This window comes from Amphibalanus amphitrite, unplaced genomic scaffold (assembly GCF_019059575.1).
Source record: "Amphibalanus amphitrite isolate SeventyFive unplaced genomic scaffold, NRLGWU_Aamphi_draft 000296F_arrow, whole genome shotgun sequence".
Lineage (NCBI taxonomy): Eukaryota > Metazoa > Arthropoda > Thecostraca > Balanomorpha > Balanidae > Amphibalanus > Amphibalanus amphitrite.
Window position 1 is genome coordinate 96,973 of NW_024881791.1, and position 109,762 is coordinate 206,734.

At 49.1% G+C, this 109,762-nt stretch overlaps 6 protein-coding genes and 2 long non-coding RNA genes across 13 annotated transcripts; 5 read left to right on the plus strand and 3 right to left on the minus strand.

The window, feature by feature from the left end:
* Positions 1-1,088: 1,088 nt before the first annotated feature.
* On the minus strand, positions 1,089-8,868 carry LOC122387746. Its single transcript, XR_006257664.1, has 2 exons — positions 7,347-8,868; positions 1,089-1,950 (listed from the first exon to the last, which is right to left on the minus strand). It is a non-coding gene; the product is annotated as an uncharacterized LOC122387746 (long non-coding RNA).
* A 4,110-nt stretch (positions 8,869-12,978) lies between these two features.
* LOC122387716 lies at positions 12,979-17,619 on the plus strand. The gene is made up of 2 exons (XR_006257658.1): positions 12,979-13,767; positions 16,812-17,619. It is a non-coding gene; the product is annotated as an uncharacterized LOC122387716 (long non-coding RNA).
* A 9,195-nt stretch (positions 17,620-26,814) lies between these two features.
* LOC122387747 (amphiphysin-like) lies at positions 26,815-37,286 on the plus strand. Of its 2 annotated transcripts, none has more exons than XM_043378197.1 (8): positions 26,815-27,389; positions 27,610-27,736; positions 28,079-28,189; positions 28,330-28,533; positions 28,731-28,868; positions 31,864-32,009; positions 32,363-32,597; positions 37,012-37,286. In XM_043378197.1, the coding sequence occupies exons 1-8, from the start codon at positions 27,235-27,237 to the stop codon at positions 37,036-37,038; spliced, it is 1,143 nt and encodes a 380-aa protein (XP_043234132.1). In that variant the 5' UTR covers positions 26,815-27,234; the 3' UTR covers positions 37,039-37,286. The 2 variants fall into 2 exon arrangements, with proteins under 2 accessions (XP_043234132.1, XP_043234131.1); XM_043378196.1 differs by having other exon boundaries at positions 26,824-27,389; positions 32,363-32,592.
* A 586-nt stretch (positions 37,287-37,872) lies between these two features.
* Positions 37,873-59,727, plus strand: LOC122387748 (synaptic vesicle 2-related protein-like). Its single transcript, XM_043378198.1, has 9 exons — positions 37,873-38,101; positions 38,841-39,097; positions 55,847-55,971; positions 57,072-57,135; positions 57,477-57,602; positions 57,820-58,028; positions 58,167-58,275; positions 58,901-58,979; positions 59,612-59,727. Exons 1-9 carry the CDS (start codon positions 38,011-38,013, stop codon positions 59,725-59,727), a joined length of 1,176 nt encoding a protein of 391 aa, XP_043234133.1. The 5' UTR covers positions 37,873-38,010.
* Positions 59,728-59,755: 28 nt separating this feature from the next.
* LOC122387717 lies at positions 59,756-62,854 on the minus strand. The gene is made up of 7 exons (XM_043378124.1): positions 62,505-62,854; positions 62,040-62,192; positions 61,720-61,837; positions 61,129-61,247; positions 60,527-60,718; positions 60,199-60,360; positions 59,756-60,043 (listed from the first exon to the last, which is right to left on the minus strand). Exons 1-7 carry the CDS (start codon positions 62,751-62,753, stop codon positions 59,870-59,872), a joined length of 1,167 nt encoding a protein of 388 aa, XP_043234059.1. The 5' UTR covers positions 62,754-62,854; the 3' UTR covers positions 59,756-59,869.
* An 8,210-nt stretch (positions 62,855-71,064) lies between these two features.
* Positions 71,065-78,568, plus strand: LOC122387718 (putative transporter svop-1). Its single transcript, XM_043378125.1, has 3 exons — positions 71,065-71,145; positions 77,321-77,410; positions 78,053-78,568. The coding sequence occupies exons 1-3, from the start codon at positions 71,065-71,067 to the stop codon at positions 78,170-78,172; spliced, it is 291 nt and encodes a 96-aa protein (XP_043234060.1). The 3' UTR covers positions 78,173-78,568.
* Positions 78,569-83,015: 4,447 nt separating this feature from the next.
* On the minus strand, positions 83,016-98,587 carry LOC122387719 (NIF3-like protein 1). The gene is made up of 9 exons (XM_043378126.1): positions 98,469-98,587; positions 96,477-96,664; positions 95,144-95,278; positions 94,700-94,808; positions 94,327-94,483; positions 93,675-93,849; positions 93,180-93,318; positions 84,008-84,111; positions 83,016-83,693 (listed from the first exon to the last, which is right to left on the minus strand). Exons 2-9 carry the CDS (start codon positions 96,615-96,617, stop codon positions 83,529-83,531), a joined length of 1,125 nt encoding a protein of 374 aa, XP_043234061.1. The 5' UTR covers positions 96,618-96,664; positions 98,469-98,587; the 3' UTR covers positions 83,016-83,528.
* A 3,102-nt stretch (positions 98,588-101,689) lies between these two features.
* On the plus strand, positions 101,690-104,794 carry LOC122387720 (39S ribosomal protein L1, mitochondrial-like). Of its 5 annotated transcripts, none has more exons than XM_043378129.1 (3): positions 101,690-101,960; positions 103,390-103,595; positions 103,834-104,794. In XM_043378129.1, exons 2-3 carry the CDS (start codon positions 103,399-103,401, stop codon positions 104,603-104,605), a joined length of 969 nt encoding a protein of 322 aa, XP_043234064.1. In that variant the 5' UTR covers positions 101,690-101,960; positions 103,390-103,398; the 3' UTR covers positions 104,606-104,794. The 5 variants fall into 5 exon arrangements, with proteins under 5 accessions (XP_043234064.1, XP_043234066.1, XP_043234065.1 ...); XM_043378131.1 differs by having other exon boundaries at positions 101,957-101,976; XM_043378130.1 differs by lacking the exon at positions 101,690-101,960 and adding an exon at positions 101,970-102,015.
* Positions 104,795-109,762: the final 4,968 nt, after the last annotated feature.

Sequence of the window (109,762 nt, forward strand, 5' to 3'; positions counted from 1 at the left end):
TAAGAGCGGCTGATCGCGACTTAACTTTTCGGTGATTTAATCAATTTTACGCATCCCCTGAAAATCTCGTGAACCTGACCTGTAGGGGATGACGGGGGACCGCCGCCCATCGGGTAACACGCCCACCCTATTATTTTGTAAAACAAACATCCTTGATGATCAGATTAGGTAGGTAGGTACTGTGTCACTTTTAATTGGTGACATGGCGGCAATCGGCTGTGCAAGGTGATTTTGGTATTCTTGCGCGTCATTTCCGTGATTTTGCACAATTTTGCTGGCAAATGACTCCCTTGTCACAGCACTTTCTTTATTCACTACCTAGGGGAGAGTGGGGAAAGATGCCCAGGGTTTTGCTATGTCATATATTATTCGAAAATGACGATGGGAAAGCAAAAACTTGGAGTTTCAACGGAAGCCGACATCATTTTTCTCCAAAAATATCACACTTTCGTGCCTGAAATATTATAACTTTTTTTGCTATTAAGCATTTTCCTGAAGAAGTGAAAGGGGGCATCTTACCCAACAGGGTGGGAAAGACGCCCCCTGACGTTGGGAAAGATGCCCCCTGCACTATAAGTGACATAAATGGGCACGTCAATCGCCTGAACGAATCAGCAGTCCCTTCGAGCCTGCAGTAGACACTAAACGTCATCATAAGGGCCCTCAAAAGTAGTCGTAAGGGGCTTCAGAGGTCATCGTTAGGGCCATCATAATCCAGCGCGGCCAAACAAGCCTCCGTGGCGGCGTTCGGAGACCACTGTGGGGCTCTTATAGGTCTTCATGATGGTTGAGGGCCCTCGAGTCCATCGAGGGCCGCGTGGGGACCTCCGATGCCAGCGCGGCCCGTGGGGCCAACGTGGGAGCTGTGAAACTATTTTTTACTATGAGTTGTTAAGTTATTTGCTTTATCGTTACTTCAGCTGGGATTTGTTCTGGTAGCGTGACGTATCGAATTAACTGTGCCGTTTAAAGTTTAAAGGTAGTGTTGTTTAATTATCCGAGTCTCTCTAATGTACGTTTGTCAAGTTCGGTACCGTTCTGCAGTTCGCCTTTCTCTCTCCCACCATTTGTCCCACAACAGACTGTGCAAGTTTTTCAAAGTAATTATTTACAGACGGTAACATACAAACACAGGCCAGTAGCCATAACTATTTACAAGGCCCCATAAGGGCTCAAGGGCCGCACCCTTGAAACTTACATGTTGGTTCAACAAACGTCGCGCGCTGGGCAGGCTCCAACGTAGCTCTCCAGTGGAGAAGCGAAGGGCGAAGGGCGAAGAAGAGAAGTCCCCGGATCACTGCGGAACTCAGCTTATATACCGCGCCTCCGGCGGATGGCATTTGCCTCGGGCGCGGCACGCAAGGCTAGTCCCGCAGGACAGAGCGCGCAGAACATAGCAGGGCAGAACAGGACAGAGCAGAACAGAACAGCCACAGAACCTCAGGGCACAGCAGTAGAAGAGGTCACCGACTCGCCGTGGCAATGACCTCACCGGCCGCCGGCCTGCCCTTATCGATGTCTGGAGGGGGTTTTTGTTACCCTCCGGCGGCAGACGCGGCGCCGAACGATGGGAGTCGGCTGGCCAGGTATCTTTTTGTCGCAGGGGCGGTCTCAGGAGGTCCGGCGTGGTCCGCTGCGCCGGAGGAGGAGCTCGGGTCTGGTGACCTGCTGCTGGTCACGCTCCTGTGCCGACTTGCGGTTCTCACCACGCCGCATCCTCCCCGCGGTGGTTTTTTGCGCGACCGACGCCGCATTCCCCTGCGGTTGGTTTTTGCGCGGCCGACGCTGCATTCCGCCCCCGGCCGTCGGCAGATTGGTTGATGTGCCGGGCGCCGCGGTCCGCCGGGTCCGGCTGTGACCACGGTATGGCTGTATCGGAGGGACGAACTTTCTCACATCCCTCCGATGAATATATGTGAGAGAATGATTCCCACCTCCCCGGGTAGATGCCTGTGGGAATGAAACAAAAGTCAAGTCTTTGACAAGGAGTTATGTCAACTGAATTGGGAGAACTCAATGTCCTACATAGATCTGCCCCGGTTTTCTGCTTGTTCTAGATTTATCTTGGTTTAATATTCCTTACTGCCGTTTTGTTGCTTTGGTGCTGCAATTAATGTGCTATACACTTGTCACTGTTAAATTAAATGACCACTTAGGAGCAATATGGACTAGGATGTAGCTTGACCGTGTAAGGAGCGGAATGGCGTCAAACAGTCGAGCCTCTGTTGTCATTGGTTGATGACTTAAATTTGCTAGTCACTGTGCCTGGGAATGTGCGAATAGCGCTATCAGCTCTGCCGTATTAGTATCCTTCCCCGAACTCGGACAAACTGAACACAAACATCGGCTTCCAGCCTCACTATGTTGACAAACATTTCACTGGATTTTAGTTCTTAAACATTGAATTTATCTTTCTGTAATTTTGGGGTGACTTTGAGACGTCCCATCACTAATGCCATTTTTGTGACAGCCGAGCATTACTGTCCAGAGCGTGAACCACCGTCCCATTTGTAAGACCACACAAGACTGCCGGTGTGCAGGTGCCAGTACCATTGTGCCTGGACAGTTTGCCATAATTGCGACCCTTTTTACCCGCTCAAGGTGACCGTCCAGACAGTGATAGCTCACTCTGACGTGAACTCCTCCTATTTGCAATGGAGTCGACCCATGTGGATGACGGAAACCACCGCTGTGGACGCCGATGGGTTTCACTGCTGTCGGGCCCCAAGAAGTGAGCAACAGGTGTGCACTGTGTGCGGCCTAAGCTGTCTCTGCAGCCACTTGGCGCTTGGCTATCTGACGCTGCACGTACTGCGTTCGGAGACGAAGCTCCAGACACCAGACAGCTGTGAGTCAGAATATCGGGAGGCGAGTTTGCTCAGACAATTTGATCGATTTCGTCACTTTTAACAGCCAGGGATGGACATTGTCCCAGAATCCATTGGTCTAGTTTTTTCGACCTTGATTTATATTAAAGGACCGTATTCTTATTATCGTTACCTAGTGTTCTGTTAGTCTCGTTGGCTCAGCGTTCAGATACATTATTGGCCTTCTGGCAGCGCTTACGCTTATTCATGGCACTCAAATTAGACTGACCGAAACTGACCTTGACTGCGCCGAAAGGCATAGGTATAACGGGAAATAAATTGCTGAACCTTGGACAAGGCTAGGAGCAATCAGGCCACAAACTTAATCAGATTAAATCTCAACGTCATAATACTCTAGGCAACTACTTCAACTCAGTTAAGCATGTGCTGTTACTTAGGATTAAGCATTTTAATGCATTGCACTCTTACATCAGACCACTTGATTGGTCAATGTTGCAACCTTTGCTTATTGGCAGTAAGCAATATTAAACCATTAAGAACATGTTAAAGACTTGCGAGCACTACAGCCTGTTACATGCATACATACGTGTTTCTCATAACGATAGTCGTGCTAAAGGCACTGAATCAATCATGCAGATGCTCTGATTTCCCTTTCACTAGGAAATATCTATTCAACCTTAGTTATACATATCTACATACACTTGAAACCATTTCCTCATTCCGGGGTGCAAAACTGATTGATCTGAAATGAGATATTCTTTACTGTAACGCTCCCAACTCAGTTTCCTCAGGGACTATAGCGGTCAGGGTGTCTCCTGTCCCGCTGGGGCCTCCTGGGCCACACAGCTTTGGCCTGGGCCGGCCGTGCCGACGCCTCCTCTCCTGAGGAACCGGTTGAGTCAGTTTCCACCTGGGACTCGGTATCCGAGGAAGACGTAAAGCCCTCCCGGATCTGCGGCTCCTCTACCGCCTCCAGCGCCGTCGTTATTCCGCTGCTGGCGTCTCCAGCAGCGGTCCCGGATCCTGACCGACGCGTGGTCCGGTATGGCCCTGGGAAGAAACTGTCCTCCTCTGAGGTTTCCCCGTCATTTCCCCCTTCCTCTCTCTGCTGAAATTCTAACTCCCTACGGAGTGACTCTGAAGCCTGAATGGCTCGGCTCGTTCCGAGAACCCTTCCGGCCTTCCCAGCAGCCCGATATACGTGAGACTGCGGACAGGGCTTCAAGCGGTCTACGTGCACTGCGTCTGCTGGTTTGTGTGAGCCTGGCTTACGAACCTCGTACGTGAGACCGTTTTGATGCTTTCCTTCAACCACGAATCCTGGGAGCCATTTTGCGGTCAACTTTCTCGCGTTTCCGGTTTTAACTGAAGGTGTGTAAACATAAACCAGATCCCCAATTTCGAAACCCTTTTCCCGAGCGCGACGGTTGTACCACTCTCGTTGCTTTTTCCGGGCGTCTTTCTGATTGCTAATTACTTGCGTAATTGCATCAGCTTGACGCTCCCTCAGAATCGTGACCAAATCTTCTAACTCGCCTGAGTTAGGAGACAGTTCAGATGACATGGCCTTTTCAATAGGAAGTTGGAATTGTCTGCCGAACATGAGGAACGCTGGGCTCCATTTGTTTGTTGTTTGGTAGGAAGCATTGATGGCATGCTGTGTAGCACCCAGAAACTGATTCCATTCTCGTTGTGAGCGGTTGAGGGAAGTTGCGGCAGAGAAAACGCTGTTTTGTGTTTGTCCACTTCATGAATCGGGACCTGGTGGAAAGCGGCCGCTAGATCAGTGGAACTAAACCATTTTGGTTTGTTTTCGCCAATTTTTGCCAAAAGCTCGTCAGGGTTTGGTAGGGGAAACATGCGTTTCTTGCATATCGCGTTCAACTTTTGATAATTTACGCATAAACGTAAACTCTTGTCCGGTTTTTCGACTAGCACTACTGGAGAACTATACTCTGAATTGCTTTTCCTAATCAAGTTTTGATCAAGCATCTTCTGAATGAGCGCTCTGACTCCTGATTCTAAGGCTTTTGGGACCCGATACGGCTGGGTTACCACTGGTTCGTCGACTGTGGTCTCGATTCGGTGAATCACGCGATTGCACAAACCCAATTCATCTCCATCCATGACGAAGCAATCGCGATACTCAAGTAGCACATTTTGCACCGCGCCGAGCTGATCCGAAGTCAGCTCACCGTACTCGAACGCTTTCAAGAATGGCTCTCTGCTAGCTGTGTGGGTTTCATGACCTGAACCTTTTGTCTCTCTCTCATAGGTGTTGCCGGGAGCTTCCTGCTCCCGTTCTCGGATGACGGTAGCCACAAGGTCATGGAATGGCTGGGCGCTGACTGAGGTCAAAAATCCAACAGGTTCGTCATTTCTGATGACCGCTCCTTGGTCGGACACATTGAGAAAGCCTACGAAGAGGTCATTTGAGTGGTACTGCTGATGATCGAATAAACATGGTATGGGCTGAGGTTCTCCGTCTGAAACGATATGTGGTTGGAACTCAAAGTTCTCGGTAGTTTTCAGAGCGGAGTCCTGCGTGGGTTTCTCGGCCTGAACTCTGATGAATGTTACCGAACGCGGCCCGACATACTGGTGACGTCCTTTGGCCCTGATCGGTATCACCGTTGCGCATGGTCGGCTGTGTTCTGAGTTGAAAAGTCGAATGGGAGTTTTGTTGTACGTAAGGACAAAGTTGGACAGCTCGTGATGAATCTGTCGGCTTGGGTCGGCTAGGAAGTCTAATCCTAAAATCGCTTCGTAAGGCTGTAGATTTTTTGCTATCTGAAACTGATGCTTCACGGTCCAGTTCTCTGAAATCTCAAAAAGTAGCTCTCCTGTGCCTAAAATTTCTAGTTGTTGACCTGTCACTGATTTTAGATTCACCTTTGGCGGTAAAAGAGGTTCGTCACCATTTGGCTGCAGCTCGCGATAAGTTTCCGCGCTGAGCAGTGAAACCGGAGCACCACTGTCCACCAGAGCATACAGCTCGCGCCGCCCGACCTTGAGCTGCATTAGCTGGTGTTTGGCCGGTTCGGCGCTGGGCCCTGGGAGTTTTTTGAAGGACACTTGTTGGCAGGGTGACCGTTTCCTTTGCACAGGGCGCACACGATGTTACGGCAATCAGCCATAATGTGATCAGTCTCTCCGCAAACCTCGCAACCTATCCAGGCCCGACAATCCCTCTGATAGTGCCCTGGCTTATGACACCGATGGCAGATCACTGGCTTATTGTTGCGATAGGGTTTACCGCGCTGGGCTGAGGTCCTATTGCGACCGCGCGAATTTTCAGGGCCCGAACTATTTCTCCCAGAGCTGCTGTTGTTGGGAGCTGGGTTCGGGTGAGACTTGGTTTCAAATTCATGCATCGCATGAATGGTTGACTTTTTCATGTATCGGGCATTTATTTCTTCATGATGAGCCGCCAATTCAACGGCATCGTGGAAATCCGTAACACGGTTTTCTAGAATGGGACGACTCAAAAGCGGCGGAAGGCCGGCAGTAAACTGTTCCAAAGCAATTCGGTTAAACATGGTATGTTGGAGCTTCTTCTGCTCGGGGGTACCATGATCGCTTGATAATTCTGGATACGCCAGTCGAGCGAGTCGACCTACCTGGAGGGCGAACTCACGAACGGGAGTGTCCCGTCCCATTTTCGCCTGCTGTAGCTGGTTAACCAGCTGAGTGGGCTCGATTTTCCCTCCAAATTGGGTCAGAAGGGCATTCTTAACATTTCGCCAGGTTCGCTCTGAGACTGGTTTTGAGGCTAGAAATCCTCTCATGAACTGAACCGCACGAGATGACATGCGGAGCGGAAGAACACGCAAAATCTCCGCATCTGAGGCTTCCACGATCTCCTTCAGCAACTCTACTTTATCGGTCCATTCTGTAATGGCCTCGCCATTGTATTCTCCTTTAAAATGACCCAGTTGACGCAAGAAAAAGGACTCTACGTTTTGGCCGTGGCCCTCTCCTAAATGCAGTGCACGGACGCCTTCCACCACACTGCCCATTCCAGCAGTTCCCCGTATACCGGACTGACCTGGGGCTCCAGTCGAATCCACAGGAACTTCCAGCTGTGGGCGTTCTGGTGGGAGGGTGTAATAATATTCAGGCTCCGAGTACATGTTTGTCCCGGTGGTGCCTGCCGCTGGTTGTTCTCGGGACTCCGGATCGGTCATCGTGCTGAAAGCCAAAATAAAACGAGTAGCGTCATGGACACACGGCCTCTACCCCCGAACTAACCCATCTCTAGCCGGGTATCGACACACACAGGACGATTGTTTATGCCCACTTTGCTCTGATGGGCTGCAGTCCCAATCAGGCGTGGAGCAGCGCTTCACCCCACACTACGTTCGGCCCGAAGCCGCGCTTGGCCTACCGCTCAGTTGATGGGCTTTTAATTCGTGTACACTTTGAATTATGAGACGGCAGCCGGTCCCTCATAAACAATCCTCCCGGGTCACTGGTAGGGCAATCGCGACTTCGATAAGTGCGAATTCCATCGCTCACCTCAAAACTCGTTGCTTTCAGCACAAAGCACGAATGGGCCCGGGAAACCTCAGTGATGACGCAGCAAGAGCACCTGGACATACACTGTCCTCAGTGGCACCCCTCAGTGCCTCAGCCCCACACTCAAATTGGCCACGCCCATCCTCTGTCCCTTCACCAATCAGACAGGGCGGAGGGCAGGGCCTGCCGCGGGTCCGCCGCGAGCCGGCGCTGGCACCCCGGGGTGGCTGAGCCGCCCGCCTGTCCCACTGGCCGGGACAGCTGGGGGAGAGAACCACTGCGAACATGAACGGCCCTATACCTACATTACTTAAATTTAATTCTTAAGGGCAAAAACAACTTACAACACAAGTAATTTACTGCAAGTAAAAAGGCACAAGGGTTCGCCGCCCTGTTTGGAGCGGAACCGACAATAAATTTATTTAGCTCGCCTTGGGCGTGCTTAAAATAAAATCAGTCAGTCTATTAGGAATCCCACCGCTGCCACCACTGTGAAACTATTTTTTACTATGAGTTGTTAAGTTATTTGCTTTATCGTTACTTCAGCTGGGATTTGTTCTGGTAGCGTGACGTATCGAATTAACTGTGCCGTTTAAAGTTTAAAGGTAGTGTTGTTTAATTATCCGAGTCTCTCTAATGTACGTTTGTCAAGTTCGGTACCGTTCTGCAGTTCGCCTTTCTCTCTCCCACCATTTGTCCCACAACAGACTGTGCAAGTTTTTCAAAGTAATTATTTACAGACGGTAACATACAAACACAGGCCAGTAGCCATAACTATTTACAAGGCCCCATAAGGGCTCAAGGGCCGCACCCTTGAAACTTACATGTTGGTTCAACAAACGTCGCGCGCTGGGCAGGCTCCAACGTAGCTCTCCAGTGGAGAAGCGAAGGGCGAAGGGCGAAGAAGAGAAGTCCCCGGATCACTGCGGAACTCAGCTTATATACCGCGCCTCCGGCGGATGGCATTTGCCTCGGGCGCGGCACGCAAGGCTAGTCCCGCAGGACAGAGCGCGCAGAACATAGCAGGGCAGAACAGGACAGAGCAGAACAGAACAGCCACAGAACCTCAGGGCACAGCAGTAGAAGAGGTCACCGACTCGCCGTGGCAATGACCTCACCGGCCGCCGGCCTGCCCTTATCGATGTCTGGAGGGGGTTTTTGTTACCCTCCGGCGGCAGACGCGGCGCCGAACGATGGGAGTCGGCTGGCCAGGTATCTTTTTGTCGCAGGGGCGGTCTCAGGAGGTCCGGCGTGGTCCGCTGCGCCGGAGGAGGAGCTCGGGTCTGGTGACCTGCTGCTGGTCACGCTCCTGTGCCGACTTGCGGTTCTCACCACGCCGCATCCTCCCCGCGGTGGTTTTTTGCGCGACCGACGCCGCATTCCCCTGCGGTTGGTTTTTGCGCGGCCGACGCTGCATTCCGCCCCCGGCCGTCGGCAGATTGGTTGATGTGCCGGGCGCCGCGGTCCGCCGGGTCCGGCTGTGACCACGGTATGGCTGTATCGGAGGGACGAACTTTCTCACAGAGCCCTCAAAGGATGTCGTGAGGGGCCCTGGAGCCAATAATGGGGCCCACAGAGGCCGTCGTGAGGGCTCTCAGAGTCAGATGCCGCCCAAAAAGTCGCTATGTGGGTCGAAAGACCGGCATGGGGAGCACCCGACCGTACTGGACTCTCAATAGTCCCAGATCGGCTTTTGTCTACATCACAAGTATGTAATAAATGATTTGACGGTGTAATGAACGATGAACCTCAATGAAGGCTTTTATTCACAACATTGCTGGAAAACAGGGAACCAAGCATCAGGCTCATAAACCATGCAAAGCACATGCAACACCATGCCACAGCCTGCACATGCAACAACATAAATATACAACATTCACCGTCCCTCAAGACTGAGCGTGCCAAAACTACGCTCAGCAACACTAACACAAAGACAAACTCCTCGCCACACCATGTCAAAACGCTCGCCTGTCACGGCTTACACACCTGATAGTCCATTAATCGAACAGGCACCTGCTTCACCCTGGTTGACCTTCGCAGAGGCCGATCCAAATTCGTTACAGTGGTATCAGGACAGTCAGGCGAGATCTCGGGAGGTACATCATGAACATCCGGTGCAGAGACGGACACAGCATCAGACGAGTCGCCACGCTCAGCGGGACACACAGGGTCACAGGGCGAGTCAATAGGAGGCACGTCTGTGTCACTCGATCGATGATCACCCATCTGGCAGTGCTCCCCAGCGCTCTCACCTCCCATGGGCGAGAGATGACGGATAGAGACAGTCGGCTCACGACCACTCGGCAGTCGGACCTTGGCGTACGTGGGAGTAACGTGCAGAAGATCGACCTCATCCACCAGAGGCTCGTACTTGCTGGCGCGGTTGAAGCGACGGAGCAGTACCCTGTCTGATGTCACCAGCCAAGAAGGGAGAGCTTGACCATTGATTGACCTTCGAGGATGTTTGAAGAATCGTTCATGAGGCGTCTGGTTCGTGGCTGTGCATAGCAACGAACGAACGCTGTGCAAAGCCCGGGGGAGGACGGTTTCCCAGTTTTTCAAGTCGATGCTGTCAGAGTGACAGGCCATGCACACAGACTTCCAGATGATGCCGTTGTAACGCTCGGTTTGACCGTTGCCTGGGGCGTTGTATGCCGAACAGAAGCTCTGGGCGATGCTGTTCTGTAGGAGAAACTGCTTAAATCGAGAAGACGTGAAGGCGGTGCCCTGATCGGAATGTACAAACTCCGGTGTGCCAAACATAGTGAACAGAGACATCATACACTGTATCGCCGAATCCGCAGACGTATCGGCAGTAGGAAAAGCGAACGGGAAGCGAGAGAATTCATCTACCACGACAAACATGTACGCTCTTTGAGTGTTTGATGGCAGGGGACCCTTGAAGTCAACGCTCAATCGCTCAAACACCCTAGTCGCCTTGACAAGCGTGTTAGAGGTATGGACGAATCGTGGTTTGTGCTGTGCACAGGTTCTACACTGCGTTACGACTCGCCTTACATCATCCACCGAACAAGCCACATTCCGCGACCGGAGGTAGTGCCACAACCGCGTTACACCAGGGTGGCAGAGTTGTCCATGGAGAGATCGGATGAGATCTTCAGTGTCCGTGGTGGTTGCGCCACAGACAGCCCTGGATAGCATGTCGGGAACTGTGTTGTTGAACTTCCCCGGACGATACACGATCTCAAAGCTCATGCACGCCAGCTCGAGACGCCAACGCAGTATCTTGTCGTTCTTGATGCGTCCTTTGCTCGCGCGGTCGAACATGAAGGAGACCGAGCGTTGATCTGTGATGAGCTTGAAGTGGCGTCCAATCAGAAGATGCCGCCACTTTCGAATTGACTCGACTATGGCTGCAGCCTCCTTCTCAACGGATGCCTGTTTGCGTTCTGATGGGTTTAACGTTCGCGAGAAGAAGGCGACCGGCTTGTCGTTCTGAGTAAGAGTGGCTGCGATCGCATTATCAGACGCGTCCGTCTCTACCACAAAGGTAGCGTAGTCGTCAATCGCTGACATGGTAGCAGCACCGATGTCTTCCTTCAACCGCTGGTACGCCGCGACCGCGTCAGGCGACAGGGGAAAGCAGTCGCCGTCGATCAGCGGCCGGAGCTTCTCGGAGAAGGACGACACCCACTTGGAGTAGTGTGAGAGCATGCCTACAGCTCGCTTCAGTGCCTTCGCGTCCTCGGGCACCGGCAGCTCCATCAAGGCTCGAAGTCGGTCTGGATCAGGTCGAATCGTCCGGTTCTCCACCACATGCCCCAGGATCCTGACGGATGTCTTGCCATACTGACTCTTCTCTTGATTGATCGTCAGCGAGAACTTCTTTGCAGCGTCGATGAAGCGCTCCAGGTTCCTGTCATGTTCTTCTCTGGTGCGACCACAGATGGTCACGTCGTCGACGTATGCAAATGTGTCGCGCAGGTTCTCAGCTCGGATGACATCGTGGAGGATCTGCTGAAAACAGGCGACCCCATTAGTGACCCCGAACGGGATACGAAGGAATTCGAAGAGTCTTCCATCAGCTTCGAAAGCTGTGTACTTGCGATCTTCAGGATCGATGGGGATCTGGTGATAGGCACTGGTCAGGTCTATCGTGCTGAAGTAGGAGTATTGAGCGATCTTTTCAACCTGTTCGTTGATTCTTGGCAGCGGGTAAGCATTCAGCTCCGTGAAGCGATTGATGGTCTGGGCGTAGTCCACAACCATCCGACGTTTCCCGCTAGGAGATGCAACCACAAGAACTTGAGCACGCCATGGGCTGGTGCTGGGAGAGATGATGCCTTCCTTTAGGAGACGATCGACCTCACCCTCGATGAACTTCACTTCGGAAGCGCTGTAGCGGCGTGACTTGGCCTGGATAGGGTGACAGTCCTCCGTCAAGTTACCGAACAAGGATGGTGGCGTTACCACTGCGGGAGTCAGACAGCACAGGCTGAGCGAGGATCGAGAGCCACCGAACGTCAGGGACACGCTTTCGTGTGCCTTGAGAAAGTCATGACCGAGTAGCACAGGTGCACACAGATCGTCCATAACAGAGAACAGGTAGTCATCATATGATTCATCTTGAACCCGTAGTCTCACCCTACACTGCCCCGCCACCTTGACATGATGCCGTGTGGAGGCCATGCACACAGTACCATGTGCGGGTTCGATGTTCAGGTGAACGTCCTCTGCGACCCGGGTACGGATGAAACTCTGAGAGCTACCAGTGTCGATCAGCGCTTCGAACTCTTGACCATTGATTGTGACACGTGTCATAGCAGACCGTAGACTCGGAAGAGAGGTTTCATGCATTGCTGACAGTATCGGCATAGAAGCTGTGGTTTGTCTCCGGTCCTTGGTCGGTTGTGCTCTTCTGGACCATCTCCCCATCTGGCAGACTGAGGCAAAATGCCCCTGCCTACCACAGCTTGAACAGGTAGCATTGCGTGCACGACACTTGTTTCGAGCATGATGTGGACCACCACAGAAGAAGCAGGTACGTTCAACTGCTGCAGTCACTTCCTCTCCTCCTCGAGCGGATGGCACTGTCTCCTCCGCAGAAGAAGGATCAGACTGAGCATGGGCTGTCACTGTCACTGGTGACGAATCACTGCTGTTTCTATGATACATTTCAGATTGCTGCTGGGCCATCTCCAGAGCACGAGCCTGAGAAACAGCTGTTTTCAGATCAAGCTGAAGGTTCTCCAGAAGACGCTGTCTGTGGCGTATTGTAATTTGTAGTGTCCTGAGACGTGCTGTCATCTAACGGCAGAAAAGCGAACTCGTGGTTGACGGCAAGTGAGGGCGCGGCAGCCGGAGGGTTGTAGAGTTAGACACCCGAGCTAGGGTTGGTCAGTGCTGTATAATATCTGACATTACTGAATACATATCATCGTCTTACGTTATCTGATATCTTAAGAACGTTACATGGTGTCAGAAGTTAACGTAACACAAAGGTGCCCACGATGCTGTCGAATCTTCGCCCACCGGCAGAGCTCGAGATTTCATCACCGCAATTAGCAACAAGATGGCGGACCTGGCGGCGTGAATGGGAGAATTACGCTGTGGCTGTCGAACTCGCTGGCAAGCCCCAGGCCGTCCAAGTGGCCGTTTTTTCTCAACTGTGCAGGTGGTGAAGCACAAGAAGTCGCCTCTCATTTCTCTGGGTGGTCTGCAGAACAAGGGTTGGATGAGCTAGTGTCACGCTTCGAGGCGTTCTGTGTGCCCCGCCAGAATGTTGTCCGTGAACGGTACAATTTCTACACTCGCGGTCAGAAGCCAGACGAGTCGGTCAGCCAATATCTATCGGCCCTTCGATCTCTGGCAGCAACGTGTGATTTCCCAGACGGGGACAACATGATAAGAGACAGAATATGCATCGGCCTCCGTGACCAGAAAATACAAGCAGCGCTGCTGAAGCGAGCTGATTTGACCCTTCAGATGGCAATCGACATAGCGCTATCCGAAGAAGCCGCCAATCGTGATCTCAAGGTGTTTGGAACTGAGTCCCACAGTGAGCAAACAGACAACTTGGCCGCCGTCTCTGGACACAACCGGTCCCAACCGACCCGCAAGTGCAAGTTCTGCGGCCGTGATCACCCAATGGTTCGGTCTCGCTGCCCTGCATGGGGCAAAGCCTGCCTCGCCTGCGGGCAGGCCAACCATTTCGCATGCAGTACTATCTGCGGCTCCCGGCGTCCCCCGCCCGGCTCTGGCGGGCGCGGACCAGTTCGCCAGCCAGCGGCCCGGCCGCTGTCTCTCGCCGCCACCGTGGGCGCCGCCGGCGCCGCCGCCGCCGGCCGCGATCAGCTGACTGCGACTCCGCCAGCCGGCCAGCGCCGCGACCCGCCTCCCGGCGCGTCAGGTGCACATCAACATGAGCACTGGGACGTTTTGTCGACAGCTGGCCATTCCGGTGAGACACCCACAAAAGCACACAAAACTTTGACCGCCTCGGGAAAATCGGTGACGTTTCTGATAGATTCCGGCTCCGAGTGTGACGTGTTGACATGGACAGACTACGTGCGTATCACCGACGATCCACAGGGCGCATGTTTGAGACCGTGCCATACCGTTCTGCGCATGTATGACGGCGCTCTCGTGTCATGTGAGGGGAAACGGTCCCTGTGCTTTACTAATCCCGTGTCTCGGAGTAGGCACATCCTTCAGTGTAAAGTTGTGAACAGTGCTATCTCTTCCATACTAAGCCTGAACACGTCAGTCCAGCTGGGCCTGATTGACGTCCGCGACTGTGACCCACTGGACTATGTCCCTGCCCCGCCCCCGCCGGCCGTGACCCCAGGGGGTGACCTCGCTACCGAACCGGGTCATGGCCCTCCCGGAGCTCGTCCGTCGCCCGGGCCACCGCGGTCGGGGTGTGTGAGTGACGGTCAGTCGCGCATCAAAGCTGAGTATCATGACGTGTTTGACAAAAGTAGCGTGGGACTAGTGGCGGACAACTATGAAATTGTGACAGATCCGTCCGCTATCCCGGTAGTGGAAGCTCCCCGCAGAGTGAGAGTGCACGTGCGTGAGAAACTTAAGAAAAAACTGGACGATCTCGAGACTCTAGGCGTCATTTCTCACATCACTGAGCCAACTGACTGGGTCTCAAATCCTGTGATAGTGGATAAACCGAACGGGGATATTCGCCTATGCATAGACCCCCGTTTCCTAAATCGAGCTGTGAGGAGAGAACACTATCCCACACCCACTGTGGACGAGGTAACCGCCCGGCTCACGGGAGCCAAAGTATTCAGTCTCGTGGATGCATCCTGTGCATTTTGGCAGATTGGGCTATCAGCTAGGTCGGCGCGCCTGTGCTGCTTCCACACGCCATTTGGACGCTATATCTGGAACAGGCTGCCATATGGCGTGAAGTGCAGCTCCGAAATTTGGCAGAGAATGATGCATGAGCTCATCAGGGGTCTTGAGGGTGTGGAGGTCATAGCTGATGATTTTGTAGTTTTAGGTCGCGGCAACACGCGTGCGCAGGCCGAACAGGATCATGACCGCAATCTAGCGGCATTTCTAGCCAGGGCACGTGAGAGGAACCTTCGTCTGAACCCGGATAAATTCAGGTACAAAGTGACAGAACTGAAATGGATGGGTCACGTCCTGTCGGCTGACGGCTTGAAACCAGACCCAGCTAAAGTGTCTGCGGTGCGTGACTATCCGCCCCCCACGGATGTGCCCAGTCTCAAACGCTTCCTGGGGATGGTCAGTTTTTTGGCCCGCTACATCCCCAACCTGTCACAGACTGTATCACCTCTCCGTCAGCTCACTCAGGCCAGCTTCGACTGGTACTGGAGCCCCCAGTGTGAGACAGCATTCAAAACCATTCAGCAGCTGCTTACAACAGCGCCAGTGCTCAAATACTATGACCCACATGACGAGGCTACAGTGCAGTGCGATGCATCGAGCCATGGCCTCGGCGCTGTCCTTCTGCAGCGGGGAAACCCAGTCATGTACTGCTCGCGCTCCCTTACGGTAGCGGAGCGAGCCTACTCGCAAATTGAGAAGGAGCTATTGGCCATTACTTTTGCGCTCACTCGCCTGGACCAATATCTGTACGGTAGGCCAGTGACAGTCGAGACTGACCATAAGCCATTGGTCGCGATACACAACAAACCACTCAGTGACGCACCACTTCGCTTGCAGAGAATGCTTCTCACACTGCAGAGGTACAACTTTCACATTGTGTACCGACCAGGATCAGAGATTCCTGTTGCTGATGCGCTTAGTCGTGCTCCAACTCAGCAACCATCCTCACTGTTCGCAATGGAGACCGAATCCCTAGAGTTGTCCAGTGGGATCGCGGTGTCTCCAGAGCGTCTAGAAGCCATACGGGCCGCGTATCAGTCGGATCTGGTCCTCCCACGGGTCGTCAAACAGGTACTGGCAGGGTGGCCGAAGCATCGGCGCCAGTTGCCAGACGCACTCCGGCCGTATCATGGCTTTCATGACGAACTTTTCACACAGGACGGACTGCTGTACAAAGGCAGGTGTGTGGTCATTCCCAGCGCTCTTCAGCACGACCTTATCTCGCGCCTGCACCGTACTCATATTGGTTTGTCATCGATACTGCGACTTGCTCGGCAGAACGTGTTTTGGATCGGAATGACCAGCCAGCTAAAAGAAGCGATTCTGAAGTGCCCAACCTGCCTAGCCCATCGCCCGGCTCAGACGGCCGAGCCGCTATTGTCGCATGAGGTCCCCTCCCGGCCATGGGCGAAACTGGGAACGGACATTTTTGAACTTAATGGGTCAATGTACCTCGTGCTGGTAGATTATTACTCCAACTTCATGGAGATTGACCGCCTGACTCGGACTACTGTGACACATGTGACCTCAGCTCTAGCGGCCCAGTTTGCTCGCTATGGCATTCCAGAAACGCTGGTTAGTGATAATGGCCCACCGTTCAGCAGCTGTGAGTTCAAAGCATTTCTGCGTTCGCTGGATATTGATCATGTTACCTCCAGCCCAGGCTATCCGCAGTCGAATGGCAAGGCTGAGAACGCCGTGAAAACGGCGAAGAGTTTAATGCGTAAGGCTATCGCCTCCGGTGAAAACTTCCTTTGGGCGCTGATGACGTGGCGTAATTCGCCCAGTGAAGGGTCAGACATGTCGCCGGCACAGAAAATGTTTGGACGTGCCTGTCGGACGTTTTTGCCTACTCCCAGGTCAAACTTGCTTCCCGCGTACCCGACTCCTCTCCCGAGTGTTCTCGCTGACAATAAACTGCGCCAGGCGAAATATTACAATCGTCGGACACAGCCCCTGACCCCTCTGGTCGTGGGTCAGCCCATTCGGATGCGCCTCCCTGGACAGCGCACATGGACCCCTGGCGTCTGTACAGGAATAGCTGGGCCGCGATCTTACTGGGCGCGCGTGAATGAAGTGACCTATCGTCGCAACCGCCGCCAGTTGTTAGCCACCAATGACCCTCTGCCTGTACAGAGTGATCACTCGGACCCAGACCTGCTCGGTCCGCCACGGGAACCCACCGCGTTACCAGAGCCGCCTCAGACTCCTCCCGTCGCCACCGGCACGGGCGTGCGCCCGCTCGTCGTCCCGCCCGTGCCTCCTGCCCGTCCTGGCGAACCGTGGATGGATGTGCCGTCATCTCCTCCGCTCCCGCCGTCCCCCGTCCATGCGCCTTACGCACCACTGACCGGGGCAGGCTCACCGCCGGTCATAAGTCGCCGTCCCCAGCGCGAAAGGCGCCCGCCCGCCTATCTGTCCGATTACGTTAGATGAATCACTGTTCGCGTCAGTTCAGTTCGTGTTCACTGTTCTTGTCAGTTCGTGTCAATGCATGCTGGATGTGGCTGCATACTTATCAGCAGACGGTAGAATGACCAAGCGTCATGAGAGGTATGCAATGTAAATATTTTGTCGCGCTTTATACTGTTTTGCGATTACCAGTAGTGTTACAGTGCTCAGTCCTTCAGTGCCGCGTTATAGCTTCGTCGCACAGTAGCTTTGCGTAGCATTTGATGTGGTGCATTGCACATGTGTGTTCGTGTACGGACACCAGCATGTCCGTGATCTCGATATCTCATTGTCGCAGGAGAAGGGATGTGGCGTATTGTAATTTGTAGTGTCCTGAGACGTGCTGTCATCTAACGGCAGAAAAGCGAACTCGTGGTTGACGGCAAGTGAGGGCGCGGCAGCCGGAGGGTTGTAGAGTTAGACACCCGAGCTAGGGTTGGTCAGTGCTGTATAATATCTGACATTACTGAATACATATCATCGTCTTACGTTATCTGATATCTTAAGAACGTTACACTGTCGAATAGCACTGGATGACAGGCCATTGATGAAGGCATCACGTATGGCATCCTCCTTTACTTTTTCAGCTGTAGCTGCTTCAAACTTGCATTGAGATGCCAGGAGCCCCAGTTCCTCGAGATAAGTGTCAAGTGATTCCCCAGCCTGCTGTCGCCGAGAAGCGAGCCTGTGGCGAGCATAGACCTCACTGTGGGGTTTCACGAACCTTGCTTCCAGCATCTCGACAGCCTCATCAAAGGTAGTGGCCGCCTTGATCAGCTTATAGCACGCACATGACATGTGAGCCCGAAGAAGCGTGAGCTTGTTGGGATTTAGGGCCGGATCGATGGAGTTGAAGAAATCCCCAAACTTTGTAATCCACATATCCCACTCATCTTCAGCAGATGGCGATTTGGGATCAATGTTGAGTTCTGGGGGCTTGAGATACTTGTCCATCTTGATTTGCCAGAGTCATGCAGCATGCAGGTTATGTTGTGAATAAAATTGTAATGAACGATGAGCCTCAATGAAGGCTTTTATTCACAACATTGCTGGAAAACAGGGAACCAAGCATTAGGCTCATAAACCATGCAAAGCACATGCAACACCATGCCACAGCCTGCACATGCAACAACATAAATATACAACAGACGGGCTGTTTGAAGGACAGCCTACGGATTTAGGGGGGCGTCTTTCCCCATCAGGACAGGGGGCATCTTACCCCAAGGTACCGAAGTAACATTAAATCAGTACAATTTGTTAGCCATAAAACTACACCCTGAAACAAACTGTTTGGGACACAGTACACGCATGCTAATGTATCACGACTATAGCAAGGTACGCAAAAATTATTTACCTCCTTTGATATTTACAATGTTCTGACACCAAAATATTTTTTGAAAGCAGCAAATAAAAAACATGCAATCATCAGCCAGCCGTTGCCCAACTGAGCTTCGCAATTTTTGTGCAGTTAACAAGGCAGGCTTCCGCTTTACGCTAAGATCATTAATTTCCAGGTCCGATTCTTTGTTTCGCCGCTAGAGGGGGTGGGGCGTCTTTCCCACCCTGGGCATCTTACCCCACTCTCCCCTATATTTACTTGTACTTTCATTAAAGAGGTCCAAATATAAAATCATGCTTACATACCTTAGGTATACCTACTCAAAGCCATTTATCCAACAAGCGTTGCTATTAACTTGCGCACCGATGGGGGGCCGGTTACCCCCCCCCCCCCTGATGTTTTTCATGAATAGCGGAAAAACCTTTCGGGCAACTTCGTCACTTCGGTCATCAGGTCACTTCGAATGACACAACCTGATATCACTTTTTTGCAACTTTGTCACCGTGCCAGCTACAGTACCTAGATGACGGAGGCCTTTGGAAGTCGTATAGGATGTAATGAGGATGGCTACAATTTGTTTAGCTCGGAATTTTGATATCGCCATCGGTCGGGTACAGTACCTACGCCCATTATAAGTCAATGGGAAAAAATCAACCCCCTGTTTTTCTCACTAAAACGCGTTTGAATGGCCCAATATACCATGAATGACTTTATATGCGATCAACCTTGTTTACCTTGAGACCTTTTTTGCTCTTGGGCAACTGTAAGGTTAATAACTCCTTACAGGAACAAGATACAGCCACGCGGAGCCGCTGGTGTCATCGTGTTCAGCTCGTCAAGGCGCATCGAATGGTATACATGATGACCTTGAGGTCACGTAACTTTTGAGCTTGACCTTTCGAGGTTAACATATAGGGGAGAGTGACCCAATTACGCACACGTAAGGCTCCATGAATCGCAATTACTGCCAAATGGGTGCGCCGATAGGGATGTAATCACGCCAGTATGTTGGACAATCAATTGTCTCTATAAACCCAGAGACGGAACTATGATGGGATTACAGTATGGCTATGACGACTGTTTTAACCCGGCAGTTGCTGGGGTATTTCGCCACCCACCGTTTGCTGGGGGGGGGGGGGGGCGTTAAACGCCCCCAGCCGATAACTCGAGAACCAATAGGCGCAGCGACACGCACGGGGCGGCAAACGAAAGAACGCGACGAGACGCTTCAGATGAGTACTTAAAAGTTGAATTTTGAGGTCACAGGTTGGGTCAAGGTCAGGTCAAACACCTGAAATCGGGCTTTCAGTAACATGGACAGGACTTTTCAGTAGTAGCAGTAGCAGAGGACAGTAGCATTTCAGGACTTCGCAATGGGCGCCTCTCGTCATAAACTCTGTCAAAACGGTGCACAATCCATCATATAAGGCATACAAGAGTGTCAGCTCCATGTAGGGGTCAGTCAAGCATAGGTCAGGGTCAAGGTCAGGTCAACCGGGTAGGTAGGCACATATTCCCGAAAATCAAAACTGATATTTGCAGCCTGTGACACATGTTTTATGGGTAATTTGGGGCGTAAAACACGATGGTGACATTTATTTTATCATATGTGTACGTGTTTGGCTCAAAAAGTTCAATTTAAGAAATGCATGTATCATGGTCGTGAAGTAGGTACCTAGTCACGAGAAATTGCTTAGGTTCAGCTCAAGATTTTGGAAAATGCGGAACGATAATCAATAATCGAAGATAGCCATTTGATTGTTCATGGTATTGGCAGTCTAATGGCGTTTACGGCATGTCTGTATGTCTATTTTGTGATTTTATATGATTTTTTGAACATATGCCGTTTTTGGTCGAAAATTCAGAAATCGTGACGTCACGAAAACCTCGATATCTCAAATACTTTCCGACCGATTTTTTTGAAACTTTGTCAGGATAAACTTCAATTAATTCCCTACAGGTACCCAAAATTTGGCGGGTCTGCGGCGCGCCGTTTTTATGCTATTGCCCGGCGAAAAAAGTGGGGGCGTTTAACGCCTCCCCCCCAGCAACTCGCGGGTTAAGAACTGCATTTGTGCGTTATTGGGAACAGGCTTCCTAACAACGCACAGCAAGAGCCCTTTATTGCGCACATTTTTCAGTATGTATGCAGCGATACGGCGTGCACTAAAATATCAACTTTTCATTGCACGTTCAGTCATCGTCTAAGCTAACTAATGGTTAACCCGCGCCCCGCTGGGCTATTCAGCCATACGCGCCCTGCTGGGGGGGGGGGGGTAGATTCTGCCCCCCCCCCTGTCTAACTTCCGAACCGATGGTCGTAGAAAGACGGGGAAAACGGCAATCGGAAGCTCTCAACAAGGCGGATCTTAAGAGCCCAATTTTTTTTTGCTTAAGTAGGTCAGAGGTCAGGTCAAGGTCAGGTCAAGGGTACAAAATGCAAGCTTCTACAGTATCCCCCCCCCCGGAGTATCTATCTACAGTATCTATTCCCCGGAGCGGCTGGGGCTGCTTCATCCGCTCGGCTGAACTCACCCAAAGCGTATCGGGAGCTACGCGGCTCGTGCTCTCGAGCATGCGGGCTGAGACGGAGGCCGTCACTGTTGGACTGAACGCCCTGAATCAGCTCCTACCCGACTGTCAGCACATTGTCGTCGCCACTGACTCACAGTCTCTCTTGCGGAAATTGGAGGGCGGCGTGTCGCCCCCTGAATGGTGGACAGACAGGCGCATCACCTGGCTCTACTGCCCCGGCCACGCTGGCGTGGAGGTCAACGAGAAGGCAGACCGGCTGGCGGGCAATGGCGCGCCCGCTACCAGCAGGATCGTCCTCTCGGCTTCCGACTTCCAGCAACCACTCAAATTCAAGATGGAAACTGACGATGCCAGGAAGCCAAATCCAGGAGAAGCGGAAGTCGGGAGGATGGCCCGTGTCGGTCTGAGGCCGGGCTGGATCGCGAGATCGGGCCTCTGCGGCCCCCGTGGGAGGATGGCGTGCCAGCTCGCGTGCGGGACGGTGTCTCGACGAATCCTGGCCAACATCTGCACGTTGGGAGGAGCGGAGACGGCATGGAGGCGGATCTTCGGCTCCCATTCGGTCGACGAAGCTGTCGCCGAGGAGTAAGTACCTAAGTAAGTTCTACAATATCGGTTTTGCACCGTAGTTGCCGAAGAATGGACTGAGACTGATTGTCCAAAACGTGTTCTTAGACTACCAAGACAATATTCGTTGCATACAATGTCATTCAAAGGTCAAGGTCAAGGTCAGGTCAGGTCAGGTCAGGTCGCCAAAAACAAAATATAGAAAAGAGCATGTGTGACACATGTTTTATGGGTCATTTTACTCATAGAATTCAATAGGCACACTCAATAAGTGATATGGACCACCTCTGGATGAATTTCAGGTCGAGGTCAGGTCAAGGTCAGGTCAAGTGAGGTCAAATTTTGAAGTTTGTTGTTAAGGCCTAAAAAGGTGTCTATCTGATGCAGTTTTTCACGGCATATCGAATGGTGCTATTTTTGTTTCCGTACGAGGTCTAGAACTTCAAAAAAAAATCATTTTTCAAAATTTTGTGTGTCGTGTCGTCATAAAATTTGAATAACTCCCACATTTTTGAGCCGATTCTTCTAAAAATTGGTATGTAGGTGCACATAGACCATTTCTCTGACATACAATCCGGTTTTTTCGATACACTCAGAATTTTGGATTTTATAATTATTTTCCCAAAAAGTCAGTTTTTTAGAAAAAAAAGGCCAAAAATTTTTTCTTTGGGCCAAAAATGGCTCAAAGAAAAAAAGGGCCAAAAATTTTCAAAAAACCGAGATAACCATTTGATAGACGAAGTAGATTCACGTATAACCTTTTTTGTTACGTCTTGATTTCTTCAAAAATGAAGATGTTAGCGGCGTTTGAAATGTTGCCGTTTTTGAGGCAAAAATGGCGAACATGACGTCACTAAAACGTCAATTTCTCAAAAAAAAATCGACGTATTTCGCTCAAATTTTCAGGGAACGTGTCAAATTGATGTATGATAAGGTACTGAAAGTTTGACGTCGCTGGCGTAACGCGTTTAGAAGTTATTGGCGAAAAACGGGAGGGGGCAGATTCTGCCCCCCCCCCCCCCAGCGGGGCGCGGGTTTTAAGAAACGAGGCATGTTTGTCTTGTTCATTCTTAAGTGTCGTACTTTGTTAGAATCCATGCATGCATGCTTATAATTTTACAGTCGATTCGTTACTGATCCGTCTGAACTGAATAGCTTGCTTATCCGGTGCGAAACTCTTAATTACTCTTCTGGAAAATTATCACCTAGGTATTCCATTCCCGGCCCGGTCCATTGTAGAAAAGGAGCGTTTCAGTAAAGAAATGTGAGCCTTTTACTGCGGACGGGGGGTCAAGAACGACGGACATGGCTTTCCGAAACAGGCTGGAGAAGTTTTCAGAAGGGTGAAAAGAAAAAAGTGCCCAAGGTACCATCAAGTCAGGTAAGTGAAGGCATGATCCCTACATTTGTTTCTGATAAAAAAGAAATTGAAACTATTTCGAGATCATCTCAGTGACCTCCGATAACCCCGGCGCCTTTCCGTCATTTATCTGTTTGTTTGTTGTAAAAAGGGGCCGATCGCAACGAAACTTTCAGTACTCTCGAGTTAATAAATTTTACACCTACCCTTAACATTGCATGACCCTGACCCAAATGTGAAATGACCTTTGACCTGTGACCTATTTCTCGAGAGTCGAGACCATGTTTAGCCGCGTATGTCGGCCCGCATTAGCCACGCGTTTGCAGTCTTTTCATAATTTCAAGCGTTCAAACATGTGATATGACGTTGGTCCCATTGCATTAGAATGGGTGTCAAGGTCACCTGAAGGTTAGGTCAGGTCATTGACCTTTGATGACCTCGGTTCAGTTTTCGAGTTTTACATGTTTCTAGGCTAGGTTTTGGAGTGAGTTCGGATTTAGCAACCATTTGAACATTTACGAAGTAGTTTTGCTGCTTTCGGAACATGTAACGAAGCTGTCAGAAGCAGTTGACACGGTAGGTACGATTACCCGGCAGGGCCCCTACTGTTTGACCTGACCTGACCTGACCCGATCTGGCCTAAATGCATGAAGACATCACCTGTGATCAAAGCTTACCTACATGATATTCGTGATGAGCACCCCGAAAATCCCATAGTAGCCACACTTAACGATGTTCTAACTTCTAACAGCTCCCGATTTCCCGACTTTTGGGTCATTAAACTTGGGTATCATCGGCTTCCTTTCGTCACGGGCAACACGCTTGTTTTTTTTTTCGCGAAGCTCTAGCTCGATCAGGGCCCAAACGCAAGGAGGGGGGGGGGGTGGGGTGGTACCAACGCCGTGCCGTCGAAGCACGCAAAATGGTCTGTGCCGGCGAAGGTTAAAAGACTCTCGTGTCAACCAAAGAAGTTGATACCACTTTGTTTTGTACAACATAGAACCGCTAAAATGGTCATATATTAACCCTATGATGACGTGATATCGGGGTGGGCTGAGGTCTAAAGCTTCAATTTTTTACGGAACGAGCGAAGCGAGCGTAGTCTTTCCTTAGATTAAAGGAAATAGTTCACTTTTTAACATGGGTTTTGAACTGGAATAGCAGTTCCGTAGCCTGGGCTGAGACGAGCATAAATCAGGAGCTTTTACAGCCCAACGATCACCCTAGGCAAAGATATTCTATTTCTCGTCCCGAAAAAGGTGTCTTGCGTTGACGATGTGTGCCTTGCATATATTCGCATCCAGTATGAAAAGAGCATGGGTACCGAAAATTCTTCAGAAACTAGAGAAATTATCTACGAGAACTCTAGAGAAATTCTCGTACTGATCAATAAGGACATTCAGCAGCAGCAGATCGCCCAAATGCCGGTGGCCGCGATCATTTCTCTAGTTTCTGAAGACTTTTCGGGACCCATGCTCTTTTCATACTGGATCGCCTGTGCCTTACAGAAACTGAAAAGTTCTTCTTATTATCAAAATATAGAAAATAATCTTTTGTTATAAATAGGTTTTATTTTCTTTGCTGATCATTTTGAACATAAAAAATCATAAATCCATTGCAAAAAAAAATAATTTCGTGAAAGTGAACTATTTCCTTTAACGGAAATTTCTGAGTATGAGCGGCCGGCCGGCCGGCCGGCCGTGGACACGATTCTGCGACGCTTATATCTCAGCAACCACTTGACCGATTTACACGCGGTAATTTTTGTAGGGTAGCTTCATTCCTTCTACCAAGTATTGGACTATTCCCGATGCATGTGGGTGACCCCTTATGCACGTGCCACGTGCAAAACGAAGAGGTGTCACTTTTGTAATTGTTGCAATATCTCTGTAACTACTTGGCCGATTTCGCTGAAAGTTGGCATGCAGGTAGGCACCCACTAGGCACTGCATATCCATGTGCCAGAGTTGGGGCGCTGCTGCACGTGCGCACGTGCAGGGGTCGTTTCCAGATCTCGAGAACGGCTCGACCGATTGCGCTCAAATTTGGTACACAGTTAGGGACCGGTTAGTAGGGTGCCGTGCACAAGTCAGTTGGGACCCATTTTGCACGTGCGCACGTGCAGGGTGCCGCTTCCAGATCTCGAGAACGGCTGGGCCGATTGTGCCCAAATTTGGCACATCGCTAGAGACCGGTTAGTAGGGTGCCGTGCACAAGTCAGTTGGAGGTACTTCCTCGCAATTTCGCACGTGCAAGGCCCACCCTCTCGCTCGCTCCGTTAGTCGCCCCAAAGGGCGTTATAGGTACTGGTTTTAGGTAATTGGATGCGTCGTAGCGTCATTAAAATTTGAAAAACGTTTGCAACTGTGATTCGATTCTTCTAAAAATTGGAATGTAGGTATGTGCACAAACATTACTTTGGTAACTAATAACCCGGGTTTTTCGATTAATTCAAAATTAAAGACTTCATAAAAAGTTAAAAAAAAATCTCAAAAAATGCTTAGCCTCACAATTTTCAAAAACCGAAATAGCCATTCAAAAGACAAAGGAGAATCACGTTTGATTTTTTGTTAAGCATTGATTCCAAAAACTGAAGATGTTATAAATAGAGGCATTTGAAGTTTTTGAAGGGAAAACAACGTGACCTGACGTCACTAAAACGTCATTGCTCAGTGCTCCTCAGTGCTCCTTTGGCACTGAGGGCGCCGAGAAGTTGCGACATTTGAAGACCGTGCAGAGGCTCACTTATGACGTCATAGGTCAATTACATGACCTGACCCGAAGATGCAGTTGGTGTCGCAAGATGCGGCTTGGATCAAAGGTCAGGCATGCCCAGTTTCAGCTCTCTATCGCCGGCGATTTCGGAGCTAGCGCAAAAAAAAAAAAACCCTATGGGGGCGACACCCTCACCCACCCCCCCCCCTCGGCCGGCGATGGGTAAACGCTAATAAAAGTGTTAAGCTTTTCTTTTGTAAAAAAAAAATCATCGATTTCAGGTGCTGCATGGTGAAACTTATCCTAAATGTCCCCGTTCCCTGGATCGACCGGCCGTTTGAACTTTGACGATCGGCCCAGTAGTTTCGGAGCTAGGAGCGGGGCAATGGATAGCCCCCCCCCCCCTAGTAGGGCGCGTTATACGCAGACACCAGTGGGCGCGCGGGTTAAGATCTCGAAAACGAAACAAGCTAGTGACAAGCGGTGGATGACATGGAATAGTTACAAACAGACAAGCTCTACAAGTTCTAGGGAGATCATTTTCAAGTCAGATAAGAAACGACGTCACAGGGGTCAAAATTGTCAAAATAGTCTAAAGGCGTTAGAAGCCAAGAGAGTTTTTTGCGAATAACTTTTGAACTAATCAAAATAGAGCAAAACCATTAGTAATACCCCACTACCACTGCCGTAGGCTAGCCCTCCGTCTCGGTCCGAATTATAGCCTCAAGCAGCCGGGAAAGATTTTTAAATACGCTTCGGAATTCGTATACGAAAACGTAGCTGGTTACTTCTCCACTGAAACCATCGGCGTATTTTCTCAAAGTCTTTGGTAAAACTTGCCCTTTATAACGAAATTATATAGGTACAGGTCTCGCAGGTTTTAGCGGTAGGTTTTGCACCTAGAAAATTTAGTGTACTTCAGGCTATATCTTCGTCGTCTTAAGGCTTTAAGTGTTGAAGATGCGATCGACTTGTTGGTTCTCAAGCCGGCCATGATCGTGTAAAATGGCTTCATCGTAGATCGATTAGTTTCTGAGATATAACCGGAAATGTAAAAGTGCAAAACCTACCGCTTAATCTCGCTAGAGCCGTACTTTTGTAAAGAAAACCCTAACATAAAATGGCACGAGGGCAGCTTGTTTGATCAACACCTCTGTCACCTCTGTTATCCTAGCGTTCTAGGGTCTTGCTTCTGATAAAAAGACGGCAGTAAACCATTGACAGGGAACAGTGAATAAAGTTGCAATCTCTACTGGTTGTCCTGCTTGCTGCAGCTTTTTGGCTATTGCAATTGTATCCTATCTTAGTATTTCAAGTGAGCCAATTGACATTCGAATGGCTTGGTTTGATCATGATAAGACCACGAAGATAAACCTAGCTTTGACAATCACTGTTGTGGTATAATGGCAACTCCAGATAGATGACTTATGAGACCTAATGGAAGTTTAGGGAACAAAAATATTTAAAATCATTTTTGCTCATTGGTGATGCGCTGACCAAGTCACGTCTAAGAAAACGTTTCATTAATGACGGTGTTCGGCTAAAGACATTTGACACCAAACGATTTGGCTGTACGCAGTCTGCTCTTAGCCATGGATCGTCGCAGTTCTCACAGATCTCAAAGAGCGGAAAACGGTCGCAGAAGCAGCCGAGATAAGGATATTCCTGGGCCAAGCGAGTGGGAGCCCAGTCCACGTCGTCAGAAAACACGGAATGATTCCAAGGGAGCAGCCGGAACCTCCCGAAGGTAAGTTCTACCTTGTATGATAAACGATTGCCTAAGTAATGACCGATCACTTGAATTATTCCCATGTAAATTTACGTCCCTTTTACATTTTTTTGCGTGTTTTATTGAATCATTTATGTATGATCATCGTCGAGTTTGCTGCCGCGTTGTGGCATCTCCAGCTACTGATAACTGGTTGCATTCAGTGCCTGACCAAGACCCTGCCGGTATTGTGCTGCAGGGGCTCTCGTACGGCGCCGCCCAGCCCGGAGACGGGCCGCCGGTCACAGCTGACGGCGAGGCCTCACTCTTCCGAGCGGGAAATCCGACAGACCAGCCCCAGTCGGTCCCGACAATTCAGTCGACAGGTGGGCTACCCAGAGCGGCCAGTCGGCCAACTTTATTCGAGTTCAGGATCCCCGAATAGCTTTCCGAGGAAGTCTAATGAATAATTTTTGCGCATAAGAGCAGTGATATAATGCACTTTGTCCGTCTCATCTTCCGAGTCTTTTCCCATTTCCTCACCTGCAATTTGTAGTTAGGTACAGTTTGTGGCCGGCAGCGCTGTTACACACAGCTTCACAATATTTTAGTTAGGTATATACGTTTATATAAACTCGCTACAACCATGCGAACAGCTTAATGCTTTTCATGACGATGCTGTTGGAAGTGTTACTGGAATTATGTCCCAGCAATATCCGTCTCCGCAGGAGCCCGGCAACGAGACTCGTGGGGAGAAGAGCCGGGACCGCGACCACTGGTCCCGAGGGGACGGACGGACAACGCACAAAACGTCCAGCAAGGAGCGGCGAGACGATCCGGTAACGTCTGCAAGCAATGCTTTAACATTTCTATCCGGTACAATTAAAGTGATTACATCATAAAACCGTTATAGAATCGAATGAAACATGTCTAGAACGTGTTGGATGCACATTGCACACTGTCCGTACGTCGGTTGCAGGAGTTCCAGGAGCGCCAGCTCGGTGTGTACCAAAAGGCTCTGAAGGAGCAGATTGTCCAGTCTGACCACCTCATCAAGGCAATCTACCGATTCTCCGACTGCATCGACATGACTGAGAAGGCCATGCGAAACCTCCACGACGTAATGGGTGACTACTGGGAGGACGACTGGCCTGGCGCGGAGAAATATTACATCACACTGCAGGTGGGGGCGCGGTTTGAATGGCATTGAGTTTCATGGGCTATCTGTTTGCCAAAGTATTATATTTGACACACCGATTAAGCTGTGCGTTCAGCTGTGCGCTGTTGCGATAACCGTAAGTTGTTTGAAATAGACAAACACTTCTCATTAGAACTGTCGTTTTCTATTGAAATAACCTGTCTGCTGGCTCTGGACGACAGGACCAGGAGGAGCTCTGGGACCGCTACGAGCAGTCTATGCGAAAACTGCTGGATCCCATCAGGGAATACGAGGGACAGTTTGAAGGAGCCGAAGACAAGATTGAAGAGTACCAAGAGGTGCGCCGCCAATACTCTCAGGTAATTTAGTATACGTATAACGTATATGCCGTTGCCATGTTTAGAGTCTTACCCATGCTTTTTACAGTTGTTTGCTTAACCCATTTATGCCCAGGAATATTGACCATCATGAAAATCGACGAAATCAAAATATGTTATGCTCCTACCAGGGCCTTGTATGGAATCGAAAATAAATTTTGCCTGCAGCAAAAGTTTCTCGAGAAAAACGTAAAAAACATGCGTTGCGAAATCGCAACGAAGGGCACACCGGGCGCCATCAGCGTTGCGAAAACGCAACGACGGGCACATCAGACGGACATAAAGTACACTGAACTGCCGTATATGCTAATATGTTTTGACAAAACATCAATCAACTGTTGACAACTATTGCTTGAAAATGCGGAACCCACATCCGTCATGCTCTATAACCCGCCTAAGAGCCTCAGTGAGGAAGCATAACTTAATGATTCGCGAACGGGGAGATGGCAACACGGTCATTATCAACCATTTACGTTGTCCATTGCTGTTCATTCAAAGTTGTGGTCGACACGTATCCAGGGTGATGCTTTCTTTTTGGAAGCTAGACAGATCCATTACCTCCACCTATCAGACCCTGCACAGTGCACACTGAATACAATTAAACGGAGGATTGGGAGTAAACCAGTGCCTCTCGTATGCGCGTATATCCGCAATCATTTTTAACCACCCTCCTAGGAGTAAAGAAATTCCATTGCAGGTTAGTCGTACCCACTCTCAGCAAAAAGAAAAAAGGACCGATCCGGCTCTAACAAATTACCCGCGTAAGGCGTAGCGCATCACAACAAATCGACTCCCAGTTTATCATGTTTACACCTAATCCAAAATTTTCATGGCCCCACTCTCAGCGACCTTCACGTGTAACCTCTTTCTCGAGACAATGCCAGGACAGAATGGTGATTCGACGTCAATCCGTCCTTTCCATCTTCAGGATAGTTGAATCCTTCTCCACGCCTCATCCCCCTGTTCCGGGCTGGACCGGCAACGTATATCGCAATCGGGCAGCTCACATAGGAGCGCGCCTGTAGCCGGGTGCAGTGAGTGCTTGGGAGGGGGGAAGAGGGTGGGTCATGGGTGGCGGCTGCCCACTGGCTGGGCTCAGTCTCCAGTCTACGATTGACCGTGTCCGGTCAGACAAATGTCTCCCCTAATTCCAATAATCCTGCTAGCTCTAAAAATGGTCTGATTAGATAAAAAGCCTATCAAAGTAAGAAAACAGGCGTATACTCCACATCGAGCAGCTTATGAATCTATGCGAGTTATGAATCCTAAAAATTATTATTTTCCCATGGGTCCGCCCTCATTACCCCTGCCGAAGGGCTCAGCTACCCTCAGAGGGGGCCTATCCCACTATTTGCCGACCCTCAGTTATCTTTTCTAACGTAAATGCTGGTAGTCAGCAGATTCTATCCAGAGAATGGCGATGCCTATCTGTCGCCCGATACCAGAATACATCCCCGTTATTCATTATTTATGCACAATGTACATAGTAGATCCAATTTCCAAAGGACCTAATTATCTCTCAGCTCCGTTAGCATCGCCGACCGTTTGATGCATGGGTCCTTTTCCTACCATGCGATTTTCAGATGCATGGGAACACATTGCTTAGTGAACGAACAGCCCGAGGCCGAAAATCTGCGAGAGAAAAAGAAAGGAGTGTTTGTGGCTGTTTTAGCCAGCAAATATGAAATGTGTCGCAACATTTTACGTGCGAACGCACCTTGCACTAAACATACCTATATACGTCCCTCATGGCATAGGCGGCGGAACGGGGGGAGGGGGCACCGGGGCACCGTGCCCCCTTGATTTTGCCATTTTAACATTATCCCGATAGGCGTTGCATGGAAATGGAAATGGAAAGAATGAGACCAAAAGTCAGCAGTGCTCCCCCCTTAATTGAAGATATTCCGCCGCTACAGCCTCATGGCTACAAAATGAGAGAGAGAAAGAAAGAGAGAGAGAGAGAGAGAGAGAGAGAGAGAGAGAGAGAGAGAGAGAAAGAGAGAGAGAGAAGGAGAGAGTTGGGGAACGAGGAGGAGAGGGAGGAAGATGGGGGAGAGAAAGAGAGAACCCACAGCGTATCACGAGTGAAGTCTACTGTTGATATTCATACTTCCGCTACCCTGCCAATGTGCCCATCGTTGCGTTTTCGCAACACCGCTGTCTTTCCGATGTGCCCTTCGTTGCGTTCCCGCAACGCGACCGTAGTCATATTTGAAAATAGTCACAAACCCTTTTTGTAGCATTATTTCTTAACAAAATGCATATCTACGCTATTGTAGGGACTCTGCAGAATATGTTTACACAATTTTCATTACTATACTATTAAGCACTTAGCCTACTTATCTTGGTTTTCGTGACGTCATCACTCACAAAACCTTCGACTTCCCTCTGGGAGCTCTAGGCAGTAACTTACCGGCCGCACAGACTTGTAACTGCGTAGTATCATGCGCACAACCATGCTACACACGCTGAAACTTGTCTCATCGGTTAGTCTCTTTTACACACTTCTCAAGCTTCGATCACGTCGACGCTTGCTTGCGTTGCGAAAACGCAACGAAGGGCGTAAATGGGTTAATAGGTATCTGCATACGATAGCGTCCATGTGATAAGGCATAGGTACTGGGGCTCTACATAAATGCATCGTGCTTTCCGGAAATATAACATAAGGAACGCGGTTATGCGAGAAATTTACAAATTGCACCCTTTTCCATTTTCTTAAAAAACGGTGACAACTGACACATCACATTGTCATCCTACTTTTGTTATTGCCCGGAGATAGACTGCTTATTAGTCAGAAATTAATCGGGGGAAGATTGGTGTGTTATTACTAAAAACACCATAGCCAAACGTATGGGAGGTGAGAAAAATAAAACTTTAGAAGAGCATTTATCAAAATGTAATGAATCATTACATTATTTATCAGCGCGTGTTTCTGTTGGTGCCGATGGTTGATACCTGATATCCGGTCCTCGGTCAGGCGTGCGCGTCCCTGGAGGAGCTGAGGCGCCGCCGGGCGGCCGGCCACGACATCACGTTCGCCGAGTCGGACCGGGACCGGATCGGACAGCGCTACGAGCAGCTGGTCTCGTTCCTGGGCGAGGGCCTGCCCTCCATCATCGCCAGGCGAGTCGAATGACGGTCACCACCGGCGGGGGCTGAGGTAGTGATCACCTGCAGCAGCCATGTCTACTAAAAGGACGGTGTCGTCGAAATTTCCAATTGACACCCGCTTAAGTTTTCACTCATAAGAATCACTTGTTATTTTGAGTTTGTGCTTATTGCAATAACAGCGTCATAATCATCGTTTTTTTGCGATTGAAGCAGGCCGTGAAAAAGTAACTTTGGCAAAAGCTGTACTTGGGCCAAGATGGCGGCAGATAAACGCTTTATGCTATCGTTATGCAATGCTCGTTTTAATATGAGTTTTGCTTTCCGTGTCATCGTCACACCAATTATGACTACTCATCTATCGACAGCCGCATTCCGTTCATGGAGAAGCTCTTCTACCAGCTGAGCAACAACCTGCTGCAGTTTTGTCTGGAGACGTGCAAGGTGCAGTCCAAGTCGTGCGAGATCGTGTCGAGGCTGCGCAGCTACGACCTGTCGATGACGCTGGGCGAGGGTCGCAGTCGGACCACGATCCGCGCGCCGGCACGTCACTCGTCCGGGGGACAGCGGCGTCACTCGGCGCCCGGCGGGCACGCAGGTGAGGTGCGTGTCACAACTCTACTCTGCGGCTAGTAGACGCTGTGTCTGTAGTCGAGACGACGGATTTACGAATATAGCTGAGATTTTGATCAGGCATAACAGGTTTATGATTAGTTTAGTTCAAGAGTTTTGGGCGGCTCAAGTGATTATTTGTACCCATTTTACTACAGTACCCAGTGCTCAAGGTTCTGTGGAAAAAGGCTTTATGTGAGTGCTTTTTTCAATATGATTCATTTATTTAATTGGTTTACTATGGCCGTTTTCACGACGGAATAGCAGGCATCTATTTAATCCCCATTTGATCCTTAAGTTCCTCAGGAATTTTAGTAGTTCTTTTTAGTAGGTTCCCCAGCTTTCGAATAAATGGTGCGTTAGTTTGCTATTTTTCTATTAAATATCACATCGATTTACTTTATCTAAGGATTTATCACTAATATCAACATAAAGCGTAAGCACAATTATAAAATTATGAAATTATTAAATACTAGTACAATAGTTAAAAAAAGATACTGAGTTGCCAGGCTACAAAGAATATATTCATTTATGGCGCACGACAGACATTTAGAAAGCAGCGCCCTGTTTTATTGCACGCTGCTAGCCGCTTCCATTGGGTTTTGCAGGCCGTCGTCATTGGTCGTTACACGTATGATGTCACGCGACTTGTGGCCTGTCACGGCTTGATCTCCACTAAATGAATGCAACAATGGCCTTTTAAGTTGATCTCTGTGGCCATCTGTCTATGGAGCGACCAATATGAAAGTTGGGTGAATTTACCGGGGTTACATGACTATGAGCAAGCAAATGTGTATCAGGAATGGATTTAGGTGGAGAATTGCGCTGGACCATGAGTGCTCGAACGCTCCCAATTCCACGCCGGTTTGGCTTTGAAGCCGAGACAGACGATGCGGGTCAAGGTCACCGCTGGGGTAACGGTGGATTGGGTGCGCCCGAGCACCCGTAACGCGGCACAATTCTCCATCTATGGATTTTCCTATTCGCTCAGCATTGTGATAGGCGTTCGTAATAGCATTTACTCTGCTCATGTACCTATCCCCGGTTATTTAAAAGAAGTTTTTGTGGGGGAATATCACGGCTTTAGGTACTCGGTGGCCCTATTCACGACTTTCAAAGAATGCTCCGATAACTAAAGACCGCACAGACCTACTGCATTAGTGAATCTGACAGAATGTCTGTGGAATTACATCCCCCCTCACCACACCCCTAAAAACTCATCCAGTGTCCAAAACCACTTTTATCGACTCGCCAAAAAAAAAAAACACACACACACACACACATACACACACAAAGCATGGGGCATGCCAGCTCTCAGTTCATTTATTATTGTCTTTACCATGGTTCAATTGCATTGCGCGATTTAAAGCACGTGAGTGCCTATATAGTATATATGTAGAAAATAATATCTACAGCAAAACATCCAAAATTACAAAGGCTACAATGCTTAAAAAGTAGGTTCATCAAGGAAGCCCATTTTTACTTGCGTTGTGTTCCCAACCATGCGATTCCAACGCGGGCTATTCGCAACGTCTGTTAAGGCACGTTAACAACTGACAAGCCGCCACCGCTCTGCCACTTATTCATAGATGGTTGATATCGCAGCTTGGGCGTCAGTAGCGCGGCCCACAACGCGTCGGCGCCAGCGCACGCAGCTGTTGGCACTCGGCAGCCGGTGTTGCGACTTAACGGCCGGCCGGCCCCATGAAGGAGAAGCTCTTGGTGAAGCTTTGTGATCGCCTCATAGCCGCCTTGGATGTCATCTTTCTTGGCAGATCCATCCGTTCAGATGGTACGGTGTAGTCTGGATAAAGGACGAAGTCCAACGCCGCTAACCCCGCGACCGGCACCCCACAACGTGGCCGCAGACCGAACGGGCGTGAGGGCCGTAAGGGCCACCCCGCCATCCGGTAGGTGGCTGAGCAGCCGGGCGCAGCGGCGCCTGGGCGGCGGCCGCGCTGAGATGAAGTCCCAAACCGCCATGTCGCCATCACCGCCATCACCATTGCTGCAGCTGTTCCCAACCGCCTCAATCGCCGCCGTTTTGCCAGCAGTCGCGCCTCGGAATGGCAGAAGCTCCAGAGTAGCCTCCAGCGCCCCTCTCCGCACGTGTGCAGGTGCACTGCGGCCGCCGGGTCCGACGTCCAGGCAGAACATGATATTTCCATGCTGCTCCGACGGTGGGCTGGTCTTGTTTGGGCGTTCCTCCACTGTGACGTCGGTCACGCCTGCCCCGGCCAGGGCGCAGAGGCCGACGTGTCACCATCCGGTTGCAGTCCTCAGTCGGGTCGCAACGTGTACCTCTTCCGCAGCGTGGAGCGCGCTCCCGCTGGGCAGCGATACAGCCAAAAGTAGCATAGCATGCGGGCGGCCAGCGCTGCGCCGGACAGCGGACCCATGCCGGGGGTATGCCGGTCTCGGCCATTAGCGGGGTCGTCGGGGCCGAGGCTGTACATACAGCTGGTGACCGCGTGAGCCGCCAATCGAAGCTCACGGCTTATAAGCTCGACGCGGGCATCACACGCCGTCCCGATGGGAGCTCCACGACGCCGCCGCGAACTCCAGCGCGGCTCGCAGCGCGAAGACCAGTACGGACGGCCGGGGCAAACGGCGTGCGGGAGTCGCAGGCGACGTTCTGCGGACAGAAAGGGTTGGGCATAAGCTGGTCGGCAGGACACTCTTGAGCCGAGCCTTTGATGTAATTACAGATGATCCAGAAGCATGCACAAAAATTCATGACACACTATTCTCATTTATGTATTTGCTACATATGATATGATATACCAGCTCATGATCAGTGACGCATTCCGGGCAATATGTTCTAAAGTGAAGTAACTGAAGTTACAGCTTAAAAGCTTAAAAAAAACAGCTTAAAAAAAACACACATTCGATAGCTTATGAGAATAACATGCCTTGTGTGCTTAATGCAGGAAAATATTTTTTTCACTTTTTTAGAAACAGCAAAAGAGTTGTCAACAAGCCATGTCAACTATCTAAACAATTTTTATGGAAACTGCTCTAGCTAGCTTAAAGTTCCACAACGTTTCCGGAGCACCGTACCCAAACTCAGTTCATGTTACAAGAAAAACAGTAATAATGCCTCCTAATTTTGAATGAAATATAGGTATGAGTAATTTGATTTGGAAAGCAACAAATTTCCGCACATCATTTTAGCAAAATTACTATTTTCTTCAGCCATCAGGTTACACAAAACTATAGTAAACTTTATGATCTAGTTTACAAAAAACCAAAGCCCCGATTTTAACAAATGTAGATAAAATTTAAACAATTTTAAAAAATGTATCGTGGAGAAAATGAAAAGTGTAGATTTGTAAAGCCGGGATATTTTAATTTCACGGATTAGGCACTTAAAGAAATATCTTCATCTTTCTTTGAGCCACCAGCCTTCACCCAAGTTTTACACGAATGTAGTGAAGCAGACAATGTGGCAACTCAAAATTGTGATGGTTTGAGATAATTATGACGGTTAAAGAAAAAGCAACACAAGGTTCCTTACCCTCGTTTTTTCACATGGGTTCAGATGAGGCTTCAACTGTTGCCGACCTGAGGAGCTATAGGGACTTGAGCTTTCCAAAACTCAATTTCTAAGGGCACTGAGCAGTGTTTGGCTTTCACACGAATGCGATAGTAAGTTATATGAAGTTGACAAAGCAAGCAAAGCAAAGCATGATGCCCCGCGCGTCCGCCCGCGACCACGCCCCGCGTCCGACTCCCGACCGCCGCGTGACCCGAGGCGCCCGGCGGTCACGTGACCTACCGGCCGGGACTGCAAACGGCCTTCACCACCATTCTTGTATGACGTCATATCTTACTGAGGTGCTGATTGGTCGGAATTAGATACCTGAAGGTAATTATCTGCCGTAGTTATTTTTGTTTCATTGTTTTGCGTGTTTTCTTATATGAAATGTAATTTAAAAATTTGTCATATTTTAATCACCATTAAAACATAGCTGAATAGGTATAAAAGAGAACTCGATATATACTTTCCTTGTTTTTAAGAATTCCGGAATTAGATACCCGAGGGAGCAAAGAGGGAGCAAGTTGCCACGCTGATTTAATACCTCATAGTCGAAAGGTGGGCTACTAGAACCAAAAATTGCTGTGTTTGTAAATAAATAAGTGATTTGAGGGCAAAAAATGCCCAGAATTAAGCTTCTAAAATTATTTTGACCATAAAATATTTCAGTTTGAGGGATGTTAAGGCCTCTAAGGGTAGGTACTTTTTAGGTATCAAATAAGTTCCTCTGCGAAAGTTCCGTCGTGAAAACGGCCTATTAAAAGTATTTTTCACTCAAAGCTAAGTTGAATACCTATTCAGACTCCTATATCGATTTATGTTGCGCTGCTTTATATTTCATACCGTTGTGTGTCACTGACCGGGCAGCCTCGCTGGACGAGCCGCCGGAAGTGAGTCGCGCCACGGAGCTGGTCCGACTCGGGGACGCCGAGATGCCCAACGCGGCACTGCTCGAGCAGATTCTGGAAGCGGACGGCTCGGCGCCCGGTCGGACGCCCGGATCAGCCGGTCCACAGAGCCGTCAGACCCTGCAGCCGGTCACACAGCCGCGAAAACGCTGGGGCCTGCGCTGACCCAGCCGTCGGTACTACATAGTGCTGAGCTTTATTGTTACGCATTGCCAAATAAAAACGCATACGTTTTTCGCGCTTTTCTGTAGGGTATACAGGTAGACAATAAAGGCGACAGGCCGCTTTATTGTCTAAGCATTTCATCGGTCGGTGGAACTAATTCATTTGCCGCCGATAGTGAATGGAGGGTGACTTTCACACTGCCGCTTCTTAGATCAACTATAAATGCCCGGTACGTATACGCTAACAATAGGAGGGTTCCATTGCACTCCCGCTGCGTGGCTGCAGTTAATGTCTTCACGCCGAGTTTTTGACTACTCGGCACTTCAGAGAAGGTCGGCCGCTGCTCAGCTGTGAGCTGACACAGCTGGCGGCCCGTAAAGGATCTATCAGGTGATACACATCTGGCCCGCAATATGTGCTTTGTGCGCCATATGCCGCGGGGGGCTGGGTGCAGGCCAGGACCGGCGAAGGTCTCAGTGATTGAGCGAAGTCGGCACGCCATCGCCGGTGACACTGGCTGACCTGAGTGTCAGCGACGGTGACACTAGCTGACCTGAGTGTCAGCGACGGCGCCTGGCCAGCCTCGGTGACAGTGAACGTTGTGAGAGTTGACGCTGGAGACAGGCATTACGACGACCGACGGCACGAAAACGACTGCTACGAGCACGGCCGGCATGAGAACGGCCACTACGAAAAATAGTTCACGAGGCATATCACTGCTCGGAGCTCAGTGAGAAGTACATATCGGCGTTGCGAGTGTCGCTTTCAGAGGCGTCTTTCGCCGCAGAACGCCATGCCGGTGGGGGAGAGCAAATACCAAGCTATGAATGGAGACAGAGGAACGGAGATGACCAGCACTACGATCGCTGAGCCATCAAAAGCCGGTAAGCTTAAACTTTCTGAACTGTTTTGGGTCATGATTATTAATAGCATAGCACTGTCTTGTCTTACTCTTATTGTCGATCGTTACAATTCGTCGCATTAGACGGAGCTAAGCGAAACATTCGACTAAGATCGAGGTTTGGGTGCTGCTGGTGCTACTGGACGTGTGCGGTGCGCACGCGCGGGTGCCGCCTCTACATCTAAGAACCACAGGGCTGATTGCATTTGAATTTGGTTCACCGTTGGGGAAATGCGCTGAAATATGTACGTCCGCTGTTAATTAGTTAGTTACAAGATGAGTCGCCGGAATAAATCAGCTTAAGTTCTCATTTTGTACGTTTGCACGCGGCCTACTTACACTGTCACTTACACGGCTCACTATTGCGCTCGCTAGTTCTTCACCCAAAGGCTCTTTGCTGATAATAGTAAAAGTGTTGTTGTTGTTGACGACGTTTTGATCAATGACCAAAAACGTGTTGTTATAACAAGTCCAGTATGCCTAGATGAAGTAAGCGTGGGGAATTCGTTAAACTATGCCAAACAAGCAAACCGTATACGGAAATTTGATTTGACAGACTTGTCAAGTTTTTACCTTATCACATCTCAGCAACGCTCTGACAAAATAGGTACCTATACTTTTTTTTGCATGCCAGCTGTTTGTTGATGTTCCACGTTATGTCGCCGATTGCTGATGCTCCTCGTCTGACCGCGTGCCCCACGTTCTCCGTGTCCGTTCCGCAGTGACGTACTCGCTGGACGAGGCTATCGACTGGGTCGGGTTCGGCCGGCTGCAGCTGCAACTGGGCGTGCTGCTCGGCCTCAGCTGGCTCTCGGAGAGTATGGAGGTGATGCTGCTGTCGCTGCTGTCGCCGGCGCTGCTCTGCGACTGGCGCATCTCGCCCTGGCGACAGGCCACCGTCTCCACGGCAGTGTTTGTCGGTATGACGTGCGGCCAGCTGTACTGGGGCCGTTTCGCCGACAGACACGGACGGAAACCGGTCAGTAGAGGGCGGAGGCGCGCGCCGAGAGCACCGGGGGTCTCACAGATTGCAGAGGGCCACGCGTTATACGCACCGGGGCTATCACAGCCAGAAGGAAGGCACGCATTGTACGCATCGGGCCTGTCACACATAGCCGGCGCCCGGCAGGGAGACACGCATTGTACGCACCCACAGCTGGCAGGGAGGCAGCATCACACGCAACGGGACCGTCGCAGACGGCACATATGTATAGTGGGGCTATAGACTGATCGATGGGAACTCCAGTCCATCGGTTTACCCAGGTTTATCTACGCCTCAGCATTGGCAGCCGCCGCCTGGTATTGGTAGACTGTGCCGCTTGACTTGAGTGTTAAGCGGCACAGTCTACCCACGCATTATGACGCCGGCCCGGTTCGCCAGATGAGTTTCACCCCGTATTCATCAACTGGTTTTCATTTCGAGAAGAGTTGGTAGATTTGGGTGTTGGCAGATTAAGATGTCTCGAGCAGGGGTAGGGGCTTGAATACATCCCGGAGTCTCCCGGCCGAAAGGTCGAAGCAGCTCACTGTTCAGCCCTCACAAGCACCCTGGCTCCCGCGCCCAGGATCTCTTAAGGCCGAGCTACACTTTGCGTGACCGTCCAGGAAATTACGTGCGTGATCTGCAGATCTGTGATTGCGAGACTACCTTGGCATCGGTTTCTGCGATTTTCCAGAATTTCCGTGAATTTATTGAACGCTGGCGTGATAATAACAACTATTAAATGGTTTCGCAACAAACGCTTAAGTTTGCTATCTTCTATACTATTCAATCGATAAATAGTTTATTTTTTCAATAAAACATTAATAACACATGAAAATTAAAGAAACAATAATAACGTCACTTGGATTCATACGGTGCGCCACCAAGTGCGCCAACAACTGTCTCATATCACGCAATCTCGCAGATTCTGCAAAAAAGTTCGTAGCTCTGAACTTTATATCGGTACGGAACATCCTGACCGTCCTGACTATCCGGCATTACCTGTACTGAACGTCCGGGATTTCCTTGACTGAATCTGCGTGACCCCAGTGTAGCCGACCCTGTGTATTTCCTATCCACTGAACTTCATCTGCGTACCGATTTTCTGCAAAACCTGCAAACTCGCAGATCACGCGCGTAATTTCCTGGACGATCAGTCGATCACGCATAGTACGTGTAGTTCGACCGTCCTGTCGATCAATACGCTCGTTTTTTCCGCGAAGCACTAGCTCGATCAGGGACAAAACGGCAAGGAAGGGAGGGGGGGGGGGTCCAACGGACCCCCTATACGTTCGCGGCTGGCAAAACACTAATACGGACGAGGGTTAAACAATGTGATCTCTCTTACACTGTAAAAAAACTTAGAAGCCCCTCGTAGAGGAATTCTCAGCGCAAAAATAACATTGCAGGAGCGTGTAAATTTGGCTAATTTTAGGCTAGTTGCGGAGTAACAAGCTTGTTCGACAAGGCTATGCCTCGTATGCATACGACCACCGTGCTCCACCTAGTTTGACAACACGCACGTAAATAGCGTGGGTAGTGCGTCTACTAGGTGTCATAATAGCCCCTGCCTGGTAAGGTAACTAGCCACTGCCTACTAATCCATACCCAGTAATTGTACTAGCCCCCAAGGCTAGTAGTGGTACTAGCTCAAGGCCAGTAGTGGCACTAGTTATCTAGTACCACTACTGGCCTTCGGGGTCGAGGCACTGGGTCGACGGAATTCCGTCGACGGAATTCCGTCAACCAGTGCCCCCGACTCTCGACCGCCACCCGCAAGTAAACAGACTGAGTAGCGCTGCAGCACATTTATTCGGGCACGAGAACGAGAACGAGAACAATAACAACGCCAGGACAATAACTATAACTTTAACAACAACAACAACAACAACAACAACAACAACGACAACAACAACAACAACAACAACTAACTGAATAATTTGCAATCAGGTTTCTTAAATAACCACCATCAAACATTTGTGATTTTTCATTAGCTCTGCACCGGCGGCGGGGTGAAGGTAGGCCAGGACATATGTACATGGCCCCATTCTTTACCAGAGAAGTCTGTAATGGGTGAAAAAACGAATATCAACATTATTATTATCATAAGGCATACCAATCTGGAAAATGATTAAATTAAAGTTGAAGAAAGTGATATATTCCTGCCACAAGCTAGCTTAAGTCCCAAACATATAGCTATTCTGACTTGGATAGACGATAACGGCGCACCTCTGCCAACGACGGGCAGCATTATGCGATACTATACATCTTCTAAGAAGCTCAACAACATAATAACTTTTGTTTACAAATAGACAGCCTTTTTGTTGAGCACACAGCAAATGATACAAGTTGCCTCACCTTCAATCAAGCCAAAGAGCAGTTGGGCAGACACACACAGTAATGGCGACGCAACACAAAATGGACGCCGGCTCCCGGATGCGGGGGGGGGGGGGGACTCCTTCTGAAAGCAGCCACAGACTCCTAGGTTGTAACATGCGACGAGGATAGCTATGAGGCATATCCTCATAGCCATCCGAAGCCGCTAACCACGCAAGCTTACCAGCACGTTTACCAGCTGCAGGCGTTCGTGACAACAAGCGGGGTTGCACGCAAGGTTAACCGTTTAGTAGGTGCCAGCCGGGGCCTCGTCAGCTGAGCTAATAGCAAAATGACCTAATTGAGGGACACGCCAAAAACTGGCCGAGAACAAGCCAACGGCGGGTAACACTGTGAGGCTGTGCGTAGTTCATTAACACTGCGCAAAATTAGGTTCCTGAACATGCTCTCGCTCGTAGGCATTTGTTCCACAAAGGGTATTGTTAACGTGCATGGCTCTGACTACTAATGTCCATATATGTTGTAACGAGGTGCAAGGGAGGCACTCGTAAAAAATGCCTAATTTTAAAATTAGCTAGTGAATTTTTTTACAGTGTACACTGTAAAAAAAATTCACTAGCTAATTTTGAAATTAGGCATTTTTTACGAGTGCCTCCCTTGCACCTCGTAACAACATATATGGACATTAGTAGTCAGAGCCATGCACGTTAACAATGCCCTTTGTGGAATGTAGCAAGGGAAAGGGGAGAGAGTGTTGTAGACACTGCTCTGCTTCGTTGCAGTTGACCCAGCTCCGGGGTCCACCGTTGTTCGGCTGTTGTAGCAGAAGAGAGAATAATTCGCCGCTGGAGGAACTCGGTAGTAAAGCTGCTAGAACAGGGGAGAAGAGATCCCGAGAGGGATCTTCAGAGAGATCCAGATAGTGATGAGATCCTGAGATAGATGAGATCCACCTGATAGAGATGTAGATATAGATCCACCTTGCGTACAAATACATCTGATGGAAGATGCTTTTTAATTTAGAGGCTTGATGATTCTGTTCATTGTATAGACCATGATGCACGAGATGCTTCTTCACTGCTCGGATTAGGGATAGAGGGGTCCGATCAGCTGGGTTTGCGGCACAGTTGGGTAGGTGAAGGACAGGGCATTCGAAGTCCCGATGACCACTGCCAAACATATGGGTGGTAATTACGTTGATAAATTGAATGTGATCATTCGTCCAGTCACCTATTCCTATATCACTGGCCTCCCCATTAAGAAAATTGCCCACTTAATTCGTATTAGCGTTGCTAGTTTAAGCTGCCTCGAGATTAATTAGTTTGACTGTCCTAACTGAGCTTCGCTAAACTCCCATCGGCCTTATCCTAAGATTCATCCTTTACCATTCTCACTCTCATCCTCTCTCTACATTCGTTCCTCATATGTTCACTCAAATTTATTTAGCGCCCCTGAAATTCCCTCCGATGGTGTTAGGTGCCTGACTAATAGCGATCTCCCCGGCGAGATAAATGTCTCTTTCCGAAATCCATATGAGCTCCGCTAACCGGCGACAAAGATACTTATCGCAGGGCCGTCCAGAATAATTGCACAAATATCCACCCTACTAATTTATGGGCTTCACTACACGTCCGATAGACTTATGGTACACACATACATGATTTATATCCGACTTATCTCTCTACCGGGAGAGATTACCTATGCCCTCTTCCGGTCCGCGTGTAACACCTCCGTTCACGACCCAGGGACCACAGTTCATATACTGGAACTCTCCTTAACCATGGGATTTACTCTTCAAGGCCTTACGTGTCCTGGAGTACATTCTTCCCTCCCCTGAGGCTGTCCAGTACCGATCAAAGTACCTTTACGAAATAAGTATGAGGACTTACCCGGGACACTACGGCTCGCCTTATCCGCCCTTTGGGTGACTTCACCCCTGACCTTCGGCTTCTTGCCTTTGGCATAACTTACTCTCCACTGTACTGTGCCAATCTTCCCCTTCCCCCCTGCCGTAGAAACCTCTCACTGCCTTCTCACCCAGTGTTACCTAAGCGGGAAAATTAACAGTGGCCGGTACCACTGGCGGAAAACGTGCATATGCCCTGCGTACGTGACGGTGTGTCCCTCTTATTATTCCGGTCTGGACGTGGGTTTAGAGAAGTGCATCTGTGTCTCATACAGTCATGCTGGTAAACGTTACGCCATAGGAGACGGGCAAACAAGCCGTCTGTGCCTCACAATGCCCTGTGCCAATATTGGTGGAGTAATTATTGGCGCTAACTCGCAAGAACGCGTATAACAGAAACGCATTATTTATCCAAACCAAATCGTAATCTCAAGTCATAATTTCTGCTGCACACGTGAACCTAATCATCAGTTCTCGTATACAACCCTAGCAAACCTTGAACCGTTCTTGATTTAATCAGATGATCTAGAACCATTGAGTTCGCACCGATCTGTCGTCTGGTTGTGATCCACCGTATCATAGTGAATTACTGAATGCTCAAACGGAAATGCCTCCTTGAAACTCGTTCCATAACTTCTGATGGGCTACTAGTTACCTAAACAAATTATCTTTATAGAGTGCCAGAATATTGTCATAGGGTCCCTAGCCTTTCAGAGGGAATCTAATTTAAATCATCCTATTAGCGGTAAACAATGCGTATCAAACGAAGTGCAGTCCTAGATATCATATAGCATGTCATATTTAACTGTCTACGTTCTTATCCCGTTGCAACTTTCCGCAACTAACCAGGCTCCTATACGTGACCTTCACCTACCGCCCGCCCCAATTACGGCTAACCCACTGCCCCTGTTGTGGCTGCTCCTCGCGCCCTCTGGCGGCTCAACGCCCGCGTCGGGGACGACGAATGCCACGGCCGCCGGCCGGCGCCGCGTCGACACCGTCAGTCAGTCACGCCGCTATTGGCGCGCCAACACTCGCGGTACAGTGCTCGTGCGTGTTATCCCTTCTGGCCGGGTAGATTCACCGGATGTGTCAGTGAGTGTGAATCTGGTAAAATATCGCTGCAATATCTCCCTGTTCGACATCTCATCAGCTCCATTCCACGTAAGTTTTTTTTTAAATTAAATTCCTGTCCCATTTAATCGTTCCCCAACAAAGATGGTCCTTTCTAATATTTATTCTACAAAAGCACAACGATCGATTAGTCGCATATTAGTTCTAACCACAAACAATTCTGCATCTACCTGTTACTCGACATTTCGCAATTTTAATGACGCAAAGTGACCATCTAAAGTCGCAAAATGTCAAACCGTCAACCTCAAACCACTGCTCACAACTCTGCACCTAAGTAACAGAAGAAATTCCGCCGTAAGCTCAAGCATTCGTATCTGTCGAAAATCATAACTCATAGCCATATTCATAGATCGATCGCATGAATCAGTCGCCACCTTAAAACATTACATTCCTTTTCAACCGTATTTACCTGTTCTATAATTGATTTCGACTTCGCAATTAATTCCTACAGTAATATTACCAATGATTTCGCAATGCAACCTTTTAGTGAGTACAGCACGAATCTAAACCCTTAATTTCACAAACGTTCCAACCTCAAAACGCACCTGGCCATCGCCCATAATAAATCGAACGAACCAGCTTGACCGAAGACAAAGACATTTCAACGCTGTCACGCATCCTGTCATCAATTTCAGCGTTCGTGACACTGAGCTGCTTATGTAAATTTTCGGGTCTCGCTCTAGGCCTAATCGTGAACTCCAACTGACAATAACGGTTTGCTGGCGACTCTGACATGACTTCGAAATTCAGATCCTAACATGCTACTAGGGTGTCTGGACCAATGAGTTCAAAGTAATTTAAGTTTTCCAATTCCAATTGAGAGTGCATTTTATGGCAACCGAAAATGTTTGGCAGTCGTCACGGCACGGCAGGCTGGGCAGAGGGGGGGGGGTCAAGGATTGGGATTGAGCAGACTTTTCAACAACACTCACATTCTGGAGTTTCTCTGCGCTTCCGCTTCTCAGTGTGGTCACAAGCGTCGGCGGTTGTCCTCCGGCTCTGGTCGGTCGAACTGAAGAGGCTTCTCGCGGGTGACCCCGGACCGACGGCGGCCTCCAGATGGCGTCTCCGGCTCCGGCTGCAGACTGTCCTCCGGGGTGAATCGTGCACCTTTTATAGCTCGAGGGGCTGCCACGCCCTGAGCCGACCTCGGAGTCATTGCACCCAGGGTGTCTTTGTTACTCCCGTGCGTTTTCACTTGGCCGCTCACCATCTTCATATTGGGAGTTTTACCAGTCGGTTCATCGATGTGTAGGATATAAGAACATTGATAAAAGTGTGAATTAGCTCTGTCGTGCCGTTTCTTTATCCTCAACCACTTTCTTTCTTATATCGGCTGCGTATCTGCCCGCAGCAGCCTTCTTTTCCGCTGGTTATCCAAATACCTCGGTAGCTAAACATCTTATCACATTCCATATAGCTCGTCGTTGTATGCTTGAATTGGGTTGAATCCCATAACAGCTTTAGTTAGCCTCAACAGCGTTTCTTTGTTCCAGCCACTTACAATGTACTCAGGAGACGACACTTCGTATCTTAGCCTTCATCTTAGATTTTGGCGAATCGGTGTATTCCGTATTGCTGTTTCCGATACGACCGTTGCGCTGAGCTGGTATAACTGTTTTCCCGACGTCCTCTTGCTTAGTCTCCAGGCTTGGGATTTGCAGACATTGTTCATGGCCGGCTGCTCCATTTTCTTGGTTGTATTTTGCTATTAACCTGACGGTGACTCTAGCCCTTGGAATTCAAGCCTGCATTTGCCACAAGCCCCATATTTGTCAGTCATTTCTCCCGTGGCTACTGTATTGGCTGATTACTTTAGGAGCTACCCCTCCGTCCGATCTTCCGTCAAAATGGTTTTATCTCCCAGAATCATACATCCTTTGTTGTCAACCTTTCTCGCGTCTGGCTAGTGCTGCCCCCTTCGGTTGGCGGTAGCTCTGGCAACTAGTACCTTGGGCGTGTCCCCATCGCCAGCTGGCTAGCACCCCCCGCTTGGCTGCTGACCTTTCCCGCCAGGCCTTGTGGTTGCGGGGTGTGGCCGTAGCGTGCTGCCTCTTCTATTCAGTGGCGAAATCTGGAACTACAGGTCATTGCTTGCGGCTGCTGTGCAGGTCACCTTCAAGGCGTTCTGCCGGGTCACTCACCCTGGATTGTTGTACCCCGACAAAGGAGGCTGTGTGCTCCACCCGGCATCCATCCTTTACACTGCTCCATGATCTGATGACGTATCTTGCTGATCCAGCGCTCCCAGCCGTTATCTTTCCTCGGCGTGGGTCCACGAGCTGTTGACAGTGTTACTGATCCAGCTGTTACTTGTTGGGATTCGAATCGTTCATCCTGCGGTAGCTGTCTCCAAAAGCGCGCGTCTTAATGGGAGTTTAACGGCTGCCCATTATGTGCGGACAGTGATAGATTAAGGGAACTGGGGGGGGGATTGGGTGTGGGAAAGCGAGGCTAGGTGTGTGGCATGACTGCGAGGGAGAGGGACTGCCGGACCGAGCCGTGCCGAAAAGATACTACGTTAAATGTTCAAGATGTAGCGTGCTACATCTTCAGTCCAAACAACCCTAGTTGCGTCCTCGCAACTCATACGAAAAAAGCCACACCCCTTACTCATCTAAATCTACACAATCATATGATCTTCAGCAACGCCTACCACATGACATCGTATACCTAGTACAGTACACACACGCACCTGTTGTTCCTCGTCCCCACCTCACTTTGTCGTTCACCAGATCCGGGTCACGGGCACCAACCACTTTGGTTAGTCTGATGTCGTTGGCCGTCCCGTAAGCGGCTTCTCAGGAGGGTGAAGACCTCTATGGCAGCCCAGGTGGGCGGCCTCCACAGCAGTTCGGGTGGCGGCCTCCATGGCAACCCGGGTGTGCAGCCTTCACGGCAGCCCGGGTGGCAGCCTGCTATGGCAGCCTGGGTGGGGCGGCCTCCACGGCAGCCAGGGTGGGAAGCTTCCACAGCAGCCCGGACGGCGGGCTCCATGGCAGCCCGGGTGGGCAGCTTGCACGGCGGCCCGTGCGGGCAGCCTACGTGGCAGCCCAGGTGGATGACCCTCGTGGCAGTCCGGGAAGGTGACCTCCATGGCCGACCCTGCCGCGATCTCCGTGGCCGCCCTGGTGGCAGGCTCCGTGGCAGCTCAGGTGTGCGACCTCCATGGCAGCCCCTGCCGCGTCCTCCGTGGCTTCCTCCGTAGCAGCTCAGGTTGGCGACTTCCATGGCAGCACGGTTGGATGACCTCCGTGGCAGTCCGGGTAGGCGACCTCCATGGCGGCTTAGGTGAGTGACCCCCGAGGCAGCACGCGAGGGCAATGCAGCCCCCGTGGCAGCCCGGTTGGGTGACCATCGTGGCAGACCCGTGCCAGCCTCCGTGGTAGCTCAGGTGGGCGACTTCCGTGGCAGCTCAGGTGGGTGACCTCCGAGGCAGCACGGGAGGACAATGTATCCTCCGTGGCAGTCCGGTTAGGTGACCTTCGTGGCAGCCAGGTGGGCAGCTCAGGTGGGTGACCTTTCGGCGGACCAGGTGACAACCTTTGCAGCAGCCCAGGTGGCTGATCTCTGCGGCAGCCCATGTGAACTGATCGTTTGGCAGTTGGTCTGGTAGCCTCCTGGTACCATCTCCTTGGTCACCAGCTTGATCATCGCCTTGGCTGTTTGGTGAAGACACCCGTGTTTGATTTTGATCGAGTAAAACCCGAGAATTCCGCCTGTTCTTCTTCCTTTTCTGTGTCTGATATTGCTTGTTCTCTTGTTCATCAATGTTCGAGAAAAGTTCGATCTCCCTTACATCTCCTTTACAGTAGCTGACCTTCACTTGTCCTTGTTGTACAGCAGAGCGTAGAAGAATTGATATGCTGATGAAAACAATTGTCAAGTTTCATTTTCGGCCTGACTTCTGTATAAGTCTGATCCTTTGTTTTCATGAGACAGCTTCATTTCCTTATCTTATCTTCCACCACTTCTTATATGTCCTTTTCAGTATTCGCAAAACCGCTTCCTCTCATCAACCACCACCGCAAGCTTCATCATCTTCCCATAGCTTCCTTCGCTAATCATCTTCCGTCACGTCGACTCCTGCAGCACCTTCATTTCCACTGCTGTCAGTATTTCGAACACCTGCTCAATTCTTCAACTTCTTCCTCTTCTCCATACCGTTGACTTCCAGTTCATCAACTTCGGGTTCGGCGGCTTGTGCCAGTCTACCAGCTTTACAATTCGAGAATTATCAAAGCCCCACGTTTTGGGCGCCATTTGTAGCAAGGGATTTTGAGAAGAGGAGAAGGAAGGAGTAATGCCTCGAGATTAATTAGTTTGACTGTCCTAACTGAGCTTCGCTAAACTCCCATCGGCCTTATCCTAAGATTCATCCTTTACCATTCTCACTCTCATCCTCTCTCTACATTCGTTCCTCATATGTTCACTCAAATTTATTTAGCGCCCCTGAAATTCCCTCCGATGGTGTTAGGTGCCTGACTAATAGCGATCTCCCCGGCGAGATAAATGTCTCTTTCCGAAATCCATATGAGCTCCGCTAACCGGCGACAAAGATACTTATCGCAGGGCCGTCCAGAATAATTGCACAAATATCCACCCTACTAATTTATGGGCTTCACTACACGTCCGATAGACTTATGGTACACACATACATGATTTATATCCGACTTATCTCTCTACCGGGAGAGATTACCTATGCCCTCTTCCGGTCCGCGTGTAACACCTCCGTTCACGACCCAGGGACCACAGTTCATATACTGGAACTCTCCTTAACCATGGGATTTACTCTTCAAGGCCTTACGTGTCCTGGAGTACATTCTTCCCTCCCCTGAGGCTGTCCAGTACCGATCAAAGTACCTTTACGAAATAAGTATGAGGACTTACCCGGGACACTACGGCTCGCCTTATCCGCCCTTTGGGTGACTTCACCCCTGACCTTCGGCTTCTTGCCTTTGGCATAACTTACTCTCCACTGTACTGTGCCAATCTTCCCCTTCCCCCCTGCCGTAGAAACCTCTCACTGCCTTCTCACCCAGTGTTACCTAAGCGGGAAAATTAACAGTGGCCGGTACCACTGGCGGAAAACGTGCATATGCCCTGCGTACGTGACGGTGTGTCCCTCTTATTATTCCGGTCTGGACGTGGGTTTAGAGAAGTGCATCTGTGTCTCATACAGTCATGCTGGTAAACGTTACGCCATAGGAGACGGGCAAACAAGCCGTCTGTGCCTCACAATGCCCTGTGCCAATATTGGTGGAGTAATTATTGGCGCTAACTCGCAAGAACGCGTATAACAGAAACGCATTATTTATCCAAACCAAATCGTAATCTCAAGTCATAATTTCTGCTGCACACGTGAACCTAATCATCAGTTCTCGTATACAACCCTAGCAAACCTTGAACCGTTCTTGATTTAATCAGATGATCTAGAACCATTGAGTTCGCACCGATCTGTCGTCTGGTTGTGATCCACCGTATCATAGTGAATTACTGAATGCTCAAACGGAAATGCCTCCTTGAAACTCGTTCCATAACTTCTGATGGGCTACTAGTTACCTAAACAAATTATCTTTATAGAGTGCCAGAATATTGTCATAGGGTCCCTAGCCTTTCAGAGGGAATCTAATTTAAATCATCCTATTAGCGGTAAACAATGCGTATCAAACGAAGTGCAGTCCTAGATATCATATAGCATGTCATATTTAACTGTCTACGTTCTTATCCCGTTGCAACTTTCCGCAACTAACCAGGCTCCTATACGTGACCTTCACCTACCGCCCGCCCCAATTACGGCTAACCCACTGCCCCTGTTGTGGCTGCTCCTCGCGCCCTCTGGCGGCTCAACGCCCGCGTCGGGGACGACGAATGCCACGGCCGCCGGCCGGCGCCGCGTCGACACCGTCAGTCAGTCACGCCGCTATTGGCGCGCCAACACTCGCGGTACAGTGCTCGTGCGTGTTATCCCTTCTGGCCGGGTAGATTCACCGGATGTGTCAGTGAGTGTGAATCTGGTAAAATATCGCTGCAATATCTCCCTGTTCGACATCTCATCAGCTCCATTCCACGTAAGTTTTTTTTAAATTAAATTCCTGTCCCATTTAATCGTTCCCCAACAAAGATGGTCCTTTCTAATATTTATTCTACAAAAGCACAACGATCGATTAGTCGCATATTAGTTCTAACCACAAACAATTCTGCATCTACCTGTTACTCGACATTTCGCAATTTTAATGACGCAAAGTGACCATCTAAAGTCGCAAAATGTCAAACCGTCAACCTCAAACCACTGCTCACAACTCTGCACCTAAGTAACAGAAGAAATTCCGCCGTAAGCTCAAGCATTCGTATCTGTCGAAAATCATAACTCATAGCCATATTCATAGATCGATCGCATGAATCAGTCGCCACCTTAAAACATTACATTCCTTTTCAACCGTATTTACCTGTTCTATAATTGATTTCGACTTCGCAATTAATTCCTACAGTAATATTACCAATGATTTCGCAATGCAACCTTTTAGTGAGTACAGCACGAATCTAAACCCTTAATTTCACAAACGTTCCAACCTCAAAACGCACCTGGCCATCGCCCATAATAAATCGAACGAACCAGCTTGACCGAAGACAAAGACATTTCAACGCTGTCACGCATCCTGTCATCAATTTCAGCGTTCGTGACACTGAGCTGCTTATGTAAATTTTCGGGTCTCGCTCTAGGCCTAATCGTGAACTCCAACTGACAATAACGGTTTGCTGGCGACTCTGACATGACTTCGAAATTCAGATCCTAACATGCTACTAGGGTGTCTGGACCAATGAGTTCAAAGTAATTTAAGTTTTCCAATTCCAATTGAGAGTGCATTTTATGGCAACCGAAAATGTTTGGCAGTCGTCACGGCACGGCAGGCTGGGCAGAGGGGGGGGGGGTCAAGGATTGGGATTGAGCAGACTTTTCAACAACACTCACATTCTGGAGTTTCTCTGCGCTTCCGCTTCTCAGTGTGGTCACAAGCGTCGGCGGTTGTCCTCCGGCTCTGGTCGGTCGAACTGAAGAGGCTTCTCGCGGGTGACCCCGGACCGACGGCGGCCTCCAGATGGCGTCTCCGGCTCCGGCTGCAGACTGTCCTCCGGGGTGAATCGTGCACCTTTTATAGCTCGAGGGGCTGCCACGCCCTGAGCCGACCTCGGAGTCATTGCACCCAGGGTGTCTTTGTTACTCCCGTGCGTTTTCACTTGGCCGCTCACCATCTTCATATTGGGAGTTTTACCAGTCGGTTCATCGATGTGTAGGATATAAGAACATTGATAAAAGTGTGAATTAGCTCTGTCGTGCCGTTTCTTTATCCTCAACCACTTTCTTTCTTATATCGGCTGCGTATCTGCCCGCAGCAGCCTTCTTTTCCGCTGGTTATCCAAATACCTCGGTAGCTAAACATCTTATCACATTCCATATAGCTCGTCGTTGTATGCTTGAATTGGGTTGAATCCCATAACAGCTTTAGTTAGCCTCAACAGCGTTTCTTTGTTCCAGCCACTTACAATGTACTCAGGAGACGACACTTCGTATCTTAGCCTTCATCTTAGATTTTGGCGAATCGGTGTATTCCGTATTGCTGTTTCCGATACGACCGTTGCGCTGAGCTGGTATAACTGTTTTCCCGACGTCCTCTTGCTTAGTCTCCAGGCTTGGGATTTGCAGACATTGTTCATGGCCGGCTGCTCCATTTTCTTGGTTGTATTTTGCTATTAACCTGACGGTGACTCTAGCCCTTGGAATTCAAGCCTGCATTTGCCACAAGCCCCATATTTGTCAGTCATTTCTCCCGTGGCTACTGTATTGGCTGATTACTTTAGGAGCTACCCCTCCGTCCGATCTTCCGTCAAAATGGTTTTATCTCCCAGAATCATACATCCTTTGTTGTCAACCTTTCTCGCGTCTGGCTAGTGCTGCCCCCTTCGGTTGGCGGTAGCTCTGGCAACTAGTACCTTGGGCGTGTCCCCATCGCCAGCTGGCTAGCACCCCCCGCTTGGCTGCTGACCTTTCCCGCCAGGCCTTGTGGTTGCGGGGTGTGGCCGTAGCGTGCTGCCTCTTCTATTCAGTGGCGAAATCTGGAACTACAGGTCATTGCTTGCGGCTGCTGTGCAGGTCACCTTCAAGGCGTTCTGCCGGGTCACTCACCCTGGATTGTTGTACCCCGACAAAGGAGGCTGTGTGCTCCACCCGGCATCCATCCTTTACACTGCTCCATGATCTGATGACGTATCTTGCTGATCCAGCGCTCCCAGCCGTTATCTTTCCTCGGCGTGGGTCCACGAGCTGTTGACAGTGTTACTGATCCAGCTGTTACTTGTTGGGATTCGAATCGTTCATCCTGCGGTAGCTGTCTCCAAAAGCGCGCGTCTTAATGGGAGTTTAACGGCTGCCCATTATGTGCGGACAGTGATAGATTAAGGGAACTGGGGGGGGGGATTGGGTGTGGGAAAGCGAGGCTAGGTGTGTGGCATGACTGCGAGGGAGAGGGACTGCCGGACCGAGCCGTGCCGAAAAGATACTACGTTAAATGTTCAAGATGTAGCGTGCTACAGGAACAAATGCCTACGAGCGAGAGCATGTTCAGGAACCTAATTTTGCGCAGTGTTAATAAACTACGCACAGCCTCACAGTGTTACCCGCTGTTGGCTTGTTCTCGGCCAGTTTTTGGCGTGTCCCTCAATTAGGTCATTTTGCTATTAGCTCAGCTGACGAGGCCCCGGCTGGCACCTACTAAACGGATAACCTTGCGTGCAACCCCGCTTGTTGTCACGAACGCCTGCAGCTGGTAAACGTGCTGGTAAGCTTGCGTGGTTAGCGGCTTCGGATGGCTATGAGGATGTGCCTCATAGCTATCCTCGTCGCATGTTACAACCTAGGAGTCTGTGGCTGCTTTCAGAAGGAGTCCCCCCCCCCGCATCCGGGAGCCGGCGTCCATTTTGTGTTGCGTCGCCATTACTGTGTGTGTCTGCCCAACTGCTCTTTGGCTTGATTGAAGGTGAGGCATCTTGTATCATTTGCTGTGTGCTCAACAAAAATGTTGTCCATTTGTAAACAAAAGTTATTATGTTGTTGAGCTTCTTAGAAGATGTATACACTGTAAAAAAAAAATGTCACGAGCCAATTCTATGACAAGGAGTGGGTTACACGGTCGTCCATTGTACCTTGCTGTTATATATAGGGACATTATCAGCCTGAGGGTTGTTAGTTAAAGAGTGGCCTCGTGAAACAATTGGTTACAAACGGTAACCTAATAACTTAAATGCTTCCCTAACACCCCTTCCTGCTGATCAACAGATTTCGCGCTGTGTCGGAAAACTACGCATAGTCTCATAATTAAATCCGCCAGAAGCTTGTTGCATGCTAGTTACATGCGTGTTTCATTATCGTGTCATATTATTATTATGTCGGCTAATGAGGCACCGCCCTGCACGTGCTTTAAATATAATCCTGCGCACACGCCACCTAGTCGGAAACTCATCATCGGACTAGTCCTGGTAGGGTTTTCGTGTTGCCGAATGGGGCGAAACGACTTTGATTCGGTAGTGCCTCATAAATCCCTGCTACGGTGACCAGCGACGAGTCTGAGACTGCTTCTAAAACGCGTCCTTCACTTCCGGCGCGGGGCCGTCATTTCCGGCCGCCATTGTTCAGTTCTGCGGCTGCCGGCGGTTGGTGCGGTTGTGTTGGAGCACGGTGCGTTGTGAAGTTCTCGGGCTGGGATATTTCGAAGGTACGTTATATTGTATGATATTTACGTAGCAATGGGGGACATTTTATTTATTTTGTAATATTCTGAACACATGTTGCGTCATAGAATTCACCCCTTGACCGTTGTGGGCCACTGTTTCGTTTGAATTCCGACTGTTGGAAGACGGACTTTCTTTCAGTTGCTGTCTAGCCTTTTTTTCCAAATGTGTAAGCTACACATATTGCCTCACATTGATTTATCTTATACAAAAGTCAGTTGATGTAGATAATAAAGCCATCCTCACTGATATTTTAAAATCAGCAGTTAATTTTCTTTTCTGTTTGCAGAGTTGCTTAAAGTTGTGGGAGACTGAGGCATGAAGGTATACCGGAAGCCAGCGATATTTCTGTTGGTAAGCCTCGCCCAGAAAAAAAAACTTGCTTGAATCTGCAAAGTATGGCAAATATTTGATGGACTGCACAGTGAACAATGTACTTGACATGGCAGGATCAACTTGCTCACTCGCCTGTTGTAAGTGCCGTTGCGTCAAAGCCCGTGGAAGTGCTCGATCGTGTCTCATGCAACCGTATAGTATTGCATAATGTTGCCCGTCGTTGGCAGAAGTGCGCCGTTATCGTCTATCCAAGTCAGAATAGCTATATGTTTGGGACTGAAGCTAGCTTGTGGCAGGAATATATCACTTTCTTCAACTTTAATTTAATCATTTTCCAGATTGGTATGCCTTATGATAATAATAATGTTGATATTCGTTTTTTTTCGCCTATTACAGACTTCTCTGGTAAAGAATGGGGCCATGTACATATGTCCTGGCCTACCTTCACCCCGCGACTGCCGCCGGTGCAGAGCTAATGAAAAATCACAAATGTTTGATGGTGGTTATTTAAGAAACCTGATTGCAAATTATTCAGTTAGTTGTTGTTGTTGTTGTTGTTGTTGTTGTTGTTGTTGTTGTTGTTGTTAAAGTTATAGTTATTGTCCTGGCGTTGTTATTGTTCTCGTTCTCGTTCTCGTGCCCGAATAAATGTGCTGCAGCGCTACTCAGTCTGTTTACTTGCGGGTGGCGGTCGAGAGTCGGGGCACTGGTTGACGGAATTCCGTCGACGGAATTCCGTCGACCCAGTGCCTCGACCCCGAAGGCCAGTAGTGGTACTAGTTAACTAGTGCCACTACTGGCCTTGAGCTAGTACCACTACTAGCCTTGGGGGCTAGTACAATTACTGGGTATGGATTAGTAGGCAGTGGCTAGTAACCTTACCAGGCAGGGGCTATTATGACACCTAGTAGACGCACTACCCACGCTATTTACGTGCGTGTTGTCAAACTAGGTGGAGCACGGTGGTCGTATGCATACGAGGCACAGCCTTGTCGAACAAGCTTGTTACTCGGCAACTAGCCTAAAATTAGCCAAATTTACACGCTCCTGCAATGTTATTTTTGCGCTGAGAATTCCTCTACGAGGGGCTTGTAAGTTTTTTTTACAGTGTATGTCGCTCATGGGAATATATTATATGGGTCTTGCTTGTTTCTGAGCATTCTCAAAATGTTATCACTGATTCCAGCCGGCTATTTTCATGCGTCTTTTATCTTATTACAATACTGACTTTTTTGTTCACTTTTCAGACTATGCTTGTATCTGGCTTCTTTCTGGCCTATTTTGGATTCTTATCGTCATTTGCTCCGACATTCATTTGGATCACCATTCTCCGTTGTCTGGTCGGCTTTTTCATCGGTTCCGTTCAGCAAGTGTAAGTCGAACTAGTTACCCCGACAATGATCAGTGAATCACTGATTCCGTTCACTGCTCTCAACTACATTCATGTAACTGAAAGGCTGCCTTATATTGCAAGAACTGACGTAGCTTATCAGTATATAATGTCATAATTTATGCAGATGCAGTGTATGTGAATGTATGTATGTACACATAGGTCTGCCAGTCGTATCCCCCGTTTAAGAATAAATACGTGATTTTACTGGTTTTGATGAAATATTATAAGACGCGAATTAGGATGCAGGCAAAAGGCTTCGTTACACTGGTCGTGGTAATAGCTAATTCGTTGATCATTTCATCAATCATATATTAGCTTAAACACATAAGCTTATGTTTCGTTACAGGATCACTTGCTCAAGTGCTTACATGGTTCTCAAGTATCTTGCGACCCCCTGAGGAGGCGATTTTAATGAAAGGTCCTTTTTATTTTAGTTTATTTAATCACGTTTATACGTGTAAATGCACGATTAACGATTAACGAATAACGATTAAACGATTAATGAATAACGATTAAACGAATAACGACTTTACGATTAACGACTTATAGGAAAATACTAACCACTTTAATCATGGGGTTTTGAAGTGAAGTAGCCGTTTTGTAGCTTGAGCTGCTACTAGCACAATTCTGAAGCTTGTACACCCCAGCGATCATCCTAGCCAAAGACATATTGATTTTAGTTTCGAAATCAGCCCTTTGGAGGCAAACGGTGCCCTACGGAGGAATGCAACAAATGCAGTCACCTCTGGCACAGGCCATTCGTCAGCTAATTAGCATGCAGTTGGTGTTGAACTAGCAGTATGATTGGCGAACGCTAGCTTCCGCTGCAGATATTATTTGGCCGCTACCAGAGATGGATGATAGTTCTTTTTACATGATTTTTTTTTTTAATATTCATTTTTTCCTTTCTGATCATTAAAAAATCACAAAGCTGTAGCAAAAAAAAAAGTTGAGGACGTAAGTGGTATATTTCATTTAATCGTACGTAATCGCTAAACATGAAGTTTACCATCCGACTAATCTGTGTGATGCTCATTTCAATTGGAAGAGCTGATTTCTGATGTCGCCGTATTTTTTAGGGTTACATTGTTCACCGAGTTTATCCCAACAAATCAGCGAGGAAAAAGCCTGATCATTATTCAGGTAAGTCCATTTTTCATTGCAGCAAACACTTCATGAATTAATCATTACTAATATTGTGAGGATGTAAGCACTAAGCATCCATTTATCAAAGTGATCCAGCTTCTCTGTTTTTCACCAATAGTGGCATAAATATTTCGATGTTATCCATGGCAATGATCTGTTCTTTCCGCGGTTTCTTTCAGATTTGCTTGTTCTTCAGCAAAAGCAACAGCTATCTTGTCCTTAGACCTTAGCAGGGTTAAAAGTTTGCATCAGGGCTGCTAAGCAATTTTAAATTCAACATCACTCGCAGATGTAGCCCTACAGCGAAGCGGTGACCCTGCAGACTGACTCTGCTGCAGCTCTTCTGGACCAGCGGCGCCATCCTGGAGGTACTGCTCGCGATGGTCGTGGTGCCCACTCTCGGCTGGCGCTGGCTGCTGGCCACCTCCAGCATCCCACTGGTGCTGTTCGCCCTCCTGTCACCGGTAAGCGGTGTCCGCGTGCAACGCCTTAGTGTGCGACCGCACAAGGCAGCGCTCAACGCGCGTTATATACTGGAAAAGGGTTCTATTAGTTCTATTAGCTAGATTTCTGAGAGGTCTAATATGGGGATATAAATAATGCGTTGAATGCTTATGCTCTGAATCATGTGAAGACACGGTCGACCTGTCGGCGTGTAAGAGTACGGGCCTGTACCGCCAGCTGCTGGTGGAGAGTCCCCGGTACCACGCCGCGTGCGGCCGGCCCGAGCTCGCCCAGGCCACCATGGACCTGCTGGCGGCCAAGAACGGACGAGCGCTGCCTCCGGGCCACCTCGAGACCAGCAGCGCAAATGACGAGAGTCGCGGCCACTTCCCCGACCTGCTGTCGCGTCAGAATCGCCGCACCAGCGTCCTCCTATGGACACTATGGTAGGTGGTGCGGGATTTGTAAAAAAAAAACATCATTCTGTAATCTACATACATTTAACTTTATCAAGGACCTGTTTTTAAAGATAAGCTTTTTAACCACTTATCTGACATGGTTTGACTGGCATTTCTCTTTGGCAGGATGATGGTCACGTTTTGTTACTATGGAATCATAATGCTAGCCACAGAGCTTCTGAAGATGCCCGAGGATCAGATGTGTTCAGCTATTGATGAACCACAGCAGGAGCGGGTGAGTGGCTACCACTTGTGGATCAAAACTGTCCCATTACAGAAATGCACGTTTTGGTTAATACTACCAGTTATATGGTTGGTAACTTGGTTGGGGTGTTCGAGAGAAGCCTTATAGTTTTGTTTTAAAGCGCACAATCGATTTTAGTCAGCTACCAATGGGCAAAACTCATCTTTTAGTATATATTTAACTTGTTTTCAATCCCCAGTCTGATCATAGTTTCACTCAAGTACGACTCCACTGTCAAGTCAACTTAGCTCGGCCGATCCCCGCGCCCTTATCGCCGCAGGGCTGGCGGTCGGCAGTGAGCCAGGCGGCACAACATACCTCCCAGGCGCTTGGCAGTGAGCCTTGCGGTATAGCATACTTTCCAGGCACTTGGCAGTGCGCCGGGCGGAACAGCATACCTCCCAGGCGCGACGACCGTCGCGACGCTGCGCTGGTCGAGTCATTCGACTCCTGCGGGAATATTTTAGGGTGATCCACGGGCACTTGCCCGCTAATCCCGTTCGTTTCAGAAAATTGACACCTCTTGCTGTGCCTGTTTCGAGTCGACTGGCTCGACTGACATGCCAAGTGTTGTTAATTGTCTGTTACGTGATTATAGCCGTCTTCCTTATTCCAGGTGTGTCAAGCTCACTGCGCAACACTCACCAAGGCAGACTACCTAGACGTGTTGTGGACTGCGCTCTCAGAATTGCCAGGTAAGTGCCTGGTTTATGTACGGGTCTCGGGAGATTAAGCGGTGGGTTTTGCACTTTTACATTTCCGGTTATATCTCAGAAACTAATCGATCTACGATGAAGCCATTTTACACGTTCATGGCCGGCTTGTTACCCAACAAATCGGCGCATCTTCAACGCTTAAAAGCCTAAGACGACGAAGACATAGCCTGAAGTACACGAAATTTTCTAGGTGCAAAACCTACCGCTAAAACCCGCGAGACCTGTACGAGTAATGTAATACAAGAAATACGTAAAAATAAATAGACGGCTATAATTACCAATATTACTTTACTACTCATAATTACAGCCCAGGACGGCTAACATTCATGGGCGTGGATTACCGCTGAGTCGGGAGTGCCCGGGCTCAACAAAACCGCCGCCGCCCTAGCGGTGACCTTGACCCGCGCCGTCTGCTGCGGCTCCAAAGCCAAGCCGGCGCGGGATTGGGAGAGCTCGGACACCCCCGCTCGGCGGAAATCCACACCCATGCTAACATTCCGTTCGGCGGCTGGTCGTCTGTTCAGCATTACGGTCGCCTCTGTAGCGGGCTGAGATCGTATTGTGAGACGCCCGACGCTGCCGAGTGACCGTCACCGGCTGTGACCACACAGGATTGCTGCTCACCGTGCTGCTGGTCGACAAGATCGGCAGAAAGAAAACAATCGCCGGGGGACTGCTCATCTTCATCCTGTCGCTCTCTGTTCCACTATTCTGCATCCACAGGTGAGTAATTCGATGCGTTTTAAATAACGTGAATCCTTTAGAGTTGTATTAGATTCCAGCCAAATGAAAATCACATTACCGATAAAACCAGAAAGACTAAATATTGGAATTGTGCCGAATTAGTAAGTTATGACACCGCCTGGTCCCTAGCACCCGTAGCTCTTGCAGCCGCTGTAGAGGGTGGGGTACCAGAGGCTGCTGGGCTTGCAGAACTTGTAGCGGCTGCTGAAGTGGATGCCCAGCCAGCTGCAGGCGTAGCTGTCGAACGCCAGCAGCGCCTTGGTGACCAGCCTCTGGCTGTAGACGCGGATCCTCGGGCGCTGCGGCAGACGGCACACGGTCATCCTCCGATACAAATCTTTTCTACATAGTCTGTCTGTAGGTAAAGTTAACATATTTTCGTCGTCACTTTCATAAAAAAATCTTGCGAATAAGCTTAGCTTTGGACGCATCTAGAAAGTTTTGAGTTACTCACCCACTGATACAGGAAGCCGCTGAGGAAAGACTGGAAGGTGGCCTTGCGCGAGTAGATGATATCCTTGGGGTAGCTGGCGAAGCGCAGACGCAGCACGGGCAGTAGTCCGTGGCTCCATGCGGGGCACAGGAACGACAGGTGCGAGTACTTAGCCTGGCACACCTGTACAGGGACGGAGAGATCGGTGAGTCAACACCCCGGCACGTGAGTAACACACTCAGGTAGAGACAAAACCAATCAGCCTGATCATGGCGAGACTGGAGCCTCCCGGAGTACAGCCACGTCGTCAGTGCAGGAACGTGCAGCTGAAAGGATTCGACAAACTCACCAGGCCGTCGTATCCCGAGCCCCACTTGATGTGCTTGGGCGTGGTGATGGTCTTGATCCTGCTGAACCAGCTGGACCACGGGTACTTCCTCTTGCTCAGGTACTTGTAGAGTCCACGGAGAGTCCTTCGCGGGAACCACAGGTTCTTTTCAGGGAAGAGATCTGGGTGTGGGTACGACAGCCTGGTCTTCCCCTGTCAAAGATAAATGGGCATTGAGGACTTCCATCGAATACCAAACAAGCACTCCATTCACCAGCCGATCATTGGTAGTGTGATATCCTACAGTTCGGTATAGAAAAGATGACTGAAAACGGTCTGAGCTTTTGACGGTAATCTAGGTTAGCATTTGTTAGCAGTAAAAACTGTTTTCCAATTAATTCTCTCGTCTTTGCTGGCTTGTGCTTAACACAATTATCGAATTCGTGTTTCAATTCCATATGTTTCAGTCCGGTGCGTTTCAACGTTCACCTAAAATTGTCATATCGTAACGTTTAGCAATATGCTGCACCAATTAAGGGGCTACTAATCGTTATGCTTTCCCAGATCTGAGACACTATCACAGGTTATTTTAGACTCAAAATATGTAACGACTATTTTCTTACGATGAGTAGCGACTTCAGCGAGGCCCTCTTGAAGTACGGCTTAGAGGGGATGAATTGGTAGGTTTTCAGCTTAGAGACGATCGTGGGCAGCCTCGGGAATACGTACTGGTAGCGGGCGACTGCGGACACAAGATTCACGTTAGAGAGTGACACAATAACTGTCAGGTGACACACTGAGGACACATGAGAGCTGCCAGATGACACAGTGACATGATACTCGAGAGGGCACACAGTGACGCACGACAACTGTCAGCTGACACATCATACAGTGGCACACGTTTGTCTGTTACTATACAGTGGGTGACACACGACTGTGTATACGATTTCGCTCGGAATTTATTTAGAGATATGCAATTGTGCATTACATAAGGGCGGATGCTGATATGTCGGCGATGATCCCCGAATGTAAACTTGGACCTCAAGGTGTCCACACGCAAACGGTCACCAGGGGCATGGTCGCTTGAAACAGCTGTCCTTACTGCAGTTTCGCATAGTGAGGGTGACCGCCAGTCAAGTAAAGGAGAGTATGACCACTGATAAGAATGGGCGAATTCGTAGAGTGGAAGGAGCCGGATGGTTAGCTAGACTCACAATGCCGCTTGAAGTTGAGACTGAGCACATGCCGGCTGTAGAAGGGTCTGAACAGGCTCCAGCTGGCGGGAGCCACCAGATGACTGCACATGTAGGTGTCAGTCAGCGCCAGGTGATCCTGGAACGGACGGACGGCCGTGATCAGCACTCGCCATGGAGATACCGGTTCGGTAACGATAAAGCACCGGTCAAATAAGCCCGGTAGCAGGTAACGTAGACAACAAACGGCCACGCTAAACACCGGACCGGTAATTAACAACCACTGGGCTCTGGTCATTAATCACCGCCCCCAGTAACCAATGGACGCGCGAAGGACTTACAAAGTACAAGCTGCTGTCGGTGATGGTGGGGTAGTACTTGGAGACGTGGCTGTAGAGATTGCTGTAGAACGGCTTCGGATAGTAGAAGACGGGCGGCATCAGGTCCACCAGTTTGCTGAGGTACTGAACCCAGTACCGCTGCGGCACCAGAGACTGCGGGCACACACTTGCATGGTCAGTTGAGGCAATCGAGCTTAGCTAAACGGTCATTGGACACGGCTGGTCCGATCTCTGCCATTCCAGACTCGCACTGTTCCAGGCGCTACCAAAATATTTTCACCATTGTGAGTCAAACACTCCTATCGGCATAATGTCGAGAACGGAATATCACCAAAAATCATAAATTGTACGATCTGTGCAAGAATGTTTCCCAATTTAAACTCATTAACCTATAAAGTAAAGCTGAAACTTTATCTATTTAACTCTAAAAGATAATTGGCGGCGCGGGCGGCTGGGCTCGCTGACCTTTGGCGAGATGTGCGGCAGGCCCAGGTGCGGCAGGTAGAGCCGCGGCGGCCGGCGCACATAGTACTGCACGATGTAGTAGCAGGTGAGGTCGCTGATGTCCGGGTAGCGCAGTCGGATGGGCGCGCAGTAGCGCGGCTGCCAGTACGGAGACAGGTCAATGCCGGCAAAGTGGCGCGACTGCAGGTAGGTGCCGTAGTGGCCGGCGCATAGCGCCGCGGACGCCGCCAACAAGATCAGCCGCAGCATGGTGTGCCGGAGGGTGCCGACCAGGGCGGTGGCTGCCGGCCGCGTCGCGCCCGCTCATATAGGGGGCCCGCCAGCCGTGGGCGGCCCCACCGCCGGTCAGCAGTGACACGGCGCTGTCACCGCGGCCGCCAGCCGGACCCCCAAAGGTCGCACCTGACGCCACCGCGGCCCGGCGACAGCAAAAGGACGACAAACAACATCGGTCAGACGGCGACCGCCGGACCCCTCCTCGCCGGTGGCACATCCGCGACCGGCGACACGGCCAGAGGCTGCGGGGGTCGCGGGCCGCCGTCAGCTCGGCTTAACGATGACAATGGGCAGTCAGTCTTGCAAGTAACACGCATCGGTGCGGTGGATCCATCAAGCCATCAAGATCTATCAAGGGCTGCTAAATTTGAGTCACTGAGCCAATTGACATCCTCATCTATCCCCCAGGTTTCAATTGGTTCGGTGACTCAAAATTAGCAGCCATTCCTCAGTATGGCTTGATGGATCCACCTTGTCTCGTCGTCTGTCCACAAGGCCTCGTCTAACATGTTAACTGGGGGGGGGGGCAAACCCCCGCAGTCATCGGCCTGGCCCCCCCAGTCAGGGCAAAAAGTCACTACTGGGGGGGGGGGGGGCCGGCAATAGCTAAAAGGCAAACGAGTTTTTATTTCGAGGCGTCAGTGCACATAAAAGCAAAGGCGTAAACGAAGCAATGTGAGCACATTGATATACCCGATTACCTAGGGCTGTTATCAAGTGTTTATTTTGTTTACCTGAACCATTTTTCGCACAGCAATACGTTACATTTCGTCTTTTCAGGCGCCTAACTCCGTGCCCGGGATATTCTTTTTTTATAAATTAAGTCCGAACCTTTTGAATGGAAGGATTCACAAGGACAGAGCCCCCGCTAAGCAGAGCTTGTTGCGTTGGCCCTGCCCTCATACCCTCCGATCGCGCAATTCCTGATCTATGGCAGAATTTAGAGCCCAAAGTTTAACGTATGCACATAGCCGCGCACGGCCGGTCCCCTCACTGACTTCGACTGGCTACGGCCTGCCACCAATCGTAACCATACTCGCCAGGAGGCTCATAAACATCGAGCGACTCTGTCGCGCTTCGAACCCGGACTGTTATAACCGGGACGCGTGCCCTCACCACGCGGAGTCCAACGCTCTACCGGCAAAAAATGCTCCTTTACGTATCAATCAGTTGTTTCTGTCCACAGGGCGTCAATCTCTTGTTTTTGCCTATCGTCGTCCTCACTATATGCGGCGTCCAATTCTTCTGGCTGGACGGTCACCGGGGTGCGGCTTGAGTAGTTCCTAATCGTAATGAAGCAGGCTCCCGTTTCATGGGTGGTCGTACGTAGGCGCAGATTGGTGGTCTGTCTGTGGGGACGGGAACTAACAGCTGGATTATCTAAAGAAGTCGGCATGGAGTCCCGGAGGACAAATACCAGCCACTTAGGGTCCCGACGGGCCTCGCCTCAAATTGCACTACTACACGGGAGAATTTTCATTTTTGTTTAGTTTATAGCCTCTGACGACCTTAAGGTTATGTCGGAGATCCACGGCGATTACGGAGAATCCACCTGAGAAGCCATCAGTCTCCAAGTCGATAAAGTTGATACACAGGCATTACACTGGCCTGAGGGAGCACTACGTGGGAAAATACGGTCTCCACTCAGATTGACCCTTAAAGCCTGGCATGAATCATATAAAACCAGTGTGGGCTACCATAGAGGAAGACGTGGGTCCAGAAGCTGGCATTAGCCCTCAGAGCTCGGCATCGAGCGCTCAGAAGTGAGTGGGGCCCATCAGAAACCGATGTGGTTCGCAAAAAAATCTATGCGTGTGGGCCTCGATATAAGAAGGCTCGGCATGTAAATTCCTTAGACAAGGCACTGCCACTCAAACACACGCTCAACACCGAGAAGTGTGATTATTACTGTCTGATGGGGCAATATGTGAGGAGGCTACAAACTAATATAAAAGCATGGGTCGGATTGCCTACTATTTTTTTTTTTTTTGTTAAAAAAATATTCATGGTATCAGGGCTGTGATGAAATAATAAGTGGTCTAAATCCGGCGAGAAAACAGGATTTGGGGGTACCCTAGGTTTGGCTCCTTCAGCCTCTGGCCCCCCCCCCCCCCCCAGTGAAAATTCCTTAGACGAGGCCCTGCGTCGCTGAGCAGCGCGGTTGCCGCGATTAGGAAACTGCTCCTTGTAAAATGTAAACTGACTCTCGTATCGTGTCACATGGAGGCCTAGGGTACTAAAAGAACGATGCCAGGCGCAAGACGACACTCATCATCTCTTGAGTTGTGAAGGAATAGTTACTTGTGTCCTCCAATGATCATATTCACATGGATACGAAAGAAAAACGTTAAAAATGGCGCTTGGAAAGAGAGCAGCAAATGTAACTAAAATAATTATAGAGTGATTAATCAATTATGATAGCAGCTGAGGCTGGATCAAAGTGCATGTGCATTGTCCAAATCACACACATTTCACAAAAAAGGTCTTCTGTTGTCTGCCGCTGGTAGCGGAGTATTGGATCAATTTGTTCTCGAGTCCGCTACCCAGTTTTGCTTATTTATTCGGTGTGTGTTGGGGGAGGATTCGCTATCAGTATTCAGTAGGTATCGGCTGCTCCTCAGCCAAATAAGCGATCCACAGGTATCGGAGAAGCGGGGGAGCAGACCAAATCTCAGCTACGGCCACCTCTGCGTCTGCATATATGCATATCAAGACAATACTCTCGTGCCAGTTTTTATTGCTTGTAGCGCTCTGGAACACTACGGTCATGTTCTTAGTTAGATAAATACTTTAACCCTCGCCCTGGCAGGGGGGGGGGGTCGATGCGACCCCCCCCCCTAAGGTATTTCGAAGATAGCGTTAAAACGTTTAACCCTCGCCCTGGCAGGGGGGTCGATGCGACCCCCCCCCCTAAGGTGTTTCGAAGATAGCGTTAAAACGGCGGCGCGCAGGGCCGCCAAATTTGGCATAGCCTATGGGGCAGCCTTTTTACATATGACCTGAAAATGTCAGGTCCGGGTGACCTTGGGTCAGGCCACCAGGTCAGAAAAACCGGTACAAGGTCATGGTCAAATTTGAATTTTCTTTTTGCACCTGTCCAGCTCACAGTTTTGGACTGATTTCCTTCAAACTCTCAGGATGTGCTAAGTTCACCGAGTTGTATAACATATAGTTCGGGTTTTTTGAGGTCACTGAACTGAGATCAGTTAGAGGTCATTACGTCGTAATGTTAAGCCTATGGGAAAATACTAAACTCGGAAAATACTGGAGATATCCGCTTCGTTCTATCACTTTTGTGCCTTGAAACCACAGTACTTAACAGCAGGTCACTTGGTGCTTCTTTGTTTGGTGTACTTATCCATGGGTCAGGTCAAATGAGGTCAACTGAGGTCAAATGACGTTTTTGCCAATAACTTGGCACATAATGACACTAGAGCTTGAAAAATGGTGTTATTGTGTTCCTGGTGATCAGCCGAATCGAATGATATGCGATATGATGCAATTTAGTAATATTGAACTTAATTAATTAATTAAATTTTACTTAAAAATTAAGAAAAACTTTAAGTACACTCAAGCAAGCTAAAAGTATAGCATTCGACGCGCCTTGACGTGCTGAGTTCACTGGTGCTTTTCTTTTTGCTCTATCGTAATTAGATCAAAAGTTATAAGCGAAAAACTTTTGACCTGTTTTTAGCGAAATTTTTACATTTATACCCCCCAAAAAACCCCCTAAATATTGACCTAGAGCAACCAAATTTGCACAGGGGCGAGAAATCCAGGGGGCCCACCTACCTACCAAATTTGGTGTTTCTAAGTGCCATAGGAGCCAATCGCGAGAGGGGGGGGGGTCGCATCGACCCCCCCCCCCTGCCAGGCCGTGTTATGAAAAATGCCCTGCCAGGGCGAGGGTTAAAATTGCACGATGATGAAACATTCCGATAAGTCAACTCATCCGAAAAGCCGTTCAGATAGATTTTATTGGTACACAAGAAGTGTTGTCTAACAAATTATACGAAGGGTCGCAATCGCGCAGAACAGGTAATTGGCACTTCGCTAATAAGAAGTGATATGCAAGGGCACATGACGAAACGGCCCGTCAATAACTAGCGAATTATTTATTTCTGATATTGCAACTCAGTTTGAGGTTTAGGACGAATATTCGAAACACCAGGTACTTTTTATTTATGGTAGCTTTCGAAAGCACTGCGGCTTTCTTCCTCAGCCTAGACAGTTAGACACACATAGAATCAAATCAAAATTAACAATTCATCCTAGTCCTTCGGTTCGTGATATTAAACATCGTTTGGATACGTATAAGTGGCGCACATTCAAATTTCCAAAATTATGTGGTCACATGCTTAAATTAAGTCTTCGCTTCTTGGATGAAGAGTAAAAATATCAGGTAATATCACAGACGTCAGCAACGATAAAAAAGACACATGCCTATCACATGCGCTTCAACATCATAAGCAAATCGTCAAAACGGCGGAACAACATGCATACAAGTATACATATTATCATTCCTCAGGTCCCAGCATAGAGACACCCTGCACTTTTTCACTACTTCAGCACACGGTACACATTTGCCAGCGGTACACCGGGTTTTGTATTTAAAACTCTACCCTTCGCTCTTTCTATGAATATCCCTTCTTTAACCCTCGCCCGCACATGCCATTTTCCCATCCTAGAACGCACATGGGGGGTGGTTGCCACCCCCCCCCCGCGCCATTTCGTTCCTGTTGGAGATAGAGCTTAGCAGTAAGACCAAAAAGATTCTTTGGGAAGAGACGAATCCAATGATACCCAGTTTTACCTTCTCAGGTCAGTCATTGACCTTCCAGGTCAGGTCAAACTAAAAAATGTTGCTGTTTTGGGTCACCGTTGGATATCAAGTGAGCTGCTTAGCAAATACCGATGACGATGCTGTTTTCTGGTGCCAAGCCAGCTAGAACCTCTTTGTCACACTATCCGACCAGAATTTTGCTGCTGAGGTCATTTCAGGTCAAGTTAGGTCAAGGTCAATTATATGTGTTTGTATGTCTGTGTGTGTCTGTGTGTATACTGATGTGTGCACCGATTGTTTTTGGGTCCATATCACATGAAATCATGATTTGAGAAGCTTTTACCAAAAATGCAGTCAAAAAACTTCACAAAAAGTAAATTCAGCTTGCCTAAAACGCATTTATCTTAGATGACCTAGGTTGACCTTGACCCTGACCTTGACCCCTGTACATCGTCGAACAACATGTTCCATGATAGGTGGGAGGTAAGACTGGCAAAAAAGGCCGAAACAGGGTGTCAAAAGCTCACAAGGCCCATGGCAAACGCAAGATGTTGAGAATTGGCCATTTGGGTCATGACATGACCTGAAAAACAAGGTCATATCTCCGAAACCAAAAATTACAGAAACTTGAAATTTTTAGTGGACGTCAAGAAAGGATAGAGGAGCAGCTATACGAAAAATCAGCCTTCTAGCTCTAAAAATGTTGAGTGCAGAGCAGAAAGACTGCCTGGGGGGGGTGGCAACCACCCCCCCCCCATGTGCGGGCGAGGGTTAATCTTACGTTTCCTCCAGTCTGTTTCATACGCCAGAATTTTGACATTTTCCCATAGGATGGAGTGACCGGTTTCAATGACGTGCTTAGAAATGCCAGAGTGGTTGTCGTCCATGTTCCGTATCGCTCTCTTGTGTCCAGCTTCCCTAGCCCTTATACTTCTACCCGTCTCCCCAATATAAACCTTGTTACATTCACACTCATATTGGTAGACTACCCCAGTATTTTGAATTTTTCCCGCTTGTCCTTTGGTCTAACCAGCATGTTCCGCAGGCTCTGTCCTGGTTTTGAAGTTACCCAATTGCGTAGGGTTTTAACGACCTAGTTATCCTTTCTGTAACCCCTTGTACGTAAGGCAGAACAACAAGCGGCTTTTCCTCTCGCTGTTCCCCTGTTGGCCTACTCCTTTCTCTGGTCATCTTCCTACGCGTAGCCCGTATGAAACTTTTTGGATAGTTGTTCACTTTTAAAGCTCTTTGTATGCGTTTTGTTTCTTCGGCTTTATCGCTCTCGTCTGTTGAAAAGGTCTCCCCTCGTTTTATAAGTGAGCGAACTACCGACTCTTTGTGTTGCACGCTGTGATGAGACTCAAAATTTAGATAGTTATCAGTATGCACCGCCCTTCGATATACCGTCGTTTTGACCGAACCGTCTATTTGCCGCCTGACCTCGACGTCCAAAAATGGTAAGGTACTGTCACTTTCCTTTTCTACCGTGAAATGAATGTTGTCATTCTGACAGTTCAAATGATCATGCAAGGGGTCCACGTCGGTACCACTGATGACCACGAATGTGTCATCGACATACCGTTTCCACACCTTCACCGGTTGAGCAAAGGACCTTAGAGCTGACTGCTCCAATTCCTCCATGAAAAGGTTCGCTACAACTACACTGACCGGACTTCCCATAGCGGTTCCTTTCATTTGTTTGCAGCACTCCCCATTTACCTGAAAGTATGTTGTATCTAAACATAATCTAAGTAGAACTAGGACGTCGAGGTCAGGCGGCAAATAGACGGTTCGGTCGAAACGACGGTATATCGAAGGGCGGTGCATACTGATAACTATCTAAATTTTGAGTCTCATCACAGCGTGCAACACAAAGAGTCGGTAGTTCGCTCACTTATAAAACGAGGGGAGACCTTTTCAACAGACGAGAGCGATAAAGCCGAAGAAACAAAACGCATACAAAGGGCTTTAAAAGTGAACAACTATCCAAAAAGTTTCATACGGGCTACGCGTAGGAAGATGACCAGAGAAAGGAGTAGGCCAACAGGGGAACAGCGAGAGGAAAAGCCGCTTGTTGTTCTGCCTTACGTACAAGGGGTCACAGAAAGGATAACTAGGTCGTTAAAACCCTACGCAATTGGGCAACTTCAAAACCAGGACAGAGCCTGCGGAACATGCTGGTTAGACCAAAGGACAAGCGGGAAAAATTCATAATACTGGGGTAGTCTACCAATATGAGTGTGAATGTAACAAGTTTTATATTGGGGAGACGGGTAGAAGTATAAGGGCTAGGGAAGCTGAACACAAGAGAGCGATACGGAACATGGACGACAACCACTCTGGCATTTCTAAGCACGTCATTGAAACTGGTCACTCCATCCTATGGGAAAATGTCAAAATTAAGGGAAAAAAGGGATGATTCCTTCCCAGGTGAATAACAATATTTATCAACTCAGTTTGAATGCTTTCATTCGCAGGTATACCAGTATTTCAAAGAAAGATAATTAATTTTAAAACGTTTTATGGGAAATTTAATATGTAGTTACCTGTTGTCTCTGGTAACCTGGCCTATGATAAGGCACGCTGTAGCCTGTATGCAATTGACCGATATAGTTCACTTTATCTAGCACCACTTGATTTGGAATTATTACGTGCCTCGGCAACACCAAGAGCATTGCGGAATGTATTGCAGTTATCATTTAAGCGTGTTGTCACTCAGTTGTAGGTAATGAGAGAGAGAGAGAGGTCGTTTGCATCATCAGCTCCCGCCGCTGCGACCAGGCGACATGTCAATCATTGAGGATGAGTCACAGCCGGGCACGAAGGCGGATTCCCGAAATGCTGGTCGGCGGTCTATGGGTCAGCTCTACCGACTCATATGCCGCTGGTGTCACAAATGCACTCACTCCATTTTCACAGCTTTCGCCCTTCAGTCCCTACAGACCACAGAGCACCATCCAAAAATGGGAAGATTTTACATTGCAACGTCTTCTGGATTACACGCACATGCCAAATAAAGCCCCTACAGATATAGAGCTAAAAAGGCAGCAAGGTTAACGTTCGAATGACAGAAACGGACACAAACGTCTAAATGGTCTTTACTCATTAGCCAATTACCAAAGAGAACCATATAAGCGTTATTATATGGCCGTTTTGAGTATCAATCGGTGACAGTGGCCATCGCAAAACAGTGAGTAGGTATGTACTGGGAAACGCTTTTACATCTCTTTTCCTGGGCCCTTGCGCCTCGAAGCAATAAAATGTGAATGATATTCGAAATTAAAAATCAGTGAACTATTGCAAAACTATACATGTTTGGATTAGTGATACCTGAGAATCCTTTGTTTCAGTCACGCCCTACTAACCTCAAAAGTGTCCCTTGTTTTAGTCGCGCCCTGACGTCAGGTCACAAATGAACCATATTTCGGTGGCGCCCTGCTGACATTAGGTGTCGCATGTTTCAGTCGCCTTCTACTGACCGGTGTTTCACATTTCAGTCGTATGCTGCTGACGGCTTCCCTTGGTTTGGGCCGAGCCGCGATTGCGTCCGTTTTCCTCGGTCTCACCATTTACACACCAGAGGTAAACAATTCACTGACTCATACAAAGCACCCGAGATAAAATGAAATGAGAAGAAAATGCTATAGCATGCATTGTTTTAACCCCTGTTCTGTGTTGGTTGGTATTTGTATAGATTCACATCCATATTATGGCCAATTAGTTTGGTTGTTAGTTGGTTTACCATAGATAAACGATGTTGAATTTTTGGATCGTTAAACTTACATAAAGTTATTAATGACGTCACTACGGCCATAGAGGTTTTTCATCAACAACCCCCAAATAGATTGAACTAGCCAGTCGGGAAAGCCACCAATGGACTCAGGAACACAAGCCGAGTCGAATGGCATGCGACATGGCCTCCTTCGATCAGCTTCGTGACCTGAGTGGCTCTGACCTGACCTTGACTTGACGTAAACACACTAAGCTAACGGCACCCAAACAAACAGTATATCATCCGACACGCCTGAGAAGTGAGAAGGACAAACACAATGGTGCCAAAATCGCGGTCCTACGGGCTACGATCATTTTTGACATACCTAGTAACTCACCAAAACATAATCCGTACCTTGGGGCACTTGACCTGACCTCAGGGTTAATCGGTTGCCCTGGGACCTTTAAATGGATACCAGTCACTGCGTCTCGTTACGGCGAATATGCCCCTTTTTCCGCGAAGCTCTAGCTTAATTAACACTCGCACCGACGGGGGTCTGCGCCAACTTCGTACCGACGGGGGGGGGCGGATGACCGCCCCCCTGAGATCTCGAGAACTAAGCAAGATAGCGACAAGCGGTAAACGGCATCGGATACGCACGGACAAGGTCTACAATTTTTACGAAGGTCATGTTCAGGTCAGGTCAAAGATAACGTCACAGGGGTAAAAAAGTCAAAATGGCGGCGCTAGATATGGAGAGAGTTTTTCTCGAATAACTTTCGAATTATTCAAGATAGGAACAAACTAAGGGCGTCATCGTGATCCTCACGTCAATCCGCATCGAATGATATAATATATATATATATATATATATATATATATATATATATATATATATATATATATATATATATATATATATATATATATATATATATATATATATATATATATATATATATATATGTTGACCTCGAAAGGTCAAGGTCAAAGGTTGACCTCAGGTCACGTGACCTCGAGGTCATCATGTATATCATTCGATGCGTCTTGACGAGCTGAACACAATGAGACCATCCGCGCGGCTGTATCTTGTTCCTGTACGGAGTTATTGGCAAAAAACCTTTGGTGACCTTTGATGACGTCACATGACCTTACAGCTGCCCAACAGCAAAACAGACCTCAAGGTAGTGAAGGTTGATCGTATATGAAAGGCCACTTTTTATTGAAATCGTATTATCGTATTTCTATTATCGTATTATTGAAAGGCCACTTTTTATAACGTTATACGAACGATAACATTGAAAGCTTCGATGTCTTCACATAGCCCTAAATGCACCCATGCCATGGCGCATTTTGTGTAGGCGCAATTCGGAATGTGTCATATGGCAGCAAAATATTGATAATGCTGCACAATAGGCATGTACCGTCTTGTTTTTTGTCTCTCCATACCCGGCACATATATCATAACACTACTAAAATCACTTTTCAACCACCCTTCCTCACGAACGGCAGTAACAGTTCAATAAGTAAGCACGCTCAGGATAAGAAAACATAACATTTTACAAAACCACTCAAAGTACGCGGCTCCTACAACCTTACGCTGGTAGCGGTAGGTCGATTTTTTTTTTGGATGATTGTTACTAATAAATTTTCTAAACACCAATCGACCTATTGGTTCACAGAAAATGACGAGGGCGCAATTAGGAGACCGGGCGCAGATTGGGCACTCCCCCCTACCTATACTTTTTGCTCGGGTGAGGTCAACTGAAGGTGTCGACCTCGTGTCGAGGTCAGGTCAGAGCTCCTAAGGTCACGAAGCTGGTTAAAGGAGCTCATATTGCATATTATTCGATTCGGCAGGTCTTCCCGAGTCCATTGATGGCTTTGCTCGCTGGCTCAATTTTGTCGGGAGCTATTGACGAAAAACTCCTATAACCCTGGTGACGTCACGCAAGGTCAACGATGCAAAAGTGAACATTAGCCCTCGCCGGACCTATTGGTTTTCTACATACGCGCCGGCCGAGGGGGGGCGGGTACGACCCCCCTCGCCGTTTCGCCCCTGGTGGAGCTAGCGCGTCGCGGAAAAAAACGAGCGTGTGCGCCGTTACAAGACGCAGAGATTGGTATCCGATTTTAAGGTCCTAGGTCAACCGGTGACCTCTGAGGTCAGGTCAAGTGCCCCAAGGTACGGTTCAGTTTTTTTTTGTGAATAGCTTCGCAAAAAACGGCCGCAGAGCCGCGATTTTGGCAGCATCGTGTTTGCCTCGCTCAGGCGCGTCGAATGATGTACTTTTTGTTAGGGTCAGGTCAACTTAGGGTGTTGACCTCAGGTCACGATCAGGTCAGCGCCCCCAGGCCACGAAGCTGGTCGAAAGAGGTCATGCCGCATAGCATTCGATTCAGCAGGTCTTTCTGAGTCCATTGGTGGCTTTCCCGACTCGCTAGCTCAATTTGATCGGGAGGTATGAACGAAAAACTAATATGACCTTGATGATGTCATAAATGACGTCACGCAAGGTCAACATTGCAAAAGTTACGCATCTGACCTTGCAAAGAGTGCATCAAATCACGATTCTGTGTGCTTGAGATAGTTGGAGATCGCTTCCGGCTCCAAAATAGCAGTTTTTATTTTTCCCCATTGACTTATAGGTAGGTAGGTAATGGAGAGGTCACGAAAATGACCTAACCTCATATGACCTTTAGGAAAAATCCGAGATATATAAGATGTGAGACTCGTAATGGATACTAGATCCTGCAAGTTTCATTTCCCTGTGAAAGCTCCTCACGGTTCGTCGGAAGGTCATCTCAGGCTCAAAAGAAACGATATATACCACTCGAAAGCTGACGGTGAGCTGAATCCAAAAATGTAATTTTTATCAAAATCGATCGATGGCCTTTTTTGAAAATTGCGTTTTTGTAAAAACTTAATAATCTTTTATTCAACGGGCTGTCCCGGACATTCTTGAAAACATAAACATGTATTTTTGAGTTCCAGTGAAAGCTGAACGCCAAAAGAACAATATTTAGCGAAGCAATATTTCCTTACATTAATATGCGTCTCCCACAGCCGACAATAAGGCGCAATGACACAGCTCAGTGTCACGATGGACCAAAATCAGCCACACAGAAGCGTGAAATGACCCTTATCGACTCGCAGACCCGGCGCTCTCGGCCTGCCTGACCGGCCACGGAAATAACGTTCGGCTCTCGTTCTACTAAACAAATGTCAAATTTGTCAGTTTAACTGTCCACATCGCTGTTAAAGTTATTCAGGATACCTGTGAAGAAAATTCATTGTTCTGTCATCTTCACATCATGCATTAACCCTCGCCGGCCGAGGGGGGGGGGCGGGTGCCGCCCCCCCCCCATAGGGTTTTTTCGCAATAGATCCGAACACGCTGGCGATAGAGAGCTGAAACTTGGCATACCTGACCTTTGATCCAAGCCGCATCTTTTGACACCAACCGCATTTTTTAGTCAGGTCAGGTCACTGACCTATGACGTCATAAGTGAACCTCTGCACGGTCTTCAGATGTCGCAACTTCGCAACGCCCTCACTGCCAGAGGAGATGTCACAGGGAAATGAAACTTGCAGGATCTAGTATCCATTATGAGTCTCACAACTTGTATATCTCGGATTTTTCCTAAAGGTCATATGAGGTCAGGTCATTTTCGTGACCTCACCATTATAAGTCAATGGGGAAAAATTCAAACTGCTATTCTGGCGCCGGGAACGATCTCCAACTATCTCAAGCACACAGAATCGTGATTTGACGCACTCCTTGCAAGGTTAGATGCGTCACTTTTGCAATGTTGACCTTGCGTGACGTCATTTATGACGTCATCAAGGTCATATTAGTTTTTCGTCAATAACTCTTGATCAAATTGAGCTAGCGAGTCGAGAAAGCCACCAATGGACTCAGGAAGACTTGCCAAATCGAATGATATGCGACATGACCTCTTTCGACCTACTTCGTGACCTGGGGGTGCTGACCTGACCTTGACCTGAGGTCAACACCCCAAGTTGACCTGACCCGGATAAAAAGTATATCATTCGACGCGCCTGAGCGAGGCGAACACGATGCTGCCAAAATCGCGGCTCTGCGGCCGTTTTTTGCGAAGGTATTCACCAAAAACGGAACCGTACCCTGGGGCACTTGACCTGACCTCAGAGGTCACCGGTTGACCTAGGACCTTAAAATCGGGTACCAAACTCTGCGTCTCGGTAACGGCGCACACGCTCGTTTTTTCCGCGACGCGCTAGCTCCACCAGGGGCGAAACAGCGAGGGGGGGGGTCGTACCCGCCCCCCCCCCCCCCTCGGCCGGCGCGTATGTAGAAAACCAATAGGTCCGGCGAGGGTTAAAGGAAATAGTTCACTTTTCTGAAATTAGTATTTTGCTATGGATTTATGATTTTTTATCCTCAAAATGATCAGAAAATAAAACAAAACCTTTCTATAAGAACAATTATTTTCTATATTTTAATATAGGAAGAACTATATTCTATGTAGAATGATGTTTTGACGCGGAAGCTTATTACGCGTTGACCAATCACATTGCGTAGTTCAAACCTAAGCATGCTGCATTGGCTGTAAGCAGCATGCTGATTGGCTGACGATGATATGACTGCATTCCTTTCTAAGACACCACATTCCTGCGTAAGACACTCTTTTTGGAACGGGAAATCGAATATTTTTGCTTAGGGTGATCGTTGGGCCATAAAAGCTTATGATTTGTGCTAGTCTCAGCGCAAGCTACAAGACTGCTATTTCAGTTCAAACCCCATGTTAAAAGTGAACTATTTCCTTTAATTTGCATTTGTTCATGTCTACTTTGCTCAATTGAGCTTGGTATCATGCCCATATAAGGAAAATTGGCCGCGCTGAAATGTCAGAGGTTGCACCGGCCTCAGCTCGGGTGGAGATGGGGGTAGCGCCCGGCGGGGCAGGGTAACCTTTGACCGGTCGCACGGCCGAGCAGCTGTCACCAGTACAGCCTCTGACAGTGAAACCCCGCTCACTTCCCCTGCGCGGGCACTGATCGCAGCTGGATGGAACAAAACATGTATAAGAAAAATGTAAATTAAAGCATGTTGTAAATAAAGCAGAACAATGAATTTTCTTCCCAGGTATCCTGAATAACTTTTATAGCGATGTGGACAGTTAAAGTGACAAATATGACATTTGTTTAGTAGAACGAGAGCCGAACGTTCTTTTCGTGGCCGGTCAGGCGGGCCGAGAGCGCCGGGTCTGCGAGTCGATAAGGGTCATTTCACGCTTCTTTGTGGCTGACTTTGGTCCATCGTGACACTGAGATGTGTGATTGCGCCTTATTTTCGGCTGTGGGAGACGCAAAAATATTGCTTATAAAAATATAAATATTGTTGCTTAAATAAAGGCTTAAATATTGTTGGAAATATTGCTTCGCTAAATATTGTTCTTTTGGCGTTCAGCTTTCACTGGAACTCAATAATGCATGTTTATGTTTTCAAGAATGTCCGGGACAGCCCGTTGAATAAAAGGTTATTAAGTTTTTACAAAAACGCAATTTTCAAAAAAGGCCATCGATCGATTTTGATAAAAATTACATTTTTGGATTCAGCTCTCCGTCAGCTTTCGAATGGTATATACCGTTTCTTTTGAGCCTGAGATGAGCTTCCGACGAACCGTGCTCTGGCAGTGAGGGCGTTGCGAAGTTGCGACATCTGAAGACCGTGCAGAGGTTCACTTATGACGGTCAGTGACCTAACCTGACCCGAAAATGCGGTTGGTGTCAAAAGATCCGGCTTGAATCAGAGGTCCGTGCCAAGTTTCAGCTCTCTATCGCCAGCGTGTTCGGAGCTATCGCGAAAAAAACCCTAGGGGGGGGGCGCCCCCCCCCTCGGCCGGCGAGGGTTAGACTGTGCAAGTAGTGCATGAAATCACTCCAGATGTCAATTGTCACATGAGGCCTACCGGGTCGGTAGCTTTTCATCGTATGATTGACCAGTGTTCACATATGCTCGGTTGAGTTAGCTCAGTGCCTCGATGACCTGTTGATTCCAGGTTTATCCCACGCACCTGCGCGCCACAGGCAACGGCACGTGTGGCGCCTTTGGAAGGATTGGGGCCATCACCACCCCACTGATAGCCCAGGTAGGTACGGCCACAGTGTATATAAATGGTACGGCCACGATTCAATGTCCGTCTTCATCCTCAGGATCCCCCTGTTCTCGTCATCCATCCCTGTGATCCACACTTCGGTCTGGATGCTCACTGACACAGTGGAGGCACTCTTGGAATAAAAAATGGCCCTGGAGTAACCGTTAGCACGGCCTAGTAGCCAATACTCGGACTCTGGACCTCGTTTCATAAGGCGAGTCCGTAACTTACGCCGGTTTTTGGTCATGTATTGCAAGTGCATGTGAAGCGATAACGATATTTTGAATCGTTGAATTTATTTATCTTGCAAGCAAGAACAAAAGGGAGAAGGGGAAATAAATTTATCGCTTCACATGTACTTGTAATACAAGACCAAAAAGCGGCGTAAGTTGCGAACTCGCTTTATGAAACGAGGCCCTGGTTTCGCCCCTGTGAATGGCTGGCAGCAGTTGTCTCCCAGGGGTACTGAATGAAGCGAACGTCTAACTCCAGACGAGAATACGGAAGTCGAGCAAATGACATCCGCATAGCGCTGAATATGGAATAGGTGCTTGCTCAGTGCCCAGCGGCTTTCTGCTGCGTCGTGGCGGACAGGTGAACAGTGCTGAGTCTGACGGGCGACTCGTCTTCCCACAGGTGCTAATTCACAGCTCGGTGCGCCACACGGCCGCCGTATATGCCGCCTCGGCCGCGCTGGGGATAGCCGCCACACTGCTGCTGCCGTACGAGACGGCCGGCCGCGCCATGGTGCGGTAGGGGACGGCCGATCCTAACCCGCCTGCCGCCGACAGGTGTGGGTGTATTCTCAACACCGGGAGACAGTGAGTTCCAATTTACGAGGTCTCCCCAGTCCCTGCATTATGCAGGTTATGCAGAACTTAATCGTCAGGGAAAACATCGCCGGAACGTACAAACTCTGCCTGCCGCTAACTACCCCGTCCCCGACGACGTATCGTGTGGACGACTGAACCCCATTTTAGCCAGTCCCCATAAACCAACTGTATAATTCAAAGAACATGAGTTCTAAGCCTGATTGCGTAAGTACATACCTATGCACATACGGAAACACCACAGCTGCTCGCTTTTGTAGTTTCCAGACACACAATTTTGAGATAAAACGTAGGGGAGAGAGGTCATATTGCGCCACCTTAACCCGCGCCCCACTGGGGGGGGGCTATTTATAGCCCCCCCTCCCGTTTTTCTGCAATAACTTCCAAACCGCTTGACGAATCGACGCCAAACTTTCAGTACCTTCGGCTGCATCAATTTGACACCTTGTGTCAAAATTTGAACTTCGTAGCTACTATAGGTCGGCCGGAAATGACGTCAGAGTGACGTCATGTTCGTCCGATTTCGACGCAAAACATTGAACCACGGCAATCGCTCCCAAGAGCTCAGTTTTTAAGGTAGAGCCAATTTCTTTGCATGAAAGAACTCAGAATTGACCGCGCTATCAAACTGTTATCTCGGATTTTCAAAATTTTGAAAATTTCGAAAATTTTATATAATAATATTCAAAATTTATATTTTTATATTTTTTTCAAAAAGTTTTTGACTTTTCGAAAAAACCGGAATATATGTGACAGAACGCATGATTATGACTAACTCTAGCAAGTTTTAGCTAAATATCTTCAAAAATGGCCAAGTTATACGCATTATTGCAAAAAAATTCACAATTATCAATTTTTCAAATCAATTTTTCAGTACGTATTTGGCATCGTACACCAATATAAATAGCACCATCGTGTTCCTGAGCTCAAACTGCATCCATTAGACACCTTTTTTGTTGAAAAATTTCAACTTCAAAATTTGACCTTTTTTGACCTGAAAGTGACCTGACCTAAGCTAATTTCGACTCAAAATGACCTTGAATGACACAGACGACATCAAATTCGAAATCTATGGCCTAAATGGACCATAAAACATGTGTCACGTGACCGACGCATGATATGATATTTTCGTGACCTGTGATGACCTGACCCTGACCTGAAAATCAAAGTACAAGTTTGGTACCCTTAAGGTATCTAGAGCATCTGTTCACGAGTGTGGAAACCAAAAATGAGCCTGATCTGACTTGTAAGACGGCGGCCAGAGCCCAAAATGTGAACAAGCCAAAGTGCTAATAATTTTTACTTTGACCTGACCTGTGACGTCATCGGTGACCTCGAGGTCAATGAAATTAGGTTCCGTTCGACAGTTTTTCCGGGGCTATCAGACGCCGTTTGAATTTTGACGATCGGCCCAGTAGTTTCGGAGTTAGGAGGGGGGCTATGAATAGCCACCCCCCCAGTAGGGCGTGTTATACACAGACCCCAGTGGGGCGCGGGTTAAGGATATCGGCCTATTGCGGCTAAAGTTGACCAGCTGTCATGCTTGATGATATCTCAAATTGTACCTCAGTTATTTTGGCATCAAATTACAACTCCTAATTTGTATCACACCCATAAAAATTAACAAGAAAAAGTTTTCCGACACACCTGCAAAGGGCGCATTTACGGACTACCCCATCAAAAAGCGCCCATGCCTCTCATGCAAAAGCGCCCTATTAAAAACAACGGTTTGCCACCTAACTAAGTAGCCTATTTGAACGTGACAGCCCATTAACCATTTATGCTGGGAAGGCTAAGGTAATGGTAAGGTGAGCGCTCTAATAACCAAAGTGTTCAATGAAACGTGTCCCAACCACCAGATGCTGTTTCTCTGGGTTGAAGAATAGGGCGCAAATAGGGTGGGCGCAATTACGAATGGAACACATTTTTCATGAGCTTCAAATATGGCGAGGACAGCGAAGCCACGGTGGTGATAAACTTTCAAAACTACCATTAAACGAGCAATTAACAGTGATTATTAGTTGAATCACTATCTCTAAGATAAACCATGACACTAGCAAAGGTCGAAATAGACTGTTTCGCGTAAGAAAATAGAGGAAATCACAAAAAATGGTCTGCGAGAAAGCTGAGACACCTCACCTGCCCCCGTGGACCGGAATAAGAGCGAGTTATTGGTGGTGAAGTAAATGCACACATTCGAGCATTCATTCGAATCGAATTTTGGACAGGAGGAAGGTGTGGCGCATTTAAGAACATGGCGCAATATGACCTCTCTCCCCTACAAAACCGACCCGTGATTAGGTGAAAATAGCATTGACAGCATTGCCTGATCCCTACTGGCATTGTTATCCTACGCCCCAGTGGGGGGGGGGGGACATATGTTACCACCCTGTCGCGTTTTTTTTTGCGTGTGAATAAAAAACCGCGGCGTGTAGCGCCGCGCCACTTGGGGTAGCTTTTCGTACATCAATTTTGGACAAGGTGTGAAATTTTTTATCCCAGGTCATGTCAGGTCAGGTCACCAGGTCAAGTTAACTGACCAAGCCTAAAAAAGTTTGCAATCATGTCCAGCCTGCAGTGCTTGTCAGAAAGGTTCTTAACCCTCGCCCGCACATGCCATTTTCCCATCCTAGAACGCACATGGGGGGGGGGGGGGGTGCCACCCCCCCGCGCCATTTCGTTCCTGTTGGAGATAGAGCTTAGCGGTAAAGACCAAAAAGATTCTCTGGGAAGAGACGAATCCAATGATATCCAGTTTTGCCTTCTCAGGTCAGTCATTGACCTTCCAGGTCAGGTCAAACTAACAAATGTTGCTGTTTTGGGTCACCGTTGGATATCAAGTGCGCTGCTTATCATATACCGATGACGATGCCGTTTTCTGGTGCCAAGCTAGCTAGAACCTCTTTGTCACACTACCCGACCATATTTTTGCTTCTGAGGTCATTTCAGGTCAAGTTAGGTCAAGGTCAATTATATGTGTTTGTATGTCTGTGTGTGTCTGTGTGTATACTGATGTGTTCACCGATTGTTTTTGTGTCCATATTACATGAAATCATGATCTGAGAAGCTTTTATAAAAAATGCAGTCAAAAAACTTCACAAAAAGTAAATTCAGCTTGCCTAAAACGCAATTATCTTAGATGACCTAGGTTGACCTTGACACTGACCTTGACACCTGTACATCGTCGAACAACATGTTCCATGATAGGTGGGAGGAAAGACTGGCAAAAAAGGCCGAAATCAAGGTGTCAAAAGCTCACAAGGCCCATAGCAAACGCAAGATATATATAAAAAACGACAAAATTGTGTATTTGAAAACGCAAGATGTTGAGAATTGGCCATTTGGGTCATGACATGACCTGAAAAACAAGGTCATATCTCCGAAACCAAAAATCACAGAAACTTGAAATTTTCAGTGGACATCAAGAAATGATAGAGGAGCAGCTATACGAAAAATCAGCCTTCTAGCTCTAAAAATATCGAGTGCAGAGCAGAAAGACTACCTGGGGAGGGGGGGGGATGGCAGCCACCCCCCCCCCATGTGCGGGCAAGGGTAACTTGGTGAATTGCATGATGTTATAGGCGCCTACAATTTGTATATCTCGGATTTTTTATATCCGTGACCTAAGGTCAGGTCAGAAGCGTGACCTTTCCATTATAAGTCAATAGAGAAAAACGAAAATGCCTCGATTAGTGTGTACGCATGGAACAGTCCGAATATTTCAGAATCACAATGATTTGGACCACTCGTGACGACCAAGGTGTCTTTTTTGTTGATAGCCTCTAGAGAGGTCATCCGAGGTCATTTGAGGCTACAAAAAGCTTTTTGCCAATAACTCTCGATTGGAAAGAGATAGAACGCTGGGGATGGCCTCATTGTGTTTGTTTGGCCGAGACGCATCGACTGATATGCAACATGACTTTTTCCGGTCAGGTCATGACCTTGACCTGAGGCCAAATTTTCAAGTTGACCTTTCAAGGTCAAATGATAGTTTATTCGACGCGTCTCGGCGAGAGGAACACGATTATGGCAATAGAAATGTCGTGGCGTTTTTTAGTCAAAAGTTATTGTCGAAAAATACTTTTCGTAAAAACAGCTATTTTTGGAGTTTTTGCCCTCTGGTGGCTAAACCACTAACCTGAGGTCATTTTTGATGATGATTTATCAAAAGAAGAGTTCAAAAGCTATCGATTGCCCTTCCAAGCGTTTTTCTAGCTATCATAGTTCCTGAGATAATGGCATGTTTTCTGAAAAATATAATGACAATTCGCAAATTTTGACCTTTGATGACCTCTGGTGACCCCAATATTGCTCTAAGATGAAAAATGACTGAATACTTTAAAAAGAACGCATCGAGAGCTATCGACTGCTTTTTACCGCGGCTTTCTAGCCCTCTTAGTTTTTTAGTTAGAGGTGGGTGGTAACATATATGCCCCCCCCCCCACTAGGGCGAAGTTGGCTGAGACCGCCACTGGGGCGCGGGTTAACGTCTATTATCCATACATGAGAATCGCATACATATTTCTACACTTGAGTACGACCAAGGTCGGAAATATTCATACGTTTTCATCTAGGCGATCTAATTCGGCGTAACTTTGTTCCTTGTTTTTGTATAATGCATGTTTGTATATACCCGATTATTTTACATGCAAGAAAGAAATCCGAGCAACGTGCGCCAGCAATCTTGTAAGAAATCGCCAAATAACACACTAAAATGTTAACTGGTGAGTTGCATTTTGAAACATGTTCGTCGCTTCAATAAAATAACATTATATCCAACGCGTGTATTGTATCACACGCACCTATCAGTCATTTACAAAATGTGTTTCACTCCACTCGTTTTACATTACAGTTTCACAGCACCTTCTCAACCAAGGGTAAACACTCTCGTTACAAACTTGCAGAGCGTCTCATTAAGAAACACAGGCAAAGTACAAGGATCCCCTGATGACCCAGAATCCCTTTCTCAGACAGTACAGCCTGCTGTAACCCGTCATAGCGCCAGGGTAACACAAAAGAACATTTACAAACGTTCAGCGACCCACGGGTTCAGTGACAGCTCGCACAAGACTGTCCATTCTTGGTAACGAGCCTGTCTGTGGCATGCAACACCCTATGCCTGTAAACCTGTAGCATTCCTAGACATGTCACAACGCAACACTTCTTGATGCCGATGCAGATGTCACCTAAACAAACGTATAAAACATCAGAGCGACATAAAATTATGGGCGCAGAACAGGGCTTGCCTGTGCCTGACGCCGGTGAGCTGGTCTCTCCCCGTGTTAGACGACGGTGAGCGGGTCCCGGTCGGCCTCTGACGTCACCAGCTCCACCTGTTCGGCCAGCAGCGCCTCCAGCCGGCCGGCCAGCCGCGCCAGGAACCCACGCTCCGTGTTACTGTGTTCGCACAGCACCACGTGACTGCCGGCGTGTGTGGCATCCAGCACCTGACGGAGGTGGGGGTACCGTCACAGAGGGTAGCAGTAGGGCAACAGGACCGGTCACAACAGGTCACAGTGGAGCGACGGGTGACTTGACTCTGGCCACTGATATGCAATGGTCGACGGTCGTACAATACTTCTAGAATTAACTAAAACGGTGCAGTAACTGTACCTGCACTGTATGTAGCAATATCTGTAAATGTTTTCTATTGTTTGCAACATTTTGTTGGCGATGAGTAAGCGACCCCCGGAGCCGGACAGTATGCATACTGGGAAAATGTTGAGCCCGGCGACCCGTTGTCGTTGGCAGTAGTCCGTACCTCGTGGTGTGACATTTCGCCGGTCAGCAGAAGGTCGGCCTGCTGACCGGCCAGCACGGAGCCGCCGGAGCCGGCACAGACCGCCACCGTCCGCACCGGCGAGTCTGAAAAAACAACACAGATACAGAGATACAGGACTGTGCACAACGGAGAGTCTGAAAAAACAACAGATACCGATATATTAGGCCGTCCGCACCGGCAATTCTGAAAAAAAACAGGACAGATTCAGAGACACAGGGTTGCACGCACCGACGAGTCTGAAAAAGGACAGATACAGAAACAAATACAGATACAGACCGTAGCAAATACAGACCGTACGCACCGGGAGTCTAAAAAAAAAAACAGATATAACGCGGATATGGTACGCAGAACCACATAAGCGACAGCGAGTCTGAAAAAGAACATCGATTATATAACTATCCGAACCGAACAACACCGATACTAACTATGGCTGCCAGCACCGGAGACTGCGAAAAACTATGACATCAACAGTATACCACTCTGACGTTTCAGAACTCGGCCCTAACGCGCTGAACATGACGTAAAATGCAACTGCGTCTGCGTCCAGTTGGATCGAGGACCAGCAGTGCTTCACACCACTTAATTGAAAATTGGTATTGCAGCCAGAGTTTAAAATGATAGCCAGGTTACAATAAATCATCACCTTATTGCTTTAAGCATTCAAAATAACAAATGCCTTTAGTAAGGTTATAACTTATAAATGGTAGTTTTCGGGACGGGCCGGCACCGTACCCGAACACTCATTTATCGGACGGTCTAGCTCCGAGGATTGACCTCGTGACGTCAGGCGCGCGCACCGCGGCGGCCGGGGCGGCGCCAGAGGCTCTTTTGCTCACTGGACACCGTGCGGCACGGTCGTGCTTTCTCTTAGCTCCGGTCCATCAGGTGAGAGCTTGTGGCAGAACAGTCTGCTTTTTCGTACAAGCACCGTTCTTCTCGCCACGGTTGCTTATCCGTCAGACAGTAACTCATTCTGTGTCTACTGCGAGTTCTGCCCACGTTATTAATTCTGCCTCCGGGATATTCTCTGCCATATTATGCCTTGCTGGGCCCTGCCATACACAGTTACGTTTTCATCGGCATTCGGCCTTCTCATCCCAGACCGTGTACACAGTACGCATACACTGCGTCGTTCTGGCGGTATAAAGTATGCGGTTTTAATATGACCGCTCGGCCGTGGGCCGGTGTTACGACTGCCACGTTATATTATTGGCAGCTACCAGGCCCGTCTCCCGCCCCAGCCCCGCACTCAGCGTCGGTCGCCACCTGTGTCCCAGACCGTGTGCACAGTTCACATATACTGTGTTGTTCTGGCGGTACGACTTGCGCCGTCTTAATTTGACCGTTCGGCCTTTAGCCCTTTAGCCTATTACGGCCTTCTAGCCGGTATTACTGTTTCTGACGCACATACCCTCCTGTCCAGCGTGGAAAGGTTGCTAGGGACATTTTTGGCGCCCTTGGCTGCTAGCCTTGCGCTGGTCGGTGCAGTTCCTTGCTGCGTCGATAATGGGACTTATCACCGGTTTTGGCGTTGTCCCGAGGGGCAGCGTTTTACTGGCTAGTATATTTGCCCCTAAGGCCGGCTGCCGACGTTTCGGTCTGACGGCATGTGTCGTTTTGTTCGGTGTTACGCCAGCCATTCCGGACGTCCGTTCCGATGGCCTTTATTATTTTTTTTTCTTTTGCCCGTCGATCACCCCTGGCTTGGGCCCCATCTTTGTTCTTTTCCCTCACATCGGCGAATATTTGCGCGAATACGTTTTTTTTTCATCCTTTTCTGGGCTCTCCTTAGCTACTTGCTCAGCATTCTAGCCCTACTTTTGCACAGTTCGGCCCAGGCGTTTACCTGATAAGTCCTCGGGTTTTCCTTTCAGTCCCATGCTACTGGTCATTGGCGACAGCTACGCCCACTGGGCGTCGTCCCGCTGCCAGCTGCGCGAGGGCGTCCAAGCGGCCGGCCGTCGTGGCGCTCGCATCGCCGACGATGAATTCCGGAGATGGGCAATTCGTGTTGCCCATCACGTGCGCCCACAGGACGCTCTCCTCATCATTGGGGGCAATGATATGGCGCACGAACACTTTAGCCCTCGGCTGCTCGGCCAGCATTACGAGGAGCTCGTGCTGGGCCTCCTCGCCGCCGGTGTGGGGTTTGTCCACATCTTACCCATCCCGCCGCGCTCTGCGTCCCGGCCCGGCAGCGTACCGGCGCCGGTGTATCGGCGCCGTCGGCGGCTCACTAACCAAGTCCTGCGGAGGCTCTTCTGCCGACCGGTGGCAGCTCCCTGTGTCGCAATGTGCGAGTTCCCGATGGGTGACGGTTTCCTGGGCAGGGACGGCGTACACCCGTCTGAGGACGGCTGGCGGCGCCTCCAAACCCTGATCAGCCATATCGCTGCCATCTCTGCTTGAGATGACCACTCACGTCCCTAGGCCAATGTTTTCGGCCATAGGAACCATAAGCGCGACAGCCGTTCTTGTGTTTCACATGCAGGTCGCATTTTTTTTTTTTAAATGTTTTCGCAGCTATCAGCGCACAGCGCATCATCTAATATGAGGGACATCTCAATGTAGAGGCGAGTTATGCAACGCATCGTTTGCTCGCCTTCTTTAGCACGACTGTGTTTCGAATAAATTTGCCGTGCCTACTTATGTCTTCTTCTTTCCATGTGCCGATCATGCCGAGTACGAGACTGCGGACCCGCGCCGGGCCCGCCCCGGCGGAAGCGGACGACCCTGGACGGCAGCGACGACTCGTCTCGCAGCCGGCGCGCCGAGGCAGTCTGCTCCGCCAGGCAGCCAGCAGCAGCCGCGCGGCGCCGAGCAGCGGCCCCAGCACCCGAGGCCGCCCTCGCGCCGCCAGCACCCCGGCCCACCGCCCAGCTGCTACACCACCGGCTGCGCGACGACTTTCCGGTCGCCGTGCTTCCTCGCGGGCAGCTCGCAGCAGCCCAGGAGTCTCCACCCGCGGATACGACTACCCAGATGTCCACACCTCGTCCAACGGCGGTGGTAGCGCTTGCGCGTCTGCCGCTCCAGACGGCGCCGGCGCAGCCCAGGCCGCCGTACCGCTCGACGCCGGCCAGCTGCGGCAGCTCGTGCAAGAGCTGGTGCAGGAGGCCCTGCCACCCACCAGCGCGGCCTGCCCGGAGACAAGCGCCGCCGGCGGACCGGCGACACACGCACTCCCGGGCGCCCATGATGCTGCGGCTCCAGGTACGGCAACTAATTACCCACTCAATGCCTATGCTGTCTCTGCACCCATGCGTCAAAAAATTTTGGAACACAAATACGTAGAGCTTGGGCACCTACTGGAGCCCAACGAGCACACCAGCGACGGTCCCAGTACCACTTTCCAACTGGTCGATGGTACGCTGCGCTCTAACCCCCGCCCCCCACGCGCCATCGGCTCGTTCGGTACATGGAGCGCCGCCTTTATCAAATTTGCGGCGATATACACCGAGGCATATCCTTCCGAGGCTGTCGGCCTCCTTAAACACATGTATCTGGTCAGCCAGCTAAATGCGCCTGGTTTAGGTTTTGCCTGGAGGGACTTCGATCAGGCCTTTCGTAAAGCGCGGGAGATCGATCCGATCAACCATCGCTGGGGCGAAACGACTGAGTCGTCGCCGATGTGGCTCCAATCCGTAGCCCATGGGGTCGGAGGAGCCGCCAGGGGTTCTTCACTCCCGGCGCGTAGCCCCTCTCAGGGCAACTTTCGACCCTGTTATGCCTTCAACGGCTTGCGGGGCTGCAACAGATCCAGGTGCCGGTTCCAGCACCGATGTCGTGGCTGCCAGGGGCCGCATTCCCTCCAGCGGTGCCCCACGCGAGCAGGCCCTTCTCGAGCCACCCACGAGCGTAAAGCCACCGCCACAAAGCAGGAGTAGCTTGGGCGCTCCGACGCCAACTTCACTCGCCCAGTCATCGGTGCCCCCGCACGTTCTCGGCCAACTTCTCGTAGGCTATGACGCCGAATTAAGCCATTATTTGATTTCTGGATTTACGAACGGGTTCAAACTCGGCTGCGATGACTTGCTTCCGGGTCCAATGCATAGCAATCTGCCGTCTTGCGAGTTGGCCCCACACGTCATCGACAGCTACATCGTGTCAGAGATGCGCGCCGGGAGGCTGGCAGGTCCGTTTTCACCTGCTGATCACGCGGTCACCAGGATCTCCCCTATCGGTCTAGTCCCCAAAAAGTCCGGCTCATACAGAGTCATACATCACTTGTCGTTCCCGGCAGGCGATTCGGTGAACGATCACATTCCGAAACATTTCACCGCAGTTCAGTACGGTTCACTGGATGACGCTATTGATGCGATTATCACCCTGGATAACCCCTATTTGGCAAAAACAGACATCGTTAATGCATTTCGCATCGTTCCGGTTGCTGCGTCAGACGCCCAGTCACTTGGGTTCCAGTGGCGAGGTCGCATTTACAGAGACTGTGCTCTGCCAATGGGATGCTCAAGCAGCTCCCAAATATTTCAGTCGGTCAGCGACGCGCTCACGTGGATTGCCCAGAACAAATTCGGCGCCGGTCGCATTATCTCAGTCCTCGATGATTTTCTTTTCATCGGTGGCTCACATGCCGCATGCCAATCCTCTCTCGCTGGATTCCAGGACATGTGCGATCACTTACGGATCCCTTTGCATCCCGACAAAACGGTCCAGCCTTGCCAGTCACTCACCTTTCTCGGCGTCGAAATCGACTTGGTCGCGCAGGAACTGAGACTTCCCCAGGACAAGCTGGAGAAGGCTCGCTCAGCCGTGTCTGCCCTTCTTCAACGTCGCAAGGCTCCTCTTCGCGACGTTCAGGCATGCATTGGTCTGCTGCAATTTGCCTGCATCACGATGCCTCTGGGAAGAGTCTTCCTGCGCCGCATGTTTGACCTTTGCACGGGCACCCGCCGCCCGTTTCACCGAGTCTCTATTACCAGCGCTGCCCGGCTGGATCTACGAGCCTGGTCGACCTTACTCGGGCAGTGTTCCGGTCGCTCTCTGCTAGATCGGCGCCGCTGGCTCCGTGAGCCCGGGCTGCTTCTGGAGACGGACGCTGCGGGGTCAGTGGGTCTCGGGGCTGTGTGTGGCCGCCGCTGGTTACTGGGGTCCTGGCCGGACTGGTTGCAGGAGGCACACATTGGCATTAAAGAGCTGGTGGCCGTGGTAGTCCCCATCCAGGTCTGGTCCGCTGCATTTGAGCACAGGTGCGTCCTGATCCGGTCCGACAACGCCAATGTCGTTACGGCGTTAAACTCACAATCCTCGCGCTCGCCTGATGCAATGGTGTGGCTTCGTCACCTGTTCCTTTTAGCAGTCAGAAATGACATCCTCATCAAGGCCGTACACGTTGCCGGCACACGCAACGCGGCGCCTGATGCCTTGTCTCGTGGTTTGGTGCAGGTTTTTCGACGCCTTCGTCCGGACGCCGCATCAGCAGCCACTGTCTGGGACTGGACCGCCTTCAACATGCTGAGACCGTCGCAGAGCTGACTCAGGCGGCGCTAGCTCCGACGACGGTACGCGCCTACGAGGGCACCTGGAATGGCATCCGGATTTTTCTCCAACGACCGGCCAGTCGCCCGCTGTTTCCTCTCACGGTCAGCGAAGTGGCAGATTACCTGGCCAATCGGTTCGACGCTGGTTGCGGCCCGGCAGCCCTTGCCAGCCATTGCTCGGCCCTAGCATACGCTCATCGCATTAACGGTCTGTCTGACCCTACCTCCGATTTTCGCATCCGCAAGCTGCTCGCGGGCGCCCGGCGCCTCCGGCCGAGCTGGGATCGGCGCGCACCTCTCTCGCTGACTGAGCTTAGCAGGGTTTGTGACGCGCTGCGCTCTCTGCGCACATCTCCATTAGAGGCCGCCGCTCTGCGAGCTGCGTTTACTCTCGCCTTTTTCGCCATGCTACGGCCGGGCGAGGTGTCGGTCGGCGCGAGTTCAGAGCACACTCTGCGCCTTGAGCACGTGCTCTTGCAAGGCAGTTTTCTCTCAATCACCGTCCCCACCTCAAAGACCTCGCGCCGGCCGTTTACAACTGTTCTCAACGCGCGGCCTGATATCGCGACCTGTCCAGTTCGGGCAATGGCCGACTATCTGCGGCTTCGCCCGGCGCGCCTTTCCACGAACATACTGTTCCTTTCCGCTGACGGGCGCCCTTTGACCGCCAAGAGGCTGTCTCTCATGCTCCGCCGTGCCGGCACCCGCGCGGGTATTCCCGCTGCGACACTGACAGGGCATTGCCTCAGAATCGGCGGCGCTTCCCACGGCGCCCGCGAGGGCATGTCTCAAGTCCAACTCTGTGAGGCCGGGCGCTGGCGCTCGGCTGCCATGTGGAGATATCTTCGGCGACCCATTTCCCTCCTGGAGATCAGCGGCAGTGACCGCTAGCAGCCTCCATGTCGTTGTCGTTTGTAGGTCCTCGGAGCTAGTTTTCCCAGGCTCGCGATACCGACACGGCCCGCTGGCCGCGGTGTCGCGTGCGTGGCTATTTCCAGTTCCCTATTTTTTTTTTCTCTCCCCACATTTCTCTGCGCGCAGCAGACGATCCACACAGCGTCACGTCTACACGGCATTTTCCCCTGCGCGGCGTGTTTACACAGGGGGGAGGGCGCTATACCGACACAGCCCTTTTTCGGCTGCGGTATCTACACATTTTTTTTTTGTACCCGTCGCGATCGAGATACCGACACTGCCCTAGTCCGGCAGCGGTATCGCGATCATCACCATACCTCTTGTATCGCATAAGTGTGCCTCTAACATACATACGCTTCACATTATCGTAGGCTTCTCCGCCCGTCCCGGGGCTCCGGTTTAGCTGTGCGCTCGCCCGCGTTTCTTCATACATTTATCGCTTGTCGCCTTCCCTCGGTGTTTCGGTGTTGGGGGGTATGGGCGTGCCACCTCACAAAGGCTGGCTGTGTGAAATGGTCGCTTATGTTCACCGACCTTATGTTCACCGACGAATACATTCCCTGAACACGCGCCAGCCTTTTCCTCGGGAGCGAGACGGCGGATAAATGGTAGTTTTCGGGACGGGCCGGCACCGTACCCGAACACTCATTTATCGGACGGTCTAGCTCCGAGGATTGACCTCGTGACGTCAGGCGCGCGCACCGCGGCGGCCGGGGCGGCGCCAGAGGCTCTTTTGCTCACTGGACACCGTGCGGCACGGTCGTGCTTTCTCTTCCCACCCCCACCCCGACTGCCGCCTATGTACTCGCGCTATACTGCAGCTGTTACGCCGTGCCTCGTATACGAAAATGTTATACTTACCTGTATTCAATAAATACACCAATAGCGGTTCCAAGTGGTTAGGACAATAACTTGTTTCAGCGATGTTAGTTACGCCAGATTTCGTACTACGGAGTGATTGATATCGTTCTGTCATTTTGTGGAAGGTATTCGTCCATCCAAGTGTCATATCTTGGGCGTGCCACCTCACAAAGGCTGGCTGTGTGAAATGGTCGCTTATGTTCACCGACCTTATGTTCACCGACGAATACATTCCCTGAACACGCGCCAGCCTTTTCCTCGGGAGCGAGACGGCGGATAAATGAACTATAGGTTATAGGGGAGACCCGGGAGGTATGGGCCGGTTTTGTGAAAGTCACTGAAAAGGCAATTTTCTTCCAGTGGGAAGTGGCTAGACTCGGTTTTTCACTCTGTGTACGTGAAATTGCCTTTCATCCATCAAAATACACCGGAAGGTATGGGCCATGGCCCGGGAGGTATGGGCCGGTGCCCTGTTTCATATTCTTTTCTCGATAATGAGAACAATACTCGTAGCTGGTATCTACCTTGATCTCTCTTAGAGCCCAGGAACCGCATAAGCGGCCAACAGCTTACCTCATGGGGGTCACGTGGGCACACAGTGTCCCAAAATTGCATTTTGGTTTGGGTGTCAGAGGGGAAATTGCTTTCCAAAAATGGGGATAAGAGTGGAAAATTGCTGGCCAAGGTGAGGCCCAGAAAGATGGGAAAAGATCGATAGCATTAATTTTAATCCATGCGTGATAAAATATGAGATGTACAACGATTATCCTTGCTAATGCTTTTTCTTCGTAATATTGGGAGTGGAAAATTGCTCTTCAAAATTGGAGGTGAGAGTGTGAAATGACATTCATTTGGATGTCGTTTCCCACCCAAAACAACAAATTTTGGAACACTGTGGGCCATATGTATTTTGGTAAACTCAATCATGCTCCATGAAATAAGATAAATAATATTATTCTGTTCGAATAAAATTTGAGGACCTTCAATGAAAGCATCATTTTATTGATTTAGGATCAACGGGGGTGGGTGGCCCGAACATCCCGGTTAGGACGCCAGAATGTGCGTAGCATCTCAGCCCATAAACTTGCAAGAAAGCTTCAAAAAATCTATCCAGTCTTAATTTGCATGCTTTAAACTTTATATTACCGATGGCCTGACATCATAAAACGAGCCTGGTTCAAATTTATCACGAGTTTTCTGTATGTACCGTATTTTACTCGAAGAGGGCAAAAACGCTTTATCACCGCTCATTGCCAAAGAAGACTGAGGAAAATTTTGGAAATAACGCGGGTTGTATAACGGAATGGCTGCTACCATTTTGCGCGGTCAAATGTGTAAAAATACGCAACACTTCTTCAAAACTGCGATGGCCCATACCTCCAGGGGGCCCATACCTCCCGGGTCTCCCCTAGTTCATTTTACGGTAAAAGTTATGTGTCAGAAGTTGCCGTTCCCCACTGCAAGTTCCCACAAGCATGACGCAATGAAAGAAAGCACAGACCTTTCATTACAACATATCTAGGAATGAGGTGGTCTATGAGCAAACCCAAGTCAAGTATGTTATACAGTATGCACGCTCAGGTCAGAACCATGTCCGCCGTGCCGGATGAGCGGTCACCGTGAGGGGGAGGGGGTGATTGACAATCAGCCACTGACGACTGTCTGTCAGTGTAGAGAGGGGAGGGACGACTGTCGGTGAGGGGACGAGACTGACTGACGTCTGTCTGCCCGTGAGGGAGGGGAGTGGGTGGGCGGGAGGGGGCTGACAGCTGTCTGTCAGCGGTGGAGGGGAGTGGCGACTGCCTGTCAGCCTGGGGAGGGAGCGGCTGACACGGACTTCTACACAGGTGACTGACAACTCTCCGTCAGTGACTGACCTTTGGGCTTGCCGACGGCCTCTGCCAGACGGACATGCTGCAGCTTCAGGTGCTTCTTGATGGCCTGCACGGCCTCGCTGAGGGAGAGCTTGTTCTCCAGCTCGGCCAGCCGCCCGGTGCCGCGGCTGGGCTCCGGCAGCTGGGAAGGCGCGCGGATGACCGATCAGTGGCTCAGCCGCCGACATAGCACGGCAGACAGCGCGGCATTCGACATAGCACTAACGCATCAACTGAGCACAGCACCAACAAACCGACACACTAACTAGGCATAGCACAAACATCACATTACCAAAGCATCACATTAGTACGATTAAAAAGTTCTGCGTAATACTTAGAAAGGAAATGGGAAGAAAATAATAAAAGTAACGAATGCAAATGTTGGTAGTCCACATGTGTTCCTCACTGACGGCGGTGCGGATCTAATTGTGGAATGATGACGACAGGTGTACCTCACAGTCAGCTGCGCCGCCATTGTGGTCCCCAGTCTGTGCCCACCTGTTCGGCCGTCGTGAGTCGAGTGGCGGCCGAGGTGAGTCCCGCGGAGCCGAGGAACGCTGTCAGGGTCGCCAGGTGCCGGCGGGGAGTGCTGACGACCAGCTGGAGCCGAGGCTGGGGGCCGCTCGTCAGCGGACTGCCCAGCGTGCGCACGTCCAGCACCACGTCCTGGTACCTGGCGCACGGACACAGCGTGATCGGTCACAGGGTCTACGGTCATAGTGTATACGGTCACAGCGTAATACGGTCAGAGCGTACACGGTCAGAGCGTAATACGGTCAGAGCGTACGCGGCCAGAGCGTAATACGGTCAGAGCGTGCGTACACGACCACAGCGCAGCAAAATCACAGCGTATACAGCCACAGCTTATACGGTAACAAACAACTATCTAAAACAATACTAAATTCTAGTTGCGCCACATCAGTATCCCGTTTGAAAACTCATTTCATCTAGCATTGAGAGACCTGTCACTAACGATCATGTACCGAATGAACGAAAAAGAGCGCAACCCGGTGTCATTACGTGCCTTATACGGTATATTCCTAAGATCTTTACACAACGCATGAGGTAGTTGGCTGACAATGGCACCCGCTGATAGTACTGAGCTCATCGTCACCGTCTTATAACGGCCACCCTCGCAGCCGGTACTGACCTAGCCTCTACTGAGGCGCCGGGCAGCTGTCGGCACAGCTCGTGCAGGTCGTCCACCCAGTCGAGCTGGCGCTGCGGACCGGCCGGCAGCGCCACCGCCAGCTGAACGCTCGGCTCCGGCGCCAGACTGGGCGTCAGGGGCGTCACCCGGGCCGGTCCTGGACAGACAGGCGGGGGGAGGTCAGAGGCAGGCTGACGGGACGGGGAAGACGGGAACATGGAGATGAAAGTGACGAGAGAAATAGGGAGGCAAATTTCTGACGAAGAAAGACGGCTGGATACTGTACTGTAGATCGTAAGCTAAAACGCCTTCGTGGGTATTTTGCGCACACATATGGCTATAGTAAGGTCGGTATCAGTGAGCCAAGACGCACCGAACGCCTCGCAGAGCCAGTCGTTGACGCCGCCGTCCAGAGCGTCGTAACAGGTGTGGGGCGAGTACACGGCGATACGGTTTTCCACACAGGTAATGGCAATACGCTCCTGGGGACAAAACAAACGGCACAGGTGACGGATGAAACAAACGGCACGGCAGACATATGACGAAAGAAACAAACGGCACGACAGACAGGTCACGGATGAAACGAGCAGTACATCATATAACAGGACAGATAAACAAACAGTACAACCTTAACATTAGGTACTGCCGTGCAAATGCAAAAACGATGACGTTCGGGTGACCTCTGGCCTGACGAATGACCTCTGACCTGACGTAATCGTTTTTGCCTTTGCATGGCAGAGTACCAGGCTGACATTATTGACCGCCACGCCACCTGCAAACCCCACAGCCGCGCTGGCCCAAACCGACATCAGCCTACCTTCCACGATTTGGAGAAGGCCAGCCGCTTCAGAGGTCGGAAGATGGGCGGGTGATAGCTGAGGATCAGGTCGACCTTCCGCTGCACCGCCTCGGCCATCACGTCCTCGGTCAGGTCGTTGGTCAGCAGCATCCTCTGGGGCACGGCAGATAGAGAGATCGACCATCAGAGATCGGAGCTGCTACACGTTCCATCGCATAGCAGCGATACATCCCGTCTGACAGTCACAGCATTTGAAACAGCTGTGTAAACCTAGCACTCTCTGTCTTGTGTTTTTCCTATGGCTTTCTACGGCTTATTATCCAATTGTAACTTATTGTGTAATTTTTATCTAACATAAATTTACTTTTTTTCTATTAGAGAAAACCATCACTTGATTAATCACTTGATTAAAGTTGAGGTCGAATAAATTACTTTTGTAAGCATATGACTAAACATTAACTTGATAAAGCAAATCAATAAAAGCATTAACTACAAAGAATTAACAATATGCCTATCAGGGAAGAACAATTACCTTTTTTTTGTCAAAGATTATACTGAGGCCCAGGCCCATGTCACTCCACTTTTGATGACATCATAAGGGGGCCTCAGGACAATTAATGGCGCGGTGCGCCACAATCGCTCCCAAGCTACTGGCCAACAGCTGCCATTTTTGAAAATATTATTTTGAAATAAAGTTTCAAGTAATGAAAATATTGTAATGAAGTTGTAACTTAAATCTATACCAAATCTAAAAACTTACTGAAAAATGATTTATCCATAGTAAAAATATAAGCTCGATGCGTTTTTACGTTGCTTTCCTGCTGCTGCAGAGGGTTTTTAAATCGTGTATATCTTCAAAACCGGCCATTTCTTAGCATATTGCTGCTCTTTTTTGTCGCTGGAAAATTAGTTGGGCTTTCCATTGACATCAACGGCTGAGCGGTATGTGCAGAGTGCCATCAATAATCTTCAAATGAAGTTAGTCATTTTTACGTTGCAAAGCAATGGAGTACCCCTTGCGAGCATCAGGGATGACGTCACTCAGGATCTGTCTCTGATTGGTCGGCGGGGGAGTGACTGTACCTTCTATAGATGGCCTTGCTGAGGCCCATTTTACCAACAGAAAAATAGCCGCCTGCCGGAATTTTTTGTCTTAAGACCGCTTCACATAAAAGCGTTAACAATAAAGCCCTATCCTCTTACACGCCCATCGCGTTTACGCTCCGTATGTGAAGCGGTCTTTAGAAAAAAATCCGGCAGGCGGCTATTTTGCTGTTGGTAAAACTGGCTCCTGAACTTCTATTAAACATTATATAAAAGAATATTTGTGAAGTGTCAAAATTCAGATTACCTGAACAAGTTTCGGTGGCGATGGTTCGACGAGTAGTCCGACATTGTCCCACTTTTCGGCGAGTCGGCTGGGCGCGAAAAGTTCCAGTCGCGAGATGACCTCCGGGAGCTGGAGGCCCAGTCGGGCAGGTTGGCCGGCCATGTCACTCACCAGGGAGGCAGTGGCACGACACCACTAAAACTCGCCGCCTGCAAATGGCAATTTTATAACCGGTCAAACTTTCATACACCTGTATTTAGGGCCTTGCATACACCAATGGCCATACTTCAATGCATCTTACTTCAAATTCCCTACCATCTGGTGGCACTTTCAGTATCCAATCCATCCACTGTTTACTGACTCCAACTACGTACCTACTCACTCTGTCTGGGATAAGAATTTAACCCTCGCCCTGGCGGGGGTCGATGCGACCCCCCCTAAGGTTTTTCGAAAATAGCGTAAAAACGGCGGCGCAAATTTGGCACAGCCTATGGGGCAACCAATTTACATATGACCTGAAAATTTTAGGTCCGGGTGACCTTGGGTCAGGTCACCAGGTCAGAAAAACCGGTACAAGGTCATGGGGCCGTTGGGCAAGGCAGCCGGCTGCTCCGTGCACCGTCTTTCTCCCGTGAAGTTCCGACCGGTGAGCGGCCCAGAGCTGGATCTGCCGGACAACATCATCACCGACCTCAGCAGCGACCAACTCCTGCCGTATCAGCTCACCAGAGCCGTGCGGACGGGCAACATCTCCGCAAAGGAGGCCTGCAAGAAAATCGGTCCCCTGAACCATGCAAGGTAGGCAAATGCTAATTCAGTTAAATTCAGTTTGATATTGAATGGCAAAGATGCATCTTTTCTGTGTAACCGTTGTCTAAATAGAGGATACTGCCTCGTTTGCATTACATCCGTATTGACAGCGTCTGTCGATGCTAACAGGCGAAGACGCGCGCGGCTGGTGTTAGTGTCATCAAACGCATTACGCCAAACATGGAGACTGCAACGCCGGGCGCCACGATAAATTCCGAACTTCTTTCAGCCGGCGCCGATCGAATTTTCGATGCATGGAAAAAAGAACTGCACCAATAAGCTTCCATAGACACGGGGACAAGGAAAATCAGCGGAAGCGCTTGATCTGTTTCTAGTGACACACCCTATGAATAGCCCAGCGGGGAGCGTGTTAACCCTCGCCGGCCGAGGGGGCGGGCGGCTGCCGCCCCCCCCCCATAGGTTTTTTTCGCGATAGCTCTGAATACGCTGGCGATAGAGCTGAAACTTGGCATACCTGACCTTTGATTCAAGCCAGATCTTTTGACACCAACCACATTTTCGCGTCAGGTCAGGTCACTGACCTATGACGTCATAAGTGAACCTCTGCACGGCCATCAGATGTCGCAACTTCGCAACGTCCTAACTGCCAGAGGACTTCACAGGGAAATGAAACTTGCAAGATCAAGTATCCATTACGAGTCTAACAACTTGTATATCTTGGATTTTTCCTAAAGGTCATATGAGCTCAGGTCATTTTTGTGACCTCACCATTATAAGTCAATGGGGAAAATGAAAACTGCTATTCTGGCACCGGGATTGGGAACGATCTCCAACTAGCTCAAGCACAGAGTCATGCTTTGATGCACTCCTTGCAAGGTTACATGCGTCACTTTTGCAATGTTGACCTCGCGTGACATCATTTATGATGTCATTAGGGACTAGGGTCATATTAGGTTTTTGCCAATAACTCCCAACCAAATTGAGCTAGCAAGTCAGGAAAGCCCCCAATGGACTCAGGAAGACCTGCCAAAGCGAATGATATGCGACATGACCTACTTCGACCAATTTCGTGACCTGGGAGCACTGACCTGTGAGTTGTGACCCAAGGTAAACACCCTAAGTTGACCTCAACCAAATAAAAAGTATATCATTCGATGCGCCTGAGCGAGGTGAACACGATGCTGCCAAAATCGCGGTTCTGCAGCCGTTTTTTGTGGTTATTTACCAAAAACAGAACCGTACCTTGGAGCACTTGACCTGACCTCTCAGATCACCGGTTGACCTCAACCTAGGACCTTAAAATCGGGCATCAATCTCTGCATCTCGTAACGGCGCACACTCTCGTTTTTTCCGCAACGCGCTAGCTACGCCAGGCGCGAAACGGCGAGGGGGGGTACACGCTCCCCCCCTCGGCCTGCGCGTATGTAGAAAAGCAATAGGTCCTGCGATGGTTCATGGGTTAAAGGGACCATCCCACCTTAACATTAGTTTTGAGTTGAGATAGCCAAGTTTGCGGCCAGGCTCAGAAACCACCATTTATTCTGGTCGCAACCCCCGCAGCATTATGGTGTTCAAGAAATTTCTTCCCTTTACTTGCAGGGTGGGACCAGCTTAGTCCCTATCTCTTAACCCTTAGCGGTTTTTTGGATGACGTCAGCAGTCATTTCAACGCCCGCCATTCCATGAACCCGAGTTTTGCTGACCTTGAGCTCCCTTTTTTATCAACGTGAAATCCGTCGTCGGCGCTGAGAAAGCCTATTGCTTTTCATTTTAATTTGAATATTAGAAGATACCCACCACTGGAACTTGGACTGATATTATACCAAGGCCGAAGATGATCAAGCTGCCTGCTATATCTGGAGCTTGGTGTTCAACTTCAACATAGAATAAAAAACAAAATATCAAAGCAAACTGGTTATGGTACTGCTAGTTAAAGTCCAAAGAAATTTGAAGAGCTGACAATTGACATTAATTCTTTTCCTGCAAGGTTTCCATATGCAGATCACACCATGAAGAAATGTTTTTGATGTTAACAGTTGAAAGGGGATTGATCTTCCAGTTTTGACGAAAGACGCTGCTGACTGTCTTTGGAAAAGGATGTCGGCATGAGGTGCAATTGTGCTTGTGAAGTGGTTATAACTGGTCTTTTCACAGTATTATATTAAATGTACCATTGCAGCCAAGTGTGTTATCATTTAAGGTAAAATCAAAACTACAATGTTGGTTTTACGAGCATTGAGAAGGCTGGTAGGTAACACCTGCCTGTGCTCGTAAATCATGCTGCCAAAGTATTCTAAATTAATTTTATCATACACTGTTGTTGTCCAGAATGGTTGCACTATTGTTTGGCATCATATTATTCCATGTAAGTATGGTAGTGTAACGTCCGACCAACATGTTACCAGATTTGAAGCTGTTACGTTACCTAAGTTCCTGTTTTTTACTGGCGTGGTGAATGTCACCTGGATTTTGTTTTGAGGTGCAGACCTAGTAACTCTGACTACATGGGTTTGCAGCTATTATCTATTCTGTTTTTACTGGCCTGGTGAATGGCGACTGATGTTGTCCGTCGATGGCACTGAAACAAATTTTGAGTGTCATGTACAGTGTTTTAATACAATGCTGAGGGCTGAAAATTGTCTTGTTTAGAGTGGTGAAAGTTCAGGATATGCCAGCCACCATGGTGGGTCAGAGTTAATGTGTTGCAGTCAGTTCGGCTTCGGCAAGCACACGGATGGGCATACGCATCAAGACCTGCTCTGCCATACTTTCAGCCAATTTTACCTAGGTAAGTCGTAAGTCTTTTCTTTTTTCTGCCAAAAGCTATGACATTGTGAATTTCAGTGCTGTGGCCTGTGTGTAGCTTTCAGGAAAGCAATTCTAAATAAAGCTATGATAAAGTGAAAAATCAGCAATGCAGCCCTCTATTACATTTTCTACAACATCTTACTTGTTCCTTGCATGGAGAGAAAAATGCAATGTTATGAATTCGTTTATTCACATAATTTGACAAGCATGCAGTTACCTGCTACTATCACTGCACAAAACAGAGCAGAAAACATCAGTTGATCAAACACAAGACACAACAGAAGTTTACAACATAGGGCTGCAGAACCCTGCTTCCTCCCACCACAGTTGATGCCATTTCCTAGCCTGGCTTGATGTGAGCACTGAAAAGCTGCTTTGTCTAATTACAGCTCACTACCATTCAACTTAAACTACTCTCTTTAAAGTAAGAGTGAGAGCGTTCAGTGTTAATAGCAGCTCGACAGACGACAGACAACAAACATCTTGACAAACCAACCAGTATTTGATTTGGCTAATGATTTATGTGCTTGTTGTATCATGGCCAAACTACTTTAACAGCAATAATCCCTGTTTCATCTTGATCTTGCTTTTATTTCCATTTGAACTCAGATCTTGAAGCAATCATCTAAAGTGATATCAGATACTGGCTTCTGTTTCTCTTGAAAGCAAGTTAAAACAACAATGATAAACTAAGGCAGGAGAGGTGAGTTGTGGCAGTAGATTTTTGATTCAACATATGTCAACCTTATATTGCTTGAGACCTCTGTGACAAACAAATATTTATAGTTTTTTGATAGTTTGGATTCTTGGCTTGATTTAGCAGATCAGCTGTGAACCTTGACTTTGAAATCACATAAATGTCATGGTACCCGAACGAATCCTCGCATGACATTTCTTCGTAGCACAATTTTTCGTCCGCATTTCTTCGTCTACAAATCTTCGTCGGTGCATTTATTTGTCCCTCAATGCTTACTCTTGCATATATTTGCGTTGAAGAAGAAATGCGAGCCGATTTCCATATACCCTGATGCGAGACAAAGTAATGCGATACGAATAAATGCCCTGACGAAGATTTGCAGACGAAGAATTGCGATACGAAGAAATGCCATAAGAAGAATAGTCCTGGAATCCTTTATTGGCCATCATATATTGACCTTGATAAGATAAACGCATCATTCGCGCAATATTTGTCGCACTTTGATACCAAACTATTGCTTCCAAATGCCGACGTAAAGAAAACCTTTATGTGACGTCATAGAAACAGCGGAGTTCCCAAAAAGTAAACAAAAATAAAAGTCTTATATCTCGAAAACGGGTGAATATTTTCCGGTAAAATTTGGTAGATGTTCATTTTCGCTCTTTGTGATTCACGCTACATCACTTTTATGCCAATTCATTAACTTTTTTGAAGGTGGGAGGGTCCCTTTAAGCCATGATATCTGTTACATTCGCACATCATTAGTAAGATAATTTCATTGTGAATAATCTATGATGAAATAACTACCAGTATTGCTCAAAAATATCGTTTTACTCAATGCCCTTAATCGCCTTGCGGTCACCCCCACCACATGCCCACACAAAATTAACTGCGTCGTTTTTGTCAACAGAAGTCCACATGACTGCTGTCTTCGCCTTGGTCTTCAGCCAATAATGTGACGTAATCTGTACGTAATTCAGCAAAAATAAAATTTTAAAGTTAAAAATATAAAACTTATCAGTCTGTTTCTGAAACTTATTTGCTAAATCACCGAGCAAAAAGTAGTTTTATGAAACAATTTTCTTAAAATAAATATTCTAGTTATTAAAACGTCACTTCTAACATCATATTTATCATGACACCTTTCGCATATTAACCAACCTTGATTATTTGTTACGTTTATGGCGCAAGCACTTCTGGAGGGCTAGGTATATACGGCATTGAGCTAGGTAAGGCAAAGATGAGGTGTTTTTTATGAATAAATTGTTGCCTTTGGTACCGTAGGTAATTGTTGTAATGTTCACTATCAATAATCAATTTGTAAATTAATGTATCGTTAAAAATAAATCAATTCTGCTCTGCTGTAGACCCTGGGTGAAATTGAAATCGCCCTTTTTGCACCCAAGGGTCAAAATTGAAATTGAAAAAAACCCTCACTGTCACGGGACCTCAGGCAAGGAATTCAAATTGGAATGGTGGGCCTGCATTTGGTAAAACACTGAAAAAAGAAAACTTGTGCGAGTTTTAAGTGCCAGAATCCTAGACAAGATGATTAAAGTCTGTTAGGTGGTCACTGGTCTCACCGTCACTTTTCAACCTGAGAAGGATATGTTCTTTCTTTTCATGTGATTGTTTTGTGAATTTCCTCAGTTTTTTTTTAATTGAAATGGTCAAAACTGCAAAGGTTGTTAATTGTTAATCACCTAACTCTGAGCTGAAGAAATGGCCTAGCAATCATTAAAGTTATTGGATTGTCATGGTTGCTTGAAAATGGGCTTTTTCTTAGGATCCCATTCCCAATCCACCTGACCTGACATACTTACTGACATACTTAGTACATGAATCAAGGGTGGAGAATTAGGGGTTTTGGGGTATTCGAGCACCCCCTGAAATTCAAAAGTCACCATATAGTGCTCCAGGGGTGCTTAAATTATGTCCACGACACAAACTGCTTTGCGTAAGTCGCGAGGAGAGTGATGCTGCTGGGAAAATGTACCTACATATATGTGCTTTTCTACACAAGAATTCGGCGATTCCATTTGCCAGGTGCTAGAAAAGCACCCGCTGGGATTATGACTATTCTCTGCCCCTGACATGAATACATCATCTTTGAGAGAAGCACTGCAAAATTATTGTCACAGACAACATGCATGGTGTCCTTTTAAATTGAACTTTAGTCAAGCTTTCAGGGCTGTTTACTAAAGGCCAATATGGGCAGTGGGCTTGTATAATTGATAATTCCATGCTAAATCTTACTTTATCTTTTCCAACCTTCACATCACCAGTAGTGACTGCTGAAATATGCAACTGACAGAGTATGTTTCAAACAGGAGCCTAAATACTATACTTTGCACCTTGCACTCTGACTGGAGCAGGGAACACTCTCCTATTCTAAGTCATTTGGGTGTTAATTTTGTTTAGCATTTTAGCCTGAAGACGATATAAAAATGAAAGACCATACCAATGGCTGTATTGGACTTGCGAGCCATTCTTTGTACCTAACCTATTAGGTAGGTAAGGTGCATTTAAATACTAGCCAAATCAAGTAGGTTAAGTGATATTGTAAAAAGGAAATAATGTACAATGTATTGCAGTTGCCAGTAAATGTGTGATACATGTTGTCATGCACAGTGAGTGTCACGCCTCCATTGTTCTCAGGACTTCACCATGCTCCTCCCAGCATCACTGCGGACTCTGGCGCGTCGCCCCCTCTCTACGTCAGCGCCTCTGGCTGCTGCCAGGAAGGGCACCCGTGAGCGAAAAAAGGCCAAGATTGTCAAAAAGGAGGAGGTGAAGACTGAGTGGGTGCCACAGAGTGTGCGCCGAGCGCAGCTGCTGAGCCTGCAGCCCCGTGCCAACCGCAGGTAGGTCACGCATCTGCCTGTATTCCGTTACAAAATGTGGGGAAGGGACGGAAAATCGTCCATTGCCGTGAACATTGGTGGACTTTCCCTAAGATCGCATGTGGCTGCCAAAATGTGTGTGCCAGGCGTGCGTTCTTGTGGGCGCTGCTCAAATAGTTGGATATTTTCCTGAGTTAGCATACAGCGTGCCCTGTTTGTAATGAGTAGGTGTGTGTGACGCGATGTGGTGCGCCGCCAGGTTTGACCGGGAGCGGCTGCCGGAGCCCATCGATGACGTGTACGTGCGCAACTGGTTCCGCTGGCGAGAGCACGCCGTGGAGGAGGCGGTGGCCATGCACCGGCAGACGCACCACCCGACCGTGTTCAACCAGCCGGAGGCGCTCATGTTCGTCACCGCCGAGCTGGACATGCAGCTGGACAAAAAGACGCGCTACGCGGACCCGGTGCGGCGCGTGGTGTCGCTGCCGCACCCGTTCGAGTACCGGCCGCCGCGCGAGGTGGCCGTCTTCTGTCAGTCGGCAGAGCTGCGCCAGCTGGCCGAGAGTCGCGGCGTGGCCGTGGTCGGCGGCACCGAGCTCATCAAACAGTTCCAGAGCGGGGCCATGGCCGCCGACCAGTTCGACTACTTCGTGGGCCACCCGGAGCTGGCGCAGGAGCTGCTGCCTATCCGCGGCCTGCTGCGGCGCCGCTTCCCTTCCATCAAGGACGGCACGCTGACCACCGAGCTGGGGGCCACCATCGACCGGTTCCGGCACGGCCTGGAGCTCAGCTCCGAGCGCGACGAGCGCCAGCTCGACTTTGCCCAGGTGGTGGCGCCCGTCGGCCGCCTGCACATGCCCGCCGAACATGTGGCCGCTAACGTGGCGGCGCTGGTGGCCGACCTGGCGTCGGCGCGGCCGCGCGGCCACACGCGGCCCTTCGTGACGCGCCTGACCTCCTGGTGCCACCCGGCGCCGGAGCGACTCGACTTGCAGCTGCGGCCGCTACTGGAGGAGGCCGCCCAGGCCTGAGGGGCCGCTAGACCGGCGCGATCTAACATCACCGGGGACTGGGGAGGCCAGCCAACACTGGTCGGGTGTGTGACACGCATGTGATTGGTTATTTTGGACGTGTGTAGCGCAGAGTTTTGTCCCAATTGTACGTTAAGTTTGTAATGTACTCTAGACCAAACAATAAATAATGTGACAATAGGTCCATAATATTTTCTCTTTACGTCCCCACTCGGCGGTCAGGTGCAGGAAAAGTGACTTACTGGTTAATCAAGCATCTTCTAGACGTAGGCAACATAAAACTTCCCTTTCTAAGGATATGCCTGTTAAAAGTGATTCTGCTCGATAACGTAATTCGGTGTAGGGATCTCTTTATTAACTACACTGTCCATAGTAAATAAAACGAGAAATCCCAACCTGAACCTTGGCAACAACTAACAAGAACACGGGGATTACGGAACAGAGATGGTCGAGCAGACAAAGCTACCTACAAGCTTACCTGCTTACGAGCTTAGCTCCAACTTGATGCGATGTAATTTCACCGTGTTTTACCACATGCCGAGATATCCCTTTAACATTAGCACGTGCATTTGGGAAATGACTTCGGCCCGCCTCGGCTAATGTTGAAGGTATTTGGGAAACGATTCGGCCCTAGGGCTTTTTGATTTTCCCAGACAAAGTTTTACTGAATATTCTGAGCGGAAGAACCAATTTCAAAGAAGATATTTACGGATTGTGTGTTCACTAACAGCAACAGCGAAAGTAAGTGACTGCGAGTTTACTTACTTTTGCTGTCAACGTACTTCAACTGTAAACAAGGGTATTGTTCCAATGCCAATGTATTTATTGCTGCAGAACATGGTCAGAATAGTCATTATCACTACATAATGCACGCAAAAAACGAACAATTCAAATGCGAGAGGCATCTTAACGTACCTACGTGCCACAATGAAACATTTGATATTGTTCCAGCTGGGATCCAAGACGCGTTTGATTCAGCGTTTCACCCAATATTCAGTTTTCCTCATGGTTTCCTCACTTCTGCACTGGACTCCATATACTTCTTTGTTCTGACTTATTGATCCAGCTAGCATTCAAGACGCGTTTGATTCAGCGTTTCACTCAATTTTCAGTTTTCCTCACGGTTTCCTCACTCCTGCTGGACTTCATATACTTCTTTGTTTTAACTTCTGGCGCTTCACCATCTTCATCCTCAGCTTTTTTCAAAACCAAAAATAAGGGAAAAGTATGGAATTTCATCTTTCATTCTTAACGCAGCCGGGCAGCCCCACAATAAAAAATACAAATATAATATAAACTGTTACGCCGGTACGGCATGTGGTAAATCTCTTCCCAACCTTGGGCTGTGAAAATGCAGTTTTATTCACCTCGGTTTTTTGCTACAGACCTCGTGCCTACCGGCACTCGGTCCTCCGCACAAAAACCTCGGTGAATAAAACGCATTTTCCCAGCCCCGGTCGGGAATATATAAACCCGCGCCCTGGTGGGGTCTGTTTATAACGCGACCTGGTGGGGGGGGGGGGCTATTTTTTGCCCCCCTCGTATCTCCGAAACTACTGGACGGATCCGCAAAATTCAAACGGCGTTCGATAGCCCTGTCAAATTTGTAAAGGGAAACCAAATTTTATTGACCTCGGGGTCACCGATGACGTCACAGGTCAGGTCAAAGATAAAATGTTTCACCGTTCACGGGGCTTCTAGGGAAAGCGCTATAACACCGAGTAAAACGCATTTTGTCGAAAATCAGCGATAAGACGTCAGTTGTCTAGTACATATGTTGCTATTAGAGGTCACTGGTCATACCAGGTCAGGTCACAGGTCAGGTCACCAAAGGTCACCAAGGGTCACCACATGAACCCAACTTTACTAAGGTTGTGCGATGCATGTTTTATGGCCAGTTTTTCATTTCCAACCAAATGGTGTTGGTTATAAGACCATCAGGTACGGTTTAGGTCACTTTCTGGTGGAGGTCAGGTCAAGGTCAGGTCAAAAAAGGTCAAATTTCAAAGTTGATATTTTTGCATAAAATGGGTATCGATTCGATGCAGCTCGTCACGGGGAGTCTAATGGTGGTCTTTGTTTTGCACTACGAGGTCTAGAATTGCTAAAAATTGAGTTTGAAAATTTGACGTCATCAATTTTGAACAGTTTTTTCGCTATAACTTCGCCAAAAAAAGAGGTATCAATCTAAAATTTGGTATGTGGATGGAAGGCGGTAAGGACTATCACATATATTCCGGTTTTTGCGAAATTCAAAAAACTTTTTGGATTTTTTGACTATTATATCCCAAAAATCTATTTTTTGATTTTTGGGGGTCAAAATCAAAATAATTCAAAAATTCGAGATAGCAGTTGTGTAGCCCTGTCAATTCTACAGCTTTTATGTCCTAAACATTTTTCTGTATTTGCAAAGCTATAGGCCTGACAGCTCTTCCCGCGAAACCCTTTTTTGGGTCGAAAACGGCAGAACATGACGTCACTCTGACGTCATTTCCGGACAACCTATCATAGCTTTTGGAAAAAATTTTTGGTCACAATGTGTAAAATTGATGTCCGGGAGGGTACTGAAAGTTTGGTGACGATCGGCGCAGCGGTTCTGGAGATATATCGAAAAGTCTGGAGGGGGGGCAAAAAATAGCCCCCCCCCACCAGGTCGCGGGTTAAAAATCGGATAACTGAAAGAAAATACGCCGAACAAACTAAAAGAACTAGAATATTGGTCAAAATACGTTTCAAGCCCATGCACCGTGTAGTTATTCTTGGCTGTTCCGAACAATTTTTGTGTCATGCGGTACAGTCTAGCTTCAGGCGTTTACTACTGGTGCCATCTAGTGGCAATATTGTAATGACAGTCTGTTCCAGCCTCCGTTACGCAGTCTGTAGTTGTTCCGAGACGATCCCGTCAGGCGTCACTGTCAAGTGTCCGCTATGGTCAGAAACGGCTTCCCACTTCCCTCGAAATGCTAGATTTGTAACTCCGCGCATCAAACTCACTGTGTAGATGTCCGAATGTCCGTAGGCATGAAAGACCGTCACAACGTGTCTCCAGAGCTGAGCACCATCTCGTTCGCCCGGCGTCCGTCTGCGGCACCGCGTGAACCCGTGACCCGCGGCCCGTCACTGATCACGCAGTCGACAACGAGCCTTCCCCGGACGATGGAGAGGAAGTCGCTGAACTGACCGGATTTGAACCGACCTTCATCTGAGCTCCAAACTCAGAACGACCTTTTCCTAACAATCGGTAGAAAGGTATGCCTACCTATCACTCGATGCCGATGAGCATGATAACGGACAAATCATATGATACCAAACTAACTCCTGTAAGATATTTTTTATGAGCTTTGGCGAGAGTTTTGCTTCTATCCGGCCGAGGGGAGGGGGGGGGGGTGCCACCCCTGCCTTTTTCCCCGCGATTTCTCTAAACGCTTTGCTGATGCAGAGCTGAAAGCTTGCAGACCCTTGTTAGAAACGAGAACTTGACACCAACCAGATTTTCAGGTCAGATTAGGTCAAGTCAGGTCACAGACCTTGCGGCCTGACCTCAGTAGACGTCATTGTTGAGCCTTTACAAGGGCTTAATCAATGTCACAATTTCACAACGCTCTCAATCACCAGGGAATCTTTTGCACGGAGATGGAACTTACCTACTTGGACAATATAGAAAATGTTATTTTGGCGCTGTGATCTAAGACTAGCTCGAGTACCTACATGAGATCGTGAGTTAATACACTCCTTGCGAGGTCCGATGCATAAATTTTGCACCGTTGACCTAAGACCTTGCGTGACCTCATGACGTGGTTAAGGTCATCGGAGTTTGTACTTTGTGTTCAATAACTCCCGATCAAATTGAGCTAGCGAGTCCGGAAAGTAACCAATGGACACAGGAAGACCTGCCGAATCGAATATGTAGCATTACCTCCTTTGACAAACTTCGTGCCCTGAGTGGCTTTGACCTGGCCTTGACCTTAGGTCAACACCCCAAACTGACCTCGCCCAAACGAAAAATAATTCATTCGACGCACCTCAGCACGGCGAAGTGACCGATAGATAAGCACTACGGCACGCGTAAGCACTGGTCTGGCCTGCAGAGCGCTGCAGCAGACGGTCAGACGGTTCTGACGCCGCCCGAGGCACCAGTAGCGGCACACACACCTGAGCGCGGGCGGCAGGTACGAGCGACGGCAGCGTGGCCGGATCCCGGATCCGCCGCAGTGGAAAGCCGGAACTGTGGCACTCTCTCCGCTCGACGGCGGCGGCGACACGTGACCGATGGACGCCGGCCGCCGCCCGGTCACGTGACCGTCCGCGCGCCAAGAAAGTCTGTCGGACCGGCGGCGGCCGGGAGAAAACGGCCACGGCCCGCGCTCCGGCGGCGGCCGCCGTCTGGTATCGGGCGCACATCTCGCGGCCGAGCCGGATGTGAGCGCGCGAACGGTCCGGGTGTCTGGCTGCACCTGGCGGCGCGCGGCCAGAGCCCACCCGGCGGAGCAGCTAGCCCGAGAAAACGGCCCGCCAGCGCGACCATGTGCGCTCAATTCAGACTCAGCTGCACTGATGTCGCCTATCAGTCTTCATTCTAGCGACAATTTATCAGCTATCCGGATTAGTTGCTCCAACCAGTCGATAATTTTATTACCTTGGACAGAAAATATAAACGGCAGTGAATTTCAAGGACTGGTGCTTTTGGTAAAGATGCGAGTCCAAAAATAAAAAAAAGATAAATAGTATCTGCCTTCTACCCCGTGCCGTGCCATTGACCCCGCCAGGCCTGAGGCCTGGAGACGTCCATGACAATGAGAGTACTCCCCTTCATTGCCATTCACAACAGTGTGCTATGAATTTAATGGTGTTGACTATTTATAAATTGCTGACTGATTTAATGGCTAATCAGGCATATTGTCTCCTTGGAGCACAGCACGTGCGATCCACGTACAGCGAGACGGGCGAGTCAGTGGGCGGGGTCGCGCGGCGAGGGCGTTGCGCCCGGATCTGCTGCCTCTCCCTCTCTCTTTTCCCGACGCTCGCGCGCGACACACCGCTCGGGGAGGCGGGTCAGTAGGCTGCCGGTGAAGGACGCGGCCTTACCGGCTGACGCGCCGGCCGGGGACAGAGCGATCAGTGGCAGTGACCGCGGCGAGACACGATCAATGACAGTGA

Excerpts from the sequence above, each read along its gene's own strand:
- LOC122387747 (XM_043378196.1), top strand. The coding sequence starts at position 27,235 with ATGGATCGTCGCAGTTCTCACAGATCTCAAAGAGCGGAAAACGGTCGC. Across the intron at positions 28,190-28,329 it reads AGGAGCGGCGAGACGATCCG|GAGTTCCAGGAGCGCCAGCT; the intron begins GTAACGTCTGCA and ends CGTCGGTTGCAG. Across the intron at positions 32,593-37,011 it reads GGCGCCCGGCGGGCACGCAG|CCTCGCTGGACGAGCCGCCG; the intron begins GTGAGGTGCGTG and ends CTGACCGGGCAG.
- LOC122387748 (XM_043378198.1), top strand. The coding sequence starts at position 38,011 with ATGCCGGTGGGGGAGAGCAAATACCAAGCTATGAATGGAGACAGAGGA. Across the intron at positions 39,098-55,846 it reads ACAGACACGGACGGAAACCG|ACTATGCTTGTATCTGGCTT; the intron begins GTCAGTAGAGGG and ends TTCACTTTTCAG. Across the intron at positions 58,980-59,611 it reads TGCGCTCTCAGAATTGCCAG|GATTGCTGCTCACCGTGCTG; the intron begins GTAAGTGCCTGG and ends GTGACCACACAG.
- LOC122387717 (XM_043378124.1), bottom strand. The coding sequence starts at position 62,753 with ATGCTGCGGCTGATCTTGTTGGCGGCGTCCGCGGCGCTATGCGCCGGC. Across the intron at positions 61,248-61,719 it reads TCTCAACTTCAAGCGGCATT|TCGCCCGCTACCAGTACGTA; the intron begins GTGAGTCTAGCT and ends TTGTGTCCGCAG. Across the intron at positions 60,719-61,128 it reads CGCTGAAGTCGCTACTCATC|GGGAAGACCAGGCTGTCGTA; the intron begins GTAAGAAAATAG and ends TATCTTTGACAG.
- LOC122387718 (XM_043378125.1), top strand. The coding sequence starts at position 71,065 with ATGCTGCTGACGGCTTCCCTTGGTTTGGGCCGAGCCGCGATTGCGTCC. Across the intron at positions 71,146-77,320 it reads TCACCATTTACACACCAGAG|GTTTATCCCACGCACCTGCG; the intron begins GTAAACAATTCA and ends TGTTGATTCCAG. Across the intron at positions 77,411-78,052 it reads CCACCCCACTGATAGCCCAG|GTGCTAATTCACAGCTCGGT; the intron begins GTAGGTACGGCC and ends GTCTTCCCACAG.
- LOC122387719 (XM_043378126.1), bottom strand. The coding sequence starts at position 96,617 with ATGGCCGGCCAACCTGCCCGACTGGGCCTCCAGCTCCCGGAGGTCATC. Across the intron at positions 95,279-96,476 it reads CGCCACCGAAACTTGTTCAG|AGGATGCTGCTGACCAACGA; the intron begins GTAATCTGAATT and ends GCCGTGCCCCAG. Across the intron at positions 93,319-93,674 it reads GACTCACGACGGCCGAACAG|CTGCCGGAGCCCAGCCGCGG; the intron begins GTGGGCACAGAC and ends GCGCCTTCCCAG.
- LOC122387720 (XM_043378127.1), top strand. The coding sequence starts at position 101,986 with ATGAATAAATTGTTGCCTTTG. Across the intron at positions 102,007-103,389 it reads TGAATAAATTGTTGCCTTTG|GACTTCACCATGCTCCTCCC; the intron begins GTACCGTAGGTA and ends CATTGTTCTCAG. Across the intron at positions 103,596-103,833 it reads CAGCCCCGTGCCAACCGCAG|GTTTGACCGGGAGCGGCTGC; the intron begins GTAGGTCACGCA and ends GTGCGCCGCCAG.